This window comes from Fringilla coelebs (assembly GCF_963513975.1).
Source record: "Fringilla coelebs genome assembly, chromosome: 3".
Classification (NCBI taxonomy): Eukaryota; Metazoa; Chordata; class Aves; order Passeriformes; family Fringillidae; genus Fringilla; species Fringilla coelebs.
This window is the reverse complement of record NC_140030.1, coordinates 45,070,713-45,214,193: the sequence shown is the minus strand read 5'-3', so window position 1 is coordinate 45,214,193 and position 143,481 is coordinate 45,070,713. Positions and strand designations below refer to the sequence as shown.

Here is a 143,481-nt window from a genome sequence, read left to right as displayed (position 1 = left end):
AACCCCTCCAAATCTCTAATCAATTTAGAACTGCAGCTGAATTTAGATGTATATTTGCTAGTTTGGCGTATTATGCATACAAATATTGGTATAAAAGGTGTTTCAATTATTTTCTAAGGCAGGGACCTATGCATTCTGCGCAGTCACAAAGAGTTTAAATGGAGTTATTTTTCCCTGCCTATAATCGTTCTCCCTTTTAAGTACCCAGGCAGAAAAAGTAAGTTTACTGCTTCTAGCACAATGGCTCTCTTCACTTTTAGGTTTGGGAGACCTGGGTGACCTACGAAAGTTAATTAGAAGGTTAACAAAGACTAAGGCAGAGTAGAATACAGCGCCTCTCCTCCAGCCAAAGATGTCATCCATTAATTAGGGAAATCGTTAAGGTGGCCTTCATTGAATCCATAGAAAATTGTCAGTTTGCCGTCGACAGTTTTGATCAGATTTTCCTCTCCCCAATAACACCACCCTTAATCGTAGGAGCCGCGGAGGGTTCGGGATGGGCCGGGAGGGGTGCGGGGGAAAGTGTGTGCGCATAGGGGGAGTGTGTGTTTCAGCGACATTACAGTTAAACAGCCGCCAATTGTGACGGCTTTGATTCTCAGGCTTACATGGCATACTTATTCCATGATGTAATCTTTATTGAACCTGGAAGCTTGGGGGTGGGGGGCAGGGGGCAAGTGAAACTCGCTGCTGCCTCTCAGCCGCAGGAAGCCCTGGGAGTTAATATTGCAGTCATCATAGGCAGAGCTCGCTGCTTTTGCATGGTAATACGCTATCTGACTCCCCTCTCCTCCTCTCTGAAGAGTGTCTGCTCCCAGCGATGAGAGCAAACAGCCATCTGCACAACAGACCCTTCACTTCTCCAAGAATACGTTCGCTTTAAAGTTGAAGGGCCTTTTTTGTAGATCTTGGATTTTTTTTTTTTTTTATACTCTCTTTTGCAACTACAGTACCAAATTGGTGTTGCTATGGAGAATTTCAAGTGAAATGTTGGACAGTCCTGGAATTTTAACGTGTATGTTTTTTAACCAGTTGGGAGAACTGGCTAGCTGGAGTTCTTACTGGTTTAGTTGTGACAACTTTCCCTACATGTTGAAGGAAGCTGTGTCAAGGACAGTGGCTACAGCGAGTCCAGCCTGTTCAGTGTCGAGACCAAGAAAGTGACCTAGCATTGAAGAAGTGTTTTGTTTGGATGTGGGGAGCCATCACTTTCCAGGGGAGGAAGGCAAAGACAAGGGCTACTGCAATCTGGGATGTTTACATTAAAACAATGCTGTCCTAGCTCTAATGCGCTGGAAACTATTTCCTGGAGCCATTGGTTTGGGGGTTTTAAACATGAGGAACCAAGACCTGTTTGAATATCTAGAGGTCTATGTCCTATGCAGCATGTGGCGCATGATGTCTCAAAAAGATTTAAAAAATAAAACAATTGGATGAATAATATTTTAACTGACTGGTTTTCAGGATAAATTAAACATAATTCCGGGCCGTTAAACACCAACATGCTATTAAAAATATCTTGCACTTGTTCTTGCACTTAAAATTCTGGTAAAAATCTTCTTCATGTTAGCATGAATTTCTCTATCAAAAAGAATTTGTGTGTAAAATGTCAAGAAAAAGCAAGTTTTTATATTTACAGGGCACATATCTGCCTCATTGCCTATAAATTTCTATACAATGTAATATTTATAAGTACATAAAATGTATGTATATTGAAATTCAAGCTCTTCTATAAAATAATTTAAGTTTGTGTTTTAGAATGCCGAAGATGTCATAAGTATCAGCACAGAAACAGTAGCAAAGACATGCTGAGTTGCTTCTGGTATGCTCCGTGCGACCCTCAGGTTTTCTGCATCCTTCCTGTGCCTAAAGGGAGTGTCCTGGTTTAAGCTGGGACAGAGCTAGTATACTCCTGGTATCTTGTACGGCACTGTGGTTGGGATTCAGCCTAAGAGCAATGTTGTTATCACCCTGATGTTTTAGTTGTTGCTAAGTAGTTTTTACCCAAAACCAAGGGCTTCTTAGTTTCTCATGCTCTGCCAGCAAGGAGCACAGAAGAAGCCAGGAGGGAGTGTAGCCAGGACAGCTGACCCAAACTAGCCAAAAGCATATTCCATGCTATGAAACCTCATGCTCAGTATGTAGGCTGGAGGAATAGTCTGGGAGGGGCTGATTGTGCTTCAGGGATGGGCTGGGCATTGGTCAGGGCATGGTGAGCAATTGTGTTGAATATAATGTGCCTCTCTTGGGGTTTATCTCTCTCTTTTTGTTGTTTTCCTTTTCATTACTACTACTGTTTTAATTATTACTATTATTATTTTATTTTCAATAATAAACTGTTCTTATCTCAACTGATGGGTTTTATCTTTTTTTCCTATTCTCCTCCCCACACCACTGGGGTGAGTGTGTCTGTGAATGAGTGGCTGCCTGGTACTGGTTGCCAGCTGGAGCTAAACCATGTCATGGAGATGGAACAAGGTATATTCCACGAGCAAGGCTTTCTCCATGTGTTGAAGGGCTCCCAGAGACTTGTGATTTGAACTGGAGAGGCACTGTGTTCCCACAGCTCTGTTTTGGACATTTTTCTGGTTTAGGCTAGGAGACAAACTCACCCATTGTGTAACAACTGAGATCCCCAGATAAAGCGCTGTAAGAGGCCCACACACTTTTATTCTTTTATTACGGAGCAGCAGAGGCTGTACAAGAGTTACATTGGATTTTTATATGTTTTCCTATTTCCTTTTGTCTTCTAGTAGCAGTCCTGTGGCTTTGAGAGCTTTGGACTAGAGGCAGGTTCCTAAATTTAAGGTGCCATCCCTGTGAGGCTTTGGAAATCATTCTGGGTAGGGCAGCACAGGGTCTCTGTTGCTTAGACATATTTTCATGCCACTGCATATTCCATATGCAGAGCTCATGTCACTGTTAACTTCAGCACTCCTGCAATGAATTTTCTGGCACTATGGAACAGCATTTGTACAAAACCCCTGGTAATCAGTGCATTACTAATGAAGGTGTATGAGCAGGACCAAATCTCAAGTGTGGGAAAAGCTTATTGTACCTACAGCTATAAGAAACATACCAAGCAAGAGATTATGATGACTTAGAGATAATTTTTTCTCAGCTGATGGTCCTGGAGTTGCAGACCAAATTTGTATACTTGGTATGGAATTTTACAGCATTTTTCATGTGGGGTTTTTTTTTCCCCCTTGGCAGCTGTGACTGGGAGCAAAGCAAACAAAAGTCACTGCAAACACAATTTTACAGTGATTTCAGTCAATACAGCTTTGAGAAGGCTGGTAAAAGATGTACACTAATACTGCTTTTTAACTATATTCTATATAGCAACACTTAAAAGTGACAGAGAAGTCACTAGCTTTGAGTTTTTTTAGCTCAAATTTCTTAAAATGGCACAGGAAGGAGCCAGTTACAGGAGACAAGTCAACAGAAGGCCAGTCAAAACTGATGGAATGTCTCTAGAGCCTGGTTTTGTCTGCTTGTGCAGTTTCACCCCCTGCCATCTTTAAAAGCATCATGGAAGGTATTTCAGGGAATGTCTGAGTATCGAGAAGGTAGATAATTCCACTTAACTATAGTCATCTGCTCCCATTTTCGTGTCCTGAGTGTCTTTTTCTATTCACAGTGGGCAGGGGACCACTTGTAAATCTCACTATTTTGACCTGTTTCAGCCTCCCATATCAGGATAAGATGAACTGTGCCCTGAAAATGCCTACTCCCCTCCCTGGAGTACAAAAAGGATCTGGAGAACAGCTTCATCTGAGTTAGGCTCGTTCTTGAAACTAAGTGCTTCATCTAAAGCAGAAGCATTTTCTTGTCAAGGGACTCCCGAATATAACAACTTGTGGGAGGAATGAAGGACCACAGCAGAGCTATGAGGTGGAAAAGGAGCTGGCTAGAGAAGAGAAGACAGTTGGCTGTGCAGGGGCTATGCTGGAAGGGAATTTCACTTCTCGAATATCTCAAGATGATTTATATTTTTAATAAATAGATGGATGGATGCAAAATAGAGCAGCATCAGCTATAAAGAGAAGGACAGGACTATTCAGGAACAGATGAATAAATAAATTCTTTATATATAATTATTTATAATTCTTTATATATTTATGAATCCTTTATAAATAAAATTGAGATGGTTTGTAATTGTGTAAAATTCTTAAAAGGTGCATCGGAAACATCTCTGCTTGAAGCCAGAAGTTCGTTACATAGAAATGCAAAAAGGGAATTAAAAGTACCTCCTTCTCTTACTCACCACACTCTGACCATGAGACTCCAAAGTTATAGGGTTGCCAAGTAGGCAAATGCAATTCCAGTTTATATCAAATGAGCTGTTTCCAGTAGAGAAAGGAAAACAGGAATGCTGTGCTCTGCCATGCACTGAAACTTCCTGTGGAATTCTACGAACAAAACCTGCAGAAATGGAGGCTATCACAAGTGACTAAAATAAGGTCTGAAGACCCAAGAAAAGAGCATGAGACCTTGCAGAAGGGATTAAAGCAACATCTGAAGGCTTTGCTGAAAGGCTTAGGAGATGGCCTGAGACTGGAGGTAAAATTTTTTAGGGGCAGCAGAAGCTGGAACAAGTTCAAAATAAATGAATAAGGAACCAGTAACCAGATGGCTGAGGACCAGCAGCTTTTCCGGGGACAGAGGAGGCCAAGGAATCTTTGGCAAGCTTGGAGGTTACTAACTGAGCAGGACAGCAGTGAGGATTAAAAAAGCTAAAAAATACCAACAGCACAAGGAAATCAAAAAGCTGCAAAAGTCAGAAACCTGATGTGGAATTAAGTTTGTTAGAGGACTTCTGCTGCCTAACTTTACAACACTGTCACAACTGCAGAACCAGGAAAGAAAGAAGTCAAACTGTACCAATACATAAGAAACTGGCTGAAAAATTGCAGTGAATGATCTGAGAAGGCATGCCCAGAACCCTCATGCCAGAGAAGATGGACAGCAACAGTGTTTCCCAGGAACCAAATAGGTCTGAAACATTACCTGCAGAAAAAGAAAAAAAAAAAAAAAAAAGCTTTGTTTCCAAACTGGAGCACACATTCCAAAGCCATCCCAGTAGACTGGGGCTCACTGGGGTCTCAGGGAAGAGAAGGGGAGAATCTACCCAAGCTAGGAAGGACCTGAGGAACCTTCCCTCCTGGCACACCTCCAGCAAAGTCTGCCAAGATGCTTTGGCAATGGACCAGTTTAGAGGGACTCAGCTGGACTTGGCCTGGCCTGCAAAGACCAGCAAAAGGAGGCCAGAGCCATTCTGAAAGGTGCTGGAATTTGTCACGGGGCTCAGCTGCAGCTGTGTGCTGAAAGGGGATGTTGCTGTGCGGCAGAGAGAGAGGAGCTCAGGGCTGCAGACACCAGGAGTATGGGCAAGAGTCTGAACACGGGATGGGAATCCTCCTTGTGGCACTTCTGAGTGATTAGAAGGAGGGATAAAGTTGGTTTGTGTGAAGGGGAAAATGTTAGCTAAGCCCTGTAAACTGCTTATTTAAGGGGAGCAGGTAGAGAAATAGCACAGGCACTACAGCCTGGAGTGTGGCCAAAATGGAGCAACTGGTGGTGCCCGATGAAAGCCCTTGTCCAGCTTTGAAGGGGAAAAGGGGCAGCTTATTCACCTGAAATTACAAGGAAGCAGAAGGGTCAGAGGTAGTAAAAGAAAGCTGAGGAGAATCCAAGACGCACCTTGAGATCTGGGAAACCCTGGCAGTGAATGCTGCTGTGCATCAGGCAGGTTGCTTTGGAGCAGAGGTGCAGGTTTGAAGCTAATGCTGGGATGATCCTCACTTGCTGCAGGTTGGCTCTGCCACTGAGCCCCTGAAGTGCTCACAAGCTCATCTCCTGTCAGAGAACACCACTTGGGCAGCAACATTTGCCTGGGGGGCTGTTTGGGCCAGAGAGAAGCTGGCCAAATGTTATATGAAGGAAACTCCCCCAGGCTGCTGGCAGTGCAGATTTGGAGGCCAATAATAGTTGCAGTCCTCTGTCGAGCCAAAATTCTTGCTAACACCAAGAGACCCAGACCATATGGTGATTGTGCAGTTGTGAGTTATGGGCAGCAAACAGAGGGAGTGTGAGTGCTGGGTCAGAGGTCTTTTTAATGACTCTAGTTAATGAAAAAAACTGTGAAGCTCTGCCTCTGGTAAGGGATCAAGGATAGCTCCTCTGAGTCCTGAAGTCACTTGTTCTACTTCATAATGAAGACTCAAGGCTCATCTTTAGAGGCAATGACCCATTAAACTGCCCCACACTGTCTGGGGAGAAGGCATTGTACAGACCACTGAAGACCTAAAGGTGCCTTCAGCAGTGACTTGGACGCCATCCACAGATCTGGGGAGGGGAGGTGGTACTGCGTGCCCTGGGACAGTGCGGAACGTGCCGAAGGAAGGAACGCCATTGTAGGTGCAGCCACTGCCGTGAGAGAATAACACCTTGGATATTGCAGTCTGCTTTCCATACTTAGTTATAAGAAGAGTTGGCAAGTGGCAGTGGAAGCAAAGAGCAGGCTGAAGGGCAGGAGACAGCATTTCTACTGCGTCAGTAAGCAGCACTTGAAAGTGCCGGCTTCTGGCTGACGCTGAGGGATCTTGGAAGCAGTCACTGCAAAATAGGTCCCTCTCAGCCTGTCTGCTCTGCCGAGATGGCTCAGGGCACGCTCAGAGACTGCTGCTAAGAAAGGCTGCATTTACAACTAGCCTGGGATCAGATCAAGGCTACCACTGAACTTGAGCTTCCTGAAATGAGAGCTGCTCTGAAAAGGGGCTCCTTCTCATGGACACACAACCTGGCAAGAGAGAGTTTTCTCTAGCAAAAGGAAAAAATATGCCTGTGCACAGGACTGGGCAATTTCCCAGGCAGTCACAGATGTGCAGAGTTTTGTGGGGCTCTGAATTTACTACGAATTTACCCACTTATTTGTGGGTTTGCCAATATTGCAGACTCACTTTATAAACTGGGTAAGAAAGCACCAACTGCAGTGGCATGAGAGATTTAACCACTTCAGAATTAGGGTTTCCTTTTTCTTGGCAGATCCAATTTTAAAACCCCATAGAGGGTTTGTAGCCCCTCTGGAGCCAAATGCAGGTCCCTGCAGATGGGAAGCTGCTCTGAAAAAAAGAATATATAGGTTATATCAACTTGAAAATGTAGTATTTAATTTATAAAGTTAAGGATCTAATATCAAGGATGGTCTAAATAATCAAGAGCCTTAATAAAGAGGAGTTCAGAGGGGCAGGTTGCCAAGAAGTGGGAGAAGTAGCAGCATGCACAGTCACACCCACTCCCTGGAATAAGTAAGGTGCTACAGACAACTTGTCCCAGCTTCCTGCTGGAAGTCACTTTCAAATGTTTCCCTGAGCCAGATTGCTCAAGAGGGACACTCTAGAAGAGAAGACAGCCTCTTGACTTCTGTAACATGGTTCAAAGTTTTCCAGTGTGTGTCCTGAAAACTACTCTAGGATGAGATATGCTGGAGAAATGTAGATACATCCCAAAGTTTCTGCTTTGGATGTAACGTGTTGAGGAACTAGCAAATTTATTGGCAAATGCTGTCGTCCCTGAGTACTGGAGAATTGTCACTGTCAAAACTGTCATTGTCTCATTAAACAGGAAAGTATATAAAAGGCAGGAAAACTTATCCAGAAATGGTTCTGTACAAGCCAATGATCCTAAATACCTCACAGCTCTGTCCTGAGTTATACATTAATTTTGAAGCTGCCAGACATTTGGAGAATGCAAAAAATTTTGGAGAAACTATTAGAGGATTTGTGATCAGTTAAAACACCAGTAAAAGGCATAAGAAATTGGGCAAGAAATTAACTCCTTGCAATAATTAGGCTGTTGGGATGGAATAGGCATACAGAGTAAGGAAGAAGCTGGCTGACAATTTATTAGAGAAGGGATGCAGAAAGAGAGCCCGTGTTTCAGTCTCCTGAGCTCTTCCTGCAAACAGGGGCATCCCCAATGAGGAAGACAGTCTGTTACATGTTGTATGTGGCGTGTAGTCACAGCTGAGGACTGTAGGTCACATCATCAGCTGGAAGAGAGAAGCACAGCTTCATTTGTTTTCATGGAGCATCACCCACTCTCCCCAGCTGCAGATTCACCTCCTCTGTGCTCTTCTGCTCCATCATGGCAGCAGTTTTTTCCCAGCAACTTTGTTTTCTGGGTGTTGCTTTTTGCTGTGAGCACTGGGAGAAGACTAAGTGTGTCCTCCAAGGGTGAACCTTGGAAATAGGGAAAAGAATAACTCCTTACACAGCCACCCTTTGCCAGCTTCCTCTGCACCTGAGATGAACCTAGCATATTTGGTTGGGGTAGTTCTCTTACTCTGCTTCAGAGAGGGATCTGTCCTCATGACTCCTGCCAGCTCTGCAGTGTGTAAGACCTTCATATCAGTCCTGAGAAAAAGAAAATTTTGTTTGTTTTTCCAGCGAGTGAAAAAAAAAGCAGAGATGGATCCTCAAAAGTTACCTAGTTCTTATCAATCTAAGTCCCTGTCTAAACTTCCAGACCACATAGACAAACTACACTTATTAATAGAGTGAATAAAATGTAACCCCACCTGCTGCTGCGGGAATGCATGAGTGGAAAGACTGGGAGGGGACAGGATAAACTGAGAACATGACGTAGGAGACAAAGAAAGGCAGAGACCAGTTTGTCCCCTGCATCCTGTACAGCACCTTGCCCAATAACTCTGGCTGCTGAGAGACTTTGGGGCTTTTCTGTGGCATCTAAAACTATGGAGGGGGTTTTGATAGGCCCAAAGATATGGAACTGGGTCCCTTGAGCTGGGGGAATTTGGGAGTGGCAGAGGCACCCACAGGGAAGGGAACAGAAGTTGGTAGGTACAGGCTGAGGCAGGGTGGGAGGTAGGAAGGCAATGAAGTTATGTCACATTTGCAGCAGTAAGAGACAATTCTGGGGATGTCAGGGGCCCAGCTGGTGTGGAAAGGAGAAATCTCTGCTTGGAAGGAACATCTGCAGCAACATCAAAGTCTCTCCACTCTGAGTCTGTTCAGCAATGTCTTCTGATCCATCAGGATAGGGGAAAGAGCGTCATTGGGAAACCTTCTCCCTACCTAGTCTGCAGGACTTGCTGCCTTAACTCTTAGTCCTTGATCTGGAGCTCCTGGAGGTCCTAGGGGAGCCAGGACCCCTTGAATGTACTGGGGAGAGTGTTGCATACCTGGGAGGGCTGCCCTGCTCCAGGGAGGGCCAAAAGAGATGATGGAGGTTAGCACTGAGAACTTGCTGCTGCGTAACCAACAGACCTTGCTTGAACAGCCCGCGGAACAGATGCCACTTCCTACCACGCCATATTGCTTACAGAGTCGCCACATAGCAGATAAACTGAAATTCTAAACTTCCCAGGTCGTGAACTCTGGGCTGTCCCAGGCTGTGCCAGGGCGCGCCGGAGCTGAGAGCACAGCAAACCTCCCCGAAGCAGCGATCATACCCGCGGCCCATGGAGGTGGCTCGCTGCTCCATCCGCCGGGGCTGTTATCCAGGGAACCTGAGGAGTTTGTGCTCTTAACTCCGGTGGGCTTGGGATCAGGTTCATATTCCTTTTGAAATCCTTGCCACATGTGCAAACAAGTTGCACTGGGTGGTGTAACTTGAGAACGAAATTAAATGAAGAGGTGACGTGCCAAGAGCGTACACAAAACAAGGGAAGCGTTTCCAAATCACAAGCTGCCACGGAGCAACGAGTTTTTACATAATAGCAAAATTAGGGTTTGGATGACTGGTATTCTTCAACAAACTTTTCAGAAATATTTCCTGGAGCAAACCCAAAGAGAGAATCCTCATTTACCCTATTCCTTTCATAAGTAATTGAATTCACTTGTTTAGGGTTTCTGCCTCCTCCACCTTTCATTCAGTGGCAATGTGAATTCTGCTAATCTCTCTACAAAACAGTCAATCTCCTCTAGTCTCACTAACCATCATTCAGCCACCCAGTAATGAAAAATTGCTTTGATCCTCTCTGTTTGCTTCGTCTCCAAAAAATACCTCCATTAAAAAAAAAAAAATTAAAAATCTTTAATAAACTCTTCCACCCAAAGGAATATGTATGATTAGTTCAGTGGATTTTTTTCCCCCTTGCAGTGGGTTGTTTGAGAAACCCTGAGAGCTAAGAAGATTGCAAAAGTGGGTGAAAGCTTCAGGAATGGGTATACAGCATTAACATGGGTGTCCAATGGTTGTGCAAGCCACAGAAAATTACATGAAGGAGAAGAGGGAAAATGCAGGGAGCGGATTAGCAGGCGCATTTTCTTTCTGGATACCATATTTATGAGTAAATGTGGGTTACAGATTTTTTCAGACTGCAGCCGTCCTGCTGCATGCAGCTACCCAGTGCTGTATTCACAACGTATTAACTTGGATAAGCAGGATGGTGCTTTCGACATCTATTCGGGGAGGAGATCTGAAAACCGTCTCCCCAGGAGATTACATTACTTGTCAATCATCTCTCCACAAAACAGAAAACTTTCCCCACATTTTGGGATGAGGGGGAAGGGGGCAGCTTACTGCAGCCTGTCCACCTTCATTGAATGTGTACTTTTCTACTGGTTCATTTTCCAATATTAATTTTTACAGCAATCGGCAAAAATTAAAACCTGTTCAGAAAAAACACACCCATAATCCTTCTTCTTTGTTCTCCTTGGGAATAGTACAGAATTGCAAAAAAAGACTGAAAATCATTGCACTTCTGTCTGAGAAGAGATATATAAAAATTAATGCCTCCCAGTCCTCTTTTTTCTCCGGTTCTGTGGAAGCCACAAACACAATCACTTCTTCACTGGTGAAAGTAGGTGTTTTTGCCTCATTCATCTTCCTCCCTTGAAAGAGAGTGTAGCCAGCCTCATACAGCACAAATCTCTGCTGATTTCTGTGATGAATTTACAGGCTGATTTCCTCCTGCCTGCTGTTCTGAGCCATCAGGTCATGAGATCTGCTGCTGTAAAATACTCTGTAACACCTGGAAAAAAGTTACCACGCTTTGAAGTCATGTAGCACTCTTCAGGAGAGAATCGGAGGCACACTGTAAACACTTGGAGCCAGATCAAGGGAACACTGCTAGTGAGTCATTTTACTTGAATGAAACACACTTCCATTCCCCACACAAATATGTGTCTATATGTGTGCTTTTATTTTCCTAGACACATTAGTTTTAGTTATTTACCCATTTGTGCTCCAGATAATTACATGCTGCGGATTCAATTGGATGCAGATTTATTCTTCACTTCCTGTCCTAAATTCTCTGCAATTAAACAGCTGCTGTGTGCTTGGTGTAATAAATTTACACAAAATCTGGGATGGTTTGGCATAGCAGAAAGGTTGCTTGGCATGGGCTTAGGACGGCTACATTACGTACAACTGGCAACCCCTGTGCAGGTTATGCTTTCTCTCCCAAATGAGAATTGCCCCACTGCAACCAGAACATTTGCATGACAGAAATGTTTACAAATTTATAACTTGTTTTGCTTGGCTGCATAGAATATTATGTCCCAGCCTGAAAAAGAAAATTTTCTTAGCTTTCCTGAGCTAAGTCTTTCAAACGACCTAGTTGAAAAGGAACAAGGAGAACAGATTCTCTAGGAAACCTCTGTCTGCAGAAATACCTCCACTTAATTTTATCAGGTGGAGCTTTCTCCCACTACTGTTAAGAAGGATGGGAAATAGAGGAGGAGCCTTTTTTGCCTATTTCTGTGTATGCTACAGTTTTTTGCAGCATTTTGCACTGTCATTAATCAAACACGCAGATCAGATGGTGATCTCATCCTTTTCCTTTTCCCAGCCACTCACAGGCTTCCATCCTGTTCTGATCCACCTCCCTCAGGAGCAGTTCTCACACCTCCAAAACAGCCATCTCCCCTTTGATGTGTGCCCATCACCAATATCCCCATCTCCTGTGGCACTTGTGGCCTCAGATATCTGTGGTCTGTGTGCCAGCATGAGCAGCACACTGTTCTTTTGGGGGAGCAGATGTAAAGTCTGCTCTAGTGGGGCCTGCAGACTGGAATTAGAGATGTACTTCTGTTTATGAGTTAGCACACGTGTCTTTTTGTTTCCTGATACCTTCTGCATAATGAAGTCAATGAGAGTTAAACTCCTCAGCTGTGATTCACATATTCATTAATCTCCTGCAGTAACAAGTACAAATTTTACAGCACATACAGTGAGCTTATTACCAGTGTAAACAACTTGCTGCATCCAAAAAAAGTGTTGCGGGAATTAGGTCCCATTGTACTGAACTGAAGGAAGGAAGGGTTAGAAAAAAATGCTGTGCGCTGCTACCTAGGCTCAGATGGCTCCAATCTGGTTATTGCATGTCAGTAATTCTGGATCTTGGCGGGAGACCTGCCCACATAATTTCCACAAACGTTATTGGGGTTTGCTGGGGCCCCACAGGAATTAACAGGGATTTAGCCAAGCATGGGAGTCACTAAAAATGCCTGGAGAAACAACATATCTGAATGCAAAAAGGTTATTTATTTAATTTATCAGTTTGGGAGTGAAATGATGCCAAGGCAAAAGTGGAGAGCAGATCATGTGTTTCTTCAGCAGGAATTCCCAAGGTAGACTACTTTTCAGGGATCGCCCTACAGGCTGACTTTTGGAGTCACATGCAGAGGTATATCCCTTCTCAAAGGGCTCTGATGGCAATTCTGTGCTGTATCTGCTCCCAACCCATCTTCCCAGAGTTGAACAATTGTGGTTCCCTTCACAAACCCACACGTGGTACCCGTGCAGCTGCAGGACTGCAGATGCCTCTGGGATTAAAGAGAATGTGACATGCCCAGGATAATCTTCCAGAGGAAAAGCAGAAGAAATACCCTTCTTTTCAAGAAGAAGCATCCATCTCATTATTCCCACTCTTTCCACAGCCTGTGACTGTGTCTACCCCTTCCCTGATAATGTCCAAGTTGCTTTGACTTAAATAAATAAGTCAAGCACCCCCTTAGCCATTTGAGAAAGGATCATTTTCCATTTTCCAAACCACTTTGACTCAGGTCCTCTACAGGTTACGGAGGATTTTCCCTTTTCTTCCACCTCTCCATCCACAGAGTTGAAGAGGAACAGGATCAGGCCCATGATGTGATAAAATTTTTCTTGTGTTTTATGCTTCTCAAAGGTTCAACTCTAATCCACATTTTCTTCCTCCTGTGAAATGCTTCTGATTCAGCTTTGAGGGAGCTCTGAACAAGATATATATACGGAGTGGATGGGAGCAGGTAGCAGGTAATAAGCTTGAGGCTGCCTATAAAAATGTGTGGAGAGGACCATCTCTGCAAAGGAGGCTGGCATGTTTAGTGACATAAAGTGGCTTGACTGTTAGCTTCTTTTTTTTTTTTCTTGCTAAATGACAAGACAAAGCCACCTCTGCTCTCCTCCAGCTCCCCTCACCCTCCCAAGCCATCCCCTTCCCCCTAGATGCTTGGTGTTTCTTCTTTTAGAGGGGAAAAGAAAAAAAAAAAAAAAGAAAAGAAAAGAAAGGGAGAGAGACATTTTCTTTCACACAAGCCCTCAGAATTACAGTTCATGAACTATTCAGTAAACTGACCGGCATGAACCTCCCTTCAACGGCCTAATCTAAGGGGTGGATCTATGTGTTTTGTTGCTTGTCAAAAACAATCACTGCTCGGCCCATTACATTTACAGCACGTCGTCCTTTAATTGGTGTAACACACTGAGGGCTGAAAGGAAGAAAGTCCTACAAAAGCCCCCGAGTGAATGAACCCTGACTCACACAAAAATACTCTTCAGAAGTTCAGAGCTGGGCACTAACAAGGGAGGTAGAGAGTTAGTTTGAAAAGGGGTTAAGTTCAGAAATGTGCCACCTTGAAGACCCTCCCATCAAAGCCATGATAGCATTGACAAGATGCAGGGGGAAAAAAGTTAATATTCCGGCCTTTCGGGTTCGAAGGGAATGCGGGAAAGGACTGAAGACTCCTCCCGGCTCCCCTTCCCGGCCTTACCCTTTTCACTTCGGGGCCGTTCTCATTGTGTCCTTCGACTGCTCAAGAAAAATACGGCAGGAAAAAAAAAAAAAAAAAAAAAAAAGCCCCACGACAAGCGAAATGCAGCCCGGGCCGGGCCGGGCCGGGCCGGGCGAGCGCTGACCCGACCCGGGACAAAGACCGCGCCCCTCGCAGACGGCGCCTCCAGCCCGGTCCCCTCGTCAGGCGCTGTCCCCGGCCCCTAATGATTAAACTAATTAACAAAATCGATGTTTAAACGCCCGAAGCCACACTTCGGGGGAGGGGCACCGAGGGTGCGGGGCCTCGGGGCGCCTCCGCTGCTGCCCAAAGCCCCGCAGCGGGGCCGGCCCCGCCCGCCCCGCGGAGACCGGCGGCAGCGGGGCACAGGGACTCGGCGGGGCCGCGGGCGGGCTGCCGCGCCCTTGCACCTTCTCGCCAGTTCTGTATCTCCGCTCTCACCGCCTTCTTCTCCTCCTTCTTCCTTTCCTTTCCTTTCCTTTCCTTTCCTTTCCTTTCCTTTCCTTTCCTTTCCTTTCCTTTCCTTTCCTTTCCTTTCCTTTCCTTTCCTTTCCTTTCCTTTCCTCTTTCCTCTTTCCTCTTTCCTCTTTCCTCTTTCCTCTTTCCTCTTTCCTCTTTCCTCTTTCCTCTTTCCTCTTTCCTCTTTCCTCTTTCCTCTTTCCTCTTTCCTCTTTCCTCTTTCCTCTTTCCTCTTTCCTCTTTCCTCTTTCCTCTTTCCTCTTTCCTCTTTCCTCTTTCCTCTTTCCTCTTTCCTCTTTCCTCTTTCCTCTTTCCTCTTTCCTCTTTCCTCTTTCCTCTTTCCTCTTTCCTCTTTCCTCTTTCCTCTTTCCTCCACCTTTTACATGGACTGTTGCTGAAGAGGGATTTTTTTTTAATCTCTCTAAAGATACAATAACTATTTTGATGTAAATGACGAGGCTTGGGTGGGTCCCTGGGGTAGAGAGTTAATGATTCTTCTTACACCGGGCTGTTCTTTCACTTTTCCTATGCACACCATGTTAATAAATTAATGCACCTTTCATTACTCCTACACGCATCAAACCTCAGCTTTGTATTTTGCGGCCTGACCCTCGTTCCTACACTTTTGTGAGCAAGTTGCCCTCATGCTAAGGCTAGGGCACTTTTAAATGCAGCCCCATAGTCCTACCCAGGTTTGTAATCCGTCAAAAAGCCGTTGATTGCTGCAAGCGTTACTTTTCATTAAGAAAACTTAGAAGCAATTTGGAAGAACCCTTCTCAATGAATACATTTACCCCCAAATGCTTTTTATTCTTCGCCTATACTTGATGAGTTTCTCTGGCACAAATCAGTTCTTACAGGCACAGAATGGGCAATCCCCTGATCCCCATCAATTGTCATCCAGAGTTTGGGCCACTTTGACCGCCAATAGTGGGGAAGTCAGAGCTAATCCTCAGAAGGAATCACGGGAAAAGAAAAGCAACAATAACCAAGTCAAGCGTAAAAAATGAAAGAGAAATCTCTATTATCACTCACTACATTTCCCAGCGATGTACTGAAAAAATCAGCTCGTTTGTCATTCGAGTCAGACACCCAGAGAAGAATATGGGGTCGTGGTGGGTTGGTAGACTCACACGACGTAAGGAACAATATTTTAGAGCAAAAGGCCTCTTCATTTGCCAAATCCTCCTCACATCCGCCATAACCATTAAATACAGACTGACTTTATTCTCTATGGGAAGAACAAGGGGAAAGGAGCCTTCAGCCACATAGCCAGACAAAAGTCCAAAGAGCCGGGGACCGGGGAGGCGAGGCGGGAGGAGCGCGGCCACCCTCCTCCGCACCGGCCCCGGGCCCCGGCTCAGGGGGTGTGCGAGGGGACGGGGGGTGTCGGGGGCGGGGGGACGTTTGTCAAGCGGGGTGTCTGTCTGTCTGTCTGTCTGTGAGCGTGGGAGCAGGTGAGCTTGCAGGGAAGGTGGGGGCCATGTGCATATGAGTGTGCTGGGGTGCCGAGAGGTGCACGTGTACGAGAAGGGATTTTGGGAATGCGAGGAATCCGCGCACTGCCGACGGCGACGAGCGGGTGTCCCAAGTTTGCACGGACCGGAGCGGGAGAGGGGTGTCCGCCCGCCCGGGGATGCGAGGTCATGGACCGCGGGGGCGGGTGAGGAGGGACACGTGTGGAGAGAGCAAGGTGTGAGCGCGGCAGAGAGCGGGAGGCGGCTGCGAGGGCTGCGCGCAGCCGGGACACCTGGTCCTGCGCGCAGGGCGGTGCGCGGCCGGGAGCTGCTGGGGGGTGAGAGACACAGTGAGACTTTTGAGAGGCGGCAAACATTGCCGCTTTCCACGCTGACACCTACAATTAGCCCAAATAAGGCCGTGAATCCTTTACTCCCCGGCCAAGCGAGGGGGAAAGTTAGCGCTGACAGCCAGCTGCCAAGCCTCCCGCGGCTGATACCTTTCGGGCAAGTAAACAACTCGATAGCCACCGGCCTGCTGCTGGCCCCCCGGCTTTTGCGGGGAGCTTCCCCAAAACCCCACGGGTGTGGTGTCCTTCCTCCCCCGAGGGCTGCCCGAAGCTGAGGGGCTTTGCTCGGGTTTGGGTCTGTCCGTGCGACCAGAGAGAGCGCGAACCAAGAGGGCGGACAAGGAGGAAGGGAGCAGCTCTGGTGAAAGGAGGGGGCGATGGCCCCACTCGGGCTCCGTGGGGAAGGAGGTGTCCGGGAGCCCGCGGGCAGCGGGAGGGAGTGGCTGACCCCAAGCTCTCCTCCCGGAAGGTGGGGGGCGGTGGGCGCTCCCCATTCCCCCCAGAGATGAGGGCTCTGCTCGCAGCTTGCCGCGAAGCTCCCTCCCGAGTTTTAGCAACCCGCAGGCTCACGGGTGCCTTAGTGCAGACTTCTCATTTTCCATTGGTGTGAGCGAATTATTTTTTTTACTCTTTTTTTTTTTCAACCAACGAATAAACCTTTCAGCAAAGGGTTTGGATTTGTTTTAATTTTTTTTTCCTTTTTTTTTTTTTTAATTTTTTTTTCGTCTTGTCCTGTTCCCCCACACCGCAAATTTAAGTGCAAACTCTCCATTCGCTGCCGCAGTGTTTCCTCCGAGTTGCCCGAGCTGCTCGGTGCTGCGGCGGCCGCGCACGCTGGAGCTCGGAGCGGCCCTGGGGACCCGACCCGTCCCTGCTCGGCAATCCCTGCCGGGGAGCAGCACCCCGGTCGCAGTGTCCTAGCCCGAATTTACATAAAAGTGCGGTCGCTTTGCATCATCCGTCATCTCTAAAGGGTGCTTGAAGAACTCGAGACACTCTGCAGTCCTAATTAGTGATTTTTGTCCTCTTGTTACGGGGCTCAGCATCTCATGCAAATGAACTCTTCATCGCCGGCACCATTACCCCTGCGCCAGAATTAACTGACTCTTATCTTTAATGATATGCCGCTGAACTTCTCGGAGCCCGGCTAGCTTTTTATCTTGATTACTCTAATCAATAAGAAATGATAGAGTAAAATTATAAACTCTATTGGCTTTTGAATGTTGCCGACAAGCCCTCTAGATGCGCTCCTCTTTCATTGTTATTTATTAAAATGATCTTCAGCTAACTGCGGATGCAAATAGGGAAATGAACCGGCGAGGGGGCCCTGCACGGAGGGATCCCCCCGCTCCTTGATGGAGCCCCGCCGGGTGGGCTCAGATGGGGGCAGTGGGGCTTTGTAAACAAATAGCTCTTTTTTTTTTTTTTTTTTTTAACCAGAAGCGACAGTAAAAAAAACAAAAACAAAAACAAAACACCAAAAAAAACCCCAATCAAAAAAACCCCACCACCCAAACCAAAACAACAACAAACCAAACCACAACCCCCAAGCTCTCCCCTCCACAACAAACTAGGACATAAACTTCCCCCTCCTCCCCGAGGCCCACCGCCCTCGGGAGCAGCCTCGGGGCGGGGGCGGGGAGAGGGCAGGCACGGGTGGGGAACGGGAAGGCGGCCCTGGCCCGCGGCTTCTCGTGGAGGGAGGACACGAAGGGCCCGATCCTGGCCACCCCAAAGGAGCCAGAAGCACTGTGCAGGACCCGGCCCTAACCCTCTCCTCCCCGCAAGGTCTGCAAACACCCGCTCCTCGCTGGCGGTAATAGGGGATCAACATTAAACCAGCGGCGGAGACTTTTCCACAGCCTGATCCGTGCAGGGCTGGCCGGGAATGCGCCCCGCACTCCGCCGCTCCTTCGCCAGCCTGCTCGGTCCGCCCAAAAACGTCTTTTCTTATCTGTCAGCAATAATTAGATATCCCTGCAGTGACAGAGGGATGCAGGCACCAGCACTTTGTCTCAGGGGGAAGGAATACGTGGGTATGCGCCCACGCACACAGGCATAAACAGAGAGCGCCAATTTTGCTGCTGCCTTTTCCTCCCCGTCTTTCTTCCCCCCCCTTCTTTCTTCCCCCTCCCCTTTTTGAATCCCAAGGAGCGGCGCTGATCGGGCCCGGCGCTGCCCGTGGGTTCCCAGGGTTCCCAGAGCTCCCGGAGCCCGCTCCACCGGCGGCCCGGGCGGCTCCTCGCCCGCGGCGGGTGCAGCCCCTGCGAAGGAATTCGGGAATTCGGGCACATCCAGGGCTGGCAGCACGGATCGCAGCTCCGCAGCCGCTCCTCTGTTCCGCCCCGCTCCTTTCCTTCCTTCCTTCTTTCCTTCCAGCGAGGAGTCAGTTTGCTGTCAGTGCTCGAGATTTTAGAGAAATTGTTAGGTGCGTGCGAGGAGAGGCTTTTAGGTGACAATTTTCAAGGCTGTCGAACAGAAAGGGATGCATTTAGTTTCCTGCGTGAAAATGAAACCTCTCTTAAATCAATTTTTAGGGCAGAAAGGCGTTGGCTCTAAAGAGTGGTCTGGGGGCCGTCATTTCGTCCCTCTCTGAGAGGCGGATTTCACGGCATTTCCGAACCCCGGGGCTGAAGTTAATAAATCCCCGGCTCTTTGCGATCACCCATGGGAGAAACTCTCCATATTTATTTCAACCCGCAGTCTTTAAGCCCGTAGAATACCAACGCCTGCAGAAAATACTTTCCCCCCTGAGGAGTTTAATTACTTCGAATATTTTCAGTATAAACCTGTTCTTATCTCTTAGGGAGATAATTAATCAGAGCAAAGGAAGAGTTGCAATATCCAAGATGGGTCGGACGGAAAAAATAAAATTAGAGATACATGAGGGACAAAATTGCCTTTTTTTTTCCTTATATCGGACACATGGTGTTGTTTTTTTTTTTTTTCTAAATATTCAGACGACACACAGGCACATAAAATATGTAATTGGCGTATAATGGAGCAGTACACAGGGGAAGACTAACAAAGTAGTCGTAGGCATGAAAATTGAAGTTGTGTGCCACAAAGACAGATCCCTCCATGGGGGAAGGGCTGAATGTGGCAAAATCATGTAAAATCTCCGTTCTCAGTAACATCTCGTTATTAGGAATGATGACTAAACCTCCAGGATTATTCTGGACTGTAAGTTATCAAGAGCCCACTAATTTCACATTAAAACCCATTGACTGCAACAGCGTGATTGAAGGGTTTTTAACAATTAACATAATCAGAAAATGAGCGGAGATAATTTTTATTCAACTCATTACTTTTTAATCATGTATTTCTTTTAATTAATATCTTCTCCGTGAAAATAACAAAAAGCCGAGTCCCAAAGCGGCCCCGGGCAAGGGAGGCGACCCCGGCGGCGGCGGCGGGGCGGGCCGGGGGGCTGGGGGCGGCAGGGCCGGGAGAACGGGGCGGGAGGGCGGCATCGCTCCCAAAGCCACCGCCGGGGCTGCAGCCACGGCCGCTCCCCAAAACAACCCCTTCCCCATGCCAAAAAAACCCGGCTTCTATCGGACTCTCGGACCCCCGTTCCCCCCCAGCCCCCTACCCACGGGGCACAGGACAGCCTGGGCAAATCCCGGGATCCTCGACGCAGCACCGAGCGAGCTTTCCCCAGCGGCTGCCCGCAGCCCTGCCCTGCCCAGGAGGTTTTGGGGGGAGCGGGAGGCCGCCCCCAGTCCCGACAGTGTCGCCTGTCGGGTCGCTGGTGCCAACAGGTTGCTGCTGCCGCTCAGCCCCACTGCCCTCGGTGCCCGCCTCACCTGTGGCAGGGGCGGCGTGCCCGGCTCCCGTGGGCGTGGGGCTGTGCAGGGGTCCCGTGTGTCCCCGGGGGTGTGCTGGCTTTCACCGGCTCTCGTCCTTCCCTCTGCTGAGTTGTGTAAGCCTGCGCTATGGCCACTTCAGGACTTGTGAGTAAGGGAGCACCTGGCTCGGGAAAAAAAGCCCCAAATCTGCTCTCCGTGTTTCTGCGCTCCGACGGAGGAAAAGGAAAAAAAAGAAAAAAAAGAAAAAAGTCACAGCTGCTCTCCAGAGGTCTGAGTGGGAGTGAGCTCCGGGGGTTGCCCCAGCACTGTCCTCGCCGAGACAGAGCCGTGAGCAAGTGGAAGGGCGCACCTGAAGTCTGTCCATCCGTCTGTCCCCCCGTCTGGACACTCATGTATGCTCCCCCCCACCGCCTGCCCCGCGCTGCCCCCAAGTGCGGGGGCTCCACGCGGGACACCGGGGCCCAGCAGCTCGCCACAAGGAACCGGGCAGGGAGAGCTCCTGCCGCGGGTGCCCGGCTGCGGGACGGAGCTCCCCCAGCGCGGGGGCTGGCCCCACTCCGTGCTGGGGACGCTCCGCTGTGTGTGTGTGTTTTTGTGTGTGTGTGTGTGTGTGTGTGCGTGTGTGTGTGTCCCCGCTTCCACCGCGAGTGAACACGTTGAAAATCCCGTGGGAAATTCCCGGGATAACCCGTTCCTTATTAAAATCATTTGTGGACAAAAGTATGCAGGCTCTGAATAGCTGGAAGACGGTGAGACGTCGGTTCACGCAAGACAGTCCCAGACATCCACAAACCCGTGCTACTCTGAAAGGCTTGACCAAGCTGCTGAAGAATTGACAGGTTCGTGTTGAGTAATTAACTCCTCTCTTTCAACCACTTCAATTAATACAGTGTGGAAAGGTAAGAAAGTCAAATTCTATTATTTTACAGATTCTCACGACCTAACCTCTCCTCTGCCACTGAAACTTCCCTTCTTGAAAATTTACTTGGGGTCCCTTGCCCTGTGAAGGAGCCAGTATAAATGTCCCCTTGAATATGGACTGGAGCTAAATTCTGCCAGTCAGAGATTTCATGGTCATGGTGTGGCCAGCATGGCCAGGCTGCCTGCACTGTCCATGCAGCGAGGTTTGTGCAGTCCCTCCTCGCAGAGAAAGATTGAGTAAACAGTATTACATCAGTTTTAGGACTGGAAATGGGTTGTGGATTTTTTATCTGTTGTTGTTGTTGGTTAGTTGTTTAGGTGTTTTTTGGGGGGACGAGGAAGAGAGCGGAATGACCATTTTCAAAATTAAAAACACTCCAAAAGGACAAAATAATTTTGAAAGGAAGGTGCGCAAGTAAAACATCCATAAATATCCTCCCAACACTTGAAGGTGCATTCACTACATGTGATACTTACAAATGTGACAGTATTTGTTGGGTTTTTTTGTTTTCTTTAATATAAATTCTGTGTGAATCCTTGGAAGAAGGGAAGTGACCTTCAGGTCACAGCACTAAACTGGAAGTGAAACATGGTGATGAACACTGCAAGGTGTGAAGGCAACTGTTTACAAAATTTCATCCAGTCTTCAGCTGCCTGTAGCCTTCTGGAAGTTGCCTGTTGGTGCTTGCCATCCATCTGGTACTCAGCATTATGTTTACAGCTTCTTGACCAAAGCACACTCCCTTTCTCACAAACATACAACCCTGGTGAACTTTATTGAACAGACCTGAAAATTCACAAATGAGAAAATTTGACCCTTTAGGGAAACCACAATGGACCAATGCTGGTGACACACCCCAGGTGGGAACAGTGCCTGGCTCTTCCTGAGTTCCTCACACCTCACAGCAGTGTGGCTGTGGCTGGCTGAGGCCCAGCAGCCACGGTGGATTTTCCCTCCACAGGTGTCTCTGCCAACCCCCTGCCAGAAGCCACCTTGTTGTTACAATTACCTAAAACTGTGCTGAATGCTCTTTTTATTTTTTTCCCCCTTTCTCAGAATTAACTTGCTTGGGAGTACTTCAGGTAAGGTTGCAACTCTGCAGGGTAAAAATGCTTACATTTGATACATTACTGAAATAACCTGCCATGTTTATGCTATCTTCTGTTAGTGCTCATCTTGCTGTGATGCTTTACCCGGAGAAGAAAGGGAAACTTTTCTAGAAAAATATATTAGTGAATAGATAATTTTCTACTACCATGTGTAATAGGAAGTACTGAGGTACAATTCAAAGAAGAGATGTAAAGCAAAAAACTGACCAGGACAAATGTATATGGAAACACTTGTAAAAATATTCTTTCTCCCTTAGCTGATTAGTTCAGATGTTCATGCCAGCTCCTGCAGCACTGCTTCAATCCTGGCCACATAAGTACGGGAGGGAAGGACTCCTGCTTCTGGAGGGTGTCCTCCACTGGCTCATCCCAGAAGGGCTGCAACACAAGGAGTGAAACATGATGGGAGTGCCTGCAGATCCAAACTCTGTCAAAGCCCTGCCATTTTCCCTTATGAGGCAGGTTTTAGGCTTGTGCTTTGGGAACTTGATGAAATTCAATGGAGATGTACGAGTAGCAGAAAACAATCTGTGCAAAAGGGAAGAACAGTTTTGGTTTGCTTCCTGCTGGAGAAGAGAGTGGGATGATACCACACTGACCCCAGGATAATTAAGAGCAAAACTTGGCTCACTGGGTATCTCTGAGCACGGACACTCATCCACATTGCAGTGAGCTATAAAAAGAATATAGCTTTCATATTATTTGTGTTGATCAAGAAGTTGTTCGTGGTAATTTTGCTATTATGCTGCTTCTAATCTTTCTACTGGGTTTTAAACATTGTCTTCAGATGTCTTTTTTCCTACTTTGTTTTTCTACACATTTGCTATTTCATCGTTATCATCCTGTTTTACTGACATGAAAAATATCCAGTCTAACAGCTCCTCTTTCATTTCCTAACAAACTGCACAATTAAGACTTAATTAGATGCGTATGAGTAAGAAAATGGCAATGCCACACAGGACCTTAAATGTGGTATCATTCAGTTGCTCAAGTGCAGAATCCTGGAAAAAAAATCCAAACAGAAAAAAATTCCATCAACTTAGTTCTAGCTGTATCTTTACAGTCTGGCATGATTGCCACTGACAATTATTGTTTTTCTAGTCATTATTCTAAAAATACAATGTACCTATTTTTTTCCCTTTTCCACAGTAAAAACACTGACAGGTGCATGGAAATGACATTTCTCTGTGCAGTGGATTCATAGAGAAGATTATATGCAAACATTTAAGGTCTAAGCAAAGATCATACAGCACTACACATGATTTCTGAAGATATTATGCTGTTATATACATACAGAAAGAAATAAAAGCCATCATACACAGAGGTGGGGTGGTTTTCTCTCTTCAGAGGTGTGCTGGTGCTAAATCGGGAAGAGGGGGGAGCTGATGGAGGGGGGAGCTGTCTCGGTGTTTTCTCTGTCTTTGTTTGGAAATGGGAAAACTACTGCTGGCTTTCTGGCTTACCATCACAGGTCACTTCAGTGCTTTCTGATACCCCAGCCCCTGGCACAGGATAGCATCCAGAGCTCCTCCACCCAGCTAGTTCCAGCTGAAGGTGGCTTGAGTGTCCACCACAGGCTACAAGAAGAGACTTCAGGAGCAGGCAGATATGGAAAATGGGTCCTGGGCAAGTCTCTGTGGACAGTGATAGTGAGAAAAATAACTGTTGATCCTTTGAGGATGTCAAGTACAGATCCAGCTTCTCCCCAAGTGAACAGTTGGCAAAAAGGAGGGAGAACCTGGTAGCATCTAACCCTAAACCTTACTCTGACGTGGAGGAGATTAGTGATTCTCCAAAATGAGAATGTGATGGTTTGGCTTAGATGAGGTAAGAGCCTGTTTCACAATTTCCCATAGAATTGCTCAAGACAAACAAAATGCAGTTGAGTTGGACAGCCTGGCACCATAGACCTAGCCACAGCTCTTTGGCAAACTGTGGTGCTAGGGGTGTTCCCTTGTTTCATATGGCAATTCAGAGAATAAACCAATTTACAGAACATTCCTAAAAAAACATTCTGCATGAGGCACTGATACACATTTTCTGTAAGTATAACATTGAAGAAGTTGTAGTTGGTGATAGCAGTTTCTTGTCCTTACCCAGACAATGATGTTCTTGAGTGTGTCTTCACTTTTCCAGCATCTAATCTTTCCTGACTTCCAAGTGGCTGATGCAACATTATTGGTCCTAAAAGCTCCAGGCAGGATTTGGCATCTGATTTGCAAAGACATGGACAGATTTTGGGAGTTTCTGAATTAAGAACTGAAATGATTGTGAATCAGCTGCATTTTGTTTTCCTGACTTTTGAGTCCTTTTGCTCATTCTTCATGGTTTAGTGCAGGTGTGACTCTATCTTCTTGCCCTGAGTGAGAAGGTTTTCATATTCTTTGCCATCCACATAGAAAAATAATGCTCCAAATGGACAGTGCTAGCAAGCACAGTGGCTCAGGCTGGTCAGAAATAGTGCAGCTAGACAAGTCTTTCTCAATCTCTTTTAAACAAAGCTCACACTATCTTTTGAAAACAGAAATTGGCTCAGACCAACTCTACAGTATTGCCAGAGTGATTTTGACTTGCAACTAACGAACAAATGCCACAACATTCTGACAGTTCATTTAACATATTTATTTCCTCACAAGTTCATTGCCAAGGGTGTGAGGGTGTGATGAAGATGTGTTTGTGCCCTTTATTAATCACATATGTGCTACTGTTTTCTGAACCACTTTCTGATTCTCTGTAGAATCTGGAAAACAGTACCTTAATCAGGTGACCCACACTTAGGCTTTGGCATCAGTCACAACCAGGACATGAAGGAGCCGACGATGGCCCCGTGAATTAGGAGGGAAGTGCAGGACTGTGATGGAGAGCAGGAGAAAATGCTTTCTGCGGGCAGGGAATAGATATGATACACTGTTCCTCTTTTCATGTTGAGCTTTGTAATCTTTGCAATGAAATTAGTCAATATTAAAAAATATTTCCCTTTCCACAATGCCAGAAACACCTCCCTGCGGACAACTCTCATACCCCCCTGCTCTTACCAGCCCCTGTTACAGGTGATGGATAGTCTGTCTCCTCTGCAGCAGTTTTGGCCTAGGAGGCAGAGCCCTTTCCCCCCTTTCATCCTGCCATCTGAGCTGCTGCCTGTCGCAGTCTTCCTTACAGAGACCATTGCACTCCCCAAGCACCCAGCCTTCCAATCACCTCTGACTCCTTTCACTCTTAGTCATCACTTAATTTTCTGGCACTGCCTTGACATTTATGGTCTGCTCCTCTTTTTCCAGACCTCTGGTGTAAAGGTTTTATCCAAGCCATCATTCTTCAAAGATAACAAGAAAACTTGAAAAAAGAGTTTGTTTTTTAGCTCACAGTGGCATAACTCAGGAGAAAGAGCACTGAAGGAAAGAGGGAGATTGACAGTCAGAGGGGAAAAACAGTTCACACCTTCAAACTGTTCATTTTGCCTGGCTCACACTGCCATCTCCTCAGATCCAGCAAGATGGCATAGGAAATCAATACTCATTTTCTGTGTTTCGTTTCTGCACTTTAAAGGTAAGATTTTTTCTTCCGTGGAATGATGCTCTTGTCTGTAGTCAGGGCAGGCTTGGATGTGTTTTCAAGAATAATTGGGTGTACCCACACAAGATTTCTGATATTCTTGAAAATTTCTGAGATTTGCTGGCCGAGGCCAAATCCTGCTTGTGAGTACAACCTCTTTGATGCGGGCGAGCAGAAAGGTAATGGCATCAAGTCTGCAACAAAATTAAGTGAATGAGCTTGACAGCCGAGTTCTCAGCGTAAATGCCTGTTTCTGCGGGGTAACCAAATGTATCTGTTATCAGAGAAGGGGACCACGCCTCCTTCAAGCCTAGCTCTGAACCACAGCTGAAAAAGTTACTGACTTTTTTATTTCTTGCTTTGTAGTGTCATGTTTGTTTAGGATAAAAAGGAGAAGCACTTAGTGACCAGACATCTTCCTTATTGGTCTGTAGCAACTGGTTACACCTCAGAGATCTCATCTGAAACACTTGAGCCCTTTTTCCCCTTTCTTTATTCTCCCCCGTTCTCTTTTTGTTTTTTTAAATTTTTCTTTCTCCTTTTTCCCTTTCTTTTTCCCCCCTCTTCACACCCCCTGAGTCTGGTTTTCACACGCAGGAAGAACACATTATCTCACAGGAGAATATTCAAGTCCGTTAAGACGCGGGATCGCGCATCCCCCTTGACCCGCGGGATGAAGGCGCAGCTCTGCCCCCGCCAGCCGGTCCCTCCCGGTGCCCGCAGACCCACGCTCGGGACAACCCCGGGGAGGATGCCGAGAGCATCTTGCCCTGGCCTGGGGCGTGTTTGCATCGCTCCCCCGGGGTGCAGCTGTTGTCGGGGCGGTGCGGGACAGGCCGAGGTCCCTTTGCAGCCCCCTCGGCCCCTCGGTGGGGCGATGCGCGGGAGTGCTGCTGCCCTCTCCCGGGGGATGCGGACAGCCCGGCCGTGCCGCCCCGCCCGGCCCCGGGCACCCCGCTCCGCGAGTGCTCCCCCTCTGCAGGGACACCCCACTCGGCAGGGACACCCCGTTCCCGGCTCGGGCGAACGGGGCTCTCTGGACTCCGGCTGGCCCGAGGGTGTTTAGGGGCGGCAAGCAGCCCCCGTCCCCGTCTCAGGGCTGCGGACGCCGGCTTGGTGCAGGCAGCGCCTCCGCCCCAGGGTTTCTCGGTGTTTTGGCCGCACCCCTGCTTGGGAGCCACGGAAAGGTGACAATCTTCTGGTGCCGGGGCCACCTGGGCACACGCGTCCGGCTAAGCAGCCTCAGGCTTCCACTGGGTGGATGCGGTCCCCAAACCAGCAGGCGCTGTGCGGGAAGGTATTGCCTGGCCTTGGAAAAAAACCTCCGTGGAACTTGCCTTGAGTCTGGGCAGCAAGGCTCAGGAAAGGTCCGGCACCCAAACCAGGGCCCTTGCCCTGCTCACTTGCAAGTACAGACAGCGTGGTACGTTTTTGACCACACTGCCACATTTGTCTGTGTCATACTCATGACGTCGTTTTCGTTTGTTTCATTCTTTGCTTTAAAAGCCAGTTCTTCAGAGCTGAGGCATTCAGGACACTCAGAGAAAGACAACTCTCTGTTGTGCCCTCCTTGCCTGTTGATGGCGTCTGTACCATCACCTTTACTTCTGTGTGTTCATAAATCTGTCTTGGATATTTCCACGCCGTGACGTTTGCTGCGTGGCTGTCACAAGCCAGCACCAGGTGACACGGCGCTGGTGGAGCTGGGTACACCTGGCTGCTCTGGGAGCCACTTCAAACTGTCCTGAGCTCCCAGCAGCTGCCAAAACTGCCACGGCACTGTCGGCCAGCCCCGTGTCCCATCACCGCTGCCACTGAATCGGCTGCAAAAGAATGGATGGGGCCATTCCTGCTTGGCTCTGTTATTCCCAAAGGCACCATGCTATGGAATCGCAGGGCTCTCCTTCATCTCTGTGATGTGTACCTTACCAAAGCGCTACAAACCCCAGACTCAGTGAGAAGCCCATGGAAGAGGCTGAGAAGAGCTTGAGTCAGAAGGAACGGGCACGGGGTCGAGGTCCTGCCAGGCAGAGCTGCATCCGCCGGGAGGGGCTGCCCACTGCCCTGCTCACTCCTCCCGCTCCCAGAAGGGCTGTGGTTTTATTCGGAGTCTGCCACGGGAAAGTTTGGAGCCAGGTACCGACAAAGGTGCCCAGCTTCAGATAAAACGTGGGAAATACTTCGTTTGCAGAAAGTCGCTGTTTATTTCTGTATCACAATTTCCTTCTCTGTTTGGGGGATTTTTTTCCCCTTAAATTGTGGCTGTATTGAACATATTTTAAAGTCGCTTCCCACACGACAGATACTCTTAACATCCCTTCTCGGGTGAAGAGAGTACGACCTGGATGAAACGCACGGCGCAGAAACCGCGGAGCAGGATGCGTCCGTGGCAGGTAAAATCCGCGGGCACAAGCACAACTAGCACACTCTCCCGGCCATGGAGACACCTCAGCGCCGTGTCCCGGGATGGACCCCGGGATGAGTCCCCGGGATGAGTGGGGTGAGTTCCCGGGATGGACTCTGGGATGAGTTCCCGGGATGGACCCCGGGATGAGTGGGATGAGCTCCCGGGATGAGTTCCCGGGATGGACTCCTGGATGGACTCCGGGATGGACCCCGGGATGAGTTCCCGGGATGAGTGAGTCCCCGGGATGAGTGCGTCCTCGGGATGAGCTCCCGCCCCCCAGGACCTCCCGTGTCGACACCGCCCCTTTCCCCCGCCCATTTCCCCGCCCCCGCCTCTCATCGACCAATCAGCGGCGGCGCCCCGGGGCGAGGGCCGGCTCTTTCCCGGCGCGGCGCTTCCGGTTCCTCGGCGCGGCCGCCATGGCGCCGCCGTGGTGTCTGTGCCGGGTGCCGCTGCCGGCGCTGGCGCTCGCCCTGCTCGGTCTCGCCGCCGCCGCGGGGCCGCGCCAGACCCCGGCTCTGGAGCTGGCGCAGGAGCTGGCGGAAGAGCTGGGGAGCGCGGGGCTGCCCGGCGACCTGCCCGAGCTGGAGCCCGAGTGCCGCAGCCTGCTGGCCGCCTTCGCGGAGGGCAGCGCGGCGCTGACGGGCTGCCTGGGCCGGCGCGCCCGCCCGGTGCGGCTGTGCCAGGGCTGCCACAGCCACTACCGCCGCCTGCTCGCACAGTACGGCAGCATCGCCCGCGCCGTCGGGGTGCGTCCGTGGGGCCCAGGGGGGTGCGTGGCTGCCGGGGCGGGCTGGGGGCCTGGCCCCTCTCCTTGAGGCTTGCAGGCCTGTGAGTTCGGTGCCGGAGCGCGTCGGGTGGCGGTGGGATCCTCGGGAAGGCAGGCTGAAAGCCTCGCTGGGGTGCGCAGGGCAGCTTGGCAGAGGCTGGGGGTGTTGGGGAAGCGCTGCTGCCGGGGACGGCCTCCTCCTCCTGCTGTGTTGTGGCGCGGTCCGTGCCGCCCGCTCCCGGCGTGGCTGGGGGCAAGTGGCTCCATCTGTGGAGAAAGCCGTGGAGTGGAAAAACTTGAGTTGTTCTTGCTGATGGAGCAGTGTCCTGGCTCACAGGTTGTATGAGCACTAATGGGGAGTACTGCTAGAGCTTAGCTGCCTGGCACTTCTGGGAAAATTGATGTTCTGTGAAGCTGTGGTAGTGAGGCGCATCGTCTTGTGCGGAGCCGTGTCATGGTGTTCCTGCCTCCAAAGCTGATGGGAGAGTGTGTAGAAAGTCTGAGCAGTGGTGGGGGTCAGTGCACCCTACTGCTGGGAGAACTCTTACTGAAGCTGGCTCTTCTGTTTACATCCTCCATCGAGCTGATCCCATTGTAAAAATTAGTTCCTTGGATAATGTGAGGATGACATTAGTGAATCAGACCAAAGGGCCTTTGTTCTGTGATGATGGCTAAAAGTGAGTGCCCAGGTAAGAGAACTGACAGAGAGCAAGTTTATAGGAGTATGTCCCCTAGATTGTGCTTTCAGTGTTGGGATTTCTGAATTCCAAGATTTAGAATTGCCATTGATGAGAAAAAACTGTTTCTCTTTAAGCCCAGGTGATAAATAGGTGCCACAGTGGCCTGTGAACCATTTCAGTGCACAGTCTCCTGTCATTAGAGAAGTATCAGTGCTGCTTTTGGGTAGTGTTTTGCGTTGTTTTCCTATTACCCCCACCACCCCAGTGCTTGTATTGGAAGAGTGCATGCATGTTCTCGTGGTAATTGTCCTCTCCACGGCAAATATGTAGCCAATGGTCTCTTGATTTAGTTTGCAAACTTATGGTCTATTTGTTTCTTTTATGGAAGCTGTTTCACACCAGTGACTAGGCAGCGTGAAAGTGAGAAATTGAATGTGTAATTCTCTTGGGTACTTTTACCATGATATTTTGGCTAGGATTAAGTAGCCAGATGTATTGTGGTACTTAGAATATGCATGAACTCATTGCAGTTGCTATGCTTGAGTACTAGCAGCCTGGGAGGACTTGTTCACTGTGTGGTCTGGAAGGCCCTTCTGTTGGCTTTCCTTCTGTGTGTGGATTAACTAACTAGGTGAATAAAGGAGGTGGCCTCTTGCAACCTCAGTCCCTGATTACAATTAATCAGGTATCTATGTTTCTATCTTAACAGCAGTTAAGAGAGCAGTGTGACAGGAGTGCTGGTTTGAGTTTTGGACATCTCTGAAATATAAAATCCTCCTCACCAGGCTAATTAAAGAATCACTTGGGCAAACTTTATTTAAGGGATGATTTAGGTCTATGGGATTCAGTTTTGGTAAAGTGCTTTTTCCTGCTTGTGAGCCCAGGTGGTGAGGAAGCTTCACAGCTTTTGTGAAGCAACCAGAGTTTCCTGCATAAACAATATTCTTTCTTATCTGTAATTTAGTAGAAATGAAAGCAGGCAAGTGTGGGAGTTACCAGATGTGGCAATATTTGACTTCTGCAACTGAGCCTCAAGGGAAAGTTCTTATTTAACCTTCCCTCCCCATTTTAACACAGAGAGGCAGAAACCCGATCTCTTGTAAAGCACTGTAAGGAGCAAGTTTCTCATTAAAGAGATGATTTTTTTCTGTGCCCCACATCACTTATCAAAGAGGCTTTTGGCAGCTTTGGCAATTTTGAGAAGTGCTTAAGTCAATTTAGCAGCCAGACACCAGGAGCTAGAGCATGGGAGTCAGCTGACTGGAGGTCACGGTTCTGTATCTGAATTCTGATCAGAGTACTTCCTGTTTATTCTGCAATTGCTTTTACAGTCACTGTGTGGTTTTTTATGAGCTTGGTCCAGAGAATAAGCTGTGGTAAGAGTTGTGGCAGAGCCTGCTTTGAGGATGGAGGTGCATTGAACAGCTCACTAAGACAGATGAGCTTGGTAGCTGTGTCTGGGGAGGTGAGAGCTTGGCCTGGACATGTACTTGGGTGAGTGAGCATAGGCACTGCTCCACAGAGGATTCTGTTCCTCTGGTGTTGCTGCACTGGGGAAGTTTGCTGCTGATAGAGTACATTGGTGCAGCAGTTTTGGAGGCTGTTTCTGTTTGGGTTTGGTTTGTTTGAGGCCAGTCCACTGGTTCAGCTCCCTCAACTGTTCCTTTTGTCTAATGAGAATGACCCTGTCCTCTTCTCTGACTGCACATGCCTTGAGCTGGCTCCTGGGCCATGGCCCAGGAATGGATGAATATGAGCCACCTGGCAGAGAAGGTCCTGTCTGTGTGCTTGGTTTTTCTTTTTTCTTTTTTTTTTTTTTCCCATGTATTTTTGACTGACTAGGATGTAGCCCTAGTAGACCTGCAGAGATTGTGTCCAGTGTTGTTCACAGCATGAATTGGAGAATCAAAAGACTTTTGTTCCATCACTTCTGCTCTGTCTTTTCCAGAAATATCCATGTGATGTGTTGTGATTGTTTTAGATGAGCTTGTGTAAAATGCGTTTCAGAAATTCCCCTTTGTATTTTTAACACTTCTTCACTTCCTTTCTTGTTTCCTTTTGTCTCTAGAATTCCTCTGAGAGCCACAATTGTGCCAAAAGCATCTTGACCTCAGACAGGCTGCAGATAGTTGTGACCCTTTCGGAGTTCTTCAATGAAACCTGGGAGGCAGCCAACTGCGCAAGTACGTGACTCATTCTGTAGCTCTCATGCTACTGTGATGACGTAGCCCCTAAAATTTGCACAGATCAGAATTGTGCGTGTTTGTTTGAATACAGCCAGCAGATAACACACAAATCCTGAACTATAGCCACTTCAAGAGTGCTTTCTCTTGTAAGGACCAAAGTCTGAGGGCAGTAGTCTGTCACAAAACTACTGATGGTGCTTACTGCTTTCAGGAGAATTTCCTAGGATGTTGGTTTGCTTTCACAGTGGTGTTGCTGAACTCCTAAATTCCTCAAATAATGTTGTTTTTAAAGGTCTGGCTGATTAGAGCACCTGAAGTAGGGTAGGATGGATGGAAGCAGTAACATAGGGTTGAGGCCATGACTGGAAGGAAAGCCCCAGAGCTTCTGTCAAAGCTGGTAAAAAGCTCAGCTCTTTTCTTAAAGAAAAATAATTACACAGTGATTTCTACTATTGTGTTCGTGGTCTAGCTGTTTCCTGGGTGCTCTCCATTTCATCTCTGCTGCTGGTGCTTCTGCTTCCACAAAATGGCTGTTACTGTTGCTGGGCAAAGCCAGATTTGTAGGCTGGGAAATAAAAGTAATGTCTTGTTTTATCTCAAAGTCCGAAGATAATTCAGTCCCCCTCTTCAGAAGGCTCTTGATGATAGTCTTCATCTTTCACTTAATCAAGGCAAATTAATTCTGAAATGTGTTCTCGATGAAGCATTAGGTCAGCAGGTCTGAGATATCAGTGGCGGGCAGATAAGGAAACTGCAGCGTTGACTAGACCTATCCTTTATAGCTGAGAGCTCTTTTTGCAGGAGTAGAGTGTCTGGGGCTTGCTGGCTGTGGAAATGTTAGAAATTAAAATATCCCAATGTTTTTCTTTCTTTTCAACAGATTGTTTAAAGAATAACAGCGAGGGATTATCAAATTCTACTGAAGAATTCCTGGATTTATTCAATAAATCTCTGACATGTTTTGAACATAACCTTCAGGTATTTATGCTGTGTATTTAAAAGAAGCACTAAATCCTCTAACTGCTACTGAAATTTTATTTATGCTGAATAAACTGCAGATGCAGACTAGGCAAATAAACTGCTGCCGAGTTTGTGAATTGTAGGCAGATAAATCCATGATCGGTAAAATGCAGTTGTTTACAGACTGAGTGCCTGAAATTAATTCTAATTGATACTCACCTTGACTTCATTTTGTCTGTAATTGCAATGCTACTTCACATCAAAATTTCTGAATTCACAATAGTTGATAATTACATAGTAAAAACCAGCATGTCTGCATGCTCTCGCTTTGTAGAATTGTTGTCTTTTTATGTAGAAATTCAGTCTTTAAATATCCTTTTGATAATATGTACTAGCTCAGAAGGACCAGACACCTTTAATTCTTGTAGCATTTCTTTTGACTGTAAAAATTACTCGTAGTTAAAGGTTGGCCATATTGCAAAGACAATATAACTTCCTTAGTGAAATAAGTGTGGTAACTGTCTTCGGAAAAAATGCTCTATATAGCCTAAGAAACTGCATATTCCATTTCAGTCAGAAGTTGGACAGATTTCAGGATCATCCAGAAGTAAAATAGGTTTACTTCAATGGGCATGGGACAATCTTTGGGGAAACTACCTGTTTCTTTATTAATGCTTTCTAAGAAATGTGCCTTTATAGGCCTTGGTCAGGAGCAGTGTGAACTGGCTTATTGAAAACTTGGGAGTGATTAAACTAGAATTTAACCCAGTGGTCAGTGGGGTAGCTGGTACAACCATTGCTGGGTTGAAATATCTCCAGAGATTGTAGTTTTCTTTTCAAGTGTCCTGTATTGCATTCATGGAGTGCTGAAGGCCACAGATGGAAAGGATTGCTAGGTATGGCACAGTCTGTCCCTGTCAATGTCAGCAGTAACAAATCAAACCAATTTTTTGTTTAATGCCTTAAACTGTCATTTATTCAGAGTTTTATAACCCTAGGGGCAAGACGTTGATTTGTCACCAAATAACTACACAGAAGTGTGCAAAAACTGCAATGAAACCTACATGAAGTTGAATGACCTGTATAACCACCTGCAGAGGCTGAACAGGCAAGGCGGTGAATCTGCTCACTCTGCGCACTTGTGTATTGACGTGGAAGATGCAGTAAGTGTTTGTTAATACACTTTATTCATCTGAGCCTTTTGTGCTTTTCATACTAGGATTGCTTTTTCCTTTGGGTGGGGGGCAGTGCCTTGGGCAGGCTGGTGTCCCATGATGGGAGGTGCTTGGTGGGGCTGTCCTGTGAGGTCCTGCCCTTAGGCAGTGCCACAGGAGTGTGACTGAAGCTCCTGATCTTCTGAACCCATCCCAGTTTAAGTAGCTGCACTTTCATTTCTTTTTACTGTGAAGGAGATGGATTTAAAAAAAAATAAATCTCTTAATCTTCTGGCTTTTAATGTGAGGCTTTACTGCTATTGTTCTAGCTGGTGTGTTAATTGATTCCTTATTACAGCAGCTGTTCCTAGGGATCCTCAGCAATGATGACATATGTTTGGAAAAAGCTTTGGTATATTGTGAGGTTAAAGTGGCTGGGCTGAAGGAGTGCTCCTCAGAAGTATGGGATTAGCCCTGTCCCCACAGGTTATCAGTGAGCGCTCCGGGAAGCAGGCATGCAGCAGTATCTACATGTATCTGAGTACAGTTATGTTTTTGAAGCTTATGAAAATTTTGATGTGAAATCTTGGCTCCATCTAAATAGTTCATTTCAACATTTCCAGGTATTTTCTTGCTTTTGGGGGGAGATGTGTTCAAGTGCAATTTTCTGAGGTGATACTTGACCACTTGCATGTCTTGAGGCCTGAGTGTTTGCCATGCCATGCTGCACAGAAAAAAATGCATGTGCTTGCTTTCATGGTTTGCTTGTGTTTTCCTTTTAGATGAACATCACTCGGAAGCTTTGGAGCAGGACTTTCAACTGTTCTCTTCCCTGCAGTGATACAGTCCCAGTGATTGCGGTTTCATCCTTTATCCTCTTCCTACCTATTGTTTTTTATCTTAGTAGCTTCCTTCACTCGAAGCAGAAGAAACGGATACTCATTTTGCGTAAGTGGTGGTGTTGGCATTTCTCTGTTGGACTTGGGAGGTGCCAGGGATTTGCTTGGCTCTTGTGGGAGAGGAGGCCCAGCCAGATCTGCCTGCAGCTGTGCTGACGGCGCTAATAGCAACTATTAGTCTGCTGCTGTCCCCTGAAGAAGGGTAGGAAAGAGCTTCAGCCATATCTTTTCATTAAAGTTTCTGGATGTGAACAGAAAGCTGTTTGCAAGTCTGTGTCTGATAAATAGAGGGAGTGGAGAGACTAGTTTTGTGGAATTCTTTGTGTTTAATTTTCATATAATTTTTCCCTTTCTAGCCAAACGCATCCAGTCAAATGCCAATCTCGTGAACATCCAAGAAAAATACAGCTGAGCTGCAAAACAAAACCTGAGAGCTGCTGCTGGTATACAGTGGGTACAATTGTGTTGGAATGAGGCCGGCACAAAAGAGGAGTTAATTATGGTTTAGTGTAATGATACAGAGCAACACAAGTTAAACAAAATGCTGTCTGACTTCTAAGCAAGGATATTAACAAACATGACAAGGCAGGGCTGTGTGACACTGTATGGACTCTGGTTTTGAAAAATCTGTGGGGTTTTTTTTTCAGTCTTGGGCTGAAGCTCTGTTTTTCTGTTCCTAAGCTTTTGTACTTCACATCGGTAGAATAGCTACACTTTCCTTGCATGGTATTTTCCTATATTTGTTTCACAAAAACCTGAGATTTTGAATCTTTTTGAAGTGATTTTGATAGACAAAATTTCAAATAATGTTTTATGTTTCTGCTTAAAACGTTAGTTTTAATTCCACATAATATTCAGACTTGGGATGGAAGGAACCCTTCAAAAAAGCTCCCATCTTTCCTGTACCACTGAAAAGTCATGCTGCTGGCATGTGTTAAAAAAGAGGCATGAAATTTGCAGAGAAAGTGGTAGTATATAGTATGTAAAATGGCAACAAAAGCAGCGCAACTGCCAGTGCTGGACTTGAATAGTAATTATTGATGGCTACAGTATTCTGTTTTCTCTGAAACTGGTGGCATATTTAGTCTTTTGCACACTTTAACCACTAAAATTGTTGCTTTTCAAATTTTACATTTTCGGAAGCTAATTTTACATACCTGCTTGGGTAACAAGGTTTCACTCTGTTTATTATGCCATTTCCTTTCCCTTTCCTTTTTAATTCTAATGTTTTAGTGGTTTTTTTGTTTTGTAGAGGAGAAGTGAGGTAAAGTCAAGTCACTGGATATGCTGGATTTACTGGTCTAGAGCTTGCTGTGGCTTAATACAGAGGTGTTTACAGGAACTTTGTCAGGTAAAAGTTGTGTTTCCTAGGTAATCTGTTTTAGCAGTAAATGAACCAGTGGGTTCTCTTACTTAAAAACTATTCTGAAAAATATGAATATACTGTGTTGGGAATTTGTGACTTTCAAGAAATAGTTTTAAAATATTATTCCCATGAAATAGATGGATATAAACAAATTCCAACTTGGAGAACTCCAAAGCTGATGGAGAAATTAGTGCAATAACTGCGGGGATGGGTGGTGCTGCTGTCAGCACCAAATTCTGGGCACAATTTGATGGGTGCAGCAAAAATAGCAGGTCAGTTTGTTTATTGTATTTCTGATTTGGGAGAGTGGTAGTGTTTAAATTATTTATAGCTGTACCTGAGGTTAATGAATGCCAGGGCCTTTGCTCCAATTTTTCAATGTATTTTCTAACCTGGAAATAAAAAAGAATGGTCATTACAGCAAAAAAAAAAAAATTAAATTTCTCTTGGAATCTGTGCCCGATGTCTGTCAAAATGTCCCGTGAAGTAGCTGTATTTGATTTGCTTTGGAGCCTATATTGTTGAATTTTTCCTTTGCACTAAGGCTCAAATAAATATATAACAGTGTAACAAATAATTTGTTTTATTAATTATTTTATTTTTATTTGTTATTTTTCTTCTGTTAGGACATGCTGTTGGTTTTGAAGCCAAGTTTAACAAGTTTATTAAACTGTATGTTTAATAATAAGAAAAATACTGTGTTAGTAACTGGTCCCACCCATATGATTGCCTTTTTGTGTTTAATCAGAAAGCAGTATCTATCTTCCTCTGTGTAACATGTGAATTACTAGATCAGCAGTCACTTTATTTTAGGCAGTTTACAACAACGATATAAAACTGTGTTTCTCTTGCATAACAGTACCTTCATTTGGCTGAGAGAGGCATGCTGCCTTTTAAGAAAAAAAGTATTTTTTTATATCTATTATTCTTAAACTTCAACTTTCTGGTACTTACTCAGCTGCCTGCTCTAATAGCATTACATTGATTTGGGACATCATATGATTGAGAGCTGTTCAAAGGAATCTTTCATTCGTGCAGATAAAGCCAGTTTGTATGTGCAGCATTTCAGGAGGACAGCTTTTATACTGTAAGCGGTGGCTTTTTGAGCACATTCATGTTAAGTAGGTCTGAAAGTCATTACTTTTGGATATGGTGGTTAAGCACTTTAAAAAAAAAAATCAGCTTTTCTTATTTTCCTGGCTCCTAAGCCAAACGGAAATACTCATGTGACTTTTGTCGTTTTTGATTTTAAAGCAGCAGCAAAGTTTACACTTGAGATTTTAAATGTTAAATCTACTATCTTCTCCTTTTTTTTTTTTTCCCCTACCCCCCCCCAATTTTTTACTGTAAAGTTTCTTTACACAGTGTTATATTTTTGGTAGGCTATTTCATATATAAATTGATTGAATTCTCTTTATACTCTATTTGCTAGAGAAATGTGGAAGAAAACAGACTTTTGAAAGAGAAATAGAATTCTTTTTGCTGCTACTCTTTAATCTTTTATTTTTTTTCCTTTTTAGTATTATATGTATTAAAAAGCATAAACTTTGAAATACTGGTTGTTTGTATTTTTTTTAATTATTTGGTGGAAATAAAGATTTCTTACTGTGGGGGGTAGCACTTTGATTCTTATTTATACTTACTAGGAAACCCCTAAACATGCCAAGTCAGCTCTAATAAAGATTGTCACTAAACAGTGAACGGCGTGCTTACTTAATTGCTTCATCTGTAGTAGTTTTATACTCCTCCTGTTCTGGGTTTGTGTTCAGAAGCACCTGCTTATTATTCTTCATTATGCTGTTTGCAGGACAACAGCACCAGAAAGATTTTTTTCAAAGCAATGCTGTGCTGAATTACAGAACAGCCGCTGCTGGGAGTGTGGAGTTTCAGCTCTGTTGAAGCCTCCTGGGGTCTATGGCAAGGCTCCTGTCAGCTGCGACTGTCTTTCATGGGTGGGTGTGCGGCAGTGAGGCACCTGGGGGTAGCTTGCTGTTTTTGTGCGGGGATGCTTTTGGTTGCCAGCCCCTTAGAGCTTCCACAGGCACGGTCTTGTATCGCTGCTGCAGCATTGAAAAAGCAGCAGCGCAGTGCCTCACCATGGAGAGAGTCGGGTGTCTCGCCTGATGGCAGGAGCCTTGTGCTCTAGTGTTGCGATTTGCAAAGGCACATTTAAGTCTTGTCCCTTGCAAGGGATGTCCAGAAAGGCGGGGGGAGCTGAGATGTCGGTGTGGTTTTAGCTGCCTGTATGCTAGGGAGAGGAACTTGAAAGGGAATCTGCACAGGAGAAGGGCAAGTGGGAGGAGTAGAGGATTTAACTGATGAGTGGAGCAGAGGTTCAGAAATGGGGGTCTGTTAGCACACACCAGGGAGGCTGCTAAAGAGCACAGGTGGTTGAAAGATGCTGAGAAAAGAGGGTATGAATGGGACCGTGATGGCAGCTGAGCTGGGAGGGAAATGCCCTGGCCTCTTGGTCGAAGGGAGGCTGGGGACTGCTGCATGCAGAGCAGCTGAGCTTGAGCTCCGCACTGGTCTGTGTTTGGGGGGCCTGCACAGGTCAGAACTGGGAGTGAGGAGTAGGATGACAGCAGAGACTTGCTTCTGAGTTAAAAGCAACTGCTTTCTTCTGGGAGGGTACCTGGATTGTGTGATGGTGTCGAAATAATTCTAGTTCAAATGTTCTTTAAAGCTCCTGGCCTATTTTGAGCTGAGTGAGGACTCCTGTTTAGCACTAAACAAGGGACATTAAAAAAAAACCCCAAACATAGGGTTTTTGGGTTTTTTTTGTGTAATGGCTGCTTTCTGCATCTGCATTAAATATCTGCTATAATCACAAAATGGCTTCAGTTTCCTAACGTTTTGTTTCTGGTGCTTTCTGCCCAGTTAATCAAGTACTGTCAAATCGTGTGTTTCTGCTAATTTCTACCTTAGTTTTCATGCCCTGAATATAGAGTTCCTCTGGAATGATAAGCTGTGTGATTAGCAAAATCACTGTACTCCTAATCAGAATGTATGGGTAATTTATCAATTTTTGTTCATATTTCATCGTGAATTTTTCCTCTGGGACTGATGTAAGCATTTTTAGCCTGACCTTCATTAAGCTTGTGCAGGATGTGCATTCTGTGTCTTTGCCAGAGTGAAAAGTTACATTGGAAGAGCGAAGCCAGTAAATTCTGCAAGACTTCTCTCGAGTGTTGCTTCTCCCAGCATTGTGATGGGTGTTGCTACTTGCTGGAGGCAGCCAGGATGATTTATGTGCCTTGTGTTGTGCTAACGAGTTGTAGTGCAGTTTCTATCTTGGAGATACTAACCTAATCTAAGACAAAAATAACATGGAAAGGAAGAAAACAGGTGATGTGATCAGTGACCACCATCCGTTGTGTGACAGCTGTATCAAACACCTGCACTTGGAAGAGGTTACTGGCATCTTAGCTGGCCTTTCAAGTGTTCCTGGCATGTTCTGTACTCAGGACTGGGTGTGGGCTTAGGGAGCTGTCAGATCAGCGTCTTCTTCTGTGATGGCAGCAGCTTCAATGCTTTGCTCTGCTGGAAAGTTGGTGCTGCTCCAAAGTGGTTTCCTCCTGCATCTGCTCCGAACTGTGGCAAGGACAGTGGCAGGGAACTGGTGCTGTGGGGAAGAAATATGGGGATACTCTAGAGTACAGCTTTGAAAGGAGCCTGTTGCTTGAAATATGAGCTAGGTTTGGGCTTTTTCACTTCTGTGCATCCTGTTTGCAAAGAGGATTGAGCAGAATGGGGCTGACTGAGCACAAAGACAGCAGGGACACTGCTGCAGTGTTTTGACGTGTCAGAGAGGCAAAGTTGTGTCAAGTAAATGCTAATTATTTTTTAACAATATCTTAATTAGCTGTGGCAGAAATAATTTAAAAAGTTACATGAACTTTAATCTTCCTCTGCTCCCATCTGAGGTGAAAATAATGGATTTTTTTTTCCAAATAATTATTAAAAGAAAGATACTTGCTAGTAGCTAAGTTGAATTTTTAACTTTTAGTACTGAAAATTCTCCTCTGGTGCCAGCACAGTAAGTATCATGGATTGCTGCAATTAAACCAGTGCATTAAGTTATTCATAATACTCTTTCTGGGCAGTGTTCCCACCTGCCTAATCTGTGCTATACAAGCAATTATTAGAACTGACTGTTGAAAAACGCCAAGCTAAATCGGACACTAAAAAAAAAAAAAGGAAAATCAATATGATGCCCTAAACTGGTTTAATGTGTCTTTCCTCTTCAATAATCCTGCACGTTACTGATTTATTTGCTGTAATGAACATGCCATTCAACCGAAACAAGATTAGCTGCTTAAACCGCCGCATTAAGCACGGAGCAACTTTAATGCTGCTTTATATTTCATTGTAATGCTCAGCACTTACAGTGGTGTGACTTTTTCTCCTCTGCAACAAGGAGTTTGTGTGAGAGTCACAGAAGGCTTCCCAAACAGGGTTTGGTTAAAGCATTTGGAAAGGTAAATATGGGTTAGAGAGTTGCAACATGGCACCTCCTTCATCCAAAACTAAGTGGAACCAAACCGGTGAGCAGGATTAATGCGCAAATTTATACTCCCTTCAGGTTTTTTCTGGGGTTAACCATGAAATAAATGGCTTATGTCAAACTGATCCAGGTTAAGACAGAGAGAACGGCCACTGGCAATCAGAATCTTCCTGTGGACTTCATTCAAAAACCTTTTTTCAAGCATTTCAAAGAATAGCAATTTACTGTGCTGCATCAAAAAACAGACTGCAAGGAGCAGGCATCTTGGCTTTGCAAGGAAGAGTCCCAAGAGAGATGTGCTGATGACAGAAGGTTTTCAAAGGAGTCTGTAGAAGGAGACAGGGAAGTAAGAGCACAGGTATTCACACCTGTCCAATATTGCGTAATGTATAATAGAAAGTCTGTTCTTTTGCATAATACTGGGTAGGTCAGAAGTTTAAGCTCTCCAGTTTCCAGATAAAACTGTGTGTTCTCTTCCTGCTATAGTGGCAAACTTCAACTGGGTTTTCAGTGGGTTTTGATTACTATTTTGTTCTTTCCCTCTGTCAAAAAAAAAAATTGCTGTTTTAGGTAATTACCTTCCCTTCTTGTTGATTAGGAAGCAAGTTGTATTTGCTGGGGCATCTGTAGTTCTCAAAACTGCAATGAATTTTCTGTTTGCAGTACAATGTCTTTTTCTTTGGAAGATTATGATGAGTTGCCAACATGTTTCAGCAGTTTTTTGGGGTCTTGGAGTCAAATTTAGAATATCAAACCCAGGAAAATGTGGTTCAAAGTATTGCAGATGTGTGCTGGGTTGAGAGCAATTACCTAAACATGTAGAAATTATAAAAAAATATAGTGCATTTGCACTGTGCTGGAGCAGGTTTTCAAATGCAGGTGTTGGTTCTCAGTCCAGGAAGTGCATGTATTTCTGGTGAATGCTGCTTTTGGTCAGGTGATCACGGAGTCAGAACATGGAGTCAAAAGTGATCTGGTAATAAGAGAGTTGAGGGCTTGAAGGAAGCTGTTTCTGGAGGAGCAAATGCACTCTGAAGTCTGTTAAGGGAAGCAGCCTTACTTTGCATTGCTCCATTTATACAAAAAAAGCCAAACAAACCTGAAGATGCTTTCAGAACATTTGCCTGAGGGGTGAGTGCTGGGATGCAAAAAAAAGGGCTTGTGAGTGTTGGCAAAGATATTAATTTGCCACTGATATGACGCTTTTTCATGGAAGAACAGAATCTGAAGGTGAATATGATGGAATGCCCTAAGAGGAACATGAATGCTTCAAGGGGAAAACGCTGTCCTCAGCAGCTGGTTTAAAATGGAGGAATAGTAACAGCCATGTTTCTGTGGAATACTTGTGTGTTTTCCCTCAATTATCAGGAGCCCCCTTCAGCAGTGTTTGCTGTTGCTCTCCAAACTGCACAGATGTAAGTGATGCTTGCATTTAGCCCCTGGGCTCTGGTCACTCTGTGTTACAGCAGGCTCAGTTCCTACTGCATAATATGCTTGTTTTTTCTGCTACACAGATAAGCAGCTGCCTTTATTGCAGCCACTCACATGAGCAACTTTAGGCCCACTCATAAGCTCCACAGTCATCTTTTATTCACAGAGGAAGTGATTTGTGTGATCTTCTAATTCACAGTGATTGAAGCACTTAGACTGACCTGTTTGATGTCCAAGCAAGCATCAGAAGAAGGGATAGTGAGAAGGAAGGAATGAAGGAACAGTGAAACCAAGCAGGAGAAAGGAGGATTGAATAGTCCTGGGAAAGCCTCTGCCCTGCCTTGGCTTGTATAATGGGGACTTATACAACGCGTAACCCAACCTGACCCTGACCCCGCCAGTGCTCAGGGACTATATTTTTACTAAGATTAAGATTTTCTTTTCTTTCTTTTTCCTGGAACAATTTCATTGGCTTTTAGCTTGCCTCTTGGCTGGCATGGTCAAAGCAAGCTTGCCTGTTCTTTTACCTGTGATATTTACCTGCATCCTCCACGAGTCCCTTAGCAGAGGCTGCTTTGGCCCAGCAGCTGCGTGTGTGCCAGCCTTGCTGGGGAGCATGTGGCTGTCTCACAAATGGTTGGGTGGTGAGGAACCACTCCAAAATCAAGCATGTGAAGGGCCTAGTTTCTTTATAGGGTTCTCTCTCACTTTCCTGAGGAGCACAAGCTGATCCCCAGTGACTGGTAACAGGGGCAGATTTCTGCCTCTTAACACATACAGGTGCCCACTTCTGTTCAAGTGAAAGCAACTCTCTGTAGTAAGAGGTCAGAAGTAAAACCCCGTGTCCTGTGCTTTCTGCCAAGCATGCAGACGGACTACAGCTCTGTGACAAGGCTTCCCCCTTGGGCTTAGGGGTTTATCCCCAGATGAGATAGCTGCCCTGCAGTGCACACCTTGCTGCTGACTGCAGCAGTCAGTAGTCTTACATACAGGTAGGCAGCCTCAAGGAAAAAGCAAAGCAGACACAGATATGCTCTGCCTGATCTCTCACCTTCTCAATATTTTTGCTGCTGCTGTGTCTAGAAGTCTGTAAGCAAAAAGGCCACATCACAAGGATTTGGATACATGGTCTCTCAGCCCAGGGATGCCAGATGTGACCCGTGTTCTCTGTGCTTCAACCAACTCTTCTGAATCAACCATAAGATCTTGAAGGCACTTAAACTTGGCAAACCCATGTTTTCTTCCCTGTTCTGGTTTCTATTTCTGATCATTTTGATTCAAGATTGGTATTTTTTTCCCCTGAAGACTGATGCTCACACAGCTGCTATAGCTTAGTAAAAGAAGCAGCACTATCCTTTCTGTGATTGGGGCAGGAATCAAGCTGTGAATTATCTTCATGGTCTGACATTATGAAACTCTCATATTTTTACGCTGGAAACTCATTCCGAGGGGACATTAAGCATAAGTCAATGTGGACAGAAATAGAAGTAACAATGTAAGTATCTAAAATAGATATTTTATATATATATATATATTTTTTTTTTTTTTTCCTTTTAAGTGCACCTTTCTAATTTCAAAGTGCAATACCTCTTAGCTCCTGTGCCATGAGTCAGACAATCTGTGAAATGGAGGTGCACAGACTCCACCGTTGTTGCTTCCAGCATCTGAGAGGGTAGATGAGGTAAAAGAGGAAAAAAGTAGAGATTGAGAGACTAAGAGACCCCATCTTACTCACTGCTAGGAAAAAATGCATATCTGCTAAAAGGGGATAAAAGGAGCATAAATTCCAGTCAGATGTGCCTCTTGTGCAAAATGACTAATTAAATTACATTGGTCTCTTAAAAATAGACCTAGCTTTAATGAGAAAATATTTTAGAGGTCATTTAAAAAGAAATCAAAACCCCAGGAATATGAAGAAGGTATGACTGCCTGCCTGGGCATTGTTATTTCTTAGAAGTAAATCTCATTTTGAGGACAGCTTTTAAGAAGAACAGTAAAGCCTGGCTCACACACAATAGCCAGGCTCATGCAAACAAGCGTGGGCCAGGGCTCACAATGGGGCTGCAGAGGTCAGAAAACAAGTGCTGATGGAGTGTAAGTGAGCTCAGCCTCTCATGACCCTTGGGCAAGCCCTCCTGCCCACGTGGATCAGGAGCCTTGGCCGGTCCCTGCCCCGGCGGTGAAGGCGCAGCTGCCTGAGCCTGGCAGGAGCCCGGGAGAGGCCAGGCAGGTCCTGCCTGGGGGAGCAGCCTGGACACTGCAGGAGCACTGTGGGGCTTCTCCCACCCAGTTCTTGTGTTGCTGGAACACAGACCCCAGGCATCTGTAGTTTCCTGCACAGGCTTTGGGTGACAGCTGCCCGTGAGCAGTGCCCATTGAAGAACATAAGAGCTGCTGTGGTGGGTCACCTCTAGTCCAGGAGCCCGTCTCCACTGTGCCTGCCAGCTCTGGCATCGTGCGTAGGACCCATCATTTTTTGTTCACACTTTCTAAGCCTGCTGGGTTTTCCTAAACCTTTGCTGTTTCCCTTCTGCAGTTCCCCCAGTAGCACATGTGCCCCACATAACTGTTTGTCAAACCATGTGCTCAAACACCTGCAAGATGAGATTTCTAAAAATTAGTTTATATACTGAAAACATGAAACGGATTAATGCAAAGGGGAAACGTTTGATCTCTTTCACCAAATAACCATATCAAAAGCTCTTTTCAACGCCTTTTGTTGAAACATATAAAAGTCATGAACTCCTTGGCTGTTAGCCAGTACATCAGAGCGTTGCCCGGTGTAAACTAATGTCGCTCTGTCAGTCTCCAAGGACATGAACTGACTCCTGCCATGCCTGGATGCAGCCTCCAGGGATTAACAGGGTGTTTGTATGACTGGTAACACTGTATGTTCTGTACTGAAATGGGTAAATGTGTATGAAAACCAGGGAGTGAATTTGAGAAGTAGCTCCTGAAGTACAGTAGATATTATCTCCAAGAGAAGGAGACTGAGAGATTGTCTGTCTTTGAGGTGATGAATAAGAAAACAAACCACGTGTTTTTTTCTAAAAACTTGGGAGTTTTTATTGAAAATTACACATTGTTCCCAACACATCAATTTTGATTTCCTGGTGTTTGCCAGGAAAGGCTACTCCCCACTAAAGGAGAAGTTCTCTTCTGGTTTTGTTATAATAACAGTTAAAACTCAGTTAAAACTCCCCTAAAGCTCAGTTATGGGAAATTTTCCATCTCCTTACCTGAACTGATGGTTCAAAGAGAAAGGAACTGGTTTCTTACTTTATGATTTCACCTTTCAGAGCTTTTACTGCTAATTTGGAGAGGGTACTGAAAATGGAAAAGTTAAAATTTTGAGAGTGCCTTGTAACTGCGGTGAAGTTTATTACCACAAGCAGGTAATGGCATGGTCACCTGCTAAACACCAAGCAGGCCAAGGAAGGTGCAGCAAGAAGAAGTTCGTGGGAGGGTTAACAGTGACAAGTTTACAGGTCCCAGAACACCCACAGTAACTTACTGGGTCCCATGGCCCTGCCAGGTCAGGGGCTCACTGATCAGAAACAACTGGGGAGCCCAGGGAGCTGCTATGCCATGGAAGTCACTGCTGAAATGGGCAGGCACATGGAGGGGAGGCAGGGGCTCCTAGAGATGTGTGGTTCACTCAGGATTGGGTGTCTCAGCAGTGTTCCACTCAGAGCAGGGCAGCTGACACAGCTCCTGGAAACTCCAGGGTGGGAAGAACCCCTCACTGGGTCCTGTAAGCAGCTCCCTCTGCTCGCTTTTCACACAAATCCTCAGTTTTCCCCTCTAGTGCTTCCTTGCAGTGTTTCAGCCATGTCCATGTTCACTTGTGAACACCCAGGGTGGCTCTGAAGATTCAGCTGTCATCACTCCAGTGGTTGTTTGATTCCAGAATCATGGCCCTTACTTCATGCAGGCTATGGAATGAATCCACATCTCAGTAGTGTTATACTAGTCAAATACATACTGGTCCTCCTAAAAATATCACAAAATATTTGAGGGTGGGAGGGACCTCTGGTGTGGCCCCTCTGTTCATGCAGGACCCCCCAGACACAGCTGCCCCAAGGTGAGTCTATGCTGAGCTTCTCAGTTACCTGTTTTTGCAGGGATACCTCTGAAAGTGAACCCAGCAGCTCTAGGAAGGGGCTGAGAAAGGACTGCTGGGTGTCAAATCCCATGCCCAGCTCCTTGCTGGGGCAGGATGGTGTCCATTATAATCCTACAAAAGCCTCTCCTTGGCCAGTCTTTGTCCTCCAGGGGCTGTGGCTCCTCCTGATGCTGAGGCTCTCTGCACTGTATTTCCTGTGGCACCTGGCTCCATGCACAGGTGTGTCCATGAAGGACACTTTGTGGGTTTGGTGTCAAAGCTTCTGCTGTGATCCCTGGAGGTTTGAGCAGTCCACTGTGCAGCAGCTGGGAGCCCTGTGTCTGTTTCAGAGAGGGCCAAATAGCTCCTTAATCGCTTGTTAACCCCAATCCAGGGTGAGCATTGGACATCCCTTCATTCTGGGACCAGCCCTAAGCTCTGTCCCTCACTGACCATGCAAGAAGCTGTTGCTGCTATTGCTGCTGAGTGACACTCAAGTGGCTGTTGTAAACAAGGGATGGTTAAAATTGTGTTCTCTACATGATATTTCAAGAAAAAAAGCTCTCAATGAATAACAGGACAAGCACATTCTGCGCTTGGCTCCCTGGGGGAAGCAAGCTTGTCTTAAAGGGTTTGAATCCAGATTATGGTCTCTTATATTTGCAATCTCTTGGCAAATCTTAATCAAACTGGACTAGAGGGAGAACATACAAAGAGACAGGAGCTCCTACAAGTTTCATGATAAGAGCTGCTGAGGAGAGGAAATAAATCGCTCAGAAATTATCCTTCAAAGGGGTGGCAGCCTGACCTCACCATTGGTTAGCCATGGCAAAATTCCACAGGACAGAGCCTGTAGAAGCTGCAGCTGCAGGGAAAGCTACAGCCAGACTTTGCATCTTCAATCAATTGATCATGAGGCACAAATATGTCTTTGTTAGTTCCAGTCCTTAAGGACTACCTAAGCCAGCCTGCTGGTTCTGCTTTACTCTCCAGTCTTTCTGTGCCACACTGGGAGCCCTGGGGCCCTCCTGGTCTTGACACAGCTGCCAGACTGGGGAGAGGGTGAAATAATCAGCTCAAGGCAGTGGTGGAACCACCTCTCTTCAGTAGAAACTAAGAAAGTTGTGGTCTGTCAGAAATGTAGGTGCCTACAGTGCTGACTACTGCTGTGTTTGTCAAATACAATAGGATTTTCTTTCCCCTTGGTACCAAAGAGTTTTATGCTGAGTTGACTGAATAAGACTTTCCAGCAGAATAATTTCCCTGAAAGATTAGGAAAGTCAAACATTTCTTAGGATCTCCATCATGTCTGGAATCTCTTTATCCTACATATGAATTACCTTTTTCCTTTTAAACTGATGCACGCACCAAAGCTGAGCCCAATCCTTTCATTCCCAGCTGCTGTTGTTTAGCTGCTCCCCTCTCTAAAACTTTTTATTTACTTTTTTTTATTTAAGGTGAGAGCCTGAGAGAGGTCAGCTGGAGCATAAGTGCTCTGCTTTTCCCTTTCATAAGCACAAGTGATGGCTACACATGGATTTCAAATTTGTTTCAGCTCTTACTGGGAGCTCTTTGCAGCCTGAAGCAGGGATTGATTGTCTTTGAAGAGGCTCTGTGGTAACAAAGGCAGAAGTCAGGCAGGGAAGGTCTGACATGTGAGCTGTCAGAGGTGGTGTCACTGCCAGCTGACCCATCATAAGACTGCCGGGAACAGCCAAAGGGTGCCCTGCTCTGGAGGTTCTAGTGCCCTCCTCCCTGCTAGTTTGTGCTTGGAAACAGATTGACTAACATAATAGAGTGATTTTGTAATCTGTCATAATACCATAAGCTACAGATCCACAGACTTTGACCCCTCGCAGGTATAATGAGCTCCTTTATTCAGCTGCACATGCTCTCTCGATGGGGGAGAGAGAGGGGGGCTTTTTTCTAATTATATATCCAAAGCATATGTTTTGCCCAGAAACAAAGCATTATATTCATTAGTGAAATCCTATAAGCTTGGCTCTTTTTATTAGCCAGTTAACTAATTGACAGTTAAGAACATGTATTAATATCATGGTGTAACCATGCAGTCACTTAATCTGACAGCTTTATTAAAATCATAGCATTGCTCCTCTAAGTTGCTACAGCGAAGGGCTGCAGCATTTGCATTAGAAACACTGGTGTTTTGAGATATAAAGCTCAGCTGTGAAAAAAAAATCAACATAACACACAAAGTCTCAGCCTGGTGTTGGTCTCTGTTAATCCTCTGTCAGAATTGGAGAAGAGCACTAAAGGTCCTTGTATTTGTCTTTAAAAATCTGCTCAATCGATTTAAAGTAGGTTTTAGGAGCCTAAAAACCCATTTGTTTGTATCTTATCTTATTTTCCTTACTGCATCAGAAAACTGTGGCAAAATGCAGAGCACTGCACATCTGAAAGAATAATGCAAAACTCTGGGTGCAGTTCAGGCAGGGGGTGTGTGTCACACTGGGGACAGGGGGAGCCCAAGTACAGCTGTGGATGTGGCACTGAACATGGCCCTTCCATTTGCTATGGTAGTTTAAAAAGGTAAATGACCTGTAAATGGAAAAGCTTAGAAAATAAATACTGGTAATGGAATCAATGTCATCATGGTGTGATGACATTGTACAAATCAATCTTACATCCTCACCTCACCAAAGTAATAACTCTCTATAGCAGCCCATGTTTGAAAAGGTTGAGGTGGCAGATTTTTGTCACGAAGCGCTGTGCTTTTATGAGAATAAAAGCTCTACAGAATCACATTATTCCTTTCATTATGCTTGCACAGCCTCTGCATCTGGTTTACAGATCTTTATTACCTGGTGCCTGACATATAAGATGGAGAATACAAAACAGCTCTGGGTTTGTCAAACTGATAGCTACAGAGGGGGGAAAAAAGATAGCAAACAGTGAAGGAAAAATAAATATGAAAACACATAATGGTATTTTTACTAGATGTTACTTCATGCAGATTGACAGAGTCATGGTGGAAAACCCAAAAAGCTTTAAAATGCCCCCCCACTGAGCTGCCCACTTTGGGTATGCCTTCTCTGCTGCAGCTGTGAGAGCTGTGCTTGGCTGGGCTGGAGCTACTGTGCATTTACTGGCCTGATGTGATTCACTCTGTGGTCAGGACCACCTGGAGTGGTGCCTGGCTTCATTCATAGCAAAGACGTGCATGTCCCCATCCCTGCCAGGATGGGCTAAATCCCTCTGATTCAAACTTCTCTCCGCACTCCCTGCCCTTTTGGGCTGGACATTTCTGATACAGAAGAGAAAAGTCAAAGGGTCTTCAAGCTGTTGATTGCACTACAGCCAAGAAGACTGTTCATGGAAAAAAAGGTAATTTTTTGAAGCAAAGAAACCTCTCAACAAGAAGAGGATCAAAGTCAGTAGGCGCACATGAATACAAGCACACGTTGGTGCTTTCACTGGGCAGAGGCTATCAGAAGAAAGCACATGAGCCTTGCCCCCTCCTGCAGACCATTGCCCCTTTCTCTGCTTTATCTATCTAGGGCTACTGTGCTAGGGATGTTCAGGGGTATGTCCTAGCCTAGCTCTTTTAGCAGCCACCCATGGATCTATTGTCCATCTAATTCCTTAGTCAACTTGCTGATACCATTTGACTCCCTCAGGTTTACATAGCTGCCAGCAACAGAAGTGCACTGCCACCAGCCTAACAAATGTCTCTTTTAAACCAAGCTCCTACTTGTTTCCTCCAGTCTCCCCCATACTGATGTTTGCTGATGCAATATTTGTGAGTTGCTCTTCCACTTGGCTGTTGTTACCAAAGCTTTGTAAACCTCTAGTATGTCCCCTCAGCCATCTCCTCTGCAGAACCTCAGCCTTCCTCCATGCTCCCCATGAGATGATCTTCAGATCACCTCCTTGATCATTTCAGTTGCCCTTTCCCATCATTCCTCTAGCTCTATATACAGGGGTATAGGTCAATAGGCGTCTGCTCTGGCCACCAGTGGTAAGTGTAGATCAGTTCAGCCAGCAGGAGCAATTTTCAAAGTCCTTTTTATTCTTGTCATAACATCGATTAGGATTCAATCTTAATGAAAAAGAATTTTCATCCTTTGCCTTCTGAAATGTTCATCTAACCCCAGACAATGTTGCCCCTTAAAAAGAAGCAATGGACAAAGTAAATCAGATAATGGTAGTTAATTAAAAATCATAGATGAAAGCTGACAAAAAACTCTCTGGAAGTCAGTACAAGCCTCTGTGCATAATATTGGTGACCAGTGACAGGACTCAAGGGAATGGCCTGAAGTTCTGTCAGGGGAGGATTAGTTTAGATATCAGGAAAAGGTTCTTTACCCAGAGGATGGGTGGGCACTGTAACAGACTTCCCAGAGAAATGGTCACAGTACCAGCCTGAGTTCAAGAAGTGTTTGGACAACACTCTCAGGCACATGGTGGGATTCTTGGGGCTGTCCAGTGCAGGGCCACAAGCTGGAGTCCATGATCCTTGTAGGTCCCCTCCAACTCAGGACATTATCTTGTTCTAATTTATGATTTATCACATTCAAGGTTTTACAACTATTTCTTGCACAAATCCTGCACAGGTAGCAGCAAGGCAATGGTGTCAATGTGAATTTTTCCTGATCACTGGCAGCATGATTGTGATCATAATAAATAAAATGTCAAGGAAAGCCTCTTTTAAACATTCAAACAACATCTGCTAAAAAAGCCCAGCCATGGTGAACAGGTGGCTGCTGTATATTGGAGCAAACTTGTGGGGAGGACCATAATATCACACTTCCTGAGCAATTTCTGAGCAGCAGAGGAGAAAGCAATACCTCTAATGCGAAATCAGAGGTAAAATGAATTAGGTAGTGATAACCCTTGAAAAAGAAAAGGTATTTTGTGAGTTTCTGTGCAAAGACCATTTGAGCTCTAAGCTTCATAATCAGCTTGGAAAATAGTTTAACCCACAGGAATCTTTGTGACTTACTTCTGTCTTCCCGAGTTTGCAAGGTCAACTATCAAAACAGATTTAGTTTGGAGACCTTTGAGTGACAAGCAGTGAGCATAATTTACAGATGATTTTCTGTTTCTAAAGGCAGTGCTATTGCATAATTTTTAGGTCATGTTTAACAATATGGCATAAAATAGTTAATTTAAACAAAAATGAGAAACTCAGAGGGGAAAAAGGGGGGTGTGGACTTTTCAGATAATCCACTTACTGCATCTTTGTTGTGCCTATCCTCATAATACCCCTGAGTCCCAGTTGCTGGATTTAGCTGTAACACTTACCAACTTCCAGAGAAGCAGCAGCTGTGCTCCAGCTTTCATTGCTAATATTCCTGGCATTAGTGCCCTGTAAAGCCCTGTGGCAAAGCCTGCACCTCCTCAAGGTGTGGGCTGCTCGAGGCTGCTCCTTGTGTGCAGCTGGCTGAAAGACAGAGAAAAGGGGAATGAGAGGGACGGAGGGAGGGAGGGAGGGAGGGAGGGAGGGAGGGAGGGAGGAAGGAAGGAAGGAAGGAAGGAAGGAAGGAAGGAAGGAAGGAAGGAAGGAAGGAAGGAAGGAAGGAAGGAAGGAAGGAAGGAAGGAAGGAAGGAAGGAAGGAAGGAAGGAAGGAAGGAAGGAAGGAAGGAAGGAAGGAAGGAAGGAAGGAAGGAAGGAAGGAAGGAAGGAAGGAAGGAAGAAAGAAAGAAAGAAAGAAAGAAAGAAAGAAAGAAAGAAAGAAAGAAAGAAAGAAAGAAAGAAAGAAAGAAAGAAAGAAAGAAAGAAAGAAAGAAAGAAAGAAAGAAAGAAAGAAAGAAAGAAAGAAAGAAAGAAAGAAAGAAAGAAAGAAAGAAAGAAAGAAAGAAAGAAAGAAAGAAAAGGAAAAAAAGGCATAGGCCCTAGGTCAGTGGGAAACCCTCAGCTTCTAAAACACTGCTCAGCTTCAGTATTGCATCCTCACAGTTACTCCATAGCAAGCAACAGCAAAGAACAAAGTAGGCCAAAATGCCAACCAAATTGATTCCTGATGGAATTCAACCACTGGATTTCTGCCAAGGTAAAACTCCAGGAAGTCACAGCCCAAATGTTACAGATGAGCATATAAGGTGCTTAAGCTCTTTTCTTCCCACTTAACTGGCTCTTCAGGCACTGCACTTTATTCAGGAGCACTGTGGGGTTTTAAGGCGCCACTGACCTCTGCACTACTGATTCACAAGCTGCCAGCACTGATGTAGGACCTTTTTCCTAAACTTGTACCTGTCAGCAGGAATACCCCACAATTTACTCTCATCTGAAACTACCCACGGAATGAAGTTCTGCAGTATGCAGCACTTCATGCCAGCAACAGAAGTGCACAGCCACCAGCCTAACAAATGTCTCTTTTAAACCAAGCTCCTACTTGTTTTCCTCCAGTCTCCCCCATACTGATGTTTGCTGATGCAATATTTGTGAGTTGCTCTTCCACTTGGCTGTTTCCACTGCCCAGGAAAGCTCCCTTTAACCATTGTCATGGTTTTCCCTGGAATACAGTGAACTTTCTTCACAGTACCTAATATGAGGAGGGTACAATTTGATTTGTGCTAGAAACAGAGCTGATAATTCAGGGATATTTTAGTTCTGCTGAGCAGCACTTGCACAGAGTGAAGGCCTTTGATGCCTCTCATCCCACCCCTCCAGAAAGGAGCCTGCACAAGGAGATGGGAGAAGACACAGCCCAGACAATTGACCTCAACTGACCAAAAGGATGGCCCATGTCATATGGCATCATGCTCAGCATGTAAAGCTGGGGAAGAAGGACAAAGGAGAGGGTATTTGAAGTGGTGTTTGTCTTCCTAAGTCACTGTTAAGTGTGATGGAGCCCGGCTCTCCTGGGAGTGGCTGAACACCTGCCTGCCCATTTACAGTTATAAATGAATGCCTTGTTTTGTTTTGCTTGCATGTATGGCTTTTGCTTTACCTGTTCAATTGTCTTTATCCCATGGGTTTTCTCCCTTCTACTCTCTTGATTCTCCTCCCCATACTACCAGAAGAGAGTGAGTGAGTGAGTGAGTGAGTGAGTGAGTGAGTGAGTGAGTGAGTGAGTGACTGCACAGGACCAAGTTGCCAGCTGAAACCAACCCTTGTTCCATCACTGATGTGCTTGTCCTGGGTAATGTTTTCTGTAATGGAGTTAACATGCTCTGAGCAACCATAGTAGGGATGATAGATGTATTATACAGAAATTGCTCAACACCTTCTTACTGATGCCCAGCCAGACCATGGGCAGGGCCCCCCAGTTTATATAAGGAATTGCACTGTGACATAAATAAAGCCAGCTGCATATCTTTCCCCTCTGCAAACCAACTGGATTCACCTTGTCCTTCAGCAGCTAGCTTGGTGCTTCCATGCCCCTGCCCTTCAGCTCTTCTCCTTCACTTTCCCCATCCCATTCCTACTGGTCTGGCACAATCTGCGCCTAGGCAGGAGTGGATCTATGGGGGTATTTGTGGAAATTGCACAAAAATGTTAGGAAGCGTGCCAAGAAAATAAAAAAATATTTTCTTATCTCTGTTGGGAAACAAATTGGACATTGGGGTATGCAAGAATGGGGCAATTCCAAGAGGGTGCTACACTCCTGTAGGCAGTCCAAGAAAAACATGGGACCTTTTTTTCCTTGTATGGTCATTTCACAGCTCCTCTGTGGCTCTGGGCAACACTAGTTTTATTCCCACAGGGAAAACAACAGGATTCATGGCTCTTCAGGGTGGTCATACTAAACCTTTGCCTGGAAGTAAATGGAAGAATGGACCATTTTGTGTCACAGGATAGACACAGAGAAAGAACATTTCTAAAATATCTGGGCCAAACACAAAGACTCCTGTGCCACACTGCTTGCAGTGTGGATCAGGAGCAGAACCAAAACAGGGACTGCGAGCCCACAAAACATGGCTGGGCAGCCTGAGGTGGATCCCAGCCACACATAGTGCAGATCCCAGTGCCTTTCAGCTTTTCCATGGTGACAGGTTCTTCTGAAGCCCTCACAAAGAGCTGTTTTGTTAGCAATGCCCATTTCAATGAAATATGCCATGTAAACCTGTTCATCTTCTCTCTTTCTTGCCTTTCTTTTGTTACTTTGGTGGCCCAGATATGCTAGTCTTATGCAATGCCACATTGCATTTTATTGAGAACTAGTATACTTACAAAACTGGCGAATCATTGGAAATTCATCACCTTCTCATCAGACTTGTTTGGCAGCAGCATGAGCTGAAGAATGTGCCAGCATTGTGTTGGATTGTCATTGCTGTAGAAGAAGTTTGTCGGAATTTAGCACTAGCAGCATAAACATTAATAGCTAGGTGCACAAAGCCTATAGATTGTGGCATATGAATTTTAACAAGCACATTACAACATGTCAAATAGCCAACTACAGAATTGGCCAAAACATCCATAAGAGGAGGTTAAATAGGATATAGAAGCACTGTTAATTGGATAAGATGACTATTTAGTACTAAAACAGTAAGAAAATCAAACCAGTGCAATACCAGCAGATCCCAGACCCCAATATTATGGAATTGTTGCATGAGGGATGCGGAATTTATATTGTAAGGAAATAATTGCCCAGGGATCTCTCTGTTCAGGGTACCTCTTCAGAGGCACCCAGGTCAAGATGTAGTGCTATTAATAAAAAGGACTGTGTAGAAGAATCTCTTTCCAGTTTATTGATTCAGTGAAAGCCTGGAGTTGAACCCTGCTGTGGTGGCTGCTGTGTGTAATTGCCAAAGCAGTTTGGGGACCCAGTGGGACTCAAGGCATCCAGCACTAGATGTTGGATGCTCTAGTCTCCAAATGCCCAGCTGCTGGCACCACCTGAGAACTTTGGGGACAGAAGACACTGACTGATGAGTGCTAAAATTCCAGCACCAAATTCTGGATAGTCTGTCTTCAAGTGGGTTCAAGCTCCAGCTCAGAAGCATGGTAGGAAAGGTGTGCATGGCTTGATCAGAGTAAGGCACACAAATTTGGCATACAGATATGGGGAATGTACCCAGCATAGGGAAAGGGATGCCCTGAACTGAGGTATAATTTAGTGGAAGATATTAGAGCTTGTGGAAAATCTGGAGTGAACTGGACCAAAGTACAGGGATGTAGGCAGAGGGTACATTGGGAATGCGTTATTGGGAATGATCATGGTGGGATTTATTAAAACACAAAAGAATGACCACACAGAACTTTAACAATGATCTAGTGGTAAGAGTATTTGTTGATCACCCCAGATATACAGAAATACATTAAAGAATATATGGTTGGGTGGCAAGCGGGGACATTACAAAAGACCCCAAGTTTTATAGTTATGTTTATGTGTTATATGTTTATGTTTGATGGATGGGAAGAAACACATATAGAGCTGAACTTGCAAAGGAAAAGCAACAGGAAAAACAACAAGAGGCTACTCTTTTAGTGGCAGTACTGGCAAAGAGTTTATAACTAAGAGGGTGAAGGAAGGGATTTCCCCCCTTTCCAGGTCAGGTCAGGTCAGGTCAGACAGCAGATTTGAAAAAAAAAAAAAAATTAGAAGATTTGTAATTAAATGGGAGGAAAAGTGTCATTACTTTGTGAAACTTGGTCACTGAAATGCCCACTGCATACAAGGGGGCATTACGGGGAACTGGTCATGGGAAATGTAAGACAGGAATCATGAAGTAATCTGCAATGCCTGAAGGCAAGAACTCAGAATATTGTGGAAATCTGAGTTTATGGGACGTGGAAATTACCGTAAGAAATAGCAAATAAAGGAATGTGGAAAGGATTTGTATTAGGAGAAGTGTCCCTGTCTTTTTTTATTAGGAAGAGATCTACTCCAAACCCTGGATGTACAATTACATCTATTATTCAGAGTCCCGATTTGACGATCACGGGGGTATGTGTACCATCTGAAGCTCAGGAGCCCGGCCTGGAGATGCCTAAAGCCCTGGAAGGGGTGCCCAGGGAATGCGGATCAGTCGGGAACTGACGCGAGACTGCCAAAATGCGCCTGAAAACAAAGGGAGGCGCGCCCTCTGCTGAGAGCAGCATCCCATCCCCGGAGCACAGGGAAGGGTCATCAAAACCTAGTACGCCTTGTCCAAGGAATCTTGGAAGTGGCTGAATTCCCATGGAAAACCCCACTGCTATCAGCTGGAAAAAACAGATTAGATAAAGATGGGGATCCTGCGTTTCAATTTATTCCAGATTTAGAGCAACGAACCAGCATGTCTCACACGCCTCAGTGCCAGATCCCTCCCCTGCACTCTTGCAAATCATGCACTGGGCTACATGTTTTATTGTGACTGATCTGACTGCAGTGTTCTTCAGTATTCCCACAGATGAAGAAAGCTACCCCTTGTTCACATTCGCTTGGAAGAGACTTCAGCTCATGTGATCGTGTCTTTTAGAGGGGTTTAACGGATTTTTCACCATATTTTCTCAGATATTAAAAGAAGATTTAAAGGATATTAAGTTACCTGGTGGATTAATTTTAGTGCAATATGTAGATAATTTATTTCTAACACCTAGTAGAAATTGGAAGGACTGTTTGAAAGATATTAAACATTTATGTACTGCCTTAGCAACCAAGGGCACAACTCTATCCAAGCTCCAGCTGTGTCAAATGGGAGTAAAATATCTGAAATTTGTTTTAAAGGAAGGACAGCAAGTAATAGACACAGAAAGAGTAAAGGTTGTAATTTAAATTCTTTGGCCAGTTAAAAAAACCCACAACCAGCTATGAGGATTCTTAGGTGCAGATGGGTTTTGCCAACTGTGAATACCAGGATTAGTGGAACTAATATAATCTCTGGCAGAAACAACAAAAAATGAAGAAATAGAACCCATTACATGGGGGCCAGAATGGGAAAAAGCCTTCAGAGCTATAAAAGGGCTCCAGCTTTATGACTTCCAGACTACACAAAGCCTTTTGATCTGTATATACATACACAAAAAAGACTGGGTAGTGGAGTATTAATGCAGAAATTAGGACCTCATTGAAGACCTGTGGCATTTTATTCTGTCCAACTAGATCTGGTGGCAGCTGGAGCTCCAACATACATTAGATCCATGTCAGTGGCAGCTACAACAGGGGGAAAACTCCATCTTTAGTATTAGGGCACCCAATATACAATCTATGCGCCACATAAATTTGAATTACTTCACAAGCACTAAAGACACAAGCCGTGTCTCCCCAGAATGCACATAAATACAAACTAACTCTTTTACATGTAAATGTGTGATTCCACCTGGCAACACTATTACCAGTACCAGGAGAAGGGGAAGAGCTCCACTGATGTGACCTGGTAATCCAGACTATTAGTGAGGCACGAGCAAATCACAGACAGACAAAACCCAGGACTTATTTTATCCACAGATGGATCATCCTACTCTTTGTACAGGCATCAAAAGCCTGGCTACATAGCTGTGGAACAGTGGAAGGTTGCAGATGCCAGAGCCCTTCCAGCAACAGCTAGTGCTTAAGGGGAAGAGTTAATTGCCTTTGCCTGAGCAGCAATGCCTGGGAAGCAGAAAGTGAGTATTCATACACATTCTAAGTGTGCTTTTGGTGTATGCCACACAATATTGTGAAAAGAGTGGGGGTGTCCCACCTCTTCAGCAAAAGGTGTGTCTAATGGAACAGAAATTTGGGACTTGTTGGACACAATTCAACTTCCCAAAGAAATTGCTGTGGTTTGCTGTCCATTCTGTACAGGGGACACTACCGTCATCACCAAGAGAATGTCTTAACTGGTGCAGCAGCAAAGGCCACAGTTCATCAAGCTGCAGTGAACATCGTGGCAGTTACTTCAGATCAGAGCTCAAGGCCCGATGTTGACCATCCAGAAGGATTATGACCAATCAGGTGTGGCAAGTGAAGAAAAGGAACTGCAGAAAAAGTTGGAAGCAGCGCAAGACTGAAGATGGAATATGAGGAATAGGGGGAAAACCTGACTAACTGAAGAAATAACTGATAACTCAGTAGTTCCGTGATGAAGCTCAGGGAAGAATGGAAGTGGTGGCTAATTAAGTACAACAAGTATGGGCAGATCTGGGTGTCTACACAGCTGCAAAAAGAGTTACTAATACCAGTCCCACCTGTCATAAATTATTACCTATAAAATTGATTTGTGAAATCAACCATGAGCAATTTCCCATTCCAAAGACTGCAAATAGATTACATGGATATGGCTGCAGCATGTGGATACAAACACTCACTAGTGATAGCAGCTTAATTTTCTTAGCTTCACAAGGGGAGGCATGCACAATTAGTAACACCAGTTGTTTGTACAGTTGTATGTACATTGACCAGAATGGAAGGACTTCAGCCAATGCCCAAAGTTGTAGGAACAAGGAAAATAAACGCAAAAAAAAAAAAAAAAAAGGACAATATATCAGCAAGATATTCCAAGAAGTATGGGGGCAAAATGAATTCTTTATAGGTTATTCATTTTTATGATGATCTTTGATAATGTTTGTTTGTATTAAATGTAGTAACACTTGCTGTACTCAACACCTTAGGGTATTCTGCTCCCATAGAAGAGCAATGCTAATAAAAAATAAGGAAGAACTGTTGTAGAAGATGTTCGTTTCAACTTAGCACTAGCAGCTTAAACATTAATAGCTAGACTATGCAAAGCCTGTAGATTGTGGTAGATGTGCTGTGACATCCATGTTACAGCATGCCAAATAGCTAACTACAGAACCAGCAGAAAACAATCTAAGAGGATGTGAAACAAGATACAGAACCACTGTATATTGTCCAAGGAGATGCCCACTTAGAACTGCCTACTCACAGAACAGCAAGAAAATCAATAAAAAGTAAGAAGACCCCAGACTCCAATACTACCATTGGTCCTAGCTGTCACATGAGGGGTGAACTTAGACTGTAAAGGTGTAATTGCCAAGGGATTTCTTTGTTTGGGTCCATCTTCAGAGGGGCCTAGTTTAATCTGGAGCACTGTTAATAAAAAGATTTTCATAGAAGAGTCTGTTTTTGATTTACTGATTCCGCCTAAGCCTCGAGCTGAACCCTGCTACGGTGCCTGCTATGCGTAATTTCCACAGCACCATCTGCCGGCCAGTCATTACGTCCTGAGATCCCTGCTCTCCTGTCAGCTGTGGAAAGGCAGTCCACCACTTCACAGAAGATTAGGAAGGTCATGACATGTGGGACAGAAATTCCGAGAGTGTACAACATATCTGCTAGGTTTTAATATCCATTTTACAGTCCTAAAATCTTCTGTTCTGTTTTGAAAGGACATATCTGTTATGGCTGCATTGTTCCAAGTTTCACCACTCCTACTCACCAAACCAGTCTGATCGTGATCTTTGGCACCATACCAGGTTTGTCACTGCTTTTCTTCCACAGAGGTTCGGGGACCTCATCAAAGCACACTTTCTTCCGCTGGTAATTTGTGTCCCTGGCTCATACGATTAGGGATTAAGGTAGGATTGAACTCAGCTGCAGTTTTGTAACTAAGCCTGATAAAAGCCTGAAGGCGTGGTGAGAGGCAATCAGCAGCTGACAATCTCCCATGATATCAGCAGGGGATATGCAGGATAGGTGCCAGTGACTTTGAAACCACTGTGCAAATGACCACGTGTGTGATGCTGAGTAATCTGAACCTAGTGTAGGGTGCTGAAGGAAAGCCAGGTGGATGGCAGAAGTGTACTGTGAGACGGTGGGGCAGCTCCCACGGCTGCAGAATCCACCTGTGCTGACCCTGCTTACGCGGAAGAGCTCATGACAGCTGCTAGAACCATGACAGGGCTGTGTTGCAAAAAAGGGGGTACTTTGGTAAATTGACATAACAGGTCCTTCAAGTATTTTGAGAGCATTTTGGGAAGATCAGATTCCTCTAGGTTACAAATAGTTATCTAATCAAGATATCCCATAGTGGTATCTTCACCTGCAGTGGACCACATTGCTTCTCAAAGCTGAGGAGCAGGGGTTGTTTTTACCTGGGTGACCTTTCAGGCAGGTCATGAGTGGAAAAAGAAACATTGCTTCTTCCCTTTTCCTGGGAAGCAAGGGATCATGTCACCTACAGGGAAGCTGAGTATGTAAGGAATGGCACTGAAATAAACCATAGGGGTTTAGGTTAGAATGGACTCTGTTCACTACTGCTCAGTTATGGAGCATCCCCCTTTCTGGCTGGGGAAACCTGCATATTGGAGCTGATGGTAGGAATTATTTTACTCCATCCCTCCTTTCCAGTAGCTCTTGGCTAATAGCTGGAACAGGCTGGCAGGGAGAAAGCAGAGACAGGATCAGGCTGAAAGCAGCTGCTAATGATTCACTCACTAGGTCACCGAATGCCACAGGCAACCAATCGCCTCACAAACTAACAGGGCAAAGTAGCGATGCTGCCAACAAGACAGAAAATCTGTAACTGGGTTCCGAAACAATGGCATTAAGAAACTATCTGATGGTCTGCAACAGCAGTAGTGCCTGCTTTCCTCCTGGTCTAACTCCTGTGATCTGATGAATACATTGACCAGAGATTTTCTACGGGGCACTTACTTATGCTGCTTCCTGGGTGGATTTTACAGTGCCTTGTAAGATCTTGGCTCACCCACCGCTCGTCCCTCAAGCTGGTGCCCTTACAAAGCTTCCTCATCTAACAGGCTGCTTTCACAAAACCTGCAGGAACATAATTGTCTATGAAAGCTCTGTCCCTTTATCTGCCTGAAGTAGCAAACTCAGCAAATGAACACAGCTGGAGGAAGAGCATTTCCTCTGCTTACAAAACTGGTCTGATTACATGTGTAGGTTTTTACCTGTCATGTCTTCTTTACTGTGCACAGCAGCTTTTTACTGCCTCACTGTAAAACATTAAGGACTAGAAACCCAGAGGGGGATGAGTTTTAATGCATTGAGGGATCTTCCAAAATGTCTACTGCAAGAGTTGCCAGCACTGCAGGGAGTGTACAATACTCAGGGTATATAGCAAAAGACATAGAAGGAAATATCTTAAACTTTGCCTATGAACCCTACAAGGATCTAACCAAAAGCAATTACAGAGCATATCAATGAAAAAAAAGAGAATCTTTTATTAAAAAAAATTAGTTAACAAAAAGTCATTTCCAAGAAAAACTAGAGATTTTGTCTATTCACAGACTACCACATCATGGCACCAGGACATTTGGTGCTCAACTCATTGGTTCAGCATTGTGCTACCTTTCTCTCCACTTCCCACATCAGTCTTCATTAATGTTGGGACAGAACTTCTTTCTAAGGTATGCCTAATGCTCCTCTTGCATGGGATGCCATCACCATTTCTGTGTCACACTTTCCCACAGCATGAACTTATAAGAACTCAAGATGTGAGATTTTTATAGGATTGCAGTTATGAGTGGCTGTACACTGGACAGTGAATCTGTAGAGATGAGTATACCCCCACAAATGGGTATGATCAGCAATCTTTTCTCCCTCAAAGAGGCAAGTTGCCAATAATGGTGTTAATAGGATCATCACAATACCTGCCTTTTGATTCACACCTTTAGGGTCACATCCCCCTGTAGAGCATGATCATGCCTGCAGCCAAATTCAGAATTAGACATATTTTACATTTTTGCTCTCACATGATTGCTGAGGGTCCACCCTTCAAATTCTGAGAACTCTATTATGTCTGAAATACTTTCGTGCTCCCAAGCTCTTCTTGGTGAGGACAGAACAAGAGGCAACAGGCAGAAACTGAAGCACAGGAAGTTCCACACAAAAGTGAGTCAGAAGGTCTTTACGTCTGGGTGACTGAGCACTGGAACAGGTTGCCCAGAGAGGTCGTGGAATCTCCCTCACTGAACATGCATCAAGAACCTTATGGATGCAACCCTCCTATTCTGCTGAATGGATTCAGGACCTTGACAGGCTAGAGAATCAGGTGGACAGAAACCTCATGAGGTTCAACAAGGACAAGTGTAGGATACTGCACCTGGGGAGGAATAACCTCAGGCGCCAGTAGAGGCTGGGACTGATGTGCTAGAGAACAGCTCTGTGGAGAAGGACCTGGGACTCTTGGTGGATGACAAGCCGACCATGGGCTGGCAGCACCAACATAGCCAGGAGGGGCGGTGCTACCCTGGGGTGCATTGGGAAGTGCGGGCAGCAGCTCAGGGGAGGTGATCTTGCCTCTCTCCTCATCCCTAGTGAGGGCACATCTGGAGCACTGTGTCCAGTTTTGGGTTTCTCAGTACCAGAGAGACAAAGAGCAGAGATGATGAGGGGTCTGGAGCATCTCTTACAAGGGGAGACTGAGGGAGCCAGGGCTGTTTAGTCTGGAGGAGAGAAGACTGAGAGTAGATCTCATCAATGCATATAAATTACCCACGGGCATTTGTCCAGAGGATGGTGCCAGAGGTGCCTTTTCGGTACACTTTTCGGGAGTGCACAGGGACAGCGCGAGGATAGCCACAAACTAAAACACAAGAAATTCCACCTCAGCATGAGGAATAACTTTACATGGGAGGGTCGCAGGGCACTGGAACAGCCTGTCCGGGAATTCTCCCTCTCTGGAGACATTCCAAACCCGCCTGGGCGGGTTCCTGCGTCACCTGCTCTAGGTGCTGTCACCGGCTCCTTGGAAGGGGGGTTTGGACAAGATCCGGAAATTTCCTTCAGCCTTAACGAACCTGTGATTCTGCAGCACGTTCTCTGAGGCAACCCTACTTTAGCAGAGAAACCAGACCCGGCAGCCACGGCCGCCCCACTCCGGCCCGGCCCGCGCTGCGATCCTGCGTATCCCAGATCCCGGGATTTAGCGATTGGGCCTTGGCCCGAGCCAATCGGCGGCCGGGCGGGGGCCGTGGGCGGGCCCGCCGGTGACGCCACACGGGCTATGGTGGCTGAGTAGTGACACGTCTCCTTGCGCGGCCTGCCGAGGGGCGGGCGGGCGAGCGAGCCTGCGATCTCGCGGGATCCCGGGGCGGCGGTACCGGGGGCTGCCGGTGGCAGCGGCGGCGGGGACGGGCGGCCGGCGCGGCCATGGCGGGGCAGCAGTTCCAGTACGACGACAGCGGCAACACGTTCTTCTACTTCCTCACCAGCTTCGTGGGGCTCATCGTCATCCCCGCCACCTACTACCTGTGGCCGCGGGACCAGCACGCCGGTGAGCGGCCCAACCCCGAGCACGGCCGGCTTCTGCGCCGCGGCACAGCGGGGCCGGGCCGGGCCCGCCGCGGAGCCGCCGCGCTCGGGGCGCCCGTCCGGCCCTGGCCGCGCCCCCGGGGGCCGCCTGAAGGGGCGGCGGCCCCGCGCTGCGCTCGCCGGCGGCCATTTAGCGGTACCTGGGCCGGCGGAAGGGTCCCGGGGCCGCCGCCCCCCGAGCGAGCCCGTCCGGCTCCGCGCCGCGGCTCCTGCAGAGTCATCGCTGCGCCGGGGTCCGGGGCTTTGTTTGGGGTTGGCGTTTTCCCTTGTCTTCCCGGAGTGTTTCAGGGTGGATGACCTAAATTTTGTTCGTGGGGAAAGAACAAGCTATTGAGTTCAGGACAAAGAGGAAAAGTTACTGGGTTCAGCTTTTATGTGCCATAAGGTCGCAGCGGGTGCGAAAATGGAGATTTGTTTTTTTTTTCCCATTGTAAATCACAGTTAAATATCCGAAGGGCTAAATTTCTGTTTCACCCTGCAGGATGATGCTTTGTATCCCTGAACAGTGTTATAAAGTTTCTTTGACTAGTTCCAAATCTCATTTCCAAAGTAATTTTCCACTTTGTCTTTCCTGCATCCCTCTATTCTTGGAAGGAGAAGGCGTTTTGGTATACAGGTTGCACAGGAACGCATTTTTAACAGCAGTTCTGAGATTATAAAGGCTGTAGAAATTGTATTTAGAGGCTGGGTGGTAAATGCTTAGTAAAACAGGGATGCTTGATACTGGTTCCCTTTGCAGAAACCTACTGACCTCTTAAGAACACTTGTGCTTTGCAATCTGAGAAGAATCCCTTTTGTTCCTTGCATCTTTTTACATTCAGTATCTGGTGGTTACTTAGTGGCTTTGATGCCATTTTAAATGGCTTGCCAGGTTCTGCTTAACTTAGTTTGATATGTAAAAGAAATACCTAGCAATGGAATCGTAATCTTGTACCTTGTAGTAAGGAGTAGGATAGAACAAATGTTGTTTTGTGCTAAATGACAGCTGTTCACAGTCTTGGCTGCTGCCAGTCGTGCTGGTGGCCTCTGACAGGGCTCGGGCTGGAGAACCTCTCTGGAGGGGTGGTCTCTGCCCTCCAGGTACTTACTACCTGTTGTACAGCTGAGGAGTTAGTTCTCTCTGCTGAAAGGAAAGGTTTCTCTGCCTCCTCTTTCTGCATCCTGACTGTTGCAAGAGGGAGGCGTTACTGTTGTTGAAGGTATTTTGTAATCTTTGGGTTGTTCTTGAGGAGTGGGGAATCAGAGAGAAAATATTACCTCTGTAACCTTTTTCCAAACATCAAGATTTAAATTTTTGTTCTGGTGAACGGTGGGAGGCAGTGGGGGAGAAAATCGCTTTTTCTCTTGAATAATGCTTTACTTCCTCCATAGTTCTTAAAAGCTGCTTCTTGCCTGAGATGCTGTGCAGAATGGTATGGCCAGCAGGGACACTCTGTGATGTTAGCATCAGTTTCAGGGGGCTGACAGAAGCAGGAAAAGCTGTAGAAATGCTGTCAAACTTGAAGCATTTTACCAGCCTTACATAGTTGATTGTCAACTTATAGAATGCCAGAAAATGAAAACCTGACTTTGGAATATGGCTGTATGGATTTCACCCAATTTCCAAATAGGCCTGCCATTGAATTTTTTACTAATTTCTTTCTGTCTAGCCAGCGTTGTCCAGTATATAGGGGGCCTGCTGCATATTATTCTGCAATCAGTGCTAGATTCTTACAAAGCTGTGTCAAACCATACTTTCCAAAGCAAAAGGTAGATTTTGTTATGCTGTTGGTGCAGAGAAATGAGTCAACTAAGTGAAAATCACCAGTGGAAATGAAGGGAGATGGAATAATGATTTCTGCCTCATAATTGTCTTAATGGATTTTAAAATGTGAATGTAGTCCAGTTTCTAGCATATGCATTAATGGCATGCCTACAGTCTCTTGATTGAGTTCTGTTCTGCAGGCTTTGTTGAAACAAAGAGTTGAGGTGTCATGCAGATCATCATTTGAGACTAATGTTGATCTACTAAGGAAGTTCTTATGAAGTAAATCTGCTAAGTAGTAGAACATTGTAATGTTTAAGTATATGGCTCTTAGGCAAGTAATTTCTAGCAAAACCCTCTCAGTATTTTTCTCACAGCTTTTTTGTATATATTCAACCATGCCTGTTCCAGCATTTGAACAAGATTTCAGGAATAAATTAAAACCTTGTGATGATGGAAAATACTAATTGTTTAGCCGCCACTTCTTGTTTTCAGTGTAATTCACTAGTTTAAAAAAGCAGCCAGGCCAGTTATTTCAGAAGCAAAGAGAAGGCCTGTGTCTTCAGAAGAGAAATCTTCCAACACTAGTAACTCCTGCTTCTTTTGATGAACAGAAATATCTGGAGGTTGATATGAGATGTTATTTTCATGCTAGTTTAGAGTGGAGTTTCCAGTACTGAGGCACAGTATTGGGTAAAAGTGAACAAGCTCTGCCAAGACCTCTGCCCTCTGTGTGTAGAACCAAGTAACGTTTTTGTTCTGGAGCGGTGTTTTGCCTTCGTCACCCCTAGTGGACTTGGTGAGGGTCTTCAGGGTCTTAGTCTCTGTCTTTGTGATGATTTTGAGGCAAATGAGGAAAACTTCAGACTGTCTCTTACTTGGGAAGAGCAGTTGTACTGGTGATCTCTTTCAGCTCCAGCTGCAGGAGTGAAGAAGACCAGATCAGGGGGAGCTTTTGAAGCAAATCAATGCTTGTCCTCCTCACTTCAGGACCCCTTAGCAATGCAAACCAGAGCATCCAAAAGATACAGAGCAGATTCCTTTTTTGGTAAAAACTGTGCTGGAAGAGGAGCTTCAGCCACGTTGTGTTGTAAGAACAGACTAGAGCTAGCGTTTCGCAAGGGTGAAATGCTCACTGCAGGAAGGTCACACCACTGGTGCCTGCTGCTTCCATCTACAAATGTGCTGCCATGGATTGCTGGTATGTGATCCAGTACAGAGTGACAGTGGAGGGAGAATACAGCAAAAATCTGGGAATTGCTGATGGCCTGTAATATTTTAGGATTTGTTCTGTGCTATAGTTTTGTAGTAAATGCTCATGGAATAAATAACCCCCCCAAAACTCAGTGTTTGTTTTTGCTATAGTGAAGCTTGAAAAGTAAGACTGGATCTGTATTTTACTACTTCAAGGAAAATCAAAATGTGTTACCTAATGGCAGATTTGTAGTAGAATAGTTTTTTGGCAAGCCATTAACATTTTGCTTTTAGTTCTTCTTATAATAAATTTTTGGAAAGCCTTTTCAATACTATTGTCTGGAAGAACAGCATGATGTAACTTATGTCTCTAAAGTACTGAGAAAAAATTTGAGCTGCTTTTTTTTCCTGAGTGTCTAAACCTGCCTTTTCCAGGCATTCTGATAGAGTCCATATGAAGTGTTGCTGCAGCCTGTGGTAGGGGTTGATGCTAGTATATGGGAGGGTTTTGCTCTCGTGTGCTAGACACCCTGAGAACTGTCCCATAATTTCATTACCTCAGCTTTGATAAACCAAAGAAGCAGGTAATTGACTTTGTAAACCGGATTTGTCCAAATGACTTTACCTCCTTGGTGTTCGCTCCAGAGCTAATAAGGCCTTTATAGAAGGTTAATTATTCAGCTTTGTGTCTTGGACTGAAGTTTCATAATTGCATCGAGGTAGCAGTGCTCTAACAGAGTTAAGTCTTGTATTTCTCCCCATCTCTTGTGCCAAATAGAGCACCAGTGTATGGGATTGGAAGAAAGTATTTTTAGCTAAAATTGGTTGTTGTCCCTTTTTTCTTCTCTTTCTTCTGTTTTACTTTTAATGTGTATTCATTTCTGTGTAAGACTGTGTGTAGCTGGGATGGTACAGGATATGACTAAGGGAAAGAAGACTGATTTTTTCAGTGTTGTTGATGGCTTCAAGTGATGGTGAATATGGCTTCAGGCTATACTGTTTATCCTTGACTTGTTTCTTTAAAATATATATGTGTATATATGTTTTATTATTAAAAGAAGTCATACTTTTTCTGGGTTACCTTTGTTTTGGGAAAATAGTGGTATTAATTTGCGTAATTACTGTGAGTAAAACCATTGCAAGGATTGCTCTTGGAACAAAAAAATGCGGTTGCTAAAAAGTTATTCTGGTGTAGATTCATTCTTAGCTAAAAAGGTATTTTCTGCAATGGGAATTTTCAAGTTGTTTTTCTAAATATTAATTGTGAGAGTTGAAGAAAAAGATTATTTTTTTTTCCTCAGCAGTTAGGGTTGGAGGAGTGTCCATCAAAGTACTTTCCTGCTGTTGGACTTGCTTTGAAGTTTCATTGTAAGCTTGTGTAGATTAAATGTCAGCATCTAGAAAGGAAATGGAGAGCAAGGGGTGAATTAATTTAGTTGGATAATATGGCAGTTGTTGCACAATGCTGATATGTTTGCTGAACTTTGTGTACTTTTTGACTTATATCTGTGGATTGAGACACATAATTATAAAGCTGTGCTGAAACAGGTGGTCAGAGATTGTGATGTGCTTTGTAGTTAAGAACATGTACCTGGAAGCTTGCTAGTTCATCTTTTTTAGTTTCTTTCGGTCTGCATTAAATAAATTGTCCTGTTTTAGGGTGCTGGGTGCTCATAATTTATTACAAAGCTGATGGAAAGAATAGAAGTATCTATCCTGAGTTTTTTATAGTAACTTGAATAAAACAAGATATTGAAAACATTTCACAAACCCCTAAGAATAACAGCTGTGAATGCAAGGATAACGCTAAAACAAGATTGCAGTCACTTCTCTGAGACAAAAGAGGCTGTAGAAGCTATCCTGTTTGGAATGTAGATCTTCCTTCTTGAAGTTTAAGAACATAAAAACCTACTGTAGGGAAGGGAAGCAAACCAGATAATGGCTGCATTTTTGTATCTAGGAAAAAAGTATTTATATGAAATAGATAAAAGCTATTTAGTTAACTTTCAATATAACAGAAATCCATACAAAGTCTATGGTGTTTCATAATTTAAAAACTATAGTTATTTGGATTTTGTTTGTTTGTGTTTTTTGTTTTTGTTGCCGCTCCCCAGCCTGGCTGTATGTTGTCCGGTTTCTCACTACTAACACTTTTCCTTTGCACCCTCCCCTCTCAAATGTTTCTGTGTGAGGTACAGCTAAAGTTTTCTTGAAGACCACTGGGCTAATACAAAGAAAAACTTTTAAAAATCTGGTTAAAGAAGGCAATTTCCTGCTAATCTTTGAAGTTGCCATGCCTGTAGGAAGTAGCATAGGCAGTTAGAGAATCCTAAAACTGTTCCAGCCTTTTTTGTATTGAGGGTGGGCAAATATACAGAATTATTTAACAGCCATAGCTCACTTGGTGACTGTTAAAAGGGAGAATATAATACCATGTTGATACTTAATATTATTTTGTTAATTTTTTACTGTACTGCTATTTTGAAGCAGTAGGGCTTTTTGTGTACTTCTGTAGATAGTAGTTGTCACTCACATTGAAAACCTTGATCAGAAGTCCTGAGAAAGTTGTCCTGTAAAGGTTTGCTGTCTTAGGAACCATACTTCTCAGTATACCTGGATATCTCTGTGTAGTAGTGTCAATAATGAAGGTTTCTCTGTAATTTTTTGGTGTGTTTTTAGTCTGTGTCAGTTGAGGTTGACCTCAGAGAGTCTCATATTAATACCCTGCTTTAAGATGCAGGTAGGGAAACTGAGGCTGTGAAGTTTATTTGGCTGAGGACAGACAGTGAGTGAGCAACTTGGATGTGACTCAAGCCAGTGCAGAGAAAGCAGGCAGCACTTCTTCAGTTTTATCTGTAATGGAGTAATGAGCACTTGTACCTCACAGCAACTGAGGGAGAGGAAGCATCATTGCTGCTGCTTCCCCCACTCTGGGTAAAATTCTTCTGTGATGCTCTTAACCTTCTGGTGTGAGATAGGATTGGTTGGAGTGGGTTAACTGTGATGCCTGTCCTTGCCCACAGCTCACTGAAATCTCATTAACCTTACTCCAAAGTATTTCACAGCATTTTGGCATTTGCTAATGCAGGATAAAGTACAGGATGCTGGTAAAGGACAGGATAAAAGGACAGGATAAAACCACAGGATGCCATGCTCATTGCTAATGTGGTAGATAAGCATGAGTGTGAAAACTTGAAATCTGTGAATATAAGCATTTTGTGCCCATATGTGTGTGCTTATCCTTTCCTGTTAATATAGCCTTTTATCATTGTGTCAGAAAGTGGGAGGAGAGTCAGTGAAACTCAGTTATGCATCTAAGGGCTGTTATTACCTACAAACTGAGCTTTTTGAGAGATTACCATGGTTGACATAAACCATTTCAAGTTCCAAAAAATACGGTTTATTAGGTGACTGTTTGAAGGCAGAATATAATGTAATGATGATGCTTAACTTTGTTTTGTTAATTTTTTTTTCACTATTTTGCTGTTTTGAAGCAGTAGGGTTTTTTTGAGAAACATTTGAAGAAGGGGCAAACATCATGAGATGCCACTAGTAATGCCTAGCAATTATCTCTAAAAATATTTTTCAAAACAAAGCATTTGTGCAGAGTTTTCCAAATTATTTGAAAAAAAAAAAAAAAGCCCGTCTTTTCATGGAATTTTAAAAAAGTATTGTAATCTTACTATAACCACTATAGCTTCCTAGCAGTAAAATAAAATTAATAGCCCTGTATTAGAGATTAGTTGAGTAGCTTCAAGACTGTCCAGAATACAAAATGCAGAAAAGCTTTTTAGTGGCAAGTTAAGGATCAAACCGTTACAAGAACTTTATCTTTCATTACGTGTACATAAAAATAAAGTAGTTTCTATTTTTAAAAATTCATCCTATGTTATGGAGGCTTATGAAAACAGTGTACTGAAGGTTTTATTGCACACCTTGTTCATTTAATAGTTGCTGCAAGGTTGTCTTGACTACTCACAGAGATGACACTAAACTACCAGGTTATACAGGCTATTAGATTTAGATTCACTTATGGTTTCATGGGCAGCTAAACTGTTCCTAGAGGAGCAGGAAATTTGAGAGAGAAGCAAGGTAAACGACAGGAAATGGAATCAATAGTGATTCCATAGTTTGGGGGTTGGGTTTTTTTTTGCTTTTTTTTTTTTTTAGGGGGGGGGGGGTTTGGGTTTTTTTTTTGTTTGTTGATTGTGAGTTTTGTTTTTTTAATTTGTGTTTCAAATTCATGCCTGTTAAGAAGGGTTCAGATCTGCAGCAATTTGAGCAAGTCTTGACTGGGGCTGATGCTGCATCCTTGCCCCCTGTGGTGCTGCTTTCTCCCATTGTGGGGTTTATAGGCCTTTCCCTCAGTTACTAGCCAGGACCTGACACGTATCTCAATTTCATGGTGAGGAGGGTTGTGCTGGCTGGAAATATCAAGAGCAGGGTACAGGTGCAAGAGCGCAAAACAGGTACCTAATTTCTTTCCTGAGCAAAAAGATTAGTGTCTGCATCAGTTTTTAAATAAGTATATAATTAAGAAGATTTAAAAGGTGTTTTCAGATTTTTCACCTAGTATTTCTCTGTTACAGGAAATTGCTTACAGGCCTTTTAAATTCAGAAGATTCCTTTATCATGGTTGGCTGGATGAACTGTTTGAAACTAGGATATTTGTAAGCATTGTGGCTTCTACAAAGGCTTACCTTGCCAATAAAGTTTCAAATACCTTTTTTCTTTAGAACAAAAGCATGGACATACTGGGTCAGATCAGGTGGGGTTTTTTATGTAGTGTTACAGAAATGAGTGCCTTAAGGAAGGAATAACAGGACAAGCATAAATGGTTTCCTTTGCATATTCTCTGTGTTTCCAGTGGTTTTGAGTTCAGTAACTTTTGTTATAGCATCTGTACCGTCCTGAGTGAGGGAGGTCACCTGTATCTGCTGCCCGCACCACAAGTAATCGCCTTTGTTTTGCATCTGCTTCTGATGTTGCTTAACCATCCTTATTTGCTCTACTGGAAGAGGAAGTAAATGTTCAGTCCTGGCTGTCGCTTAGGTTTTTTACAGCCTTGTACTTTACTCTCTCAGCTGGAAGACTTGTAGATTATATTTTGGACATAAATCTCCTTACAAGTTTGATAGCCCTTGTTCACCTTAATTGAATGTTTTCTGGTTGCCCCTCTTTAAAGAAGTGGGGCTAGGGCTGTGCATCACACTTGAGGTATGTACAGCCTTGAGGTTGGACATACCTCCAGCTTATGTGGAGGAGTAATAATCCCTTCCTTTTCTTGTAGGAATGCTCTAAACACAGGCTCTCATTTTTATTAGTAATAAGCATTCAGCTGAGTTTTACATAGAACGGTTTCTCACAACACCAAGATTGTGTTCTGAGAGGTAATGGTCAGCCTTGAGCTCCTCCTTGTATACACAGAATTAGGATAGCCCCGACTGGACTTTGTTTTCATACTCTCAATTTCATGTGCCATTCAGAAGTGCGCTTGCTTGATCTTTACAATTCTTCAGGATGCCCTTGTCCTTGTTACCCAGAATAAGTTCATATCATCCAGAAGCTTTATTTTACTGCTCACCCTTTTAGTCTGATTACTTATTAATGAAATGTGTTGTAGTTTCAACACAGATTCCTGCAGAGCTCCTGGCGATTTCCTTCTGCTGGGAGAATTGGCAGTTCACTCTGTCTTCTGGTCACATATTTATTTTTGCAATAGTTAGATGGTTGTTCTGAGAGACTTGTAAAAGGAACCTTTCAAAAGCCTTTTGGAAACCACAGACTGTATCAGCAGGATTTGTTCTGTATGTTTACTTCCTTGAGAGGACTTTACCAAAAACTCTACTGATGCTGAATGGATGTGTGGTACTTATCCTTGTGTCCCTTGTGTCCACTAATTCTGTCCTTTATTAGAGTTTCTTCAGGGTGTGCATCAAGAACAGTACTGACTGCAAGCATTTTTAATGACTGATATGTTAAGTGGTTTTTGTTTGCATTTATTTTGGATTGAATGTGTTCTGGTTTCCTCCCCACACCAAACTGATAAAATTCAGTTAATAGTTAAGAATGTGTAATCTTGGAGCATGGCATTGTTGTTGGCTTTGTCTGAAATTGATAACCTTGACTCATGTGAGTGTTGTTCCATAGTAAAATGTCCAGTTTTCTGATTCCTCTCAGATTCTGTTAAAGTTTTGCAATGCAGCTAGAGCTCCAGCCCTACTAGAAATTTGATAATTTAGGTGATAGGGCTTAAATGTTATAGTTAGTTCCACTGACTGTTTTGTCAGTGTAAATGAGGCAGTAGACTATTAGGAAGGATGGGGTTTGGAAGTGGGTTGATTAGCAGTAGTGTAATGTGGAACTGTGCCCAGCTGACTGTAAACACAAAGCTTGGGTAAGTAAACTCTGAAAAGAGGTTAACTTTCAGGATATTGAATTGTCTTATGTTGCTGTTTTTTAAAGCTGTTAGTAACAAATGCTATCTTTTGGTCAGCAAATATGCATGGAATTGTGGGAATGGAAAGTTAGGTTACTTTTTGTTGCTTTTAAGCTTTATCTAGTTGCTGCAAAACATGCTCTGGAAAAAAGCAGCTTTGCTATTAAGTATTTCCTAGGTCTTTGTAGTTAATGAACTGCTTGGGATTTTAATACTTAATATGTTACTCACAACACATAATTTTTTTGGCTTATTTCTGTGAATATTTACTGGAGAGAAAAATCTCTTTGAAAACAACTAGGGTGAGATTATTCAGCTCTAAATGTTTTAGTTAAGAGGCTAACCTGGACATGACCTCTTTATAGATAAATAATGAGGCTAATGAGGACAATTCTTGTAATGATAGACATTAAGGTTAGAAAGCATCTATCAGATGGTCTAATTCTTCACGGCTATGGTCCATTCAAAGTCCTGAAACATGCTTTCAATTTTTAATTTTTTTTTTTTACAGTAATCCCAGTGGGAACACTAGTGCTTATTTGAACATTTTTGCATTTAAGCAACAGCATTTTAGAACACTTTAAAATCAATTTAATTTGCTTTATGCCTCTTAATTTGGGGTTTTACAGTAGAAGTCAATCCTATTATAATGAAGTTGAAATTGCTCAGTACTTCAGAGGAGCTGCTGACTTTGTGAGTTTGCTGTAAGTTTCAGTCCTGCCTCTTAGTTGCTGGCAAAGATGGGTTACTTCTTTTACAACATTGTTATAAGTGTTTGTCAGTGTCATTTTTGAAAGTAAGTGTGTGGATTTTTTTCCTCATCCTGTGACTTCTAAAATTATCTCAGATAACATACTATATCCATGTGGAGTCTTTTTCTGTAACAATTATCAAGGAAAATGTCAATAGAGTTAAGCATAGATGGCCTAGTGAAAAAGTAGGGTAGCCATTTCCTACTTCATCTGTTATCTGAGAAATGGTTAAGTGCTTAAAAAAGTAAATTTTTACAGAGAGCCTCAGTTCAAGACCTCAGTAAATAAGTTGTTCATACAATGATTTGATTTCTGTTATTGTTGAAGTAGAAAAAAGCCCAGGAGTTCAGATTTTGCATGTATGTGTGTGTGTGTGTATATATATATATATATATATATATATATATATATATATATATATATATATATGTATAACTGTGGAAAGTAAATAGGAGCCTACTTAAGTGTACAGTTTAGAGAATTAAAACTGTGGAACCCTGAAAACTCTGGAGTGTTTCGACTGAGTCTGTTGCCCTCAGTTTTAACAGAACAGATGTAATGCTTAGAGCTGTGGTGTTCCTGTGCTGTAACCTTTACTCAAGACTTGCATGCTGTGTGTATTACTTGCACCTCTTGATGCTTTCCACAGGTACAAGTTTTCCATTCAGGTGTAGAGCAAGGATGGCACACTACAAATGAGTTTTGTGAAAGTCTGACTTTAAAGTGATCTTGGCATTTCCTAGGGCTGCAGAACTGTGTCGCTCTGTGTGTGTTGCTGAAAGAAGTAATTTTCTTTCAAAACCATTCTCCTTTGGATGAATTGTCTGCAGCTGGTGGGCAGAATATTTCATGTGCACCACCTCCCATTTCTTTTTCTGACAGAGTACACTGGAACTGTATTCTGGACTATGTGAGTTTGCTTTTTGTAGTAGCCTGAAGGTAGAAAGAACACAGGCTAGGATGTATTTCTGTCCTTTCCTGCAGTTTGAGGTAGAATAATGGAAAACTGGTGGCTTCCATTGATTCTGGATATTAGCTTTTTGCTTGCTTTTGGCTGTCATAAAAATTGACAGATACTTTGAAACTTTTATATGCTTTAGATATAAATACTGATGCCAGTAGTCTTATTTGTGGTATCTTTTTCCTAAAACTGATCTTTGTTGCAGCTGAAACCAGATTCTGGGGATTAAAACTTCTCAGTATGATTGCAGCTGTACCTCTTTCTGTTCTCTCTCTTCTAGAATTGCCTGTGTCCAATAACAATAAATGTGCAATCTTCTCTTTTTTCTCAGAAGGATGAAAAAGAATCTTCCATTAGGTTTTTTGTTTTGTTTTGTGGGTTTTTTTAAAGCACTTTTTGGAACCTCCAGAACCTGAAACAAAAATATTAGGTTTAGGTAGGGATCAATTGTCAGACATTTCTGAGGATTGGGTGTATTGTCCTGTTTCTTTGGAAACAAGTATGTAAGATAGGTGAACTTCAAAACCAAATTTAAGCCAGGCATGACTGAATTGTAAATACAGGTTGAATGTAATCTCTGAAAATTGGAAATCCAACCTGTAATTAGCTTTCTTCTGTGTCTGTATGTTCCTGTGTCCTCACTGTCCTCACCCATTCTGTGATTAGTAAATCAGAACAGAGATTGAGATGGGTATGAGAAATGCATTGCCGCATGAGGATGGTCATACTGTAGAATAGGTTGTTCAGAGGCACAGTGAGCTCTGTCTTTGAAGCCACTCCAAAGGCCTACAGCCAGACCTTGAGCAGCTGCTTTTTTGACTCTCCTCTGAGCAGCAGGGTTTGATTAGGTAATCTCCTGAGGTCTTTTCCATCCTTTCCAACCTGTTGGGTTGTTCTGTTTTACCCAAGAACTGTGTGGTCTGCGTTACCCATGCAGAAGAAGCAGATGCCTCAGGCTTAAAGAACTGGATCTTCAAGAGGTTTGCATAAGTTCTGATCAAGAGAAGTCAACTGTTTACTTAAACACTCTCTACTTGTACTTGTTTTGAATCCCAGAATACAAAAGAAGTGACTGCAGCAGTCATCAAGGGAAGACCAGCCTATGTCATCTACTTAAACTTCTGTAAGGCCTCTGACAAAGTCATGAAAGAGATGGCACTCAGCTTTTCTTTTGTACCAGTACTAGTTATATTTCTTGAACTTGAAAAGTATATTAAGATGTAGTTTTGGCTGGACGTTCACATACATTTTTTAAGTTACTACAATATGCAATATACAATATGTGAGAACCCTTGTGAGTAAGAATTGTGTTGGGGAGAATCTGCTTGTGAATCTCAGGAACTTTGGATGCATTGAGAACAATGTGGAGGGAAATAAAGCAAGCATGGGATGCTTTCCCAGATTATTTACAGCAATGAAGTGGCAATCTATGTCGGAACTCAGGAAATTCCTCTGGCTGCCCTGGAGGACTCCAGCCCCTGCCCAGGGGGCTCAGAGACCTTTGCACAGAGCCCAAGACCCCTGTGCCTTTGATTTAGCCCTTGGAAAAACAATTACCAACCTTTATGTGAAGGATTACAAGCCATGACAGTTTAAGTAGAATGATAGTGAATTTATCACGGGGTGAAAAATAGATTTGGGGGTTTTTAGAATGGGGGTTCAGGGGGCAAGATGGAGGAATGGGGGCATGTCCGGCCTTTATCCTTCTTCTTCTTGGCCTCCATCTTCTGCTGTGATGTTGGCACTTTTAGACTGGTTTAGAGTAGAAGCTCACTGTCTGACATAGGTGATAGGTATTGGAAAGTAATTGTAAATATTGTACACATAGTTTTTGGTATAGAAAGATAACACCACCCTGGGGGCAGGCAGAGTGCCTCTGGCTGTCTTGCTGAGTGGACCTCAGCAGGACAGGAGAAAGAGTTTTATAGATAAGACACAATAAACAACCTTGAGACGGAGAACTGAGGAGCTCTGACTCCTTCTTCGAGCACCGGGCTGGGAAAAGAGACTTTCTAACTTATCTTGGGGTCACTCTGACCAGCTAGAGACCCCTAAAAAGTCTACATCCTCTTGTGAGAGGGGTGCTTTAACAGTACCTTGATGCATGGAGTAGTGTTAGTGAGATAAACACAAAAGCCCCCCAGGTGCACTATGTCTTTGCTGTCCAAGGCTCTTTAATACCTATTCCTAAAACCATAGGAGAACTTCACTATTGTGAAGGATTTTGCCCATCGAACGAGAAGTGGTTTTGCCTGGAGGAAAAGCATTTCCTCCCACCCCACATACACTTGTGTCCCTGTAATCCCATATCAAAGGATGTTGTATGAAGTGCTCTTACACTGTAATGGGAAGCCATGATCTGGACTGAGAAGCAATGAGAGAACTCTACTTGTCTGCTTTTAAAACTGAACCTTTTTCCCTGCCAGAATATGGGTTCCAGAGCTAAGATCCAGAGAAAGTACAATTCATATTTCACTGCAGAGCTTTACCTTGAGTAATGTGTAAGGTGTTCACTGCAGTGTGATCAGGGTCTGCAGGATATTGCAGGGCCAGAGTGTGCCAGTTCTGTGGCATGGTAAATTCACTTGTGTAAAAAGGAAGCAAAAAAGATCTGATTTATCCCCAACTTGCTGCTGTTCCTACGGTACTCTTTATTTGTATACAAACACCAGTTTGCCTGTGGGTTACATTCTGTTTTTCCTGCATGCCATGGCTGACGTACTGAAAAGGGAAACTTTTGGAGTTGAGTGGTAGAAGCAAAGTTTAGAGGTGCATGTTAGGCAAAGGTTGGGTTCACATGTGATGCTTACTATGTGGCATAGGGGAAATAGGATTTCTTTTAGGTAGAGAGGGCAATCTGACCAATTTATGTTTATGTACGTATAGCATCACTTAAATGGATAGTAAGCATTCTTTCCTCTGGTAATGCTGGACCTTATGTTTGTCCTCCAACTGACCTTGTACTGCCAGTTTGGGGTGAGGTGGACATGTTTGCTGTTCTGAGTTTTGTCAGCTTGGTTAATCACAATCTCTCTATTTTTATAGAACAAATTCGATTAAAGAATATAAGGAACGTATATGGAAGGTGTTTGTGGTACCGCTTGCGGCTGCTCAAGCCACAGCAGAACATAATTCCTACAGTGAAGTACGTACGTTTCATTTGCATGGCTTTCCATTAAAGCAATTCTTACTTTCTTTTCTATAGAAATACACTGGTTTGTAATCAAACCAGTCGCTTTTGCATCACTAAAGAGACATTTGCAATCTGCAATATTTGAATAATTAATAGGTAATCATTATTGTCTGGTAGGGCTTGAAATCTAGGTGCATACTGTTTGTCCTGTATAAAATACCTGAGGAATGAGACCAATGAGCCTCAGCTGTAGAAAAAAGTAAACATTGCTTTTATTTGTTCAAAAAAATAATTCTCCCTTACTGAAATTAGTAGTGCTAGTGCAATCTTTTGATTTAAATATTTAGTATGTGAACATATATACTCAAATATAAAAGAATAACTTTGTATGTTTGAAGGTCAACCCTTTATCAGTTCCTTGTTATGCCCATCCTCAAAATGTTTTGCTGCCTGTTATGCACCTGTGTCAGCTTTTTGTGTTTTGGTTTTTTTTTCTTTTAACACATTGTCTAGGATCTAGTTAAAATCATCCTTTAAAAATAGGAAATAATAGTGTATGCCTGCTGAGGAGAGACAGTTAAAAAATGGAGACTTTGTGGTGGTGGATTGTACTTGTTAAAAGCTAGGAGGAAAAGTGGTATTAAAACTGAAGTACTAGTACCTGCTTTAGTGTTTCTTGCTGTTTTAATACTGTTTCTGGAAGAGTGATATAAGATGGCTTTCAATGTTATTAGAATGGTGCCAGAGCTAGTGGATTTGTGCACTTGAAAAATTCTTTTTCTTCCAAACAGGAAAATAGTCCTCCTTGCTGGCTGGGCGTTATTTTTGTTCCTTGCATACAAAGTTTCCAAAACAGACAGAGAGTATCAAGAATACAACCCTTATGAAGTGTTACATTTGGATCCTGTAAGTAATAACATCTTTCACTAGTCTGTACTACTGTAACTGTATATGCTGTGTGTAGATGTCTAATCTTGGACTTGTTTTTCAAACAAAGTAAGTTTAGTGAATCCATCTAGTGTTTTTGTTCTTTTTTGGCATGTGAAAGTTACTGCTGCATGTTATAAAGTCAGTTGTTATGTGTTTTTTGCCTATATCTGTACCAATTTATAACTTTTATATCTAGTGCCTTCAAAATGTGGTGAGGTGGGTGTTTTTAAAACCTATTCTGATGTTGTTTTCCTCTCTGTGTACAGGAAAACAACCAAAAAAATCTGTTTTGTATGCCCTGTGTAAATTTTCTGAATAGGAACTTTTAGGGATGCTGAAGTAACTGTATAAACAAAAATGTGAATTAATTTGATTTACAGTTTCTGTACAGAGCAATATTTGTAAATAGGAGGTTTCACTGAAGGGTGTTGGTGATGCACATTTTGTTGTAGTGCAGGCTAGCTTGAATCTTGGTTGTATCTGTGAATGCAAACAACAGATTCTAAACAGCGATCACAGCCAATAGGTTTATTGAACTGGGATAAAAAAAAGATATAGTGCCTATCTTGAAAACAGACGTAGTTCTTTGTTTCATACTGAAGGACTGATTCAAAAAGGATGCAAAAAATTATATATCCCAAGGATAGACTTTTTGAATTTCTTTTAAACTCTTCATCTTAACCGCAATACCTCGACCAGATAGTCTGCTTATGTTAATTATTTCCTGATCCAAGGCTCCTCTTTTGAATAACAGTGGAGTAATCTTTCCAGTTCTGGAGTCGGAAGTATGTTTCACTCTCAAGTCTGAAGAAATACACTGTAGATCCAGCTCCGCCCAAGAACATGAATAAGCTTTGAATGTGCCTGTTTTGATTAAATGTGATGTGTATTGTTAGTGTGAGAGAGCTTAATATGTGTGTGAACTTTAGCAAATACATCTCTTGCCTTTAAATGATGTTGACTCGTCAGCAGAGAAAAGCAGCACCTTGTGCTAAGAAAGCCATTTATAGCAGGTGAGAAGTCTGTAGCCTATTTCTAGCTAGACAGGTAGAACACCTGTCTGTCATGCCTGGAGCCAAGTTACTGCAATTCAGCCACTGCTCAGCTCACTGATTGCTGACTTGAGTTCTCTCACTGATGCACAGGAAGGAGCAATACAAGTTTTTACTGTTAAATGGTATCTGTTGGACCCATGCAGTTTAAATATTCATATAACTGGGTTAACTTTATTTAAACACATCAGGCTAGGGATTAGGTCATCAGAGTATTTTCCTTTGTTATCCTTCTGAAATTTCTACAAGTAACAACCCAGAGGGGAAAGAAAGGAATGCACATCGTGAATTATAGCTTTGTGTTTATTGATGAAAACTTGTACACATGCTCAAGACATATGCAACTTACCCAGGCAAAGAAACCAATTCTGGAATGCCTCAAGAACTGAGGGATGGAGCATGTTCTCATAAGGACAAACTGAATGAAAGCCAGAGATTGTAAAAGGGGGATGAAAAGATGGTTGTGAAGATAGATAGTTCAAGTAGGGCTCAAGAGAAGAGTTCAAAATCTGAGTCTGTTTCTTGCTATCAAGCAATTTCTATTAAATCTCTTGAAAGATTTTCAGTTCAGACTATGTGAAAAATGAACAAATTTCTTCTGTTACCATTCAACTGGCACCTTGAGAGTTGTAGCCAGTCCTGCTGATGAAGTGATACAGATGCTGAAGTGTAGTTAGATAATGGAACTATTACTGTTGTTAAAAAAACCCTAAAACACCAGCAACCCCCTCCCGCCCAAACTTAAAAAAAATTAAAATGGTTGCAGATGCTAGCACTTCAAAGTTTTGATGCACAGTAATTCACTTCTTTGCATTCATGCTTTAGTCAGGATTATTTTTTATGTTAGCATATCGATTTATAACATGAGGCTTTTTTTTTCCAGAGAAGAACCACAGCACCAACAAAGTCCAGATAATGTACTTATACCAGATTTTATATGCAATATCAGCACTGTGTTTTGAACATAGAATAGCTTTTTTTGAAGCATACCACTGGAATTCACTAACACATAAGGCGCTCAAATATTAATTATTTATTTAATAAATATCTGTACTGCAGTTTTAACGATGGGATCCAAGGCATAAAGATGAATCTCAAAAGGGGTTATATACAGGCACACTCTTGTGTTCCAAGCAGACTGACACCAGTTGTCCAAGTTTACTAAGCATTTATGTAAGTCAGGCCTAACCTCTGTAGCCTAGCTTTTGAAAATGAAGAGTAAGAAATTAATGTAGATGGAAAACATGTCAACTTTTCTGGGATTGTGTGCACCTTCTGTTTCAGAGAGAAAAAATCAGTTTTGTTTTTTTTACAGGCAGCATTCATGCGAGCCATAAAAACACATCTCAAACAGCTTGGGTTTTTTTTCCTTCCTTTTGTTATTTTTCCCCTACTTTTTAGCTTCTTCTCCCTATCTGGCATTCTTTCTCAAGTCTTGAAACACTTGGTTTTAGTTGAAGTCTAATTTATAATAGAGTAAATTAATCCTGTGCATTAAATTGGGCATGCTGTTGAAAAATAGTGTTGGAATATGGCAGACTGTATAAAGTGAGATAAAGTAGCAGCAAGTGAAGCCTCAGGGTAGTTTAATTTCTGTTTTAAGTTTATTGAAACAGTACCATAATCTGTTGATAAATTCTTTTGTGTTTATTATGCAGTTAAGGTCAGTGTGCTAGGCTTCTCTGGCACAAAATATTGAAAAGTCTCATGGTAATTGTTGTGCAAAACTTAGCAGATAACATATAGAAAAGCTTTAGCTGAACTTTATATTTAAAGTTTTGTTTGTTGTCTTGAGTAGTGAACTTCCAAGCTGGAAGTTAATGCACAGGTGATTGTGTTGGTGGCATTTAACAACATGCTGGAGTAGAATAAAAATCAGTCTTTCTCAGGTATAGGTAATGTATTCCCTTTGTTCAAGAAGTTTGAAATAATTTATGGGTAGGATGATTACAGTCAAAGGTGTTTTTAAGTGGCAGGGAAATCTGCTGTTCCTGGTGACTGACAGATTTATTTCTGCATACAAACTGCAAGTGGAACATCATACTTGATCTATGAACTATGCTTAAATAGAAGAATATTGCAAATGAGAATTCCTTGTATTCATGAATATGTTTAAGATTCACCAAACAGATAAGAAGTCCTTCCTTTTTTTTTTTTTCCTATGAATGGACAAGCAAAATAATCCAGATAAAACCCAGTATTCAGTCATCTGAGGGGTTTTAGTTAGACTCTAAACTTTTGTCTCCATTTAAAAACATAATGGTTGTAAGAATTTTATCAGAAAAATAATAATGTTTTAATGAAACATAGGTTCATGGTTCTGTGTTAGAATATAATTCTTCAGTGAATGGTTCAGAAAAATACTATGCAATGTGTATTATGATTTTATATAAGAATGAATTTTATTTAAGGTATTTATTAATAAATGCAAACCTTTCCTTTTGAAGGGAGCAAGTATATCAGAAATAAAGAAACAGTACCGTGCATTATCCCTAAAATACCATCCAGATAAAGGAGGAGATGAAGTTATGTTCATGAGGATTGCTAAGGCCTATGCAGCGTAAGTTTCTTTTTTGCCTATGAAAAAAAGGGAATCGTAATATTATGGGGAGAACAGCCTTTACAGTAAGAACAAGGATGGTGTAAGCAGGCAGGAGGAAATATGTTCAGATATGCAACAAAAGTCAAAACGTGTCTTCCTGCGGTGAGTTTTTGCTTTGTACGAGTTAGGAAAGATAATTTGTTTTGCACCTGTCAGAATACTGTCAGGTGTTAGTTCTTTGTGTTAACTTTCATGTCAGCTAGGAAAAGTGTTTCCAGTATGACACATATTAAATCTTAAAGATGACAAAGAGCAAAATGAGTGTTGTGGTTTTTAACCAACCGACTGTTACAGAAGTTTTGAAGCAATGCTTAGAAAATATATTTACTGTTCATTTCACCTGCTGGTAAAGCCAAGGAGTAAAAGACAGTACTTTAACTGTCCAGTGAAGAGGATGTTTCCATTCCAGATCTGTTTTCTCTCAGCATGCCTCTATCCCTTTTCAGTTATGCTTGCCATGCAGTCCTGATTTTTTACTTGGTGACTGTTTCATAATTCCTGTATAGTTCTTAAAAGCTGAGTCCTTGAATCTGTTTTTCCTCTAGAGTATTTTTTGGTCTTATCTCTTACAGCATTTTTATTTTTTTAGTACCTGAGAGATGTCTAATATAAGAATTTGGTGTAAAGGAAATCAAAATACAGGCATTTCAATACACAGTTCAATCACAATACCAGTGGGATTCCCATTATTGGTGTCTCTAATGCACTCATTATCAGGATGCTGATGGGAAGGCCTGTGTGGCTTGAAGCCAGCTGGAGCCCATTGTTCTCTACAGAATTCTGGTTGTCTGGTTTTTATACTCTGGTAGACTGACCCAGGTGTTTACTCCCCTTATGCTGATGTCTCAAACTTGAGACATTCAAAGTTTTTTTATGCACTCAAAGAGAAATATTTATACCACCAGTTGATCCCCTCATCTGTTGATGATAGCTTTTATGTAAAACAAAGGCCACCTTTGTGTCCCCTTTGTGCTGTGGTGGAGTCAGCTTCTCTGCAGCCGCTGTGCTGAGTCACTGTGGTCACAGCATGTCACTCTTGCCCATTGCCTCTGAGACTTCTTCAGTTATTGGGGTTTATTGGGTCAGTCACATCATCAGGGAACCTAGGAAGTGGTGATTTCTGCCTTGAAGTCAGTTATGTGTGTGGTTAACCTTACTGATGGAGAGTCCTGTTTGGGAAGAGGTGGGAAGGAGAACCAACACCATGCTCACTTGAGCAGTTTGGAAATCATACTTCTTGCTTAAACACATCTGTATCACTTTGAAAATCTCTTCAGCTGGAAATTCTGGTATGCCTTTTTGAACTCCTGAAGCACATAAATTATTTGCTTTACAAGCCAGTACTCAAACGGTTGGTGCTACAGTTTGATAGTTCAAACACTAGTGCATGGGCTGTGGCAGAGGTAAATTGTGAGGTAAATTATGGTGAAGTTCCTTAGCCATGAAGTCTTGAAAGACTATAAAAGGTGCCCATTTGATGAGTCTGCTTTGTCAACAAATGGGAGATTTAGAAGTGATCAGGGGAGGCCTGACTTCTTCACTGGGTTTCTTACGTGAGATAAAATCTTTCATACAGTGAAAGCCAGGTATTCTGTTTTCTAAAGCAGTATTCTTCCTTCTAGTAACAGGGATTCTGTCAAGGTGACACACAATTGCCAAAAAACTGTCATTACTGAACAGGCACAGAAACTGTAAGATTTAGGAGGTGGTGTCTTATTTAATGAGAGAGTATTAAAATATGAAACTTGGAAGTTCCAGGGGAAAAAACCCAACAACAACAAAACACAGGCTGTCAAAGGCTAAAGGTCTAGAATAAGATAAAGACCCATATGGACTACTTCTGATCAATCTTCTGTATTTACCTTCCTCCCCAAAAATAAGATAAATTTCAACCTCTTTCTTTCAAGATTTTCTGTGCTGTAACCTGGCATCAAGAAATACTGTGTGCTGATGGGTGTGCAGTCACTGTTGTGAAAGGGAGATGTGATTGTGCCATCTCCTGCATGGGCATCTTCTGTGTCTGATTTCCTTTCAGAGTTCTTAAAGAATTCACTTGTCTATCAAGGAGGAATACAGCAGTATTGTTTCCTATTAGATTTCATACAAAAAAATACCAGAAGCTGTATAGCTTACCAAACCACCTCTAAAGGATAGTGTGTCTGCCACATTTTAAAGTTTTTTTGTTAGTGGTTTAGAGAAATGTCTTCTGTATTGACTTATATCTCTTCTTGTATCTAGCTTAACTGATGAAGAGTCACGAAAAAACTGGGAAGAATTTGGTAATCCAGATGGACCACAAGGTAACAATTATGAATGACAGAGGTTCTGTAATAACTGCACATTGAGGTGTGTAATACCTGATCAATCCAGAAGTGCTTAGAGCTTTATATAATAACTTTCTCCTGTGATTAAAGCAACACATATGATCAATTCTTTGCTTGTGAAACCGGCTTGGTTTCACCACCTGGGGGTGGTGGCAGGGAAAGGCAAGAAAGAGTTTGCTTCACACTTCTTAAACTTTTTATTATGGTAAAAAGAGAAGAATTGTTTTAGTCAGCTTCAGTAAGTATCTAGGGAGATTTGCCAATATTAATGGAGGTATAAGCAAAAAATAGAATACTGCTTATCAGAAACTTGTCGATTTTAAACATTTCTTGGTATTTATGATTAAATACTAGAGATGTATATTGAAAAATTAACAACTTGCCATAGTGCAATAAACACACTTTGGAAGGATGTACCTGGGTTTATTGTTTCTGGGCAGGTTGCTACATGAAGGTAATTCTGGTGATGGTGTGTTGAAGTTTTACAGTACGTGATCCAAACAAAATGAATTTAAGACTGAAATTTAATAATTTTTTCCCTGCTTGCAGTTGTGTGAATTGCTTGTAAAACACCTTTGTGATTGTTTAAGTGGCCCACTAAGGAAAAATGTCGCCTATTTCTAGGTGATACTCATTACAGGCAAAATGGAAATCTGCCATTTGTTAAGGCAAGTTATACAACATGTCTGTGTAGAATGAGTTACAGCCAGATTGGAAATAATAAATGGAATTTGTAACTTAATTCTGAAATTACAGGATGACATGAGGGTACTCTGTCATCTGCGCTGTAAATTCTTCTTCTGAATTATATCCACCCAACACAGGACATTAATTTATAAGTTAGAAAAGCCAACCATAGCCCTTGAACTGGTGTTTCAAAGAAATAAAAATCTTCCCTCTTCCTTCAAAAAAACATCTTTGCCAACTATATCACAGTCTGACAATGGCATTTCTAATAGACTAAGGAGGTGGATCAGCTTCTTTAATCACTGTGTTTTATAGCCTAACAGATTTCTGTCAGCTCCTGGCTTCTAGTGCTTCCTTTGTTTGGCAAGTAAGGGGGTCTCTATCCCTCTTGCTACAAAATACAGATAAAATCTATCTTCAGAAATGCTGTCACAATATCAGCAAAATGGTACTGTAAATTTTAATAGCTTTGCTAGGACCTTTCTGGATGCTAAATTGTTTTTCACATCCATAAGCTACTCACTTAGTGTTGGCAAGGCATAGGATTTGAAGTTAGGCAGTTGTGTCAGTGTCCTTGAATGGACCTGAAGCTGTGACGTCAAAAGAAAACTCAGCCAAAACTTGAGAAGGCACAAAGATCCTTGGTTGGCTTAGTGATTGTATTCACAAAGCTAAGAGACTTTGGTTTCCCAGAGGGCAAAATGAAGTGATTTTTTGGCAGGGTAGCAGTTTGTACTGTGAGTGTTAAGCCTCCTGCTCTTCTGAAAACTCTACCTCAGACTTCAGTGGAAGTAGAATACTCTGCTTTATTTCTAGACCTCTTGTTATTGTTTGAGACCTCTGAAGAGTGGGAGAAGTCCCTGAACTATTCTCTCTCTATCTGCTATTCTCTAACCTTGTTCCACATTAAAATGTGAGGGGCTTTCTTAATTTACTGAAATTCTTCTCTGTATTTATACATCTGTGGTGTAAAAACATGTACCCAAGCTGTGTACTCTAGTCTTCTAGTTCTGTACAGACAAAGGTTGGATACAGTCCCTCATGGGGGTATTTCCTGGGCTGAGATGAAGCACTTCTGGGGTTAGACATGCCCAACCAAGGTCAGTGTGGTACATCCCACCCTCTGTACCCAGCACAGAAGAACAGGGAGCAGCATTCCTCTCTATCCAGCTGAGGCAGTGTGAGGCCAGAGGCAGGCAAACAAGGGGGTTTTGTATTTGCATGCCTTGCTGCTTTACTAAAAGTAAATGCAAAATCACTCAAAGAGTGTTTACAAGCAGGTGAGGGAGATCTGAAGAGTATAGAGGTAGTCTACTGAAAGTGCCTTATGATTAAAGCCTCTTTCCCCCTGGTATTTGCTGGTGCTTCAGCTCAGTGAGCATGAAAGGGGGCAAGGAGGCTCTCTGACCAGAAGAGAAAGAGGTTTTTACTGAACTGCTTCTGTTCCTGGAACAATTTAAGTCTGCAATCCTAAAGGTCAAAAATATTGTGGGAAACTGAAATTTACTTCATCATTAAAAGACAGATTTTTAGTGGATTCTTCTAAAAATCCATCATCATTAACAGGTTAGAGTCTGGAGATCTTCCTTCTCCAGAGCAAGGCATTTCCTGTAACTTAATGTGGTAAATATCATCTGGTTGAACTCCTAAGGCTGAGGTGTGGTCAGGCTTGTCAGATGTTTGATTGGAGACTCAAGGGATAGTAATTTTCAACTTAGAGAAGTCACATTGGGCTTGTGGATAACAACTGTTTCTCTGAATTGATGGCTGTCACAGTCTGTTGGAGATGGTATCAGTGTAGTGCCTAACTGCAGAGGGATCCTAGCCCATCCTTATTTAAGGCATTGCTCCTCATGGATAGCTGCTAGTACTAAGGAAAACACGTTGTTTTTCTTTTAAGCAGGTCCTAAAAATATGTAAAGTCTTACTTTCTTTTCTTTCCCCCACTGGTTTCATGGAACTCTTAGTATTGGGATAGGTAGTGTTTGCAAAATTCAATTTATTACCACCTGTGTCTGAAAAGCTATTTTATGCCACTCTCTATTCTGATCTGTATACTGGAGATGTTAGAGAATCACGTCTTTTGTTTTCTATAGCCCAACTTCTTCTGAATTGAAGAGTGTTCCTCTTTCTTTCTTACCAATCACAGAAATTCAAACTGACAGAGGGTTTTGTGTTTACAGTTTACAGCTTAGAACCTTTTCCTAGAGGGACAAACCAATAGAGCTACCCATAGAAGTAATTTTCTCAGACCATTTTCTTGCAGTTCATTTACTTACTTAACTATATTTAGTTAAGCTGCTAAAAACTCTGCAATGCAAAACTCACAAATCTTTCAATTAAAAAAAAAAAAAAGAATAAACCTTGCCTGTCTATTTCACTGCAATATGTTAGGCTAAAATATTTAGTATTTCAGGTGTTGGATTTAAGTCCTATTATTGCATACTTGGCATATTTCGAATTTGTTGCTTAATTTGGCTGTATTTGTTAAAATTTTGCTTATTGAAGTAATAAACACGAGTGGGTTTTTTGTGGGTTGGTGGTTTTGTTTTTTGTCAGCCATAATGTGACTTTAAAAATGTTTCTCAGTATTTTACAGTGAACTTATTTTCTTTCATCCTACAGCTACAAGCTTTGGTATAGCTTTGCCAGCTTGGATTGTGGATCAGAAAAATTCAATTTTGGTAAGTTAGCTTACTTAGCTCAAGATTTTAAGGTGAACTTTCAAGTGTTTTTGAAAAAAAAAAACATTTAATGGTTAATACTGCACATTTTCAGTCAAAACACATTAATACTTTGGTCCAAGCGCACATCTTTGAAGCAAATTTCAGGAGTCTTAGAGTAGCTTAAATCTAACCTTTGAGAGTAAAGTATGAATATGTTTGGATGGATCTCATTCCAATGACAAGGAGGTTCTACTGTGGTCACCCCTGCTACAGAGTGTGTGTTTGCTCTTGCAAGGAAACACAGTTAGAGCTGCGTGCTGGGCTTCTCTAGTTCCATTTGGTTTGCTAGTGATGCTCTAATCACACAGTATCTAAATGTTCTTCCTGTTGTATTTGTGGCTGCAAGGTGTTTTTCTTAACCACTTGATTTCTTTTGATCGTCTGTCCACTGCATCACAGTCTTGCTGCCAACTTTTTATTTATTAAAGAAACTGACCTGTGACTGTATGTGAATCATTTAAACTGATTCATATGTGAATCACACTAAACTGACACTCCTTATTTAAGCCATACCTAGTTATATTACTTGTAAGTTGCTCTTCAGAAATAATTGCACTGTTATGCTATAAGCTTGTGATAATTTTTAATAAGCTTGTGGTAGTACTGCTTGACTATTTTAGAATAAAGATTAAACAAGAGTGATATTAAGTAGCCACAGTATGTAATAAAGTATGTTTTGTATTTTTTCTGTAGGTCTTGTTTGTATATGGATTAGCATTTATGGTTATTCTTCCAGTTGTTGTGGTAAGTAGTATCTGATATTCTGCTCTCTGTAAGCAAGTTGTAAACAAAGCTGTCTGAGTTCTCATTCTTACCTTTCATAGAGAGTGCAAGTGAGCTGTTTTTTAAAAGGTGGTGTTTTAATGTGAAAAGAGTGTAGCTGCTGTAGAGTTTACAGAAAAATGCAGTGCTATGATAGGGAGGAGACTCCAGGAAAAATACTGGCTATCACAAGAATTATTAAGTCATGTAATTTGTCTTGTAGCTTCTTTCTCAAGAAAATTATTGAGGTGATGAGCTCAAGAGGCTATTCAGTGGTGTTATAGTAAAGCTGGTGGTGCTAGAATGATTACTGAAGGTGAAGCAGGTGTTGATTTGGTTTTTCCTACCTGCCTTTGTTTAAATAACTTCTGTTTCTATTGATCTTCTGTACAACATGATATGTCTGCCCTTGACATTGCATTGTGTGAGGAATCAATTGGTCGGTGAGTGTTATTTCAGGGCTTGGGTTTGCCCTAAAGTATTGCTTTTGAACAATTTTTCTTACCCAAGGATTGTGCATTTGGGGTGTGGCATGAATCAAGATTCAGAAAACTGACACCAAAAGGCCCTCATGTTCTTGAAAAGAAGATTTTCATTTGAAAAAGTGTCCTGAGGTCTTGGCAACTGCTTGCATCAGTGTGTGCAGAGACTCAAAGAGACATTATTCCTTCCCTTTGAGTCTTTCTGTGTAATTGAAAATTTAGTTTAGAAGATTAAATGTGCTGACTTCAACAAATGGTTGAATAAAAAGTCTAAAATCCAGGATGCAAAATTTTTTCATGCCTTTCCTTTTAGGATTCAGTTAATGCTCTTTTGTATATAGATACTTTTAGTGATTTACACCAAGTTTATCATAGCTCAAGTGAAAGGAAAACAACCTTGCTGTTGTTTTCAAATGTTCTGAACACAGAAAAAATGTTCTGCCTCTTCTTGCCCCATACCAGATGTCGACTTGTATGTTCAGACTTGTCACTGTAAATTTCTTTTATAAATCAGTGAAGAGAAATAGTCATTTTTATGGAGCAAGTTATTTTATCATTTCATTTGAAAGTAGACATACAAGATAATTCATGCCTTTAATGGGTCTGTTTCTCTTTCATGAATCAATAAAGAACGCAAACTTAACTGCAGTGTAGTCATCCTATGTTTAATGGGCATCTAAAATAAAGTCAGGCTACTTCTACCCTTTGAATCCAGATTAATGAGAAAGGACAATACTGATAAGTAGTTCTTTCCAGGCTTCCACTGACCTAAATAATGTCCTGTACATGAGGCGAGAGACAGGAGCTGTGTCTGCAGAAGCAGTTAGGGCAGCCTTTTTCATGTAGGTTTGAACTGGCAAGGTACATTTTTCTTCCAATACTTGTACGAATATTTGATAGCTCTGGGATTATAATTAATTTTTTATGCAGAAAAACATTGTAGAAAGCTGTGTAATATACTGTGTCAGCATTCATCTATTCGCAGATGAATCAAAACCTAATTTATTAAAAAATTTGTTGGAGCCACTCCTTGAGTATTTCCCAAATAATTAAGTGGATTGCAGAATTCTTTCCATAATGGGGGAATTCACTATTATGAAACTAATAGTAGTAAGCATCACTTAACTCCTTTACTGCTTGTTGCTCATCACTGATAGTAAATTTCACACTGAGGAGTATCTTCAATGTGTTTTCTTATGTCAAATGAGTTTTGCTTACAGGGAGGAGTTTAATGAACAGATTGCAGTTTATAACCCAGCACACCATTTTTCTGAAAATATATTAGAGAGTACAGCCACTGTAGAGTGAGTTCTGTAATTTGAGTCACTGGTGTTATGCTAATGAGGCAATTATCAGAGTGTTGCTCTTCTTCTGTCAACGTGAAGGTGTATGGCATAATTCTGGAAATTTGCAGTAAGGCCCCCATGCCATCTCCAGATTCCTCTTCTGAAAAGCATTTTGTGGTCAGGTGACTTAAAACACAGTTTTGCAAATTTTCTCATAGTGGAAGAAATCTTTGTTCTTGGTTTGGTCTTGGCCTGCCTAAACTAGATTTGAATGCTGAGTTGCACTGTAAGGAGTTACCACATCATGTATAGCAAGTGGTAAATCAAGTGAATTTATTTAGTGGATTAATTAGAACAACACCAGAAATAAACCAAGTAGTGTATATATGTGCAGGTGTATGTGCTGGGGAAAATGTCTCTAGGCTAGAGGTCATTTAAAAATGTTTAACATTAGATTCTCTCAGATTAATTTATCAGTGTGCTTTTAAAGTTTGTGTCAGCAAATACATTTTTGTTCCCCTCTCCTTTTTGATATTCAGTTCACCTCAACATACATGATATCAGTTGGGCTGAGCCACCTGGTTGTTGACAGACGCGAGGTCATGCAGTATGGCTGTTTTGATGCTTCCTTGTAGCTGACATCAGTCTGTTCCTGTTGACTATTTCAGGGTTCCTGGTGGTACCGATCAATACGATACAGCGGAGATCAGATTCTCATTCGGACAACTCAAATATATACATATTTTGTCTATAAAACCCGGAACATGGACATGAAACGTAAGTAAAAGGCATCTTGAATTGTAGATGTGTTCCTCTGGAAGTGTCAGTCTGCTGACATTGAAATACTTCTATTTTATAGGCCTTAATTAGGTTAAAGTAAAGCTTCTGGTTCCTTTAGAGTGCTTTTAAAACTTAATTCTGTTGCAGGTAAAGAATACTCTGTAAAAAGTAAATGTCTGGGAGAGGGAATTGTATAGATCTATATTTATATCTATCTATACATGAAAAAAAAAAGAAAGAAAAAGGGGTACTGCATGTTGGAAAAAACATGCTCACTTGCCTGTAGCCCTCAGTTGCCAGTAGGAGCCAACTTCTGTGTGTTTTCTTCTGTTAGTGTAAAAAAAGGGGCTTTGGAATTTTTAGGAGCTTCATAAAATTTTTGTATGCATAAAGAATGCAACAGCATTTCTTGTTTTTAGGTGTTCGAATAGAGAGCTAAATTTCTGTTTAAAAATTGCTATCAATTTTATGTTGTTACTTGTTTGTAGCTTTCAATATACTTCCTTTTCTTGTCTATTCCCTGATTTTAAAGGACCCCCCCCCCCCCCTTTTTTTGGTGGAAAACTGTAGGTGTACTTTGTTGCTGCAAAATTGTATCTTACAGTTGGAATGTAAGGCTGGTGTGAGCCTCAAGAATTGGCACAGTACTACTTAGTTCTAAATAGGATTTAACTAGATTGCATGCTCAGAGCAATTGAAAAACAGAATAGAGGAACCCCCAAAACTTTCTAAAAAAGGGTTCATAAGTATATTTTCTTAATCCTTTGAATTGCACTGTTTTTCAGCTTTAAATTTGCTGGAAGATTGCTGAAATCTGCTCTTGATCCATCCTTGTTGTACAGAGCAGAAATGCTTTGCAGGTTATCCAAATGGTGTAGGGAATAAGAGTATGCAAAGATGTTACCCTTTTATTCACAGGACACATGGGTTTGTGTGTGGGATTAGTTCAGACTGTTTTATACTCTTCTGTCATACTCTTATGCTTTTTCCTATCTCCAGCTAGGTAAGAAAAGAGAGAGTAGGTGAGACTTTAGAAGTTTAGGGAGATCACTTACTTTTTTCAGGTTTGTTTTTAACAGTACTTTGTTTTATACTGAACCTTGCTCAGAACCCAGCTTTGAGGCTTTCCTTGTCCCTCCTAAAGATTGGTTAAAAAGTGAACTGTAGGTTTAAGTGGCCTTATTTAAGAACTTAACACTTTTAGGTAGTTCCAGGATCAGAGGCAGGTCAGTTTTTTCTACTGAGGTCTGTTGTGCAGTCTGAATGAAAACTTGAGGTGCAGCTGAGGTGGCTTAGACAAACCACACAGTGATTGGGTGAGGCTTTTGCTTGGTTGTGAATTCCACTGTAGTGTGGTATATGAGTGTCAGCAAATGTAATCAAGCCAGGCTAGGAAAATGATGAGATAAATCTGCATGACTTGCCTTGTTTTAAGGTATTTTTTCAAGCTTCAGGACAAGCAGACTTTCACAATCTCCTTTCCTGGAGGTTTTCACTTGTTGATATTAAATAATGGGAAGATATTTATAGTCATCTGAAAGTCTTCAATATGCTGTGCTGAGGAAGTGAATAGGTAATTGAGCATGGAAATGAAAATTGATGCTCGGGGAACTTGATTCATTGTTACTAGTTTGAACTCACTGGGCTCTGCAGGTAGGCAAAAATAACTTTGGCTTGCTTGTAAGAGCATTTGCTCAAAATAAGGAAGCTGAAATAACTACTGCTGAAAAAGTTATTTTAACTGGAACAAATGATTGTGTGAGCTCTCTCTGATTGTCTGTGGCTGAGGGGTCTGGTATGTTCATGAGCAGGAAGCTCACAGTGGGACTAAAATATCAAGTTGTCTAGGGCATTCATTTTAGTTACACTACAGAATGTTTTGTGGTAATATGGATTTTCCTAATCACATTAAGAAAAGAGTGGTCCATCATCTTTGTGCAATTTGTTTGTAGGATTATTTATTGGACTGCTTTTCTCATAATTACAATAATTTTTTTGTGAATTTTCAATGCTGACTATGCAGAAAATGGAGCTGAAATTTTATTCTTCCTGCCTCCTTCTTCCATACACATTGTGGTACTGCTGCAGGCACATGGGTTGGTGAGAGGAATGGTTCTGTAAGCATGCAGAAGTAGTCAAACTGCTGTGCAGTGATGTCTGCTAATCCTAATGAAGTCTAATTATGTTTTTTTCAAGACATTAAGTGTCAAATGCTGGACTTCATACCATGCAAAATTGAGCCTTGAATCATCTCTTTTGTTTTGTGCCAGACATTGATTCCTGCCTCCTTTGCCCTGTGGCAGTAGTAACTGATCCATTAAGTAGAGGACATGGATATTCATGGTTGTTGGGGGAGGAACAGGAATAAGTTTTATGGCTGAAGGTTCAGAAGAAATCAGTTGGTGGCTTAGGATGTTGACATTTTCTTTGTCTGACTCCAATTATCTTTGCAGGGCTTATCATGGTTTTAGCAGGGGCATCTGAATTTGATCCTCAGTACAACAAAGATGCAACGAGCAGACCAGCGGACAACATCCAGATACCTCAGGTCAGTCATGTCCAGAGGTGTTTTAACTGACCCCTTCAAGGGAAGAGGGAGGTGATGCTTCTGGGTCACCAGCTGGCAGAATTCAAGTTTGTCAGGCATTAGCTTTGTAGTGAGGCAACTGTATCCCTTCAGAAATAGGAGTTAGAAGCTAGACTTGATTTGAACTTTTTTAAAGGAAGATAGCATTAATGGCGCTAATGCTTGTTTTAAATTGAATTGGTTTAGTATATAGGCTGCGCTGTATTGGACTTTTGGGGAGGGGTAAAGTAAATAGGAAATTAGGGTGTTAATCCTTAAAAATTTTGAGAATTGACATAAGGAGGTGATCACCATTTGATGTTCTTTTAAATTGTTAACACAAATCTGGTTGAGTGCATTACCAGTAAAATAAAATTATCTGATGTCCGAATTAGTCTTTAAATATCATGGAGATTCCTCCATGAATATCTGTTCCCCTCAGATTGTCTTTTATATTAATTTCCATTTGGTGTTTCCAATGACATCAGATATGCCATAAATGCATACTGTGGCAAATAATTTTTACTAGCAGAGTATTAGAAAGTCTTATTTATCAGAAACTAATGCTTTGATTTAAGAAGTTTAAAACACAGTATACAAAATGCTCCAATAAAAATGTTTTGAGTTGGCAAAAAGAGGGGGAAATAGTCTCACAGATTTAACCTTTGCATGCACACAGTTGAGTTTTCATGTTTTAAACGTGACCTAAATGTAAGAGTCAGTCTATTTTCTTTTACTTAATTGTCTTTGTCTCTTTTACAAATTCTTTATCATGTTGTGAACTTGGAGTAGAAGATGGAATTGCAGTAAAGTGGGGTTTTTCAGCAATGAGAGCAAAAGGCTGGAAAAGACCTTGATCAATGGTTCTTCACCCATGCTGTTGCCAGCACTGGCATTCTGCAAGGCCTTTTACATTTAATCATTCATTATTTAAAAAGCAGTCAAGCCTTCTGTAACCATATCCTGCTGAGAAGCTGTTCCAGAACTTGCTGTTCTAGTGATTAGGAGTCTTGTTTGTGACCAATTTGTATCCTTGGTTTTTATCATCGCTATTCTGGAGTCTAAACAATTCGTGCTGTGTATATCCTTATGCATCTGTAGACACAAGCAATAGCCCATTAGTCATCTTTTTGTCTTTGTTTTGCTAAACTAGAAGAACTGCTGTCTTTCATTCCTCTCTTTTCCAAAAAGCTCATTTTGCTCCTCCTGCTGTGTACTGAACAGGGTACTGTTCCCAGTTGATAGATTTCTAAATTTTACATTATTTTTCATCTGCTTAGAAGTGTCCACGGTATTCTGTGTTATGTCTTAACGGTGCCTTAGTTGGTGGCACCACTGTTCCTGTATTTCTGCAGGGAATGACTTTCAGCATAGTCTTTTCCACAGTTGTTTTATATGGTGGTTTAGTACAAGTAGAGTGGGATCAGTAAGTTTTCAGAATTTCCCCATCTTAGGTATCTCTGTTTTCCAGCTAACAGATTACCATCTTCAAGCTGCTGTTCTTGTTTGTATGCAAGTGCATGACTTTGCATTTTATGACAGATTTTGTTCCCTTTCCAAAGGTCCAGTACTCAGTGTCATCTGAGTTTTTTTCTGACTATATGGCAGAACAATTCACTGAAGCATCAACACAGAAGGGTATTGCTAATAATTTCTGCTAGTGTATCTTGCTCTTGGGCCATGGTCAATGTTCCCATTTTTTGCAAAATTCTCTTTTCTAAGTTTTACTGTTCTTGATCTGGGGTTACACCAGGATGTGCTTATAAGAAGCTTCTTACAAGTTTCTTATAAGAACAGAGTCAGAAGATCTTTTTTTCAAGTGTGGGGAAAGGCTGGTTGGTGTAGCTTAGCTGTTGATACCCAAAGTTCTCTTTTTGTCTTAAGATTTTGGAATTTTTGAGCTTAAAAATTGAAGCTTCTGGGCCATGTACTAATGCTACTTTATCTGAGCTACTGTTACTCAGACCTGTTTGAATTGTGGATCTTGGTCCCGTGGGGAACAGGAAAGGTCATCCTGAGTAAAGAACACCATGCTTTTTTCAAGATGGTGTGGTTTATAAAGAAGTTAAACTACTTGATCTTCAGCCTACCAGAGATTTCAGGCTTGTAAACCTCCTTCCTGTTTTACCTTAAATTATTCCTATGGAAGTTTGCTGTGTCTTAGATGGGGGAAAGGTCTCAAAGTGATGCTGTTGCTTGTGCATATTAAGTTCAATGCCTTAGAAATATGGTTGAATCTAGTAAACCTTGGCAATAAAATCAGATATTAAAATATTTATCTGTTAATACAAATTTACTTAACATTCATAAGACAAGTTTATTGCATGCAAATCTTTACAACCCACCCATTTGCACACGGAAAAAAGGTTTATAAAGACACTTTTTAACTTTTTGGAGCTGGGTTTTGAATAAAAATGGCTAATGTTCATCTCTGCAAAATTTCCAAGGAAAAGTTACTTAAACTCTTGCTTTCGTGAACATGCTTTTTTCCCTTGTGAACTCTTCTCCTGTATTTGCTTGTATTTTGCAATAAAATAGCTGTTTAACTGTTTCATTTTAGCTAATCAGAGAAATTGGTGGCATAAATTTAAAGAAGAATGAGCCTCCTCTCACCTACCCTTACAGTCTGAAAGCCAGAGTTCTGCTGTTGACCCATCTTGCCCGGATGCAAGTTCCTGAGGTCCTTGAAGAAGGTAATGGCTTCTCCCCATATCAGATATTACTGGAAACAGAGGAAGATGCTGCATGATTATTATGATGCAACCATTGCTGAATGCTACAGTACTTTTGATACTTGTCCTAGAAGGAGTTGAATGGATCTCTACTCAATAGTCTCTATGCAAGTCTCTGTTTAATTTTTCAACTTTAATGACCCTTTAGAGCATTTACTTAGCATTTCCTCACTCCCCTGACAGCCCTGCAATACTGATATTTTACTGTTTAAGGCTTTTGGCTGCAAATATGGCTTAGAGAAATTGTTTTTGATTTTTGTAATAGAATAAAAAGTTAAACATTAAGTATATTTGCTTTTCAGAGCAAAGAAGTCCAAGATCAGCATAATGCTGCTCTCTATAGCATTTCCATGTGTATTTATTTTTAGAGGTTTTTAGCCCACTATGTGAAGTAAAGATAACAAGATAAGAACTTTAAATATCAGTTACCTGTGAGCTTTGGTGTGTGTTTTGGAATTTTTAATACTTTTAAATATTGAAGCTGAAATGTTTCTAAATGCATTTCTTAAGTTTCATCCATGAAAGCCATAGTTCTAGGCTGACCAGCAAAATTGAGATGTTCTACATTTTAATGGAAATAAAAAAAACCAAACGCAAACCAACAAACCAGGGAAAATTCTTTGCTTCAAATTTTTCAGTTCCTTTCAAAAGAAAAATAATCAATTTTAAAAAGTCATGAAAAATATCTAATATTTCTTCTCCTTAGTTACTGTTTGTACCTAGAACTTCACAGAACTGCATTCAAAAAAATTTGATATGTTGCAAATAATGTTTTTTGCAAGACTGGTGTTTCACTTAAAATTAAAAATCCTGGTTTTAACCTGTGATTACCTAAAGAATTAATGTGATTTTTACTATGACTAGTAAATTGTCTTACCATCCTGTTGCTTCTTTTTAGATAGATCTAATAAATATTGTTTCATTTGGTGTGGAAGCTGGTATACAAAATTTGTTTCCTCTTAGCACTTTGATTTTCCTAGTATTTTTAAGGAATGTTACAGATGGAGATGTCAGTAAGAATAAAGTGGCATTTTTGGTAATACAAGAATGAGTAGAAGTGAAGACCATGCCATTAAATGGTCCAGTTCATGTAAACTTTTTTTCCCTGATTGTTTTTCCTAATAGTAGTATAGCATAATTGCAGCCAGTTGTATCTTGCAGATCAGCAGTTTATCCTTAAGAAGAGTCCTGCACTACTTCAAGAAATGATTAATGTGATCTGCCAACTAATAATAATGGCTCGAAGCAGGGAAGGTAAGAAAAGAAACTGTATAATTAAAACCAGTGAATATGTTTCTTCACTATGATACTTCATAAAGTCTTTGGGTCTTGTGAGAGACTTAACCTGTGATATTTAGAAATGCCTAAATGCACTTCTGCTCTTTTTGTAATGAGAGAGTTCTCTGTTTTGAGGATTGAAATGCTGCTGCTGCCAAGCTCTGCTCTGAAATCCTGAGTGTGTTTGTGTCCTGCTTGTAATTTTTGCAATTAAAGTTTCTCCTTAACTGCAATTGAAAACCTTTTCTTGAAGATGTGGTTCATTTTCAGTAGCAAAGCATTTAGTATAAGACTTGTGTTCTTTCCATTTGCACTTCTACAATTTTTTCTCTCTTGTTATGAGTGCCTCTTGTTTTTTAGATAATTTCTTTGTCATTATTTCTTTGTATGTTGCTCATATTTCTCTGTATCAGAATTCTATGTTCTTTAGCCTGCTATGTAGTTTTATTCTGAAGTTGTAGGGGCAGGTGCTTAGCTGTATGTCTTGCCATAGAAATGATAATTTAATTGAAATATAATATTTCAGCATTTTTTTCCACTGTAAACAGGCAGTTACTCAGAAGATGGTTCTTTGCAGTGTAAGGAAGCAAAGACTTGGATATCACTCCTTTTTTGCACCAAATATAGTCAAGGCATTTTTTTAATGTCAAACTGGTCACCGTTTTTTTGCTATCAAGCAATACTTCACTAGACTCCTTTAATGAGCATTGATAGCCTCCTAGTAAGAATCATTTTGGGAAAGATATTTCCCAGAACTATTGCAAGTGGTGCTGGAAATTGTGCCCCATAACAAAATAAAGTGTGAAAAGGGATGTGAGCAGGTAAGGATGTTGTGTGCTAGCTTAGATTATTTTTTCTTTAAATTTGGATAGTGCTTGATAAAAAATACCTGAACCTCTGTGATACTGTAAAGTACTTCAGAGCTCTGAAATATACATTTTTAGATGGCCTATATGGTGTATATATTAGTCAACTAGCAAATAGTTGTTTTCTCTTGTGCAAAATGAAACTAAAATAACACAGGCAGAAGCTTTTTTCATGCAACAGAACTGGAAGTCTTTGAAAAATGAGAAACACCTAATTCTTCTTGTAAAAGCTGAAATAATATACTGAACAGAGTGCATTATATACTTTGCAACCTAAATGACCTTCAGGTAACTGTATTCTTTTCCTCTACTTCTGAATATACACAGAGTTTCTTTCTTAATTTGATAGTAAAATAAATATTTATAGATGCATTGCTCTTAATAAACTGCTTTCAAGTTCCCAAACTTTCGATTTTAACTTAAATTAAAATAAAAGGAGACAGTATTTTGAAATACAGTCATGTAAACTAATTTTTTATTAGCATGTGAAATGGTTATTTATAAACCAAATCTGAACAACATCTACCACTAACAATTTCCAGGGATTATCATTATCTCTTCCAGCCTCAGTCAGTTTGTGAAAGCAGAAGAGAATTTATAGCTGTCATTATGTTCGGTAGAAATTACTTCCCTAGATTTGGGGAAAAAAGTAGGTATGTATCATAGGTATAGTTGAGGACTTGTCTGGTGTTTCTTTAACAGCTTTTCTTAAAATTATTTCCAAAGTTTGGTACAAATTTCTGGCTACTGCCACTTTCAAACAACCAAACATTTCCTCTTGCTTCCATGCCAGTGCTTTCAGCACATGGTGTTAAAGAGAAGGTGGTACCAACAGTCTTTGGTCTATAGTGAAGTCACTGCTTTTAACAACTTACTATTTATTTAACAAATGTAATGCATTTACCCTGTTTTTGATGACTGTGCATGTAGAGAGAGCTGTGTTGCCCTGGGAAACAACTGGACTTTGTAAAGGTGGCATTGGTTTGGTGTTGTTTGTGTTTTTTTGAGATGAATTAAAATTGAATTTAGGTATTGAAATTTTTAAGAGACTGCTTTGCTTAAGTTTATATTTGTCACCATAATTTAAAGTGACTTAAAACTTAACTGCAGTTGGTTTTGGGGCTAGTTCTAATTTTCACTTAAATCAACCTTGACACAGTACATAAAAAGATCACATGCTCCAATTAGTCATAGATTTTCAGCAGTCCTAGCTCTGTGAATGTACAAAGGCAATGGCATGTGTTAATACTATCTAAAGAAATATTTTGGGGACAGATCATACTTTATGAAACCTAAATTGATAGTGGGATGTGAAGTCTCATTTTGTGCTGCATTCCTGTCTTTCAAATATTCTGAAATGTTTTTGTTAGTATTAGGAGCTTAAAAATGTCTGCAGCAATTTATGCTTACCTTGTAATCAGGTCTTTTGGAGAAAGACACTTGATAGGAATCTTCTTGAGCCTGGTGCTTTGCTTTGTGGCATCCCTTGCTTGCATCCATTGTTCTGGGGCTCTTTAGCTGATACCTGAGAACCAGCGGGTGTAAATTATTTTCATGGCTTCCTTGAGATCATCCTTAAATATGATGAGTAGATAGCTGCCTTGTCAAATGCGGTGTTTGCTGCCAAAACCATGGGATGTGCTCCAGTAAGTGCCTGCAGAAGTTAGGCATGTGTTCAGCTGTCCAGTCAAAGCACATTCCTTAATTCAGTTTGGAAGCTGCAGCGTAATAAAGAGGTGGTGGCTTGACCCAGTTGTATGCCAGTCCTTGCCAAGCAACTAAAATTTGCGTTTACATTTGGGATTGACTTACTTTAATGTCATATGTTGGGTTTAAACTAAAAGAGGGAGGTTTTAGATAAGAAATGCTTTGCTGGTGAGGGTGGGGAGATACTGGCACAACTTCCCTGAGAAGCTGTGGATGCCCCATCCTTGAAAATGTTCAAGGGTAGTTTGGATTGAGCTTGGTCTAGTGCAGCTTGGAGCAAGTTGGTCTAGTGGAATGTGTCCCTACCCAAGGCAGGGGGTTGGAACTAGATGGTATTTGAGGTCAATGCAAACTATTCTATGATTCTTTATTTTTGGTCAATTTAATAATCTTACATTAAAGGTCATCTTGTATTGTGCAATTTGACAATCAGAAGCTGTCAAAATAGGTACAGCAATGACATTAATTTTATGGCAGGGGCATTTGGGGAATGTTAAAAGCTATGCTGTCCTCAAGTCCACTCTCAGGGAACATAAAGACCTGTGTTCTTTTCAGGAAACCAAGATCATACTTTCCAACTTTAAAATATTTTTCTACTGTCATATGGATGATGAGTCAATCCTTTAAAAAAGAGAATATTTTCTACTCTGACTAGTGCTCTGTGGTCTCAAAGCTCTAGGTGAATTTCCTGCAAAAGACAGTTTGTCAGAGATTATTTAGGATTCTTTTATTGACTTGGTCTGCAGTGTGTTTTTTTAACATAAAAAAAAAAATCCTGTGACTTTCCTTAGCAGCAGCAGCAGCCAAAAAAATTACAGGGGAGGTAGAAGCTGAGTAAGATAGAAAGTAAATGTACTGTTACTTGGTTGGGACATTAATCTTTCCATTACTACATTTTTTTTAAAGGTCGATGTTACATCTTTCCTAGTTACCCGTGTGTCTAGCCAGGTAGTTCCATTTGTGTGTTCTACTTCTCTTTGCATTGCATATAATTGTCACATGTCCTTCCATGTAATTTGATTTGATAGCTGAAGATATTTATAGCTTGGTGTAATTTGTAGCTAGGTGTAATTAGTGAAGAAAGAGACAATTGGAAGAGCAGAGGGGCAGCTGGAGCAGAGGGAACCGTGATCTACCATGTGCAGTTACTATGCCCTCATAGCCGCTTAGAAATCTGCAGCAAGATAAGAAGTGGTCTGAAATGAGTCCTCCTAACAGGGTTTATGAGAAGTTTTATTTATGAATGAATGGTTGTCAAACAAAGTTATTGCAGTTTGTGTCTGCTTTGCTGTTTCATTTCTTTGCAGATGTGATGAGGACTAATAATTGCTAAGTGGGGTTTTTTGTTTTTTTTTTTGTTTTCTTTTGCTCTGTTCTGGTTAAGACTTAATTCTCCTTGTCTACTTATAATCATTTTATTTATGAGTGTAGGTCTTTTTGTACATTAAAATATGAAAAGAATCATAGGTAATTTCTAAAAGAAAAGTCAAATAGGTGTTTGCTCAGACACCCCTTTTAACCAATACATTTAGAAATAAAAGTAATGCATTTGATATTTTTACAGCTTTTCTTATTGCCTTCTAACATAATATAATACTCTCTGCTTAGCTTCAATTATAAATGTAGGTTTCTTCTTGCATGTGATAGGCTGCTACCTATATGCTCATTTCTCAAGATGGAAATTGTATAAATAATGTATTGTAAAAGATTAATGTTTAATGATAAATTATAACAAATGATACACTAAACATGTTATACACGCAGAAAACATACAAATATAAAATAAGTTTGTTTTGATGCTGCATTTTTTAAAACTGAATTGGTGAAATTTTTGTCTATAATAATTATATAGATACATTGTGCAGTTGTTCCCTCAGACAATGTTAATCTTCAGCTGTGACATCCTGAATAGAGGGAGGAAAGTGTCTGCTGGTCTGTGTGGCTGGAGTGAGAGTAAAAAGTCGGCCTAGTTAATTATACTGAACATTTTAAGATGTCTCTTTCTTTTGCTTGGTGGACTGGAAATGAGGTTTTCTGTAATGCAATTATACATTGGAAAAGTGTAAGAAGAAGGCAATTAAAAATTATGTTGTTTGTTTCATTCTCCCCAAGAAAGGGAGTTCCGTGCTCCATCTTTGGGATCTTTGGAAAATTGTATGAAACTTTCTCAGATGACAGTCCAGGGACTTCAGCAGTTCAAGTCTCCCCTTTTACAGCTGCCTCACATTGAAGAGGACAATCTGAGAAGAGTTTCCAATCATAAAAAGGTACAAAAATAGAAATGATACTTGGTAACCTCTTAAAATGCTATATGCTACTTCTTTTACCTCTTTGTGGCTTAGTAAGCAAGGTCATGAATTAACTAAGAGAATAGAAATAGATTTATTTTTAAGGAACTCAATACAATGCTTCCTAGATGTTCTGTCTGCTTTTGGTTTTTAAAAAGTCCATCTCTGTTAGGAGGTGGGAATTAGATTCAGAAATCTGTTAAGTGCAAAAGATCAGTCTGTGTTGATCTAAGAAACAAAAAAAACAGTTTCTATCTCCTATTTAATATTCTTCCAGAATGTGTCTGGAATATCCCACTGGGACTTTTTTTTCTGGGGATGGCGGGGGCGGGGGGGCTTGTTTGACTTTACATTGTTCTTAATGTACTTTGATAGAAAATATATTTGGAAGCTTACACAGAGGAGTTCATAAAAGAAGAAAAATCAGTTACTGTGGGAGGCATTTCAGGTTTTGTGATCCTTTGTGTGAAAGAGTGTGTCTCATAAAGCTTTTACTATATAACTGTAGTTGGGTAAGTGTTGGGATTTATGGAACTAAGGATGAAAAAGAATAGTCTTGTCTGAATACCTGCATGTGTTTCTTCACCGTTTGTCTCTGCATTTCAAACTGCTTGTTCATTTGAGTCTAGTGTATCTTCTGGGAATGCCAGAAACAGTTAAAAACAGCCCTTTGCTTCTACTAAAAGCTGTTGACTTTTCTGATAGTTTTATTACAGGTTAATTTGAATGAATCTTGAAAATACTCTTTTTATCTGATTGAATTTTTGTTTCACTTTACTACAGCCTTAGGGGGTGTTTAAATGCTTCTGTGTTACTGTCAAGACTAAGAATTCTTAGGTATTGCATTGTTTTAATCCTCTCTGAATATGCTTGTTCATAAAATATTCAAGTAGTCATATCTATTGGATAAAGTAAAAGATTCTCTTACAGATGTCATTAAAGACTTACTTTTTAAATCCAATCTTAAACTACAGGGAATGTATGAGAAAATAAGCTATTTCAGATGTATTTTTTGACATGAGCATTGTAGCTAAGGGAAAAATAACTTGGCTATGTTACAATCCCACCTCTGTTTGCTGTGAAAGAGGGGGAAAACCTCAGTTTTTTAGGCTAGATTCACAGGATCACATGCACTGAGTTTTTCAAAAATACAGTGCTCTAGATTGGCAGTATGATCAGTCTACCCGAATGCATGAAATTGTTTTTAATTAAGTCCATGCATTTATAATGGTGAGGTAATAATTCGTGGTTTTTTCTATCCTTTTAGCTATGCTCTGCAAATAGTAGAAGGAGTGGATTTAGTTTTGTTGGCAGTTCAGTACAAAAAAACCGCTAAACTTGTATTGAGTTATTTCTGCTAATGTAAATCTGAAAGCACTGAGGTATCCTATCTAAATAAAAACCCCTATTAGTAAGATTTCTTAGCTCAACTTTCTGAGAAACCTGGCTGAAGTAACAATTTTATAAGAAACTATAAGGAACCATTTCTAAGGGGTGACATACTGAGGAACACACCAGTGTTTAAAGCAGTTGTGTTTAGTAGGTTTGAGTGCAACCTCTTTGGTTTATTGTTTCTTGAAACATATTCTTGCTAGTCTCCTGAAGTGTGAGGTTTTTTATAAGAACAAATGTAATGGTGTGTATATATTAGTACAGTGATGTGGGGACAGTGATGTATTATGAAGAGCTGATTCGTGGACTGTGTTCTGTGCCACCATGGGACTTCCTTTTTTCTTTTTTTCAGTATAAAATCAAAAGTATTCAGGACTTGGTGAGTTTGAAAGGCTCAGATCGTCGCAATTTACTGCACTTTCTAGAAGATAAGAAATATGAAGAAGTAATGGCTGTCCTTGGCAGCTTTCCATATGTCACTATGGATATAAAACCACAGGGTGAGTGGGAAGTCCTTTTGTTCTGTGTATGTCACTCTTCTGACATTTTGATAGTTTGCTGGCAGTAAGCTTTTGGAGGATGCGGAAACACAACTCAATGCTATCTATGTGACCTGGAAATTACATACTTCTTTGAAGTGGTGGGTTCTTGTACATGAGAGTTACAGTCTGAGGAGTACATTGAAACAGTCTAAAGTACATTGAAACATTCCATGTATTCCCAAGCCAGCAGTAGTTTCTCATACATGAGTTTACCTGAAGTTTTGTCTTTCAGTTTTAATATTTCATGAGCAATGTGGAATTTTGGTTCGAATACCACTTTTATTAGCTATCTTAAACAGTTACACTTATTTCAGAATTTATGCTCAGCTTTCTTCAGCATGCAGGTTCCTTTCTTTAGCATTTGTGAGGTTCCTCTGGGATTCCTTTGTGATAATCCTGGTGTAGTTTTTATATCTGGCAGAATTTGTACAAACTATGCTTAGCTACGTTTTGTGTGCACTGTTTCAGCGAATGTATAATGCTCTCCCTCTCTGAAGATTTGGTATATTGTAAGCAGTTCCTGTTAGACAGCTTTGCAGTGGGAACTGAATTAGTTCTGTGGTCTCCTTTTCTTGTAGAAGATCAGTGATAGTAAATGTGTGATATTTGAAAGTCTGTTCTAATTCTTGTTTCTGGTTTATATTTTCATTGTGATAGCAATGATCGCATTCAAAATATGATATGCTTTGTTTGGGGACCTGATTGTAATTTGGCTTCTGTGTAGTCCCCTGTGAGAAGCAAATGTTAGAAGAAATATCTGTTAAGGAAGCAAATGTCTGCTAATTTTGGTGTTTCTGAATGTTATTTGTGTTGTTTTGTTTGTTTTTTTAAACAAATAGAAAATTTTATGTTATTGTAGTTTAGGATTGTATACAATCTTGCTAATCTGCTTAAAATTCAATCTTGAAGTACCTCCCCATATTTTGACTAACATTTTCCTGCCTTTAGTCTTCATTTGTCACACAGCTGCACTCACGTGTGGTGTGAAGGATTAAACCATGCAGATGCTTTTCTGTTTAGCTCAGTATTGCCATTATATAAAATATATATCTAAGACAAGTGAGTAGTGAAACTGCTTTCACAGGGAGGGACTAGAGGGGAATAAATAAAATGTCTGCACTGGAATAAAGCTCTATTCCTCTCCTACCTGAGATGTTCTCCATTTTATAGGTTGGAGGTATAAACTCCTCAGTGGCTCCCCTGTGGGGTTTGGTCGATGTTTCAGTTAAACTAATCATTGCTGTTCTTTTATTTTCCTTTGCCTTCTCCTTAAAAAATAATTAAATGCATGATTGTTAATGTGGCATTGAAATGGAGTTGTTAATATTATGAAAGTCAGGAAAATGAAAATTATGATTCCCAGAACAAATATAACAGGGTCCCTCTGGTCATGTGTGATATTTCATGTTTCTGAAGTTTTATGCTTTAATATATAATGCACAATATTACAGGGTTATGGTTCCCACTGCAGCTATAACTTTGAATTTTCCAACTTTCACGCAATTAAAATTTCAGACTCATTGTTGCAGTTTTATAGGTTGCTGAATTAGCAGCTCTTGTTCTGATAGTCTATTTGAAGTTGTAAGAGACTTATTATTTAATAATACTTTGAGGGTTTTTTTGTTAAAAATTCTGGAATTTTAATACTTATGTTTAGAAGTAGCAGAAGCAATGTTTAATGGAGAAAAAAGCTTTAAGGAAGTCTAATAGATGTGTTGTTTTTCTTTTTGCACTAGTTTTGGATGATGAAGACAGCAACAACATCACAGTAGGTTCTCTTGTCACTGTTCTGGTCACACTAACAAGGCAGACCATGGCAGTAAGTATTAAGAATTCTTGTTCTTTCGTGGTAGCAGTGGGTATGCACTAGTAAAAAGGCATTTCTGGTTGTTTTGTAAACATAACTGTGAGGTTAAGATTGGAAATTGAGAACTTGTGCTCTTAATCCATCCTTATGGTCTTATTTCTGAATAAGAAAGTTTTCCTGGAATAAAATCAAAGTTCAGTCTGACCCATTGCAGTTGTCTAGGGAATGGTAAAAGAATACGACAAGTGATACTGCTCTGAGGTTTGTAAACAACAGGAAGAGAGACATTCAGAAACTTAGTTCTTGAACTAAAATGAAATATTCACTCAAGTCCTCAGGACAGTGTTTGATTTTGCTTTATGTGGGCTCATAATGTTACAAATCTCTTGGGTGTTTTAGAAAGAAACACAGTCCAGTGGAATGCAGAATATGTGTAACTTAATATAAAGGAGGTACACCAGTGTCACACAAAGTGTGGACTGCTGTGTAGGAAACAGTGTGGCATAACCAAAACAATACCATACCCTAGAGTTAAACTTCTGACCTGTGCTTATTTTCAAACTTAAAATGCATTAATGGCTTTCTTTGAACAAAAAGCTTTAATACACAGAACTTAAACAAGCTTTGACATGTCAAAGCCTACAATGTCAATTTTTGCATCTGTACTAATGACATAATTGTCTAAGTAAACAGAAGGTCTGAGTTGCACCTCTAAGTTACACAAGCCTGAGTATTGCAGGTGAGGTCTGAATATTGAAGGCAGTTCAGCAGAAAGTGTGTATATATGAGATCCATGTGCTCATGCTGTGGTAGCCAAGGGTGCAGAAGGTGGAAAGTAAAAGCAGTGTATCACTATGCTGGAATTGCAAAAAGGAAGTGGCAAAGGAAACTGAAAATTATGAGGATATTGAACTGTTCGTAGAAACTAAAATGTCTAACAGCATATAGAAGATTCATTTAAGATGTTTCCTGTGTGACCTCCACTAGGCAGTCTGGCATAGAAACACATGACTGTAAAACAAGAGCTAGCCTTTTGTATGATGCATGGTTTTTGTGGTGGTATTTCCTATTTGCCATCTTTATATACAACAGCTCCTTGTGACTATTTTGTTTGGGTGTTTTTTTTTAATGGCATATAGTATATTTTGAAGAAAGAAACCCCATTAAAAAATCCATTTACAGAGAGGTGTCTCAGTGTACAGTATACTAACATTGTATTGTGTCTTAACATTTCACATTTCTGGTTTGATTTGTTGTTCTGTGTCCCAGAGTAGCAGAGCAGCTGTTAAAGTTTTTAATGCTCTGACAACTGGAGCAGAATTAGCATTTTACTACTGCTTGCTTTTGTGATCTAGGATTTCTGTGCTTTATAAAACAAGTAGATTCTTTGGAGCAAGGTGACATGTTGCTAAATGATGGAAAAATCTGAGACCAAATGTTTGAACTGGTGTTTAATTTTGATCTGTTAATCCCCTGTTGTGTCTGTCACTGATAAAAGAATTTGCCATGAGTAAAATATTCAGACCTGATTAAGGTGATTTAGTTTAAGTTCAAATATGAAATAATAATTTGCTCTTGGTACAGAGAGGCATTAGTAGTTTTCACATTTTTCTCTAACCAGGAAGTGTTTGAAAAGGAGCAGTCTATATGTGCAGCAGAAGAGCAACCAGCAGAAGATGGGGTAAGTGAAGAGTGAATGTTCCTTTTGCTAATTAAAGAGAACTTTCTTTCAGATCTTGAATTGCTAATTGCTAATTGTGCACTTCTCAAGCATTTTTTCCAGAAATGCCTACTGAAGTGTCCTTTGAACTGTGCTTTGTAATTTTGGTTCTCAACTTAAAATGCTTAAAGTACAGTTGAATGACTGAAATGTTATGAACAGAATAAATATTTTAATACTGCTTTCCTGCAGCAAGGAGATGCCAGCAAAGCTAAGAGCAAAGGATGGCAACAAAAGAATAAAGGAACCAAGAAAGCTTCAAAATCAAAGAAAAAGAAGCCATTGAAAAAGAAACCTGTGCCACCTTCATTGCCACCACAGAAACAGCAGAAGCAAAAACAAGCTAATGGGGTAGCTCATAGATTCAATGATATTTATAATTTTATTCAGTTTATTGCTTGTAATCTGAGGGAGGGTTTTGTATCTCTCTTCCATTTCAGTTTATGCTTTTGTGAAGTGTGTCTTCTAAAATAGTATTTGTTTTCTCTATGTTTAACAGTTACTAGTGAAGTAATCAGGGAACCACCATGGTCATGTTTGCAGTGGCCACTGAAAGTTCTGCTCAGATATTTTAAAAATGTGGCTTCATAGTCTCTTCTTACTATTTGTTCTTGTTATGCTGCCTTCTTGGAGGTGAATTGTTCTGTAACTTCTACTTTTTCTTTCAAGATGAAAACTGAAATGAGACTGTGTTCTGGTAAATTAGGTAGCTTTAGTAACTTTATGCTCCCACTGCCTGTTGTTTTCTCCGTCTCTTGGTCTATCTTGTAGGTACTTTTTTAAGTTCTCTGTAATTTTCTTAAGACTTTATGAAATGCAGCCCTGGAGTCATAGAATGGTTTGGATTGAAAGATCATTTGGCTTAAAGAGCATTTAGTTCCAACCCATCTGCCATGGGCAGGGGTGCCACTTGCTAGATGAGTTTGCCCAGGGCCCCACCCAGTCTGGCCTCGAACACTTGCAGAGATGGGACATCCAGTCTGGGAATCAAATACTGTTTTTTCTTTTTCCTATTCCTGTTGGGAGAGCCATATGGAAAAGGAAAATGGCTTCTGTCCTCCTCTTAGTGAATGAGGTGGAAAGGATAAACGTTCAGATCTATGTAGACATAACTCCGTGACACAAGAAGTGCGTAGATTGTGCAGCCCAACCTTAAGGCAGGCGCTGTATTCTGTATACTACAGTAATGCAGACAAACTAAGTTAGAGGTGTTGGGTTTTTGTTTTTCTTTCCCATTAGGAAGTTGTTGTGAAGGAAGAGGAGGAGGAGGTCTCTGATAAAGGAAGTGAATCTGAAGAAGAAGAAACAAACAGGGACTCTCAAAGTGAAAAAGATGATGGAAGTGACAGAGACTCTGACAGAGAACAAGATGAGAAGCAAAACAAAGATGATGAAGCTGTAAGCCTTACTTTTTCTTGAAGGGTAATGTTGCCTCTGGGGTTGAGAGAAAATGCATTTTAATCCTCTAGCATCCCCTCAGGCTAGTCAACACTAGGATGAAGGAGTAATACTGGTTCTCCAGAGGTTTTCAGACCTCATTCTGGTATAAGAGCTTTGTCATTGCAAGTTTGTTCCAGAATGAGTAGTAGAGAGTCTTTTCAGCATTGCCAGAAAACTTAGAAATGACATGAGAAAAATGGCTAAACTTCAGTAGAAAAAATATTTCTTTCAGCTTAATTTGATTGCTATCTGCTGCAGATTTGTGACGTAAAGTCTCTTCTTTGAAATGTGTTCTTTACAGTCAGTGGCTGTTGCATGCTGCTAAGTGCATAGTAAGCATGCAGTAGTTGAACAAACTTGTACAGTTGCTTACTAAACGCTAGTAACTGTCAGATTATGTTTGAAACTGTAATAGTGTAACAGAGAGTGAAACATTGTGGTGGTAGATGATTTCTGCACCACAAGTCTTACAATAAAAGACTTGAGTGACAGCTGAATGACCTGTACAGCATGAGATTAGGCTTCTGATGGGAAAGGAATCATCAGACTTGTAATCAAGACTCCTATGGCTGAGGTAGAGTGTTTAGACGTAGTGTTGTAGAACTGAGTTTTGAAGAATGTATGCAGACCCCACAGATCTGCCTTTTCTCTTTATAATGTTTGGTATTGCACGAGAACTAGTCACATGTACCATTTTCATGGACCATTTTCTGTCCTTTTAATGCAAAAGATGGTTAGTGCACAGTAATTCTTTAACCTTATCTTTGGCAGGAGTGGCAAGAATTACAGCAAAGTATACAGAGAAAGGAGCGAGCCCTTCTTGAAACGAAGTCAAAGATAACACATCCTGTTTACAGTCTTTTTTTTCCTGAGGTCAGTAATAAAAAACATTACAGTTGTGAAACATGAAAATTAATAATATAAATTAATTGATCCATTTATATTTTTTACAGTAAATATTGGGCTTTTAAAAAAGCTTAATGCCTGGGGAAAAAGTAGTATTTATTTTATAAAGTCTTAACTTATGAAATTAAACTCTTTCAGATACTTTTCTAAAACCTTTTTCTTCATTATTCTTTCTACTCAGTTCGCAGAGACTTTCAAACCTGTATAAAACTTAAGGTTAAACATTTGGGTGTTTTTAACTCTACATCTGTCATGGGTTAGCCCTGGTGCAGTGCCAGTACACCCATGAAATATATTTTTCTCAAATGGCTGCTGTGAGATGTGACCATCTAACTGCAAGTGCCTGTGACTGGGAGACATCCTGAGCCCTCCTATGTTATGAGTAATCACAGGAGAGTTTGGGGGTCATTTGGATCAGCAGGTAGTTTTGATTTACTGGTTGACTTCAAGTCTCAATGAATCAATGCTGCACAGTGTGCAGCTATGGAAGATGGGGTTAGTTGGCAAAGCTCTCTCTTTTCACCACAGTGTAGTGTGGAAGTGGCAGAAGCCAACTGTGGAACAGTCTTTTCTATAGAGTTAAAAAGTACAAGTTCTACTGTGGATGAGTGTCAGAGGAAATTATATATTTGAGAGTGGTGACTCAGTATAGGCTGAGATGTGTTTACAGCAGCCTTTGGTGTTGGAAGTATTACCTGATATATCAGTTGTTACTTGGACTAGCAGCTGGCCACTCACTTGTCTGAGAAGCCCTTAACAGCAGTGGAATCTTGAAAAAGAGGAGATTTTTCCAAATGGAGGGTTTGTGTTCTGAGCAGGTAAGTTAGGTCCTTGGGGTGACCTGATTGGAACCAGGAGGGAGTAGTATTTGGCCACATTTTCTTTTTTGGCCAGTGGTTCAAGAAATGGCTAATAGCTCCTTTCCTTCTTTGCAGTCTGACTAAGGAACTAATCTAGAATCTCTTCTCTGTTGTTGTGCTATCTCCAATAAGGCAAATAAATTGTCTTTCTGAAGGCCTTAGCTGACATCTAGTTTTGTAATGGCTGAACTTGAAGCTGTATTTTCCTGACAATTGGGTACACTCCCATCTCTCAGTACTGCTTCCACCAGTATACCAGCATAGTGTAAAAAGGTGTGCTGGCATTCAGCTCTTCTGGCTGCCTTAGATCATGTCAAATGTGCTGCAGAGTCTTAATACCTCCTTGCTGTGAAGGCAGCTGGCTTTGGTTATCAGTTGAAGCTCACAGACAGTAAGTGCCATGCCCAGTCCCTCAGGGATGCTGAATATTTGTATTTCTCTTTTACTGAAGTGAGGGTCCTTTCAGAGACTTTGCTTATACTTACTCTGTATAGAGCTGCATAAGCTTCAGCTGTGTGTAACTGAGTTACATATGGGTTTTGTGATAAAAAACCTAAATACAGCTTGCTGCTGAAAAGAAATCTAGGGCTGATCTGAACTTAAAAGATAGGCACATATTCTCTCATGGTACTGCAGTTGTAAATTTTCCAACTTCACTGATTTCATGAAAGTTGAATGCAGCTGTACTTTGTGCTGTAGCTGCAGTGGGAGCAGGTTCAGACAGAGTTGATCTGCAACATCTGAAGAACAAAAACCATCATAGTCTCTGGTTTGTTTTTTTTTTTCTCATCTGTTATTTAGAGTATTATTTGTACTGTGGTCATGGCCAGTTCAGAGATAAAAAATCAGAGATAAAATGCTGTGTTCCAGATTTTAAAGGTGTTTGAGTAGTAGCTGAGCATAATAATACTTGTTCTCAGGAGGTAGCCTTAATGCTGTTTCATCCAAGTTTTGGGGCAGTTGATTACTCTGCCAGAGATGTGTCTTTAATCTATGCAGGTTCCTAAAGAATTATCTTCTGCTCCTGCATCCATGGGTCCAGAAACTGCACAGATTGTAGTTTTGACATTTTTTAGGTAGAAACTGGCCTTGGTGTTCCAATTTCATGAACATACTGGTTCCCTGGCATGCCAAACCTTGTACCCATCTGTTAAAGGGCATTTTGCCCACTTGCCTGTTAGTTTGCCAGATTCTCACAGGAATAAACTTTAAATTCCACCCAATAAGCAAGAGGAAAATCACAGTCCTGCACAGTTGTCCTTTCTGTAAAAAAGTGATGGCACTTTAGGGTCAGGAACACTCCTGTAATTTCCAAAAAATATAGAGTCCTTTGAACTTTACATCAACGGTTGTCATTTGCACTGGTATTTTTCCCCTACTTGTCTGTTATTTTTATTAGTTTTTGTGAAAAGCCATTTGATGGTTTTGATCTTTGTCTCTTTCCATCACTCTTAACGGCAAGGAATTTTTTTTTTTGAAGAACAATGTATAGTAAGTCAGCATAATGTTTTGGTAAAATCAAAAATAACATTGATACAACTGCAGGTCCTTTTTTGTTATGGTCACAGTCCTCATAGGCCCAAAATGGATTAGCCATTTCTGTAATGAATCTTGCTTCTGTAGCTCTTGTTCATCTGTACTATTTATACTGTTCATCTTTCTATTCCTAGAGGCCTCTTGGCTAGGAAATAAACACTTTGACTGCCTAAGAGTCTTCTTTGCTACAGCTGTCAAGAAGATTGACAATATATTTACTGTTGAAACTTGCAGATAAAATAACTTATGCCTTGTAATCACATGGGATGGTTTTTCCTAAAGAAAATCACTTGGAATAGTTGTAAGAAGGATTTAGAATTCTACACATTCTGGCATTAAATAGCATACGAATAGGTTTTTGTCCTGTTCTCTGTGCCTGTTCCAAGAACACGAGGGAACGCTGTGATGCTTCACTATGATGCTTTTGCTTTTATACACTTCAAAATGGGTATTTAACATGTTAATTTTACATTTCTCTGTTCTGGGACTCAGGAGTGCTAATCGGTGTTTTTAGTTGTTGGTGTGAGTGTCTTGCTGTTGTAAATGGCTGAATTTTTCAGGGAGGTTGTGATAGTTAGTATAACAATTAGTCACTTCAAAAGCAAAAAAGAGTTAATTTGGCTTTTGTATTTTTTCAACATGCATGATTTAAATCTCAGTTCACCAAACACTGGCTTCTGAGGTGTTAAAAAAAATCTAAAACTAGCGAACTTTTAACTACTCTGGTAGAGACAAAAATTCTTCAAATTCTACATATTAACAGCATTTGCTTCCCAAGTGTGGAATTCAGAAGTTGTCTGTATGTGATAGGGAGCAGTTATTGGGCATCCCTTACAAATATACATCAGTACCAATCAGTTGATTGGTACTGTCATTTCCTTGAAGTGAAATCTCAGTGTGTTCAAATGTCATTTCACTTTTTGGAGGGGGAAGCAGTGGGACAGAGCACCCTTGCCTGAAAAAAGACTTTTCTGCGAATAGTTCTTTCTGTTTTTACGCTTTCCTTGCGTTAAATGCTCAGCTTTTTATCCAGGTTGGATTTCTGTTGAAGGACCTAACGTTGTTTTATATTGCATGAGGTTGCTTGTTAATCCTCAGTGGACAGAATTCTTTGGGGTGGTTCCATGTCCCACATGGTAGCTGAAGTTGAATACATGGAATGAAGCCTTTGGAGACCAGCAGTTACTTGTCATAACCTGTTTGCTTTCAGTGTGCAGTGTACAGCATGTATTTTGTTCATGCACATCCAAGAGTTTAAAAAAGCCACCAGACACAAACTTCCCTTTCTGTCTGTATTACAAAGACCAGTGAATCCTAATTGACTGTTAAAAAGTGTAGGGGCATCTTGTTCTATGACTTCTATAATGCTGGTGGTTTTTTACTGTTGTTTTTTTTTCCCCTTTATGAAAGGAAAAACAAGAATGGTGGTGGCTGTATATTGCAGATCGGAAGGAGCAGATGTTAATATGTATGCCCTACCACGTTTGTACACTAAAAGATAAAGAAGAGGTAAAGTACTTGGAGAGTTTTCTTTCTCGGGTGTTACAAAACTCTGTTGAAGTGTCTCTGATATGCAAATACATGTAGATTTTAATTTTTTTAATACTTGTTTCTTAAAATGGAAAACAATTTTACTGTCTTGATAAAAAGAGAGAAGTGCCTTTTAACTATCAAAATTGATAGTGGAGGAAGAAAAAGTAGTTTAAGGCAACTTTGAAGTTTCTCCTGGAATATGTTTGGTTTATTTTTTTCTTGATATCAAAAGATTATGAAAAGCAGTACTCATACACAGTGAAATTCCTAAATTTATTCAAATTGTTAGAAATATTAAGTGTTCTCTTTCTGTACAGCAGAGACTGTGATAAATTAATTAGCTTTGGCTCCTATAAACTTTGCCAAACCTGTAACCTTTGGCAGTGTTCTTCGTGCCACTTTTCTGAAAAATGAGGACCTAATGTGTTTGTTCTTCCAAATTAGATGTTACATACAATTTCAAATAACAGCAGAGTTAAGATAAAACTTTCAGCAGACTAAATATTTTAACCTGTTTGAGTTTTTGAGGCTTAGCATACAGCAGGATGAAATTGTGTAGTTAATGTAGTTACTTGGCCTAATTCAGAAAAAAATCACTGATTGAGTGACTCAATGATTTTTCAGCTTTCATGGCAGGTATTGTGTTTGGGTATTGTTGCTCTTTTCTGCAGATATTTTATTACACAGAGATATTCAAAGCAGCGTCCCTAGTAAGAAACTACTGTCCCTAGTATTCATTGTTCATTGGAGGACTCAGGTACTTGTTTCAATGTGTCATTTGAAAGCAGTAAGAACTTTATTGTATGAAATTTCTTTTGTAGGTAGAGCTGAAGTTCCCAGCACCAGGCAAGCCTGGAAACTATCAGTACACAGTTTATTTAAGATCGGATTCATATATGGGATTGGACCAGATTAAACCATTGAAGGTGATGTTTGACTCTGCTATATACTTGTATTACATTGAAAGCTTCTTATGGTCATTAAAACACCAGAAGTCCTTTTAATAAGAATTCATCCTGTCCTAATTTTAAAACAAGTGGGAAGGACTGACTTAGAAATGGTTTCTGTCTAATGTACAGTGGTAGTTTTATGATGGATTAAATGGGACTGAAATTTGAGATGCTTTCCCATGCATGTGTGTTATAATTCTTGTTTTTCTAATGTTTATTCAGTTTCTGCAGTACAGTTGGCTGTGGCTTTTTTTACCTTGAGGTTTGCAATGCCATTTCCCTACCCTTCCTTGGTCCTAGATTCATTCAGTTAAAGGGAAAAATCTGGCATGCCTTATTTCTGGAAGCAGTTCTTGGTTTTGGTTTGGGGAGTGGGATGGGATTTGTTTTGTTATTTAGTTGGTGTTTTTAACTGTTCTTTTGTGGGTTGCTTGTTTGTTTTATGTGTGTGAATTTGTTTTCCCAAATTGCTGTTTATTGTCTGTAACCTTTTTTTCCCCCTCTCTTCTCTTTCCTTATCCAATTACAGCTGGAAGTTCACGAAGCAAAGCCAGTGCCAGAAAATCACCCACAATGGGATACAGCAATAGAAGGTGATGAGGACCAGGAAGACAGCGAGGGCTTTGAAGACAGTTTTGAGGAGGAAGAGGAAGAAGAGGAAGATGACGATTAAACATACTGTTGATTGACTACAATATCTGCACACAGTGCAAGCTCTTGGTCTGACTGTGGAACTTGTACAATTAACCAAGAAACACAGTACAGAAGCTTTGAGAAGGCTGAGTTTAAATTTTCTTTACCAATTAAGAGTGCATTATGTAACTTCTCAGTGGAGGTGAAACAAATCTGTTGCCATTGATACACCTTGGAATATGCTTATGGCTCATAGCCTTCAAAGTGCAGGATGGTGCATTTGTTCCAATTGAAAATAAAAGCTTTTTTATTATAAATGTCCAAAAGTGTGGGCTATGTATTGTCTGATCAGTTTAGGGTCCAATTTAAATAAAAGGTACTGTTAGCTAGGAGCAAACTTTCAATCAATTTTTCTGCATTAGGAATTTATTTTAGAAAATGTTTTGGTATATTTGACATTACAAATATCTGTTGATTGAAGCAACATTTGCTCAACTTTCAAACTTGATTGGTTCTGTGGTATTCATTAACTATTTTGCTGTGATACTGCTCACATCATTCATAGCTTTAAGAATCTGTTTTACTTAACTTGATCATAACAAATTGGCATCATATCCATTGCCACATTCCATATATTCCAGAGGGCTGCTTTTTTAGGACCGTTGCCTTTTTATGCCCGAGATTATAATGGAAATCATAAACTTTCTTGACTCTGCCATAGGATACTTATTAATGGCTTAAAACATTTTTAAGCCCTTATTTCATCAGATCAACAGGAGATCTGAGTCTTTTGATAAACAGAATGTCTGTAAGTAATTTTGGGACCACATGTTATGTAAGCTAGTGGCTTTTGTGTAATACCTTTATAAAAGGTACATGCTGAAAGCCGAAGTATATTCTTAATTCTCAATCTACCTGACACAGTCAGAAACATTTTAAGGGTAAAATACAACATGCAGAGAGGGCATGTTTTGTATCAGTTTTGAATTCCCATCAATAAACTGGACAATTTGATGGCTGTTTGCATTTGTAATGGTGTGCATCTTTGTCTGAGGTTGTTGGTTTGTTGTTTTGGTTTTTTTTTCCCTACCCTAGTCTTCTGCAAGGTTGTAAACAAGATAGTGATTCTGTTCCTACCCCTTTTAAAGAAAAAAAAGTCTAATTAGAGAATAAATTCAGGGAGGAGAGCATCAGTATATTCTGTGAGACTTAACAAAAGCCATGGGTGGATTCTTCCTTTTCTTCCTCTCAATAAAACAAATGAAATGTTGCATTTCTGTACTTCAGAAATACTTATGAGTGTTCTGCAAGTAGGAATAGATGTACTTCTGTTCCTGTGTATTGAACTATGAAAATAGAGTGCTGTAAAATGTGACAGATTCTCATGCAGGAAAATTTCCATCCTATAAAAATTGCCCAAAGTCAGAATAGGTGCACACTAATTTGCGACCTTGTTTATTAGAAAGGGTTGTCACTTTAAATGAAAATTTATATTGTTATAGTCTTTGTAATTACAATAGATGCAAATAAAATTTGGAGGTGTTCTAATGGGATTATGGTATTTTTCAAAGTACTTCTGAAGTGCACATTGTGCAGAAAAAACTTGTAAACCATAAGCAGTGTCAGATGTTCAAACTCAAGAATGAAGGCTGGGTTTAAATTAAATGGTTTGTACACTTGATGCCTTGTAACTCCAGTTCTAACTTGCAAAATACAGTAGAGAAATAGCAACACAAAAGCTCTAGTTGTAGTCCACAGGCTTTTGAGCCAAATACTGCACTAGTGAGAGAAAAGACAGAGTCTAATGACTCTTCCTCAAGCAAGTAGGAAGGGTGAATGCTAAGATGACTGAACAACTCCTAGTGAAAGTCTGCAGTTGTTAAAAGTAGGAGAGTGGTGAGTCAGGAGATAGAGTTGATAATAAGAGCATTCTGGATGGGTTGGCCTGCACTCTGACCTCTGATCCCTAAATTTTGCTGTTAACAGTCAAGGTATATAGATGTAAATGCTTTGGAATGATTTAAAAAAAACCCCCATGTATCTGTCTGAATACTGAACTGGTGTCTTCTTGAAGATTGAAGGTGACAGCTGGGATAACCCTTTAAGTCTACCAACTGGGGATAATTCTGTTGAGCCAATAAAGGCTAAATCTAATACTTCAAAAGTATGTCTCTTGTGTAGTCAAGGTAACTTAGTAAAAAATGTAAGGAGGAAAATTGTGGTGGTATTGGAAATCTGCATAATGTGAGAAAGGCATGCAGATGCTTTTTCTCATGGAAATACTAGCTACGTAGTTGGGCATGGTTTTACCACATCTCCCAAGAGAGATGCAGAAGGAGGCAAAGGAGGTATTGAAGACCTTCACACAATCAAAACCACCCAACTGCAGCTGCTCAACATTATTAAGTTGTTGGTCTTCTGTTGTGTGGTGTGTCCATTAATAACTATTTTTTATCAACAATATGAATTGTCATTCAAGCATTGATCACTTCCCTCCTGCATATCAGTTACCAGGATGGGTAAAACTACAGGAACAAGCAGCATTTTGCATTCACTGTTGAATATGCCTCACTTTTTGACAGCGTTTAGGAATCAATCTAGCCAATTTTCTATGTAAGTGTTCTGAAATTCTGGGCTAGTAACTGAACAACAACAAAAAAGTTCAGGAAATAAAATCTTCTTTCCTGCGGCACTCCTTGGGCAGTGGTGACTCAAGGATAACTGCGAAGCAGCTACTGTTCTTTAAGCGTGAACAGATTTGTTTCTGCCCTTTTGCTGTCATGCTGTTTTGTGTAGCCCCTTGTTCTAGGCCAGAGGAGGCAATTGTGCAGAGCCTGACTGTCCTCTCAGCCAGAGATGCTGCTGCAAATACCTTCAGGGCTTGTGGCACTTCAAGGGGTAAAAATGGGACTTGGCTGGGACAGGCAGGAGAGTGATGCAGTGCGACTGGCCCTGCTCCTCCTGCTCCATCTCAAAGATGTGTGCAGGCTGCCGTGACTGCAGTTAGTGCAGGGAGGCACCACCAGGAGCTGGATTTAGGCTGCTAAATGCTGCTTGTTGAAGTAGGTAAGTGTAGCTGAAAGGAAGAAATTATAAAAGTGATGTTTTCTCTGGGGTGTTTTGTGTAATATGATTTAAACTTCTGCCTCCCCCTCCCACCAAGCGTTGACAGTGCTCGATTAATATTAAATCAAGTAATTTAAGTACTGGCAAGTGTCTGTAAGTGGGAAAACCATTGAGCTGTGGGAAGAGAAGGTGCTTTTCTCAGGTAGCGGGCGCAGTTCCCGGCCGCGCTCAGCAGGGGGAGGCAGGGGCATGGATTTCTTAGGAAACCCTAGGAATTTCCCGGTGGATACACACTGTATTTGAGCTATAGGTTTAGTTTTGTGCTCCCCCTTTCTAGAGGGGAAGAGGGCGTAGATGGAAGTTTCTTTGATCAATTTTCTTTTCGAGAAAATACTGATTTCAATATGTTTTTCTGTGATTTGTTTCCCCCCAACCCCCTTGCTGACCATTTAAAGTCTGCTGAAGGTGACCCATTTTAATATTGGGATTAGTGTATTATTGAATTTATTTTAAAATTAAAACCTGAGGAAGGCAGAGCTTCCTTTCTTAGCGGTCATTGAGGTGTTAATGAGTCCATTTTGAGCTTTAAACATTGCTTTGTGTTTTTGTTCAAGTGTGTGCAGAAGATGATGGTTGTGAAGGTATCTGCGCTTCAGCGGTGTTTTAAGCTCTGCAGAGGGAGGTACATGAGGTGGTTCCACCATGGGGGTGCCCCTACATTGAAGAGCTGATTTATGGGGTACCTGGGGGGCCTTGTGGGCACCCACAGCACGCTGTGATTGCCTGAGTTTTAAATGATGTGCAGGGAAACTTGTAAAAATGCCCCTGGCAGCAGCATCTTTAAAACCTCTGCTCTTAGGTTTGTTGAGGGCTTGGCAGAGCACCCAAGTGCTGGATAAAAGCAGGTGCTTGTTTGGAATACAGAGAAGAGGGAACTGGGTGGCTTGTGTTCAGTATTGAACTCGAGCTGAGATATCAAATTTGTTCACAATACATCTATTGATATTCATGGTTGCACCTAATTTCTTTCATGGGATGATCTTTTGTTTTAACATACAGTTTGAGCCAGCAGACACTATTGAGTTGGTAGAAATAATTTTGTGCCAAAATTGTTTATATTTTTCATTCAGTTCAAGAACAGAACTATCACTGGTAATGAAACCTATTAATAAATCTAATTAGCACAATGGATTGTAACGCTAACAATAATATTTTAAAGCCAAATTGCATCCACTCTACCTAGAATTTGATTTCTAATGTGTGCTGAATCAGGAAGCACTGAATAATTTTCAACCTTTCACTGTGTGTAAGCCTTCCATATACATGCTCTAATCATTTACCAGGGAAGACATTACATTTACATTGTATGGGTGGAATTTAACAGCACAAAGGAAGCTGCATGGACCACCTTGAGCAACTGTTTGTAATTCATCCACCTTTACTTTAAAGTAAAGTGTAAGTAAGGTGTGAGTGCTTTGCTTTGTATGCAAGCAACATAGATAGATGCTTCATGGCATGGAAGCATTCAGGGGAGAGACCCTGGAAGAGATGCACATATTTTAGGTACCTCCTGCAGGGTAGTCCCTGAGCTGGAAGAGCTCCAATCCCTCTGGGGCATTCCTGGTCCCTCATGGGCCAGTGAGGATCAGCCAGGCATTGCTTTGGCTTTGCTGAGGTTAGTAGGTGCTCCAAAGTCCAGGCTGGTATGAGGCCACCTTTAACTTAAGGTAGCTGTGCTGCCTCTGCTGTGAAAGTCTGTCCTGGTTTTAAGGCATGGTTCTCCTTCACAGGAGTTGTTCATGTGTAGCCACAGACACAGCATCTTTTGTAACCCTTACACCCCGAACTCCATCAGCTCACTCTGTCCTCTCTGATGGAAACACACCCACACGTGAGCAGGGATCAGAGTGAGGCCATACTCACCAGTGTGCCAGGGTGATGCTTGCTGCAGCTGGGAAATGTGACAGCAGTGGCAGTGAGACTTTGCCTTCCACCTCCAAGCATCCAGACTGAGATGTCCAGGTTTTTTTGTGTGTCATGCTCCCATCGAGGGGAGACTTGCAGAGCAGGAGGTGTGACAGGCCAGTGGTGAATTGTGTACTGGGTGTTTTATTTTTTCCTTCCCAGCACACAACCCTCTCTCTGTGCCCAGATCACAGCTATGGAATTTGTTCTTCCTGATGTATGCACATGCAGTAAATTAAACTCAAATTGAATGACCAATTTCCTCACCACTGAAGCTCCATTAATTACTATGTGTAAATCACAGTGGCTGAGATTAGGTTATAATGGCTGTAAAATAGAGACAGACCATGACAGGGTGGTGAGATTTGGAGGCCCAGATGACAATCAGTTTGGCCCCTTGAAACGAGACAGCTTCTGCTTCATTTGCAGCCAGCTGTTTGTCCACCCATATGGCCCAGCTGTGCAGGTCTCCCTGGATCAATTGAGATTCCCGAGAGCCTGTTGCTCTCTTGGCCTCATGTACAGGGCAGAGGTGTCAGCCTCCCCTCACAAGGCAATTTCAGCACCCTCATTTGCATCCTTCACTCTCTCTAACATCCTGGGGCAGAAGGGGCTGCTCATACAGGTACTTCTTCCTGAAGTTATGAGGATTTACTCTTCACAGTTAACTTCCCCACATAAGGTTTTATCTTGGTTGTATCTTTTTATGATTCCCTCCTGATACAGATTTGTCAGATTTGTTAGGTGTATTTGATCTCTTTTTTTTTTTTTTTTTTACCTCCTTCATTCGATCGGGACTGAGGAGTTCATTCAAAAGATGCAAAGCTGCCCTTTTATATTTTGCATTCAAATTCATATTTAATTATAGTATGTACACTAAAAGTTACTGGTTTTTATGAAACGCTGAGATGACTATACAGGGGTTCTTCATTCTCCTTCTGTCCCACCTCTCAGCAAGCTTGTAAGGCTTGGAGGTGATCAGGCAGGACAGCTGGGGCTGGACCTCGCAGCGGGGTGCAAGTAGGCTGTGTCACCTGCTTGTCCCCCAGCCCATCCCCATCCTGAGAACCAGTCACAGGAGGAGTCAGACTCTTACAGATGAGTGGAGAACCTCTTCTCCCCAATGTTGTTCTTGCTTGGTAGCCTTGCAAGGATGGTGGTCCCCACCACGTGAAGGATTGTCTCTTGGAAAGGGGGTGTTGAGTGCTGGTGCAATGATGTTGTGTCCCTTGCAGTGACACTGGAGCTGGCTCTGCCAGGCACGCAGCAACAGGCAGGGTGCTGCATTGAGCACTGTGGGAGCAATGAGACCAGGAGAGAGAGGCATGGGTGGCAAGGTCAGGGGGATCACCTTTGTTATGAGCTCAGAGAAGCAGAAGGCTTAAAAGAGAAATAATTGGGATGAAAGCAGCTTAGTTTGTGCAGTCCATTGCCTCCTTGCAGCATCAATGCTGACATTATCCCTGCACAGTGTGCCTCTAACCTCTTCTTCCAAATCTGAAGGCTTGAGTGGTGCCTGTGGGATGTCACTGGGGTGTCAGTGCCCGGCAGCAGCAGTGGGTCAGCCCCAGCTGGCCGCACAGCCCCGGACAGCCCTGCCCAGCGCAGCGTCTGCCACGCTCGCTGCTAAAAGCCCATTAAAACAAAAAAATAGAGCAACAGTCTTCAAACCCCACTGTGTCTTAAAAGGGAAGTGTGGACCTCTTGGTCAGATGTGAGCCTGGGAGACTCGCAGGAGTGACAGCAATTAATCACCACACTGCTTTGAATCTTTATGTTAGTGCTCAGTGTTGAACATTACCACGGCACTGATGTGGAAGCTGACACCAGCCTTTGTAAGCCAGGTCTCATCCGTAGATGCGGGGTTGCAGGCTAGGCAATAATAAAATAGTTCAGCTTGTTAGACACAGGCAAGGCTTTTTGGTATGCACATCATGCCAGCCTCAAAAATGAAGTACGTGTCAAAATAGCAGAGGGAAAATAGGAGGAAAACCCTAAAATCAAGCCTTTTATTTGAACGATATCACTACTAAAATTGGATTAGTTTTATAACCACAATATAATTTCTGAAGTTTAGCATGCAAGCAATTAATCAGCCGGCTCAGAATACCACTGGGAAGTATGTTTTGGTTCTGGGTGGGGTTTTTTCCCCTTTTTTTCTGTTGGCAGCTATTCCACATCTGAAAAAAAGAAGCAGCCTTCTCTGGCGTACAGCAGAGGTCACTTGAGGAGCTCAAATCACCTTTGCCAGTTCAGCTATCTGCCCACCTGTGACAGGATCCAACAAGTCTCTGCAGAGGCATGTGTGGATGGAGGACAACAGAGTCTGGCCTGGGATTCTGAATGTCATATGATTTTGGGCTGATTTAGGACTAACCTACACTAAAGTACTTCCCCACCACCCAGTAAAGTCCAGATGCAGATTATCCTCCGAAGCTGAGTGCTGAAATTTTGGTTTATTTCTGATCTCTGCTAGTATTATTTTTTTGTTAAAGGAAGCTAGTGTATGGCTCAGAGATGGTGCCATTTTCCTTAGGAAGGCAAATATCTGTAGGCACCACAGCTGTCTGGGCAGCTGCACAGCTGCATTTCAGGACAGCCCTGCTGCCTGGCTCTACCCACAGGTGTCACAGGTGTCCTGTGCCTCTCCCCACCACCACTGACCTCCCGTGTGTTTATGCAGAGGGATCTCTGTATTCCCTCCTGGGGACAAGCAGATGTCCCCTGAGCAGAAAATGGCCTTTGTGACTGGTAGCAGAGGTGGTTCTCTGCCCTGTCCCATGCGCCCATCTGTCAGGTTTTTGGCAAGTGTAGCCCTGCATTTCTGTTCCTAAATCCACGCTCATCACTGATGTACCCTCTTCCACCCAGGCTCCCCTTCCCTCCCCCAGGAGCTGTGAAATTTGAGCCTTTGGTTCAAGAGGCTCGAAACTGTCCCAAGGTTCAGCTCCCGGGGAGGGTTTGCCCCTCCTCAGTTTCACAAGCAGATGCTGTGTGGGGAAGTTTCTCGACTGAGTTTGTATGCAAACAACATACAGCTCCTGGCTGCTGATGGCTATCCAACTCCCTGGCAAATTAAAATCTATAAACTATGCTGGCATATGTAATTTAAAAAATAGCTATGCTATAGTATGGCTATGCATGTGTATTGACTAAAAATAGCACTTGCCAAGAGAAAAACAGAGATAATTACAGTGAATTTGGATTGCAACTGATTTTATTTTTTTTTATTGAATTAGGAAAAGGAGTATGCAAACATAGCTTATATAGAGACATATATCTCTACTGCTCTTTTTGCTATGGAGGAAAAGAAAACCTACTGGACTTGGACATTTGATAAAATTTTGCTATATGAAATTGCTACTAATGTCTTTTTCTCTGATGAGCTTTGCTTGAAGGTGGCAGCTGAGCCCATCCTGCTAATGAGATGCTCCTCTGGCAGGAGGCAGGAGATGGCACCATCACACCTTGTCTTTCCTGTCTCTCTGGTGGGTGAGCAAGTGTTTAGTCTGGGGAGGAACAGCTTTCCCTGTGACATGGCTGGGCAGTGGCTGCTGTGGAGGATTCTGGTGGAAGCACAGTTTCCTCCTTGCAGGAGTCTTAATGACTGCTAAATGACAGACTTCTGGGACTGAATCCCTGGCTGGGAATGGGTTTCTTGGCCTTCAATCCCCTCAGGTGTGACATGCATTGCCCATTAAGATCTTTGACGTGATTTCTTTCAGAATATCTGCGCTAACTTCTCTCAGAAGTGTCTTTTTTTGGGGGATGGGGGGGAGGTGGGTGGGGAATAACATCTGCTTTCCTACTGCCACATCAGTTTTCCCTGACTAAAGGAAGGATGGAGGCTGGAGAGGATGTGTTCCTGCCCTAACCTGAGGGGAGAGAGCTCACACAAGGGTATGGCAGCTGCTGGGGAGGGAGAACACCCCTCTCCCCCACCTCCTCCTCTGAAGAGCAGCTTGCCATTTCTTCTCTTTTATCCACATCCATGCAGCAAGGGCATCCCAACATCTTGGGCTTTGCCTCTGTGAGGCAGGGCCAGGCACACAGGGAAGCAGAGCACAGGCATCTGTGCTGCCCTCCTGCAGGAACGGGGGCTGATCCAAGAAATCCAGCGGTGCTTCACACAGGAATGTCCTTGCTGCCAGGGCCTCTTGCTGCAGAGCAGGGAGCTGCCAGCAGCTGCCAGGCTGTAGGTGTTTAATTGGTTAAGTGCCTGGGGAGCCTCTGGGATGGAAATGACTGCAGAAACAGAAGACTAATCCAAGGAACAAAACCTCTCACCTGGAGGATTTTTTTTTTTAATTACTGCTCAGAGCCAGTTATCTCTACTGCAGAAAGTGAGAAAAATTATTTGAGAGAGATGCTCAAAGATGGGACCATGAGAGGCCATCCCTCTGCCACTTCTGCCCCTTCCCAGGGGGGTTTGCTAGGTTGCCAAGCAAGGGGGAAGCTGTGTCCAGGTGCTGATGGCACCATATCCCCCAGGGTGACAGGTACAAGAGGGGAAGTGGGCCCAAGGTTGGAGGGAAGAGCAGGGCTCCTAAATATTTGCAGATCAGCAAGTTAGTGTTTTACACCCTGGCAAGCATCGATGGGAGCTGCTTGCTCTGGTCCTGGAGGCTCACCTCTGTTTTTGCATCACTGCTGACGCTGGCCAGGGTGAGATGCTCCATGGGGAGTCACCTGAGTTCTATAAACAAACATTTAATGAATGACCAGGTGTGACAAGCACCTTAAACTTGGGTTGAATAAAGTTCCTTTGCTTTTTATCTGCAGCAGGTTGCTGTTTTGGCTACAGCTTATTTCATTTTGGTCTATCTACCCACTCTGGGTGTATGGGATTTTGCCCTTTTGGTTGCAGTTCCTCTCAAGTTTTTTGGTTTTTTTTTGCTTGAAAGAAGCTCAGAAGGGAAGAAGAAGGTACGATCTTGGCAGCTCAAGGGATTGTTTCTTTTATCACTAAGGATGCTGTGTGACTTTATTGCCTTTCTGAGCTCTTTACCACAGCAATAAACGAGCCGTTAAAATATTTTAAAATCAATAAATGTAATAAAGAACCAAGCAAATTACAAAGCTGCTCCCGATGTTTAGCGATTTGGGAAATAATCATGTCCTCAAGCGAGCGGTGAGTTGGGTGGGGAAGGAGCTGAGTGACCTTGCAGGGCTGCTGCTCCAGGGCTGGAGGAGCCCGGAGCCCGTCCCGGGGGCAAAGGGGGCTGTGGGGTGGGCAGTGGGCACGGGCTGGGCTGGGTGAGGCTCTGAGCAGGATGGCACTCCTGTTTCCTGCCGCCCCTTGCCCATCTCGGCTGCTGTCAGCCTTACACCTGGGCTTTCTCTTCGCCTCAGGCGTGTGCTCAATGTTCAGCTCATCCTCCCGAGCCGGCTGCCGGAGCGAGTCTCCGAGGCTTTCCTCCCACCTAGGGACGAGCCCAAACAAAAGGTGACCTCCAGGACCGGGCTGGGCAGGGAGTGACAATCGGGTGCTGTGGGGTCCCGGCAGCCTGGGGCTTTTTTGATTGCCCCAGCGCTGCCATCCCGCATCGCTTCCTTTGCTGGGCAAGCTGGAAGGAGCTGGGGTGGAGGCAGGGAGCGATTGCAGCCGGGGCAGGAGTCGCAGCTCCTCTCACCGATGTTTTCTAAGGTTCATGCATCTAAATGACTTCTCAGCAGCTGTCCTCCCTGGAGACCCTCTTTCTTGAAAGATGATACTGCTCTTGTAATTAAGGTAATTGTTTAAATTCATTCCCTTAAACCGGACTCCATCATAACTTAACCAACGGTGTCTGTGCGAGCGTGGCAGGGTTGAAGAGGGTCGGGGCGGGTGTCACGGGATTGATTCATCATCCGGAAAGATTTATAGGTTCAAATCTCGTTAAACTGAAATGCCTAATAAAGATGCAGGGGAAAATCACATACAGGGCATCACCTGGGCAGGCAGCTGCCCCACAAGAGCTGCCGATATCTTGCGTGCTGCAGTGACTGACAGGGTGAACGCCAGCCCTGCAGCCAGGTGCAGACACGCTCCAAGCCCCACCCCGCCCCCATCACCTGCCCGAACAGCAGGCTGCCCTGCACACGTTTGTGTTGTTTTGGGATATTTAATTTCCTCTCTCACTTACTCTGAATGCTCTCTGATTTCATGGAAGTCTGAAAGTAATTGAATGTAATTGTTTCAAGGATCAAATTATTTAAATTATGGGGTAATGCTTGAAATAAAATGACAATCTGTGTGAGTTCATTAATGCTGGTGGTGGATGGAGAGCGATGTGTGCCATCATGCCCAGCACAGGGCTATGGGCTGGCTGTGCCAGGGAGCACAGGCTGGGAAGGGACAATGGGTCAGAGCAGGATCCAGCATGGTCCTGAGTGGGTGGCAACCCTCTGTGGTACTCATCCCTCCCTGGCCAGGTTTGTCTTCCATCTGAAATGACTTGGGCAAGAGCTGGCAGCTCAGTGCCTCTTTGAGGCTGTTTCAAGCTATCTGTGGGGAGTGCCCTGGGGATAAGGGGCTTTTCCCCATTCCCACTTGAGTGCCCCGTGTCCCAACCCTGCATGCTGGCCCGCCTCGTGGCTGGTCATTAAAGCCCTGGTCCTTTGTCCCTCACCTGCCCCAAAAGCTTCACTTCCATGTCAGGGATCTGTTCCTCCTCAGAGAAGGCTGTGAAGACAAGGAGTGTAAGGAAGGGTTGAAATATAATCAGTACAAAAAAGCTGAAATACAAATATCAGGACACTGGTGAAAAGAGTGTGAATAGGATTTGCTTTAAAAATAGCAATAATTTTGGAGATTGATGGTGACCTGTGGCTCAAATAGTTGGGGAAGCAGTAACAGGAGGCAGGAGGCTTCAGCTGTGCTCCTTGCTCTGCTACTGCCTGCCTCTGTGTGCAGAGACCCTTAATATTTCTCTGCAGTGCCATCTTCATCTGAAAATCTTATGCCTACAGAAAAAAGTGTTCCAGTGGTTTAGGGGCTGGGTGACAACCAGTGCCTTATGTAAACACGACCTTTTCTTTTCCCACCACCACTTTATCACCTTTTTCACTTTCATTTGGGAATGGGGCAAGTGATTACGCTGCCCAGCCACATTTCTAGTGTTGGGTAGGCAGATTAACTTGGGCAGCAATTTAAAGCTCCCCTACCTCCTCCAGCCACTCTTCCCCTCACCCCACAGTCAGGCGTGTCCCTCTGCACGTGGGAGGGTGGTGTGAACCAGCTTCTGTGGAAGGGCCAGCTTTGGGTTGAAGGCATCAGTGGGTGGCCCTGGCTGTGACATTTGTGTGAACATGCCACAGGAACACAGGCAGGGAGTTCCCCTGCACCATCCAGGGCACAGCTCTCCCCTCAGCTCCAGCTCTGGCTCATCTCTCTCTACCTCTCTTGGGGAGCCTGAGATCAGGGAATGAGCCTAGCATTTGACTCCACAGCAGATGTAAAAACTTCAAACCATCCCCCCAACACTATCTCATCCACCCTTGCTTTTAGCTGTGATTTAAGCTGCTCTCCAGACCAGCTGTGTGTTTTAAACTAAAATTCAACTCTTTAAATTAAACTTCCAATTCAAGGCTGTCAAACAAGCCCTGCAAAGAGCATATCCCAATGAACTCTGCAATCCTTCACTGCGCAACATTTGCTCCCAAGGCAGAGGGGAATTGGCTGCTTTGAGGTCTGCTTTGGTTTTTGGCTGCAAAATTATACACGGCATTAATAGCAGCAGTGACGAGAAAGCAAAACTCCCCATCACCTCCCCAGCACTTTGCTCTTGCCTTGCATTGTATTAATATGGTATTTTTGTGAGAGGCCACAGCTGATGCCTCCATGCTGTGAGGCTGTGCCAGCCTGCCCGTGCTAGATGACATTGGTAACGTGGTGTGACACAAACGACAGCACTGGGTGTGACAAGCCACAGCAGCAACGGATCTGCAGAGGCAATGGGAAATGTCAGGCATGGCTGAGACTCATGCTCAAAATTTTAAATGGCTTACAAAAGAATAGAGGCTTTCTAAAAGATTTTGTCACAATTTTTTGTAACTACTAGTACTTTTCCCCATTTATCTCATTAGGGAAGTTAAACCAGGAATTTGCATGGTGGTCCAGTTCCCTCCATTTTTACTCTGGTAAGGGAATTAATGAGTGTTGGCCCACTGACCCTCATTTTGTCCAAAAAAAAGAAAAAAAGAAAGAGAGAAGAGGGAAAATGAGGGATTACAGGTCTTTGCCAGGATGAAGAGCATTTGTGTGCTTTGTTATCAGCATGTTTGTGAGCACCACAGGTTTCACACACCAGCTACAGAAGACAGAAAACAGTTGTTCCAATTCTGTGCTGATAAAACATTTTTCACACCTACAGTATCTGTCAAGCTTGTAGCAATGCAAGCAAAAAACCCCGAAAAACCAACTTAATGCCGCCTTGATTCTCCTGGATCTACCAAACCTCATTTTTTTTCTTCAAATGCAGAGAGATTTACTCTAACCATGACTCTAAGAAAAAAATAATACCATGGCCATCCTCCTGACCTTGTGCTTGCAAGGGACTGTTGGGTTGAGCTTGAGCATCTCACCTGGCTCACAGTCTCTAGTGGGCTGGTGCTGGCCCTTCTCCCCACTGACAGGGAAGGGGACCAGCAAAGCCCTGGCTCTTACTGGTACCAGTAAAAGAAAGCAGAGAGCCCAGGATCTCTGCTTTCTGCTTTTTCCCTTCTTCCTTGGTAAATAAAACAGGCTTAATGTTTATCTCATCTCTTGTGGTGGCAAGTCAGAAGTAGCTCTTCTAAACGCCAGACAGCCCAGCTGTCACAAAACCGGTGTGCAGGGACCACAAAACCAGCAGAAACACTGGCCATGACTGCATGCCTGTCTGATGAGACATCCATGGGACTGGAAAGAAAGAGAGGTGAGAAGCAGGTTTGGCTTGCCATGAATGCTGAGTAACAATATCTGTAAGCGTGTGAAGTGGGCAGTGGGGAGCTGTGCAACACTCACAAACAACTGTGACAAACCCCTTTGCTGGGATAATTTGATCTGGCACAGTCAATGGAGCATGGCAGGATTATTACAACCATTATTTTTCATGTGTACTACAGAATTTTGTTGTTGTGTGGGGTTTTGTGGTTTTTTTTGGTTTTTCCCCCTTTTTTGGTGGTAAGGGCTGCTAGTGCTGTGCTAAACAAGGGAAGAATTGGTACTTTCTGTGATGAGTGACTGGAAATTCAATGAAAAGCCAGCCCTGCATTCTGCCCAAGCAGCACGGCATGGCAGCCATAACTAGTTGTACAATTTCTGTATATTATGGATATCTTTGCCTGGCCATACCTGTGAGATTCTCCACAGAGCCGACTTTGTGAACTTGTGCACAGGTACATTTGTGTGTGTATGTGAGCAGCACTGTACACACACCCTCAATGCCTCTGGCAGAAAGATGCCAGGCACTATTCCCCCAATTTCCATGTAAATTATCAAAACCAAGTGGCTGCTCCTTCCCATCCGTGGCACATCACGTAAGCTCAGCATCGGGCCAGGCTGCTGCAGGAGTGGGACAAAGGGCTGATGCTACACTCCGGTTTCCATGGCAACAGAGGAGGGGTAGTGAGACCAGAAATGTTGCAAACACCCCTTCTTCTCACTGCAGCCCAACACACCGTATTGCAAAAGACAGTGCTGTTCTGAGGGGGGGGAGAGGGGGCAGGAAGAGTCCAAATGTCTCTACCTTTCAGGTTGCAGAGTTTCCGAAATAAAAAGAAACGACAATTTTCCTTCTCAATCTAGTGGCAGAGGGAAAGGAAACCCGCCACGCAGGCCTCGTCTTCTGCGTGCAAAATGCGTGTGTTCTTTAAAAGGCAGTGGTTGGCTGCTTATCCGGACATGATGTGGTTGAAGCTGTCATCGTAATGGAAATTCATTGCTGTAGCTATGGTAAATTGAGTTTTCTGCCTGTGCTGAATGCATTAGTCTAATGAGATGTTTGCAGCTGGAGAGCCGAGCTGCTGGAGACTTGCACTGTGCTAAAAGACAGGGAGAAGATGGCTTTTGCTGGGTCCTTGTGACTGTGCTGAAAGTCCTCTGTCCTTTGGGTCCCAATGCCCAGGCTTTCTAAAGACTCTGCTCAGTGTCTTAGCCTAAGAAATAGGTAAGGGGAAAGCATGCTTCTTCTTCTTCTTCCTCTTCCTCTTCTTCTTCTTGTTCACCTGGTGTTTGTCGCTGAGCCTTGTCAGAGCAGCTCTTGTTCTGTTTGTGTGTATGTGTGAACTTTGCAGCTCCTCAGTTGCGGACTCTCTTCCCCAAAGCGCATCCTTCCAGAGCCCTGGGAGCAGTTCCTGCCGGGAGAGAGGCAGAGATCAGCCCGTGCTGCCAGCGTGTGCTGTGTCTGTGTCTGTGTGGGGGTGTGTGCCAGTTAGTGAAGACTTCTGACTGCGGGGCACCCTGCATGCAGTGTGGCTTTGGGCTTTTCCAAACCTGAACCTAAGTGGGGTTTTTTTGCTGCCAAGGTAAATGTCTCTTCCATTTAAAAAGCAACTTATATTGCAATATATGTAGCAGACAGTAAATATGTCACGTGTTCTGGGGTTTTGGTATAGTTCATAGAGCAATGAGTTTAATTATAATCTCCTCATATCTTCAAACCAGCTGTTAAGTTGAATTTTTACGTCTAACTGAAACCTGGAGGGAGCAATACTGTTTGCAGGCTGGGTTTTTCCTTCGAGACCAACAGGCTTCTAGCTTCCGAGAGACACTGAGGAGCACACTTGAGCGGAGTTGTTCGTGTCTGCCTTTCCAGGTGTTTTAAAGCTTTGGGGGAGGACGGAGCAGGGGCACGCAATGCCTGCGGGCACCCGGCCAGCCCTGCCGCTCCCTCCCCAGCCCTGCCGCCCCAGCCCGCGCCCACCGCTCGCTGCCCGAGGGTGAAGCCCGGCGTGGTTCAGTGAGTAATTCACCTTTGCGTCGCTGCTGAAGGGCTGCGGGGGCTGCTTGCTTCGCCCGGGGCTCGGCTGACAGCAGCGGTCTGGCAGAAAGAAGTTGCTTTTGGGTTTGGTGCATGCGGGGCTTGTGGCAGGACTAAAGTTAACCCGGTGAGCTGCGGAGGGAAAGTTGCTTGAATGCTCTGCTCGGAGGGGCATGGCTGTTTAATCCCGGGTTTATTTCAAAGAGGCTTCTGAAGACGTTTTTCTCAAGGACAGACCAAGGGCTTTTCAAATTGAATAAAGGCACAATGGGAGAAGTAAAGCAAAGAAAGGGATGCTGTTTTTGGTGGGAGCAGGGCTTGAATCTAAAGAGTGTCTTTGTGCTACAGGAGTACACGCAGCACCCTCCACCCCACCGGGCTGCCGGTCCCTGGTGCAGCTCAGCACACCAGGTTCAACCACCGCTGGTGTAAATCAGCATAACTTCCCTGGCTCCAGCCTCATCTGACACCAGCTGAGGACATGGCTTGGAGATATGCAAGTTCAGGTTTCGTAATTTTATTTTAGATGAGGTGCCTCCCAGTTCTCTCTGGCTGCAGGTGACTTTGTATTTTAATTCAGATGTCACACTGATTTTCCCGGTCAGGCAAAGCCCCTCTGCCCCATCATAAAAGTTAGTTAGCTGATGCACCTGCTCTTTAGATTAGAAAGACTGCTAAGGGGCACGAGTTTTTCAGTGACTGAGTGTGAAAGAGGGACTGGGAAAAAAAATCTACCAACAGGAAAAGTACATGTGCTGAATTAAATCAGGAAACTGCAGAAGGTATACCTTGAGAAACGCTTTGTTGGTGAGTGGGATAATTCTGAAGTTTTTGTTATTCTGTCTATTGGAAATGTTTAAGTCAAAAACTTCCTTATGTTTTGTGGGAAAGGGTGGGTAGAAAGTGGCAATTTTCTTTCTTGGGCATTCAGTGACTTGCCATGAGGTTTCTCACCTGCAGGGTTGAGACATGACTGCACAGGTGCTTGGTGGCTATGGGACCTAGAAAGAAGAAATTGCAATAGGATGCTTTCCCTCAGCCATTCCCTTAGTTCCAAAGATTTGGGGTTTTGTTAAATATAATTTTTTTTTTTTTAAAGAGAAACATGATACAGCACCTGATCCTGGTACCGGAGGTTCGGTAGCCTGAGATATGACCTTACACAGATGTCTCCCCAACATCTTTCCCTCCCTCCAATTTAGGTAACATTAAAGAAAAGGAAAAAAGAAAGAGAGGTTGTGGGGTGAATGAGGAAGTGGGGTGTGGGACAGCTGTCCATTTATGTGCTGGTGACAGGAGACAGGCAAGCCCTGCCACTGGGCTCCAGCCAGCCCTGCTGTGGGAGGCGCTTGGGCCTCTCTGCTGGGACATGGGCTGGCCTCAGTGGGGATGCATCCATCCTCCTCATCCCTGGCCGTGCTGGTGCCTGTCAGCATCCTTGGACTCCCCCAGCACCCAGCTCTGGTGGGAGCCAGCTCAAACCCAAGAGTAAAATATGGGATAATTTAGTTCATTTAGCTTGAACCATAGAAGTTGGACTTCCGTGATCCTGTGGGTCCCTTCCAACTCAGGATATTCCATGACTCTGTGATTCAAATTCTCCAGCATCCCCCCTTCTCAGTGGGCTCCCTCCCTGCTGTCAACTGAACTCACTTCACTAAGGCTAGTCCATGTTGCTAGCACTATTTTGGAAACTCCCAGGGTACTTCCAGCTGGAGGCAGAGGCATGCTCTCCTCCTGCAAATGGCTGGGAACCCACACACACCTGGCAGGTAAATAAAAGGAATAAAAGCACATTTTGGGGTAAGGAAGACCTTCAGGAAATAGTTGATGAGGGCAAGTCAGCCATGATTTCTGTCGAAAATTGAAATAAATTAAATGTTTATATTTGGTAACACAGAAGTCAGCAAAGCCCTGTTTTCTTCAAGGGGTTTTAGTTCACTTTCATAAACTATACTTGATGGCCACATGGTGTCTTTAAAAAAAAAGTAACAATGAGAAAATATACCCCAATACCCTAAAATCCTACCCTACTTCTTTCTCTACAGCATTAAAATGGTGCAAAGGAGGAGTCAGCTTTATTGATATAAAACACTCCCAGCTGAGTTCTCCAGCTGACCATTAAGAGCAGCTACAGTGTTTAACAGGTGATGGCTCTCCACAGTGAGAATGAACAATAAATGCTTTACTTATGCAAAGAAAAATATTCCAGGCTCACCTTGGAGGGAAGAATTAATTACATGTATTAATTCTGTCATAACAAGTTGCCTCATGAGGAATTGGTTTCCTGCACAAAGGAAGCAAAATTTTCTCTTTATTTTGCTGTATATTAGAAAAGAAACTTGATTCAAAATTTTGTGTCAGTGTGTCATTACACACTGCTCTGCTGAACACAGTTATGATATATTGGTGCACTAAAGGTACTGGCTAATTTGCTATTGACAAATAAAATTGAAAAGAATTTATAATCTAAGTTAGCACATTTGCACCAAGTTCTTCTATTGATGACAATGAAAAAATTAACAAAAGAAAAGGTGGTGTGCAGTGAAGGTGGAGTCAAAATTTATTAAACTTCTAAACTTCTGACATTATTTTTTTAATAAAGCCTTATTGAAGATTATGAACCTGTAAGTCATTCATTAAGATTGACTGTTCCCTTTAGGAAATAGTGTAAATTTGGCTTGAATAAAGGATTGCCCAGAGAGAGTCTGGATGTGTAATTATATTCCACTGAAGGATGAATAATTCCTCTTGAACTGAGCAGTTTGCTGTAGCCTGCAGTTTATACTGCCCTCATCTTTAGGGGTGATTCTCACCATTCAGAAGAAATGGTGCTATAAATTCTAGCCTTCCCCTTTCCCCCTGTAGGAGTTTGTTACTCTGCTCACTTTGGGTGTGAGACACAAAGGATGGGGTTTCCTTTCCAGCATCACTGGTAGGGCAGCCAGGAATGTGCGTCTGGTTTCCTGCTCCTGTTCCCTGGCACGTGCACTGCTGCCAGTGTGCTCGGCATTCGAAATGCCAGAGTGACAAAAGCTTTCTCAGGCCCAGCTGTTGCTCTCGTTGCTTCAAGTATTTTTATACGTGGGGCTCCCGGGAGTATTGGCTGGCATTTTCTGTGTTTGTGGCAGGTGTGACTGAGTGGGAGCATCAGAGCTGCGCCCTGAATTGCTCGGAGTGCTGTGGTCACCCTGCTCCTCGCAGGGGCTCTGCTCCCACTGCCCCACACGCAGGGGCTGGGTGCCCTCGAAGCTCTGCTGCAGCTGGAGCGGCAGGGAAGGGGCTGCACTCGGCACAGGGAGGGGGGAACAAGGTCTCACCGCTCTGTTAACCCTGCCCTGGCACACAGGCACTGCCCGCCCTCCTGCCGCCGTGCTGCGGCTCCGAGGTCGTGGCTCAGGAGATGGGCGGCTGGCTAAGGCACCTGCAGCTCTGCCCCAGACACAGGCTGGCAGAGATGCACTTTCCTTGGTAGCTGGGATGGTGCTGCACCTGAAGCAGGGTCTGGCTCTGTACACTGCTCCCACCCCAGCACAGAGTGCCAGGGAGTAGCAGCTGCTCAATTCTGGACTTCTGCTGGCACCTGTGCAAGCCTTGCTTTCTCAGGGACAACTGCAGGAAGTTAATGTCCCACACGTGCAGTGATAGGCGATTCCTTGTCATCTCCAGTAGTCTGAAACACCGGCTGTGTTTCTCTGTGACACTCCTCAGCACGAGCAGCATGTGAGCCCATGCTGCCTCTTGCTGAGGGGTGAGCCCCCAAGAGCTGCCCTGCCTCTCTGTTGTGAAAATACCTTCTCATGAGGCTTGCCTCCATCCCTCCACGCTTCCACTTGTGTGTCAGTGCTGTGAGGGAGGTACCACAAGATGCATTGTGTTTTACTTCGTGGGAGGAGCAGGGAAGGTATGAGATGATTTATTGTTTCAGCCCATCTTCCTGCAGGTGTCACACACCTGAGCTTCCACTGCAAGAGCTAACTGTGAGTCACATGTAAACCACCACATCTCCAAAATGCAGGATAAGTCTTTGCTGGCCTGAAAGCCTGTGAGCAGCATTGGCCCCCAGTGATTCCTTCCTGCCTGCCTGCCAGGAAAGACACCACAGACAGGCAGGTTTTTAATCCAAGACCTTGTTGTGCACCACAGGGAGATTTATTGAGAATTATGGTAGTTGTCATCCTGAGAGGCTCCAGTGAGTGTTCAGGCACTCTATAAACTCACAGAGGCAATGTGTCGCTCAAACACTTGGTCTATCAAGGCAAGAGAAAGGAAAGGTGGGAATGAGGGATCACCACTGGTCTTTTTTGGTGGGTGTCCTACTGCCACCCCGGGTCCCCTTGCCAAAGTCATCTCTTGGGTGCCTGCTGCCCCCTGGCCCCCCAGAGCAGCCTGAATTTGGGGCAGAATGGATGGACCTGAGCCATGGGATCTTCACTGCACCTTGCAAGCAGCTGGGGAGGCCCTTCTGGGGAGGCAGCAAGGGGGCACAAGCGGCTTTCTGGTGGGACCTCTGTTTTACAGGATCATTGTAAAATGATGTGATTTCCAAAGTACCCATCGGTGGTTTGCAGCCATTGAGACCTGTGGACACTCTGGGGAGAGAAACGTGACTGGAGGCAGAAGTAAAGGTTTGGGAGAGGTCTTCACACCTGGCCAGAGGTGGTATTCAGATGAGATCTTGAAAGGAGACACAGGCACTGAACAGGGCAAAAGGTAGCTCTGGGATTTTAGTAAGGACAAATCCGAAGGGCAACATTACAAATAGTAGTTCCATATTAAAGAACCTGAGAGATTGTGGGGTTTTCTTTTGTCTCTGCTATAATTTTTGGTTTTGAGCTGAGCTGCCACTGTGCCTGGCTCTGGCTCTGCAGGGAAATGACTGCACACACTCAGTGCTGTGCTTTAAAGCCTGGGCAGATACACCAGCCCAGAGCCAGGGATTCCAGGATCACTTCAGGGGTTTGTTGGTGACTCCTATGAAAAACCCCACAGCACCAACAGGATTGCAGCCCAGCAGATGCTGTGGAGTCTAATGGTAGATAAGGCCTTTTAATATATGCATCTGCATATTTCCATGAGATCACATGTGCATAGGAACTTTCCTATTGAACTGGGCAATAGAGATAGAGAATTTTTCATTTTTCTTCATCAGAAAGAATGAAGTGAATGAGTGTTATTTCATTCATTACCCCCAGGAAGAAATATCTTGTGGAGGACACATCCATTTGGCAGGGCATCTTAAAAATCATGCAGAGGGAACTGAAGGAGGACTTCAGTAATCCTGTATCTGATGCATTTTTAAGATCTGTTTCCCACAGAAGATGTCTGTTTTTTGCCTCAGAAAAGTACAGACCTGGTGAGGGCTCTTGTTTTGCAAATGCCCAGTGCAGATTCTCAAGAGAACAACTGTGAGAAGAAATGGCACAAAAAGTCTCACCTTTCTTTCCTGCACCAGGTGCCAATAAAGGAAGGGTGCTAGGAAAAAGGGAGTTGTAGTGGGTGGCCCATCTTTTCAAGGTGAGAATATTCTCTTCCTGCAGCTTGTGCAGCTGCCAAGGAGGTGGTGAGTGAGTGAGCAGGGATGGTGCACGGCCCTCCTCTACCCCCGAGGGACAGAAGTGACTCCTGTGCTGGTCAGACAGCAACAATGCAACAAATGGTGCTTCAGTGCAGACGTGTAGTAAAGATATTCACAGAGTAAAAACAAATAGAAGAGGGGATGCATTCAAGAAGCTGTTTATGATCATTATTTATGTATACGTGGAGACTCAGTACCCTGTTGCCTTAAAAAAAATGTTTGTAGCATTTATCTCCCGATTTAATCTGGCAACCTCCATCTATTTCCCCGTAAACGATGAATGAGATGTGCCTGGTAACTATCTCTTATGGCTCAGTAAATACTTGAATTTATTTGCATATTAAGTTGGCCACGCTCCTATCGGGCTCGCTAAATGCAGCAACACGAACTACTACACAGAGGAGGCTCATGGGCCATTAATGTGCCAAGGATTTATGGGAATGACTCCCTTTAACATTAATGGAAGTTATCTGCACAAATCGCCTTCCACTGGGGGAATAGACCATAATGTATGTAAATACATATTACTCACTGCTGCTTAGTTATTCAAGAGGATGCTTAGCAATCTAAACCACCGCTCTGGTGCTGATATATGAGCAGTTTTCCTTAAAATGTGGGAAGAGAGGATGCCTCTTGTTGTAGAGGCTATCATGTCACCTCTGAGATGGCACACATTTGGAGGTGGTTGCAGTCCCTCAGACTTCAGTGGGACACAGAGAAGGAAAGTTTTTCAGGGTTAAGTCCCGGCTGAACCGGTATTTCACATGGGAGTGAGGACAGCTCTGCTCGGTGGAAGGCAAGAGCTAGGAGAAGATGGGTTCCTCTGTCTCTGTCGAGCTCCCAGAGTGGCTGGGAGTGCTCCCCATTTCCCAACCCCATTTCCCATTTCCCATTTCCCATTTCCCAACCACAGCTCTGCTGTGTGCCCCAATGCTGCCACCTTTCAGGAAGGGCTGTGGTGACCCTTCTGGTTTTGTCAACCTTGGCTCTTCTGCCTTCACTCACCCAGCTGGGAAGTCCCATTCATGCAGGTCAGTGAGCAGCATGGCTGGGCTCTACCCACATGTGTGGTGTAGTTTGTCTCCCTTCCCACAAAAATGGATGTCCCCCTGCACACTGGAAGCTTTGCTGCTGCCTGCCTGGAGACCCCAGGGCTGCTGGACTGGTCCTGCCTCCCTGGGGAGGCTGCAGGCATGGGTAGCATGTACTCTGGAGAAAAACCTGTTGTTGTTCCCCCTCTGCATGGCTTTTTTCCACTTTTTCCAGATGTGTGAAATCAGCAGTGTGCCTGAGGTGTGCAAGTCCTGCTGCACCCCCAGCTCAGCTCAAAAACCTTTGGACACAGGTTGACATGTTGTGTTCCTCTTGGGATGGCTGTAGTGGCATCAGGTCACTGAAGTTAAGCCTGTGCAAATATCCTTGCTTCTCAGAACATGGGTTTCTTGGGTGACACTGAAAAACCAGAAAAATGTAGCTCTTCTCTTATTTGCAGCTGACTAGACGAGGGTAAATTTGCTCTGGAACAACCAACACTCAAGTGATTAGGCTGATGGGACTGGCCACAGTGTCGCTGTTTCAGCCTGCTCCTGACCCTGCCTGACCACAGGTTTGCGTTCCTTCCACACCTGCACTCGTGAGCTTGGGTGTGTCAGGGCACCCTGCAGCAGACACAAAATGTGCTGGTGGCCTGTGCCAGTCCTCTGGGATGGTTAGTTTGGGATGGAGCTGTGTGGTATGGGGAGAGACACCTGGGAGAAACCTGCAACTTCAGGGACATTTTCTTCACAAGATTATTAGAGAGAGTGAAATTCCTTCAGTCTTCAATATATTAAATTTACCTGCCATGGCTGTTACTTCTGCTTTCTAATTAAATGAGATTATTGAACTGGGAGACAATATTGCACAAATCATGATTTGTTTCTCTTCTTTACACATTATTTTTACATGCTTAGTGGTGGCAGCCTCTGCTGACAGCAGGGACCGATGCTGAGATGGCAAAGAAACTCAGGGATCTGTCTTTGTCAAAAAGAAAGATCTGCTCTGGTGAGCCACCAGGAACTTCGTGCCAGGGCTTTTGTCTGTCCATGAGCTTAGAACATGTGGAGCAAGAGGGTCTGTCCAGGGAAGGGCTGATGTTTAGTGGTGGACTTGGCAGTGCTGGGTTAGCAGTTGGACTTCATGACCTCTGAGGTCTTTTCCAACCTAAATGTTTCTGTGATTCTGTGCTGTAGTATTTATTTACCTGGGTAGGCAGTAGGCTGCTGTATGATGAGGAGAAAATGAAGGGAGGTTGGGGTATGTGAGGTGGAGGTAGGCACACAGGAAGAGCCTCCTCTCTGAAATGGGGAGAGCAGGACTGATTGAGACTTCTGGTGGGTGACTTATTCTAATCAATTTGGAAGCTGGTGCGTTCTCTCAAACTCATTCCTATCTAGCTCTCAGATGCAGAGGTCTCATGCAGAGGGACATACGGGAGGGGATGATGAGCACACAGAAGCCCATCCTCCTGCCTGGGTGAAAGCTTCAGAGCAGGCAGGGAGCTGGGAGAAGAAAGAAGTGAGGCTCCAGCCCCTCTCAGGTGGGCCCAGGGGGGACTCAGAGCACGACTCGAAGAGCGCAGCTGACAGCAAACCCTGTGGGAGGCTGTGCCAAGGGAAATGGTCCCTGAGGCCAGAGAGGGAGAGAGCTTTCCAGAGCAGGCAAAAATTGCCATGCACGCCCATCTGTGTGCTTTAAGACCTCACACGAGCTGGTTTGCCCCGAAATAATGTGAGATTATAGAAGCATGTGATGTACAGGTCCAATGGCAAACAGGGCTGTGCGTGCCACTCAGTTATTTCTCCCATCAGGGCCAGCATGCAGGAACATGTACAACCATGGGGCACTCGTGTCTGGCCCTTTACCAGCTAAATGAAAGTGCAGAGCAACTGGAAATGCTAACGATGGTCTTGCTGTGCACTCAGCCTGTGTCCCAGGCTGTGACTGCAATCTTAATTACTGTTCAATGAAGAAGTGTTGCTAGTCAGAGGTATTGTAATCATTTATTGTTAGTAGGTCCAGGAGACAGTGCACTACATCCCTGACTTTTCTGTTTGTTTATTTGTTTTTAACTCAGAAATAAATGGCAGCAGAATAAATAAATAAAGTCAGCCTCTGAAAAGGTCACATTTGCCTACAGTCACAGTCCATATGCCAGTTTCTTATGCTAATTTTGGGACAGTGAAAAGTCTGACACTCTGGTCATGCTGCCTGTGATTGCTAGAGGTGCCTTTAAGCATCAGAAGAGAAAGGACGGGCTGGGAAGGCCAGGAGATTCCATAAGGGAATGTAAAATTAGAGGGAAGTGGGAGGAAAATTAAACAAACAAATAAAGTCTAAAATTCTTCCAGGTACTCAGGAGGCTTTAGTCATCATGTACTATGGATGGCACCGTGCCACAGCCTCCTGATAAGGGAGTAGAGAAACTTGCAAGGAAAATAGGATAAACTGTGAGTAGAGAAAATGGCTTCTGACAAAGAATTTGGGGGATGATGACATTGATTGTATTGGATCCTGTGTGAATTACATCACAAGAGAGTAAATCCGATTTTGGACTTCAAGGTGCAGAGGGAGGAATTTGCAGTGGGCCACTTTGCCTGTTCTACTGTGGGCATCTGAAACACACAGGATCCACATTTAGAGACTGGTTTGGATTTTCAAGAGAGACATAAGAAGCTTTTCAATCTGCTTTTTCATTTCCTTTGCAATATCACAGAGATTTCATGAAGAGATACATACTAGTTGTCTCAAGCACTGCCACAAAGAGCTTATAATCTGTTCATAAGTTATTTGGTCACACACCCAAACAATAAAAAAGGATGGCTTACCTCCATCCACTGTGACCATCCCCTACAGAGGGGCAGGCAGAATGGACTTTGATCTGCAGATATTTTATTTGTCTCATATTCATTTGCGCTTTCTCACTGGCAGAAGAAAGAGGTTAAAAGCTGAAATGTTTTATCGAACAATTTTGAAATGACTTTGCAGCGAAGCAGCGTGCCTGGGGCATGGAGGGGTTTATGAAGGGTTTTGATTAAGGGGATTCAGGTGAGGGGGGAGCAGAGCAGTTCATCTTTCTGGCCAGGGCTTGTGCAGGCACCCTGAGCCCTTCTCACCAAGCGCCTGCTGTACCTGGCAGGTGATGGAGGGAGGTCTCCCTGAGGGAAGGCAGGTGCCACCAGTCATTCTGTGTGCTGCTCCCCTGGTGATCCATATCATGGGACAGCCCTGCTGCCACTGAGCACAGAAACCTCTGTGTTCCATCAGAACACGCTGTCCTGGGTGGCTGCTGTCAGCCTCAGGCTGCCGTGTGGTTCAGCCTGTGCTTGAAGGCATTTCTTCCTCGGCAGCCCCTGGTATCTCCGTGGAACTGTGAGGAGCTGTCTTTGCCACCTGAGTTGTCCCAATTAGTGAGAAGAAATGTAGCCAGGAATGGAAGACATTGCCATTCTAGAAATCTCTTGCCAATTCAGCGATAGAGACATAGAAAATATGAAATCAGCGACACTTTGAGCACCAGTAAACAATTCAGTGTATGGTGGGGAAAAAAAATCCCTGTGTGCAGGGACTGAGTATGCAATGAAAGTTCCTCTCTGGTCCCACAGAGCCCTGCTGCAGAGGTTTAAGCTGTACAGCAAGAGCACTGATGCCTTCTGCTAGTGCTCTGTGTTTGCTCTCACCAGCCACTGTCAGAATCACACGGGGGCCAAGCTCTGGTTCCAGTGTCTGAAAGCTTTCTGTTAGCTGCCCTGGGGTCAGGTTTGGAAGGGTGCCTTCTACTGACAGGCCTTGCAAGCACAAACCAACTGAAAATTCTTTCATTTGGGGTGTGTATTTTTAAATAGCAGCAAAAGCAGACATTTAATCAGTACAATTTTGCAGATTCTATTGCCCAAGGTATGCAGGCTCTGACACAGGAGCCAGCTGGAGAGGTTTTGCTCTGAATATTGAGTTTCTAGGTGATGAAAACAGGGTTGTTGCCAAACACAATGTAAAAATCATTGAGAAAACAGAAAATGGTGGTTAGCTGGAGAAGGAAATGGATCAAAACAGTTCTGAAAAGTCAAGGTTATATATTTATTTAGAAAATGAATTACAGATATAGTCAAACAGAGGTGAACTTTAGAGTGCTTGTCCTTTAACAATCAGCCCCAGTTAGCAAAGCTTTGCTCCCCAGCCACAGTGAGCTGCTCCTTGCAAACTTCCTGCACGATATTCCCACGGTTCAGTCTTAGGTCTGGAATATTTTGCAGTTTCCCAGGACGTTTTTATTGCAGATGTATCTAATCTGCACTTTGAGAACCACCTGCAGCCTCCCCAAGGACAGATCCAGTGTCCGGGCAGACAGCAAGCCTGTGAGTGGCCAGAACTCACCTTCCCAAAAGGGGTGGGCCAGCAAAACAATCACAGCTGATGGTCTGAAAGTTCCCCATTACCCTCTGCCAGCCTGCCAGGCGATGGCTGGGGCACCAGAGATTTTCTGCTGGAGTGGGAAGCAGTTCTCAAACGGTCCAGGTTAACACAGCAGGCTCTGGTTAGTAATGCACATGCTTTTCTTGTTCCTGAACTTAATTATTAAATGAATATCCTTTTATTCATGCTGTCCAATTAAAGTGTTAAAATGTGATTTGAATATAAATGTATCTCTCATGTGTGGAAGCGGAAGCTTTCAGCATCTTCAGAATCTGTGGTCCCTGAAATCTCTAAAGACAGAAACACAAGAGCTACTCCAGTTTATGCCAGAAAACTATGAATCTTTTATAAGTATTATTTCTCAAAATGTAATATAAAAGTACATCAGATCCCTAAGGAATAAAGTTAACTTTATGTGAGAAATGTGTGAAATTTCTGCCCTCTGTCCAAAAAAAGATATTTCCCTACTGACTTTTGTAATATCAGTTCTTCAGATTTAGGGGGCTAATTTATTTCTTGGGACAGATATCTGTGGTGTGCACGGGAAACCCTCCCGGAGTCAGGGGCTGGCTGCTCCTGGTGGTGGAATGGGAGGCAGCACATGGGCTGATGCA

General features: G+C 42.8%; 2 protein-coding genes across 2 annotated transcripts; both read left to right on the top strand.

Moving 5' to 3' along the window:
* The first annotated feature begins 28,501 nt into the window (after positions 1-28,501).
* On the top strand, positions 28,502-37,713 carry OSTM1 (osteoclastogenesis associated transmembrane protein 1). Its single transcript, XM_084202346.1, has 6 exons — positions 28,502-28,838; positions 31,607-31,721; positions 32,605-32,702; positions 33,683-33,847; positions 34,621-34,786; positions 35,094-37,713. The coding sequence occupies exons 1-6, from the start codon at positions 28,509-28,511 to the stop codon at positions 35,147-35,149; spliced, it is 930 nt and encodes a 309-aa protein (XP_084058472.1). The 5' UTR covers positions 28,502-28,508; the 3' UTR covers positions 35,150-37,713.
* A 25,258-nt stretch (positions 37,714-62,971) lies between these two features.
* Positions 62,972-117,077, top strand: SEC63 (SEC63 homolog, protein translocation regulator). Its single transcript, XM_084201697.1, has 21 exons — positions 62,972-63,216; positions 77,390-77,489; positions 78,269-78,383; positions 81,907-82,019; positions 84,300-84,361; positions 87,698-87,756; positions 88,492-88,542; positions 90,997-91,105; positions 93,562-93,656; positions 96,235-96,367; positions 97,568-97,660; positions 102,370-102,524; positions 104,290-104,437; positions 106,216-106,298; positions 107,908-107,967; positions 108,199-108,357; positions 109,246-109,404; positions 110,218-110,319; positions 114,159-114,257; positions 115,103-115,207; positions 115,761-117,077. The coding sequence occupies exons 1-21, from the start codon at positions 63,093-63,095 to the stop codon at positions 115,902-115,904; spliced, it is 2,268 nt and encodes a 755-aa protein (XP_084057823.1). The 5' UTR covers positions 62,972-63,092; the 3' UTR covers positions 115,905-117,077.
* The last annotated feature ends 26,404 nt before the right edge of the window (positions 117,078-143,481 follow it).

What these genes read in the sequence shown, in the direction of transcription:
- OSTM1 (XM_084202346.1), top strand. Translation starts at nt 28,509, where the DNA reads ATGGCGCCGCCGTGGTGTCTGTGCCGGGTGCCGCTGCCGGCGCTGGCG. An exon ending in GTATTGACGTGGAAGATGCA is followed by an intron (nt 33,848 to 34,620) that starts GTAAGTGTTTGT and finishes TTTTCCTTTTAG; the next exon opens with ATGAACATCACTCGGAAGCT. An exon ending in GAAACGGATACTCATTTTGC is followed by an intron (nt 34,787 to 35,093) that starts GTAAGTGGTGGT and finishes TTCCCTTTCTAG; the next exon opens with CCAAACGCATCCAGTCAAAT.
- SEC63 (XM_084201697.1), top strand. Translation starts at nt 63,093, where the DNA reads ATGGCGGGGCAGCAGTTCCAGTACGACGACAGCGGCAACACGTTCTTC. An exon ending in CCGGAACATGGACATGAAAC is followed by an intron (nt 91,106 to 93,561) that starts GTAAGTAAAAGG and finishes TTATCTTTGCAG; the next exon opens with GGCTTATCATGGTTTTAGCA. An exon ending in ACAGTCTTTTTTTTCCTGAG is followed by an intron (nt 110,320 to 114,158) that starts GTCAGTAATAAA and finishes CCTTTATGAAAG; the next exon opens with GAAAAACAAGAATGGTGGTG.